The sequence below is a fragment of the Peromyscus leucopus genome, chromosome 18, assembly GCF_004664715.2.
Source record: "Peromyscus leucopus breed LL Stock chromosome 18, UCI_PerLeu_2.1, whole genome shotgun sequence".
NCBI classification, from domain to species: Eukaryota; Metazoa; Chordata; class Mammalia; order Rodentia; family Cricetidae; genus Peromyscus; species Peromyscus leucopus.
This window is the reverse complement of record NC_051078.1, coordinates 29,372,895-29,517,073: the sequence shown is the minus strand read 5'-3', so window position 1 is coordinate 29,517,073 and position 144,179 is coordinate 29,372,895. Positions and strand designations below refer to the sequence as shown.

The 144,179-nt window shown below is 41.7% G+C and overlaps 1 protein-coding gene across 4 annotated transcripts; it reads left to right on the top strand.

The window, feature by feature from the left end:
* Positions 1–42,175: 42,175 nt before the first annotated feature.
* Positions 42,176–127,633, top strand: Kitlg (KIT ligand). Of its 4 annotated transcripts, XM_028889979.2 has the most exons (11): positions 42,176–42,380; positions 77,887–78,049; positions 78,427–78,540; positions 90,407–90,469; positions 102,363–102,533; positions 105,410–105,560; positions 106,264–106,347; positions 114,022–114,131; positions 115,008–115,075; positions 116,023–116,098; positions 124,086–127,633. In XM_028889979.2, the coding sequence occupies exons 2-10, from the start codon at positions 77,969–77,971 to the stop codon at positions 116,060–116,062; spliced, it is 882 nt and encodes a 293-aa protein (XP_028745812.1). In that variant the 5' UTR covers positions 42,176–42,380; positions 77,887–77,968; the 3' UTR covers positions 116,063–116,098; positions 124,086–127,633. The 4 variants fall into 4 exon arrangements, with proteins under 4 accessions (XP_028745812.1, XP_028745813.1, XP_037052689.1 ...); XM_028889980.2 differs by lacking the exon at positions 77,887–78,049; XM_037196794.1 differs by lacking the exon at positions 106,264–106,347.
* The last annotated feature ends 16,546 nt before the right edge of the window (positions 127,634–144,179 follow it).

Here is a 144,179-nt window from a genome sequence, read left to right as displayed (position 1 = left end):
ACCCAAATTCCAGTGAACTTTTGTTTTTATAAGCAAACTGACTCTAAACTTCATATGGAGTTGCAAATGATCCAGAATAGCTAGTATGAAATTTAAAAAAAAAAAAAGGAATACATTTGGATGACTAGTAACACTTGATTTTAAGACACTAAAAAGTATAGTAATCAAGAGAAAATGATATTTATATATGACATTTATAAATAAATAAATGGAATAGACTAAAAAACATAGAAAGATAGTCAAGTAACCTCTGACAGGAGCAAAGGAATACAGAAAATAAAATAATCTTTTAAAGAAGTGGTGCTGTACAACTGAATACATACATACATACATATATATATATATATATATATATATATATAAAATCTCTTGATCCATCCTTCACAGAAACTATGCCCACCCTCTTCACAAACACTCAAAGCAGATCACAAAGATAAATGGAAAATGTCAAACTATAAAACTCCTAGAAGACAACAGGAGAATACCTTTATGACCCAGACTTTGAAATGACTTTTTCATTTCTCTCCTGAAGATGAGATCCATGAAAGGAGGAGAAACAAGGCTTCATTAAGGTTAGGATTTCTTGCTTGGTGAAGAACACTGTTGAGAGAATACAGAGAGAAGCTCTTCTATAGTAGTAGAAGAAAATAGTTTCAAAAGGTGTATCAGATGAAAAATGGTACGAAGTTCATAAAAAGTATAAAGAATAGTCACATCCATGAGTTTTGAAAACAATTTGATTTAAAAAGAGAGTCCAAAATCTTAGCAGGCAGCTCATCAAAGAAGGTGTGGATAACAAGCTTCCATCACAACATGTTCTCCTGAAGCAATGAGAACACACTATATACAGATCAGAATAGCCAAGCTCCTGGCTGCTGACAACTCCAAAGACTAGTGAATTTCTGCAACAAGGGAACTTACACTCATAGCAAAAGGAATACAAAATGGAACAGGCACTTTGGATGATAGCTTCTTGGGAGCTAAACACACTGACAGCAGATAATCTTGACACTGGGTTCTTTGGTATTCACCCAGTGAAGTGATGGTCACACAGAAATGTACACACAGTTGTCAATCATAGCTTTACTCATATTTGCTAAAACATAGAAAGAAGCATGATGCCTTCCAGGGAATAAATCAATCATGGTTAATCCCAGAATATTATCCAGCACTCAAAATAACTGAGCTACTACCAAAGCATGCAAAGACATGAAGAAAACTTGAATATATATTGCTAAGTGAAAGAAGTCATTCTGACAAACTGTTATCCACTATATTTCCAATTGTATGGAAAAGGAAAAGCTATTTAGTTGGTAGAAGATCGGTGGTTACCAGGGATTAGCGGAAGAGGTTGGGTGAATAGGCCCAGATGTTTTAGGGCAGTGAAACTACCCTATAGGTTGCAAAAATTATAGATAAAGGTTACTAAACACTTGTCTAAGCTCACTCATTTTGTAATACCAGAAGTTAAAGGAATACAAACTATATACTTACTGTAATACTTTAACAATGTAGGCTCATCAATTGTAACACACAAGCCACTCTTGGCATTGGGTAGGGGAGGTGTGTTGGGGATAGACAAGTCTGCAGTGTAGGGCAGGGCATATGTGAGTATTCTCTATGAACCTAAACTTGCTGTACATTGGTCTACGAAGCTACCAAATGTAAATATAGTGATAATTTTCAAATAAAACAAAATGATCCAAAGAGACTGGGATCCTAGAAAATAGCTATAAATTGTCAGACAGGTTTAAAAAAATAAAAGAACAAGACTCAATTAAATGTTTTTGAAAGAGGTATCCATTAACTATAAAAGCAGAAACATGTTCAAAAACAAAGGTAGAAAATGTGCACACCATTGAGGAGGTATGGCAGAACAAACAGTGAGCTGTTTCCATCAGTCTTTGCACAGGAATCAGTGTGTTGTCTCCAGTATGAGCTTGCTTGGACGGTTGCAGGATACCACAGACTAGGTAACTTAAACAATAGAAATCATTTTGTCTCACTGTTCTGCAAGCCAAAATTCCAAAGTCAGACAGTCAGCTGCATTGGTTTCTTCAAAAAGCTGTGGGACAGAATCCATTCTGTACTTCCTTCCTAGTGACTGTGTGTGTGTGTGTGTGTGTGTGTGTGTGTGTGTGTGTGTGTGTGTGTGCTTGCACATGCATGCACACTCTCGAGAGCAGTATTTACAACAGTACTTCTCTTCATTTTAATTTCCATCTCTGTTTGGGCACATTCCTAGGAGAATGTAAGATCTGCATTCCTGTGGTCTGTTTGTCTTGTTTGAAGCTGTATTCCCAATCCCAATCTCAGCACTTCAAACAGTAATGTTTCATAAAATCCTTTGGGGATGAATATACAGTTATCTATTTGGCAATACTTCAAATCAAATTGCATTTGAACATATACATAGGCATTCACTCACAATATGTTCAACCCATGAGACCTCTGTACTCAAAATCTCAGTTCTCAGTAGGTATCTACTTAGGACACTCTTATACCATGAGAACAGTTACAGCCACCAAACTAAGGAGGACAGGGATCTCAGATACTGGATACTAATGGGAAAAAAAGTTTATTCTCATTTTCTTAAAAACAGAAATGGATTCTCCCTTTGAAAGGTAAATTGGCTTTGTGTTCTAGGGCCTTTTTTCTGCCATTTAATTAGAAGTAGCTGAGTTATTTTGGAGGAAAAAAAATGTCTTGCTGAGACAAAAGAGACAGGAATGACTCTGGAAGGAAAAGAAATTGGTGAGACACAAGAGAATGTCCTGGAAGAAAGTGGGAACTCTTTGGTAGGTGACCTAGAAGGTTTGTAAACTAACTGAAAAATGAAGCCCTGGGAGCTTGAGGGACAATCCATAGACAAAGCTGTCAGTCACAAAGCAGGAACCTCCCAATGGACCACACCAGCTTGGACAGCTGCCATCCTCTGATGTAATATATCCCCTCTTAAATCTAAGGGATAGTGTCTAATTTAATTTCAAAAACTAAAATAAAATTTGTTTTAGAAAAAACTTAGATGTAAAAAAACAAGCAAACAAATGAAGAAGAACCATGTGGCAGAAGACTAGATCTACACGGTCTCAACTAACTTATATCATCTGTAGCTAAGAGTTACAAGTGAGCTGCTGATGCCCTGGGATTTCTGGTTGTCTCCTTCTTGGAAAAGGATAGAAGCAAAAAGGATATTGCATGGGACCAGGAATAGCAACTGCTGGTCAAGCTGCAGAATATTAGATGAGTGCATTCCTTGGTTCTTAAGCAAGTGACTTAGTACACAATCTGAAAGTGTTTAATTGAACCGATAGTAATGCCATGTTTTTGTCCAGAACAAAGGACTAGTACAGGGCTGCAAGGAAGAAACAGTATTTGGATAATACACAATAAAGTTATGATATCAGATAGGGATGTCTGGAACTCAATAGATCTCTTAACTACCCAAAGCATCCATGAGGCAGTGTAGGCAACCTCTCTTTCTGGTTATCTCAAATCTCAGAACAAGGTGGACAAAACTAGACAGTATGGAAATGCTCCATATTCTCTGTATGTTCAAGTTCATTCTAACAGAAGCTGCACGACATGCCCTCTTGGGCTAAGGAGTAACAAGAAGGGAGGGATGACGACTTCCTGAGCACTTAATCTGCCCGACACATTCAACCTGGCAATTGAGACAAATACAGAATATCTAGATCTCTTTAGGTGAAAACTATTGTCTGTATTTGTATCAGGAAAATGTTCCAAATGAAGAATGACTTAGAAGAGAGGAATCATGTAAAAACATAGTCATCTCAAAATGCTCAATGAAATATGAATCTGATTATTCATCCAGCAAGTCATCAACTGCCTATTGCCTGCCAGCTGTGGTGACTCTTCTCCCTTCCTGTCTTACCACATTCAGTAACTACCACAACCATAGCTTGTCTTGAGTTTGGGAATCTGTTCCCTGGGCTATGTAAGTGATTCTCCGTTTCCATAACTCCTTAGCTATTTTTTTTTTAATTGGGAAGATAGACCCATAAAATGGACAATCCACTCTGCATACTTGTGTGTGTGTGTGTGTGAGTGTGTGTGTGTGTGTGTGTGTGTCTTTGAAAATTCTCAGGAACCTTTTCATCAGTCCCCCACTTTGACCGAGTGTCTGATTCCTTCCTTTCACTTCTATCCAGCTGGATAACTGGTTTAGACCTTCGACACGCCTCAAATTCCTCAAATGAGGAAGTGAAAGCAACCTTTATGGGCTGAGTGCCTCTGAGCTCCAAGGAAGTTGCCGTACCTGCGTTTTGCCATTTGACCTACTCAACGATTCTACAAAAAAAAATTTTCCACGGATGAAAAAGGAGTTGACAGGGTAGAGGGCTTTTCCAAGTTTGACAGACCTGGAAGACAGAACTAGCTCAAAGCCTGCATCCATGTCTCTTTGCTGCTGACGAAAACCTTTCTTATGCAAAAGCTAAGCACTTTGGCTTCTTCCAAAATCCTTCATTTCTTTGCAGGTCAGTGTACATTCATTCACACTGTCTTCACAAATGAAAGTGTAGTTCCCTGCCACTCTTCCTTTTCTAGGACGTCTCCACCTTCTTCTCTACTTTTTGGGGCCCTGATCTTGTCGTGTCCACTCTCTCCAAACATTTCTCTATCCCACGGCCACCTCCTCTGAGCCCCTTGGCCACCTCTACCATGAGGACCACAGGCAAGGTTCTCCTATCACCTGTTAGCTATGGTATCCCTGTCATTGGTCTTTGCTGCAGGCCTTTGTCTCTTCTCCTATTTCTAACGTTCTCTTCCCAGGAACTATCTTCAGCTATTTTCTCTTCAGCATTCCTTCCCCACCCCCCGTTCCCAACCTCATTGCCTGCCTAGAGGAGCTCCTCATTGTTCACACCCATGGTACCTGTCCTGTTGTATTGGTGAAATTATTAAGGCCACTCCACATAGTTAAAAGGGAGGTTTATTTAGTGGCATAACTTACAAATGAAGGGATAGGTAGGTTGCGGGGTCTAGGAAAGGCATGGCTCAGTCCAGAGGTGTTCTCTGGAGAACTCTGCTCGGTCTACCTCCAGCATCCAGGGTCCAGGAACCAAGAGAGCTGGCGCATCCAGATCTCGGGTCTTCAGGGCCCTCTCTTGGCCCTGCCTTGTAGGCGTGACAGTTACGGAAGCCTCAATAGAGGTTGGAACTTCCAGAACAAAGCTGGAATGGCTACCCACTACATCATTGTCTGACTTTCCCTAGAGTTCTCATCTTCGCTTTAACTCATGCACCCAAGTCCTTCCCAAGCTCCTTGCTTTCCTCAGACTTGTCAACTCTCAACCAGAGAATTCCTTTATTTACTTACTTGTTGGTTTGTTTTTGAGGGGCAAAGGTCTCAGGCAGGGTTTCTCCGTGTGGCCCTGGCTCTCCTGAAACTTGCTATGTAAACCAGGCTGACCTGGAACTCAGAGAGCTCCACCTGCCTCTGCCCCCCCCAAGTGATAGGCTCCAAGGTGTGTGCCACCGTGCGTGGCTATTGTTTTGTTTTATTTAGATGGGGATTCATGTGGGCCAGGTTGCCATGTGGGCAATGATGGCCTTAAACTTCTGATCCTCCTGCCTTCATACCTCAAAGTGCCAGGATTGCAAGCATGTACCACCATGCCAGGCAAGCAACCAACCAATTGAACCACATCCCCAGCCCCTTAGGCAGAATTTAACATTTTGTGATGTGTCTCTGATATTTCTATGCATATTTCCTTTACAGACTGATGCTAGAATTTCTTGTCTACAATTTTCTTCTTCATCAAGACGATGCACTATTTTTACTAAACACACACTGCACGGCCTACTCAAGTTTTTCTATTTCAGAGGGAAGTTCTTTTGCCAATAAAACAGCTGCAAAATGTCTACATAACAAACTGGTGAAGAATCAATTAATGAGAATAATAAGTTAATAATGGAAAACTGAAACAACAAAATTCTTATAGTCACTGAAGGGTTTAAATAAGGTTGGCTAAATGATTGTGCATAAAAATTTTCAAATACATTTCCTCCAGTAGCTGCCCCAAAATAGCCTAACTCTCGGCCATAAAGAATACCATGTTCTGATTTTTTATTGAGATAGGGCAGTAGGTACTTCAGGAAGTACCACACAGAAATTATTTTAAAACTTGAAACAATCAAAAGAAATTTCTTTCAGAATGGTCCCTTGAATAGAACATATTAATGAATCCAACTTATGACCTTCTGAAATAAGTCAAACCTTACTGTGAATAGCAGCAGCAATTCTGTTTCCTAGAAAACATTAAATCCTTTACCAAATGAGTAAATAAAATTCATTAGGCACTTAATAAGCATCAAATACAAGAATTAAAGAGCTTCCCCCTAAGAAGACAGTGTTTTATTTAGAATCAAAAGAAAATTGGACTCTTAAAAAACGTTTTGAAATTGTTGCTAAAAATGAAAAGTAATAAAGGTGGATGGTTGCTGCCAATTACAAAGGTGAGCCCAGAATCTCTTGGTCTTAATCATTGGATCAGGCCTTGCTTGATAAGGACACTTAATGTTCTTTTCAAAGAGTAATCACGCACAATGCCTCTCTAAATACTTTTCAAGTCTCTAGAGTATTTTACCATTAGCAGATCGCCTCTTTTTTTTTCCCTTCCTACTGGTCTCCTTGGCTAAATTATATCAGGACCCAGGAGAAGCAGCTCTTATCTCAGTAACTCTCCAAGCTCTTTCCAATCTGCTCCTAACAGCAGAATGAATTGCTCCCAAGGCTGTAGTCCCATTGTATTTTAGAGACATCATTTTATAGCTGTGGTTGCTCTTTACTGTCACTATTTATTTACATACCTTCCCTCCCCCTAGAATGACAGCTCCATGCAGACAAGGACCAGTCCTAAACTCAGGTGATAGGAACATCAAGGAGATAAACCTGGAACATTCTCAGAGGCTTGGCAGAACACAAGAGGATCCCGGGGATAGTCCTTTCCTCTGGGGGAAACCACAGCAGTAAATTTGCTTCGTCACTGTGGCTTACAACTGGAAAATCCCAGGCATTAAAATAAAAAGACAGCCAGGCATAATGGTCCGCGCCTGGAGTGCTGGAGGCTGAGGCAGGACCGGGAGTTGGTGGGGAGCTTGGGTTACAAAGTGAGACTTTTCCCTCAAAAGCCAATAAATAAACAAATAAGCCGGGCGGTGGTGGTGCATGCTTTTAATCCCAGCACTTGGGAGGCAGAGCCAGGTGGATCTCGGTGAGTTCGAGGCCAGCCTGGCCTACAGAGCGAGATCCAGGACTGGCACCAAAACTACACAGAGAAACCCTGTCTCGAAATAAACAAAAACAAAACAACAACAACAAAACAAATAAATCAGGCATCCAAAAAGTATGTCAGTGTTGGAAGATAATACTGACACCAAATTCCAGTGCACCTTGCTATGGACAAATAGAAAAAGAGGAGGTGTCCGGGCCGGTGGTGGCGCACGCCTTTAATCCCAGCACTTGGGAGACAGAGCCAGGCGGATCTCTGTGAGCTCGAGGCCAGCCTGGGCTAGCAAGTGAGTTCCAGGAAAGGTGCAAAGCTCAAAAAGAGGAGGATGCTTTAGGGTGAGTGGAGGAAACACAACTCCTGATATGAGTGCTTAAGAGACAGAGCATTGAGCGAGTCAGATCAACGGTGAACTTGTGGGCGCCTCACTCTGAAAGCTTAGGGATTAGAGCATTTGTTGGAAAACACGGACGGCTGTACTTGCCACTGAGGCATTCCTCCCAACCTGAGGCTGTTGAGATGAGTTCCAGTGTCCTTTTGTGGAAGAAGACATCCCAACCTTCCGGGGAGAAGGAGAACCTAGATATAATGAATTATGTTTTGAAGTAGCCCTAAGGGAAGATTTTAGAATGTTCTCATCACAAAGAAATGGTAAATATTTGAGGTGATAATATGCTTTGTTAAAAAAAAAAAAAAAAAAAAGAACAAAGTAATTGCTGTGGCATGCTTAGCTTTGGGCTGATGTAACAAATGATACTGGTCTTTAAAATAATGTCCCTTCTCAAGGCATAGAGTCAGAAATCCTTAAAGAAACAACAACGGCAAAACGCCTGCAAACCCTAGGACAAACGTCTTTTTCTTGGTGTGGGGTGGGTTGAAAATCCAATAGAAAAAGAGAATTGCATGGTCTGTTTATCCAACAAATTAATATATGAGGCTTCTTCTTAATGTCGTAGGGTTAAGTTTCCCAAATCCCATCCATCCGTACATGTGGCGGAAAGAACCCTGGGGAAGTCAGCAGCGGTTCCAGTAGAAGCTGTCAGAGCAGGAGGCTTTGAAAATAACAAGTGCAGAGACAACCAGAAGCGGAGGTGTTCTTCCCGAAGCCGAGCGAGTCACCAGCAGCATCGTATCAGCAGTTGGGAACTGAGCAAGCGCTGCCAGATGCTAAAAGCATTTCGGGACTCCAAGCCAGGAGAAACAGACAGAGCTATTTAATGAAGTAAGCCGGGGGACAGATACAAGGAAGCCACATTTCCTTATTCTGGTGAGCTCTTTAAACAGGGTTGCCAGTGCGATGGAGTTCAAGACACATGAATGGAAATGGCTCCTCTTGTCCCTCAGGGTCACTCCTTAAAGAGACCCCTTAAGAGGGGTACACATCTTTGAACGTGGTGTTTTCATGGTCTAGCAAATTCGTGAAAGTTTCTCATGAGAAAGCTATATAGGTGTCAGAATGAAATGAGATAATGATTTATAGAGGTACATACATATAAATAAGCACTACACACAAATACACGTATATAGATATTGAGAGAGAGAGAGACAGAAAGAGAGAAAGGGAAGGAGAGGGAGACTGATATTTTAAGGAGGTTGCTTATGAAATTCTGGAGGCTAAGAAATGCTGGGATCTACAGTTACCAAACCAAAGCTCCGTGAAGGCAATGTTATGGTTCTCATCTGAGTGCAAATCCAGGTCTGAATGCAGAAGATGACAGAATACTCCAACTCAAAGAGTCCCACCCAAGGAAATTTAATTCTCTCTTTTTCAATTTTTATGTTCTATTTAGGCCTTCAGCGGATTGGATGCTGTTTGAAAGGGCAGGTGATGTTACCTAATCTGCATATTCAGATATTAAGGTCATCCATTTATACCTTCATAGACATAATCACAGACTTGCATTCCAAGCACCAGAATTTGGTAAAGTGCCAGGTAGCCATACCAACTAAAAAGAAGAAGTGACAGCCACAGAAATAATTTCAAATCATGACAGCCTCAACAATGCCACATTTGACTCTAGGTTTTCTAAATGTTTTGAGTCCGTAGGGTTTTGTTTTTGTTTTTGTTTTTTTCACATCCATATTTCCTGTGTTCAGCTGACTCTCACTCATTTCTTCATGATTATATGCCAAGTTCATAATGCAGATATTGGGACCTTCCTGACCCGTCAGACATTTGGATATTAAATATAAATAAGTTGTAAGTAACCATCTCCAGTTAATTGAAAAGTGAATATGCACAGTAAATACAGCTTCAGAAAAATGGCGGTGACCTCAATAAGCTCTGATCCATAGAGCAAAGGGACCACAAAGAGTCTTTTCTCCTTTGTGGTAGGCTTTGTTGCCAACATCTCAATGTGTTTCTAATGTCCTTTGATCCACTGCTGCATAAGACTTCAATGTCAGAGGAGAAAAGGATATGATTTGTTTCAATATAAAAGACAGCCCTCTAAACCTCTTCCAAGCCCTCTATTCATTAGGTCTTAAAGCAGTGGTTCTCAACCTGTGGATCGTGACATTTTGGTGGGGAGATCGAAGGACCCTTTCACAAGGGTTTGCCTAAGACCATTGAAAATGCAGATATGTACATGATGATTCATAACAGTAGTGAAATTACAGTTATGAAGTGGCACCAAAAATGATTTTATGGGTTGGGGGGTCACCACAACATGAAGAACTATATTAAAGAGTCGCAGCATCAGGAAGGTTGAGAACCATTCTCTTCAAGCATCAACTCAGGACAGGAGATTGTCTACTCACCAAATTTATCTTTATGGATACTTGTAATACATTTATTTCTTCAGAGAACCTAATCATTGGAAACACGACCACTCTGAGAGGTGGATGAATTCGAGAGAGGTTCAGAAGTAACATGAGTGTATGTTGTGCTTTGGCTAGCTAATTTTGTCATCTCTGGGACAAACTACCCGAGAGAAGCCTTAGAGAAACAAACAACAAAAAGATTCATTTTAGCTCAGTGTTACGCGGTGAGGAGGCATGCCAGCTGGGACTCCTTCTGTGGTAGGAGCTTGCAGAGAACCTATTCCCTCTCCAGAGGATCCAGAAGCAGGAGAATTTGGGCCTGGAGCATCCTTTTCCCAGCCCAGCCCCGCAATCCAGTTCCTCTTGTAGGCCCCCATCCTAAAGTTGACACCACTTACAAAGACAGCCACCAGCTGGGGAGGCATTTGACACTCAGGGGACATTGGAAAGAAGATTGCAAAGAAGATTTGTGTCAACATGCTTCCTCGGGGTTTGTCTTTCATTTTTCTTTCCCCCCTCTTGAATTCTGTCTTCCCAACTACTTCTCTCTCTCTCTCTCTCTCTCTCTCTCTCTCTCTCTCTCTCTCTCTCTCATCTCTCTCTCTCTCTTTTCTCAGCCTGCTTCTTTTGATGTCTCAGCTACTGTGTTTTCTTTTCCAGTAACCCCATGCGGCTGCTCTTTGCCGTGGCATCCTTTGAAGAAGCCTTTATTTCTGAAGCCTTCTTTTCCAATTCATCCTTTCCCCTAGGTGTCCCTTTCTAGCTTCCAGATGTCTGAGGTGCATGCTCTCAAGCTCCTGCCACCTCAATCGCATCCTCTCTCACACAGACTTTCATCCGGATGATGGTCTCTTTACTGATGAGGCGCAATGGAGCCAGGGAGGCCAGGAAAGTGAAGGAACATAAAAGCAAACAGACAAATTAATGACAAGTTTGTTCAATTCGGGCTGTGCCTTTCAGGGCAGAGGGCTGGTAATAGGTCACAACATCCAGAAATCACTTTGACAGTAGGACATCTGTCATGACTGAGGCCAGGCCCTGTCTGTGCCTGGCGCCAGGCCTGTGGCACCAATTTATATCTCCCTCCAAGGTCCCTGGCTCCTGATAGCAGCACTGATGTACTGGGAAAGTGACAACCACAATTAATACCCCCGTTCACCTCTGATCCCAGAAACCAGACTACTGACTACTAAAAGAGTTTTTCACCAAAGTAAAAGGATCAAAAATAACTATGCTGGAAGATGATGATGTAAAAAACCCTCATTGTTTGAGACAAAGAAGCTTAGATGAAGTGAGTGGTTTTTAATTTGATGACAACAATTTGAGACAAAAATTAATTTAAATCTTCCAGAAGTGCCTCTATATTTATGTTTAAGCCGAAAAGCCTGAAGATGAGAAAGATACATCGGAGCTTTAAGCCTATGGAGTGTGAATATTTCCTTAGTGAATCACTGTTACTCAGTGTGGTTTTGTCTCTCTTAATCTGAAGAGAATTTGGGGAATAAAGCAGAGACTAAGAAAAAAAATGAGCCTGTAAAGCCGGCATTGTATCAATGGCCGGATTCCAGGAGGACAGTGGAAAACAACACTGTGCCTGCTTACAAAGTCAGATTGTCTTTCCCTTGAAATTCCCTTTTATGGGAGTTGTCAATCAAATAAACGCTATTCATTTCTAACCAGTTGGGTGACCTCTAAGAGTTCAGCCTTCCTGTCACTTCCTGTCCTCTTCCTTTGCAGATACCAACTTTGTACATCTAAGGTCACATGGTGGTACTGTCAAATGAACTAAGTAACAAGACATCCTGGAGTTGAGAGAGACTGCTGAAAATACCAGCTGACAGAAGGTGCTAACGCCACATTCATTCATTCATGTCTACAAGCCAGCCAGTCATAACTGCAGCACATTTCCGTGATGGGGCAAATCTGACTGATGTGGGATCCTCACACTTTTCAGGATCTTCGGGTTGTGCTGTGGGATGTTCTGTATGTCAAATGTGTTGCTCTGATTGGTTAATAAATAAAACACTGATTGGCCAGTAGCCAGGCAGGAAGTATAGGCGGGACAAGGAGAGAAGAGAATTCTGGGAAGTGGAAGGCTGAGGCAGAGAGAGACGCTTCCAGCTGCCGCCATGACAAGCGAGAATGTAAAGTACTGGTAAGCCACAAGCCACGTGGCAACTTATAGATGAAGAGAAATGGGTTAATTTAAGATAGAAGAACTAGATAACAAGAAGCCTGCCATGCCGTACAGTTTGTAAGCAATATAAGTCTCTGTGCGTTTACTCAGTTGGGTCTGAGCGGGACTGGCGGGGAGCAGGTTAGAGAGATTTGTCCTGACCGTGGGCCAGGCAGGAAAACTCTAGCTACAGGGTTGCCATTTACTTAATAGTTGAATAAAAAATGATTCAATTCACCACACCTGACTATTGACCTTACATCTTCTGGAAACAGCATGAACTTCAGTATCTGCCCCACATTCTCCACCAACTACCATTCCCTGGGCTCTCTCTCTCTGGTTTCCCAGTCAGTAGTCCCACCAACCGGCAGTTGGACCAATAGCTACGTGGGCACCAGTGCTCCAGGCAGGTCTGACATTTATATCCTGTTCCACTAGTGTCTAGGTAGGTTCAGGGCCCTGAGGCCTGGTGGGAATGGGTAACATGCAGACAGAAGGAAAACTAAGCAAGATTCATCGCAGAGCCTGGCTTCCTACCCGGATAGAATGGGAAGCCTGGAGACTGAGAATGGGAAACTGGAGAAAGGCCCAGAAGGCCAGAGACTGGGGCCAAAAACTCAAGACCATTGAGGGTCTGAAGGCTCACAATCTTTGAGAATTGTGTGGGCAATGTTTGCATTGCCCTACAGACAGGCAATGCTCATCTTGCTGCTGATGACTTGAGTCGATTCTGAGATAACTGACCAGGTATCAGTCTGTGAAAATGGCACCATGGACCAGACAAGCTACGACAGCTGTCACAAGCTGCAGCTGTAGACAGAAATCAAAGCTCTCAAGGAGGAGCTACTGTTAGTGAAGGAAAACCAGCATGAGGAAGACAAGGCCCAGGAGCCCCAACTGTCAGTTATGGGTCCAGAGTGGAAGTGGATGTTCTCCCAATTAAAGGACCTCATCAAGATCATGGTAGAAATCAGGCTCAATAGGAGCATTTGGTTCAGAAAAACAAGAGCATCTGGCAGACACCAGTCCCAGAAGATTGAGGAGAGGACCACAGTAGTCACCATTCAGTCTGCAGAGTTCAGAGATGCCGAGACAATAATTACAGAGCTGAGACACACTTTTCAGGCCTTAGACTCCATGAGAAATCTGAAGAAGCTGCTTAACCTGAGGGACATAGAGGCCATGACCACATGCAGATGTAAACATCAGAGCTGCCCCCCACCTGAGCAGGGCAGCCTACACCAGGACCAGCAGTAAGATGGCTGTTGGACATGAAGGTCAAGGTGGAGGCAGAGATTACATCTCTGTCTGCGGCTGAAAAGATGGAGAGGATTTCAGTCTCAAAGACTTCCTGGGCTAGCCCAACTCCATGCAAACACAGCAAGGGTGGCAAGGGGTTTGTAAGACAAAATGACATCAAAAACTCTGAAGTCCTGCTGAGAAACAGGGTATTCATGTGAACTAAGAAGCAACGAAATTCAGAGATCAGTGGTGCTGTGGTTGGGTCTCTCAGTGTGCTTGGCTCCAGCATCCCAACTCAAATTCTCCTTTTTCAGTTTACTGGAATTCCTGGAGAACAGCTGCACACTGCTGGTCAAACTGCAGCCCCCTTCTTGCTTTTCCGGGTGTATCTCTTTGACTGGGGCCATTGATGAAATCTGACAGATGATGATTTCAATGTGTCCCTTGACAAAATGCTGTCACCTTTCTCTTGGCCTCAGGAAAAGGTTAACAACTAAGGTCTTGAAGCTGATTACTGCTCTGATCAAGGAGTTACATGCAATATCGCTCAAAAAATTTACTCTTACAGCCTCAATGATTAATAGAGCTTAAACTGGAGCTTTAATTATAAAATCATAATGTGAAGTTGTTCCAGGACCCCTGCTACCCAAATCCACAGAACTCCGGTGCTATATTTAATTGACATATCATTTGCATATAATCTATGCACATGGTTCATAATATTTAAATGGTACTGTACTTGTACTATGGAATGCATGCAAATGTTATATAGTAACTATACTGTATTGTCTAGGGAAAACTTTAACATCTGCTCATGTTCAGTAGTAGAAACACATTCTTTCATCCAAATATATTTGATCTGGGGTTAATAGAACAGTCAAGATGCCAAACTCACAGATAGAGTGTCAGCTATAAAATAAAAGAATCACAATAAAGAAAAAAAATTCAAGAACCAAATTCTATTAGGACACCTGAAGGTCATTGCTGTCCCATTCGTGTCCTTTTTTCTTGTCTTACGATGACTCTGATATTATCCCTAATCATATGCCATCCAAGGGAACAATGGATTGGTTAGCCTCACAGTGTCTCAGAATGATGTTTCCTCTCACTATTTGGCCAAGCATCTTTTTCTATGTTGTGCAAATCTTTTCTTATCGGGCTTTTCTGTACTTCACTCTTCATCTTGTATTCACTATAGGATTCTATAGCAGTTGTGACACTTTAATGGGCTGCTCTGTTAAGCGTGTATTAATAAATCACTGCACATACAGAATAGTGCTATCGGAACTCAACTACTTCAGACATGCTAATATTTTATGAATGCAACAGGAAGAAAAGGACACACTAGAGATGGACTTCACTTAGCTACTGAGTGCCTGCAACAGGGTCCTGGGTTCCATCCCCATAACAAGACAGACAGAGGCTCTCAGTAGTTAAGAGCATTTGCTGCTCTTCCAGGAGGCCCAGAATTGGATTCCCAGTACCCACATGTAAACTCAACCACCATCAGTAACTACTAGTTTCTGCGGATCCTATGTTCTGCCTTCTTTTTGGTAAGGCACACATAGTGCACATGTGTATGCAGGCAAAACACTATGCACATAAAATAATGATTATTTTTCAAGAAAGAAGATGAGAATGCGAGTGGCAGTGGCACATGCCTATAATCCTATCATTGTGAGTCAGAGGCAGATGGATCTCTGTCTTAGAACTCTCTCTGCCTAGTCCACAGAGAGAGTTCTTAGGACAGCCAAGACTGTTACACAGAGAAACCCTGTCTCGAAAAACCAAAAATAAAATAAGAAATAAAAATAAAGAAAGAAATAAGATGAGAATAGGGTCAAAGGTAGAAAGAGTAATAGTTCTTGGACTGGGAAAAAAAAAGAAAGAAAGAACCAGTGCAAAGAAAGGGCAAATGCCTTGCAACATACAGTTGGGACACTGATTCCCTGCATGCCAGTAGGAAATTTCAGGGCATTGTAAAGGAGATAGAGGCTGTTTCCATTGTGGTTATGATATAGCAGGCTATGTGGAATTCAGTGGCGTATTAAATAGTAACAATGAAACCACATTTTTATGTTCTTAACGAATGTAAACAAATACAAGAGTTTCTCATGGAGTTTTGCTTCTATATCTGTGAATTGTCACTTTTTATGATGATCAGTTTACATGTTTCCCCCTCTCATTAAACTAGACTTTCTGGGAATGTAATCGTATCTCTTATGACTTTTAGAAACAGAAGAAGAAGAAAAGAGAAAGAGAGGAGAGAAGGTTGTGGAGGAGAGGAAAGGGAGAAAAGAAGGCAAGTTCTTATAAATATCTATACTGTTAAACACCAAAGTACAGAAAATTCTCTCTGGCACAAACGCATTCCTTCCTCTCCTCTCTCTTCTTTTCTTACTCAGAAGCCAAGCAAAGACCAGAAGATAGGCTCTCTATCCGACAGGCATTCTGCAACTGCGCGTTCAGTTTCCTCTGATCAGGATATAAATCCAAAGCCATCTCACGGGGCTAATCCTTGACCACTGTGTGTGTCAGGAGGCAAGTATCCAGTTCAAAGTGCTGGGACTGGAGCAAAAAAAAAAAAAAAACAAGCTGCTGATGTATCCTGATGATGGAGTTGCTGGCGCTGAAAGCAGGGGACAGTCGGTGTCATCTCCACGGTGGGCAGCATCATGCTCCATGAGCTTCATGGAAAGAAAACAAACTATCTTTACAAGACTTCTCTTGTCCCAAGACACTCTCGTACCAGCCCCAGTCATTTCAGACACTTCACATCTAAATATTTACAAAGCAGGAAGAGATAGGAGACATTTTTATGGCTGCTACATTCTTCTCGCGGTGGCAAGGATCACTCCCAGGCCACACTGGTGACCGTGAGCAGCAGGAATTCTTATCAGAGATAAGCGAGGGTCTGAGACAGTAGTAAAGTCAGTTGGCCACTTAGGCTGACTGTCAATAAGCACGACTTCATTAAAGGCTTCCTTTCTTGTAGGACCACGTACAAAGGTCAACAAGATTATGGAAAGCGTTTCACAGCGCTCTGTCACATATACAATGATACAAGTCGTGGACTTCAAAGAGCAATGAAATACTTAAAGGGAAATACGAAACGGGAAATACTTAAACGGAAAGCAGTCTGCCCAAACCATGCAGAGTATGTGGCTAACATTCAGGTCCCAGAGTCCAAGTGAGTGATGTTTTATATTTGCAGGGATGTTTCAGCGGCTGGTATACACATGTGAATCACCAGATGTGCTCCTTAAGAATGCTTCTTTAAGGCCTCACCTACCAGAATCCTGTGCACTGGGTGGAGTGAAATGTTGCTAGAGTTTTCCTGCCTGGCCACAGTCAGAAAAATCTTTGTCACCCGCCAGTTCCACAGCTGCTCAGACCCAACCACGAAAACACAGAGACTTATTTTGCAAACTGTATGGCTGTGGCAGGCTTTTTACTAACTGTTCTTATATCTTTTTTTTTTTTTTTTGGTTTTTCGAGACAGGGTTTCTCTGTGTAGCTTTGCGCCTTTCCTGGAGCTCACTTGGTAGCCCAGGCTGGCCTTGAACTCACAGAGATCCGCCTGGCTCTGCCTCCGAGTGCTGGGATTAAAGGCGTGCGCCACCAACGCCGGCCTGTTCTTATATCTTAAATTAATCCATTTCCACAAATCTATACCTTGCCACGTGGTTCGTGGCTTAATCGGCATTTTCACATGCTGCTAGTCCTGGCGGGCGGCTGCAGTGACTCTCTCCACCTTCCTATTCTTTTATTTCTCCTCTCTGTTGTCCTGCCTATACTTCCTGCCTAGCCACAGCCAATCAAGAGGTTTTATTCATTGACCAATCAGAGCAACTTGACATACAGCAGACCATCCCTCCAGCACAGCCAGTGCAGCATCTCAGACACCTGCACTCAGGCCCGTGTCCTAATCATCCTCTATGCGGACCTGCTGGGTAAAGCCACGAGGAACCTAAGAACGGGCTCCCACAGGACATACAGAACATCCCACAGCAGTGAAATGTTTCAGATACAGTTGGACCACATGCCATGACTCATACCGTCTGGCTGAACGGAGCACCGAAGCCTCTTCTCAGGATTTATAGTCCCTTCTGTTCTACCCCCACTTTCTCTCTCATAGTCCTTCATTCACCTACAGGCTTACGGATAAGACTAACTTGTCAGAGAGTGGACATCAGTTGAAGTCGGTGTGTTATCAATTCTCTGCTGTACGTTGTGAGAGGATATGTGTGGTGGAAGGGGTAGTGTCTCACTTAAGGTGATGCTGTATGATATTGGTGAAATTATTAAGGCCACTCCATGTAGTTAAAAAGGAGGTTTATTAGTGGCATAACTTACAAATGAAGGGATAGGTAGGTCGCAGGGTCTGGGAAAGGCGTGGTGCAGTCCTGCGGTGTTCTCTGGAGAACTCTGCTTGGTCTACCTCCAGCGTCCAGGGTCCAGGAACCAAGCAAGACAGCCACATCCAGATCTCGGGTCTTCAGGGTCCTCGCTTGGCCCCGCCTTGTAGGTGTGACAGTTACAGAAGCCTCAGTGGGGTTGGAACTTCCAGATCAAGGTTGGAATGGCTGCCCAACAGTATCTTCTAAAGAATTTCTCAAATGAGGCTGGGGAGAAGGCGCAATTGGCAAAGTGCCTGTTGTGCAAGCCCTGGGATGCAAGTTCGGATCCCCAGCACCCACTTTATAAAAGCTGTTATGTGGTAGCACACACCTGTAACTCCAGCACAGACGAGCAGAGGCTGGGGGGGGCGGTGGCAGAGACTTTCTAGATAAAATGGTGAGCTCCAGGTGCAGAGAGAGACCTGTCACACACAAAAATAAGGTGGATAGCAACAGAGAAGATACCTGGAGGAGTGGATGGCGGGGTAAAAAGGAGGTGGGGGAGGGAACAGGAAGGGAGGAGGGAGGAGAAACGGTGGTTGGTATGTAAAATCAAATTTAAAATTAATAGAAAGATACCTAATATTTGCTTCTGGACTTAACACATGTACTCACAGAAGTATTCAGTTGGATATCACATGCATACACACAATTTTTAAAGTACTCAAATAAAACACAAACGTATGCTAATTGAAAACTTAGGCAGTGAAGAAAAGATGAATTAAAAGTAAAAGTTTCCTTTAACTCTCAAAATTCTCTTATCTCCTCTGAGTAACTCACTGCAAATTGCTAGATGTGTGTCAGTATGATTTTTCTATACAGTTACATATATAACTGTGTGTGTACATGTGTATACGCTTTTTGACTTTGTTTTTGGAAAGCTCTATTCATGAAAGGATTGAGGCATTTTGATCCACCATACAGATGAAAGCAAACACTGTCAGTACAAAAGCAGTCAAATTTAAATTACGAACACCTCAGGATGTGTGACTGCCCCTCGGAACTGCAGTGACCATTCCTGACCTTTGTTGACATGAAGACTTCCTAGGCCTCGATCACCTTCTCAAATACATTTTGATCAATAAGTGAGGCACCTCAGGCATATAGAAAGCATCCATGAGGATGCTGAGGGAATAGGAAAGAGCAGCAACACATCCTGTAAACTTTGTGAATGCTGCTACAGTCTTCATAGAAATACAAGGTGCTAAGTTAACGCACCTCATCGAGAGCTCTGGGAAACAGAGAGCCTGTTTCCGTAAGAAGGCCAGAGCTGAGGGTGCTATGGTGGATGCTAGGTACATTCACATGAAATGTATATTACTCACCCTGCTTTCTCATCTTACCCACCCTGCAATCCAGCTACGACTCTTGGAAGGTCCCCAAGACTGCTCACTGCAGAACTTTGTCTTCATGATGAGCAGTATTTCTCAGCTGTCCATTTCTTCCTTCTGCAGAGATGCTTCTCTCTTCTCTCCTTATACCAACGAGACTGATTGTTCATTCTGTTTATACTGGGCTCTGTCTAACATCGCACCCTAGAGCGTAGGGCGTTTGTATGCTTGTCCTTCATTCTTCATCTGAGAGGACTGATAAAATCCAGGTCTCAGTAATGCAGCCCATGTTCATCTACCTCTGCCTCACTGTTTAACACTGAGCTTCCTCACAGTCTCTCACAGCTCAAAACACAGCATGTGGCCTTTCAAGCAAGTCTGCATCCTCTCCCCCAAGTCCTAGCCTGATGGATAAAGCAATATGCCAATTGTATTAGAGGCTCCATAACTCTTCTTCACTCCTTCTCTTGTCCTCTTCTTCACACCAGGCAAGCATGAAGTCCTAGGGCTTCCATCAGAGTTACTATAATCTTCATCCTTTCCACTTGGACCAGATTGAAGGATCCCAATGAAATGTCTCAAGTATCCTAATGAATTGTCTCTTCTCTCTCTCAATCCCTAACATTTGCACTAAGAGTGTTCATGTTTCTGAAAACACATTCCCCTGCCTCCCCTACACATTTACCTCCTGCTTAACAGCCTTCAGTGATTTCCTATAACCTATATAGGACAAGTGCTTAACATCATTAAGATACTTCCTAACTTTGTTACCATAAACAAGAAAATTTCCCCAAGATACCGAGCTCTTTCTCATCTATGTTTTTAGATTTATTTATTTTTTTTCTCTATATAAATGTTTTGTCTGTATGTATGCCACATGCAGACCTGGCCACAGAGAGAAGAAGAGGGCATTGGATCCCCTGGATCAGATGTTTGCGAACTGCCAGGTGGGAGCTGGGAAGGAAACGCAGCTCCTCTGCAAGAGCAACAGGTGCTCTTAGCCACTGACCATGCCCCCAGCCCCTCATCTTCGCTTTTTGACTTTCAGTTTCCTCCGTCAAAAATGTCCCCCATCTGTTAAACTCCTTCAGAATTTATGACAGAAGTTTCCTCCTCTGTCCATCCATGCCCTACAACCTCCTCAAAGACAGCCTAACCTATGGGTTCCCCAACACAGTTCCCTTATTCTTGGATTCATTCATACCCCCCTTAGCCAACAAGTAAGCAGGAAAGCACAGCTATATGGAGCAGTGGCGTGTGGTACAAACATTTCTAAATCTCGATCATCCTAGTAGACTACTAAGTAGGAACCCTACATCAATCTGGCACATAACATGCAAGCCTTTGTCTACTCAAGGTTCCTGACAACTGCTAAAGTAATGACATGTGTAATGGGAACAAATGATAGCCCTCTCTGTAGGAAGGATCTTTATTGTTCCTCTTACTAAGCTAACTTCTACAAAGTCACTGTTTTTGAACAGTATGGCCTCCTAACCCTGTCTTTTGGGATGTGTTCACTAATTCTTTCATTTTTTTTTCATATATTCCACAACTACTAAATAGGACATTGGACAAGACAAAAAATAGTAATAACCCCTATTTCTTAACTTTGAGTGAAAAATAAAATAGCTAATAGACAAATACAGAAGAATATTTCATATTTCAAGTAGTGATGCGTGTTAGAGTGACAACAGAGACAAAAGCAGGACAGAGTATTAAAGAACCATTAATATGTGCAGCATAAAGTAATTTCAAAGGAACTGTTTTAGGGTAGTGTGGTTCTGGCTGCTAGTGTGTCTCCAAGACAAGAAGGGCACAGAATCTACTGAACCTGCCTTTTAAAATGGGGAGTGTTGGGCTGGAGAGATGGCTCAGCCGTTAAAGGCTAGGCTCACAACCAAAAAATGGAGTGCCTGGGTAAGTAAGGGTTGGGAATCCAAAGTGGCCTATATCTCCCCACCAGGTGGGGAGGCTTCAATGGAGTATGAATGGAAAGAAATATCAGCAGCCTGGAAATGCAGCTTTGGGGTGACTCCTCATGGGAAAGCTGGGCATCTTCACAAGACATACAGAGCTTAGGACTTTAAAGAAATGGAAAGCTTGAAGCCCTGGGGCACATGGGTAGGGTTAGAGAAGAGCCCAGGTATATTATTTGGGGACAGGTGTAAGCTGATCCCCAGCCAAGCCGAGGTGGCATGGAATGGCAAAATGAGAAATTAAATGGGCTGTAACTTGGGCAGAGTGACTCTAAATAAATATCTTAAAGTTTTATTAATCTTATTTTGCTCTACCCACGGAAATTAATTATGAACCGGTGCCAATTCCTTGGCTTCCAATGTTTTTAAATAATTAATTTTCTATATACATCATTTAAAAAATTGTGTCAGCAATTTCTATAGTATAAGGCTGCATTCATCTTCAGATGTTTACCCTACAGGTTATAGAAAATCAATTAAGGTAATTAGTCAGGAAGTAGCATAACACAATTTTTTAGAAACTAGAAATTTTAGTGCAAAATGCCTAAGATTGGGGGAGGAAAAGGATATCATGTAGCAATACCAGTGTCGGGGCCATTAACCTCTTCCAAATGGAAATGATTTTTTTCCAGATACATTTTCCAGAATTCTAGAATGATGCCATTTAAAAATTATTTTACCATTATTTAGGATATACATTTTATTTGGAAATAAAATTATCAGAAATAGGAACTATGTGACAAATTCATTTTAAACACTGAAACCTTCCACCCTGGCCTGTGAATTAAAGAATCCCCTTATGACAGCATATTTGTGAATGAGGCCACCTGAAGTGGTAGGTGGCCTTAGGCAAAGCAGAACATTTACTGGGGGGGGGGGGGAGAGAGCAGAGGAGAGAGAGAGGCTGATTTATGTGAATTATCTCACTCTGGAGCTGGTTAGAATGGACGACTCACTGCTTACACTGTTGGAAGCGCTTTCACCAGTGAAGACCTCTCCCTCCTCTGCACTGGTCAATCTATAGGTTTGAGAATAAGGGTTCATCAACAGGAAGGGCCGGGTACCAGAGGACAGACACTGAGAAGGCCTCCTCAGGGAATGAAAACGTAAGAGGACCCTTAGGCCTTGCCTCCCGCTCTGCAGGATGCTATTTACCTTTATCTCTGATTTATCTCACAGAGATTCCTTCTAGAACCTCACAGAAAGAACTGGGAAAAGACCACGGGTGGGACAACGATTAGGGACATTGCTACCTTGTGTTTTTCTTTTTTTCTTCGTTTTTCTTTGCTAGTTTACTTAGCTTTTGTTTTGTCATGTGTGTCTGGCTAGAGATGGCTCCCAGGGCCTCCTGCTTGCCAGGAAAGGATTCTTCTTCCCCTAGACTAGCTATTCTATTATTCCTTGTACTTTGCCTGATGTAAACCCCTCTCACCTTATCTCCTGTCTAAGTCTCCGATCCAGGCATTGTCCTCTCTGAAACACAACCTCTGTAGATGCTGGTGGTAGCTGGCTCACACTGGCTTGCTGAAATATAGTATGACGTCCAGTTTAGTGTTTTTATGGATTCCTGAGTGCGCATACCAAAGAGTCTCTGTTTCTTGTGCCTTTTCTTGGGCTCTTTTCTTCTGTTTGTCTGTTTTGTTCAATTCCCAATTCTGATGTGTTAGTTTTTGTTTTATCTTATTATAGCTGATTCTATCCTTTTATTATTATCCTTTAGACGCCTGGTTGTTTGCTAATGAGAGACAGAAAAGGGGTGGATTCAGATGGGAGGGAGGTGGGGAGGAACTGGGAGGAGTAGAGGGAGGGGAGACAGTAATCAAGATATATTATGTGAAGAAAAAAATCTTTTTTAAATAAAAGGAAATATATATACATACACATACACATATATATATCCTTATTGATCTACACACACACACACACACACACACACACACACACACACACAGAGGTGTCCAATCAATAAAATTTAAACAACCCAACTAACAGGCTCAGCCCGACGTGTAAAAACACTCCACTAACACTTTCAGAAATATACACTCTTTAACGTGTACATGAGCGTAGGGTCTATAAAGTCTCTCTAAACGAACTGCAAATGAGTGAGAATTTGCCATGACAGCTCTAGAAAACAATTGGGAAATGGATAAAAACATCTGGTCAGAGCGTTAAAGTGTCTGTAGGATACCCACGTTATTCCATTTTCTGTTGCCGTAACATCAAGGCTCATAATTTCAAAGCAGTGGTTCTCAAGCCTCCTCATGCTGTGACCCTTTTAATTACAGTTCCCATCTTGTGGTGACCCCCAACCATGAATTATTTTTGTTGCTACCTCGTAACTGTCATTTTGCTACTGTTAGGAACCATCATGCAAGTATCTGTGGTTTCCGACGGTCTGAGGAGACCCCTGTGAAAGAGTCGCGACCCACAGCTTGAGAACCACAGTTCCGAAGGCTGGATGACCTCACACGGCACCACTTCTTCTCAGTGTCCAGAAAGGACTCCTGCTGCTTCCACTTGAGGTGGAAAACAGAGTGACCGAGGCAAAGCACAGGGGACAGACTCACCTTGTAAATAATCTTCTCTTGAATCTCCTCCAGTCTGCCAAGAACGAGAACTCACTCGGTTCCTCAAGAGTTAACCTCATCCCTTGACAAAGTCCCAAGTCTGTGTTAGCAAGCTAACCCACTTCTTAAGGCATCCACAGTCACTTCCCAGTACACTTAGGCACCATATTGCATTATCATTAGATGAGAACCCATTGGGTATGGTATGGGGTACTGGAGCTGACGTCTCAGGTGTGCCTGTCTACTAGATGAGGAGTCGGGGCGCAGGGTGTCAGGATATATTGAGCCAGGGGAAACAAGACTTCGAAGATTTAATAATTCTTAGTTTACACTTCTCTAAGAAGACATTTTAGAGTACACCACATTACAATTTAAGATTGAGCCCCTCATGAATACTTTCTACTTAGTAGCTTTTAAAAATCCTTTAAAAAGCTGGGTGGTGCCAGGTGGTGGTGGCACACGCCTTTAATCCCAGCACTCAGGAAGCAGAGGCGGAGGATCTCTATGAGCTCAAGGCCAGCCTGGGCTACAGAGTGAGATCCAGGACAGGCTCCAAAGCTACACAGAGAAACCCTGTCTCAAAAAACCAAATAGTAATAATAATAATAAAGTTTAAAAAATAAAAATCCTTTAAAAATTACAGCTAATGCCTCAACTTAACTATATTTAACTAGGGGTGTTAGTACAGTATCAGGATGCTTGCTAACTAAGCATGTGAACTTTCATTCACTGCCTAGTATTAGGGTGGAGAAAAGGACTAACATGATTTTATAATGAGAAATACTGTAAGACTAAACCCAAGGATTTATAGGGAGGGAGCAAGAGAAAGCTATTGGAACACAAAGGCTGTGTCTACTGTGTCTTGGCTCATGCTACAGAAACCTTGGAGCCAAATGATTTAAAGCAATTGAAATTAAAGCAACAATTATCTCACAGGTCTGAAAGCCAGATGTCCAAATTCAAGGTGTCAACAGGCCCAGGGGCCCTTCGAGGGCACTAGGTGAATGTTCTTGTATTTCTCTCACAGATTCGTGGCTCTAGGCTTTTCTACTATAGCTACTTAACCGTTGATTCCTTTACCTAATTTTAGAGTTTTTCTGAATTCTTGCTTGTCACTTACTATCCAGAAACTATTACCACGGTATCATTCAGTCTGAGCAAACAGCTGTGAAACAGATTAGAAAAAAGAAACACTTTTTAACCAGGCGATATACTTAGTAGTTCCAATTTTTTTATATACCCAGGTTTTAATAAATTTAATATAATTTATTTTATATTCTATTTATATGAGCATAGATTCATAATTATCGTCCCAACATTTTTATTTTTAAATTAATGTAAAATCACCATAAAATATTTAAATATCTAGCACTAAAACTTAGAAAACTGAATATCCACCAGCCTGGTTCAGTAGAGGCATGAACATTCTGCAGAGAATTTTACGAAAATATGACATATCTGCTGAACATCTAAAGCTTACAATCACTCATTTATACTTTTGTGGCTTTTAAAAGGTTTTATATGACTTTAAAGCTTGTTGGAAATATCATTTGCTAAGTATCAACAAATGTCCATATAAATTCAACAGACTGACCAGCATACCGAACATGTTTAGCCACAACAGAAATTTGCTCTATACAATTTAAATGTTGTCTTTTGACAATGTTAACTGTATACATTTATGGGGTAAAAAGTAACACAATTATTTTTATTACATACATGATTTATTAGGGAACATATCAGATAGCTTGAGTGGATTCAGTGTGGTACACGCCCCCTGACTACGTAACTTGTCACATGTACAAGGGACCATGGTTGGGAATATATTTAAACCAGTCACCATTGTGGATAAACTACATCTCAGCTAACATGTTGATTTTGTGGTCACACAATGTAGAAAGTCTGACTTGCTGTATAACCTCCTATTTCATTAACAAATGAGAAGCTGGGCTAGAGGTAAAATGAAGACATTAGCGACAGACAAAAGCAGATTCTGGGTCCACTTTTCACTATACAGCCTCATATTGACTTATTTTGTAAGATAAGAGAATAGAATAATTGGAGGCCTATAATGTCATCTCCATAATTAAAAATGAACTGTCTACAGAGTGGCAAACGGATGCATTGCAAGAGGATGCCAACATTTGCTGCCTAAATCAGTTTCAGGATATTAAGCCAAATTTGGAACTATGTACAGTAAAAAGTATCCAAAATTGGTCAACGAAGCAGAATAAAAATAAGGGTAAAGATGCTTTCTACATCTCTAAAGTTCGGTACTAGAATACTAAATGACACCATGTAACAGCATAAATTCTTATAACTAATAAATGCTTTCATCCTTGTAATTAATCCTGGTCTGTATACCAACCACTGAGTATTACCATGTCACAAGCCTGAGAAAAATAACATGAAAGGGAATATAATTTTATTTTCCTCAATTAGTGTTACTTTTGGTTTAAGTGAATCATTGCCACTACCACCAGCGGACAGCCTCAGATTTATTCACACTAATTTCACCATCCCTGTTTCATAACTATGACTTGGTTCTATGCTTTTCCTCCTCATTTTCAAAATAAATACATAGAATCCTGCTCTAAGATGTTTAGGGAAAAAGTAAATAAATAATAAACCAGTATCAATAGAGGTATGAAGTCGAAGGGGAAACAAAAAGTTACAATTGCAGATTTGGAGGAAGCTGCATTTGGAGATCAAGAATGTAATGAAGGAGAAATGAATTCATAGTTTTATTTACCTTTATATTTAAAAAAGTAGCATAACCAGATGAAGTAAGGATTCAAGAAATATTTTAGAAATGGTGTTAGAAAGTAAGTTGTAACTAAGGGACTTTGAAAGAAACACACTAATCATCAAAATAGCACTTAAAATTTTTAACGAAATGCAGAAATTTAACTAAGATGGAGTTCTTTGATTGACCAAAACTAGAATAGGAGAAGTTTTAGAGAGCAAAGGCAAAGAGAAAATGGAGAAAGAGAAAGTAGCAGTAAAATATTAGAAATTGAATACATGCAAACCGGGAGCACTGAAATGTTACACATGCCTGAGGACATTGCATTACATGAAATAATCACACAAAGAAAGACAGCTGATATGTGTTCCCTTTCCTATGTGGAGGTTAAGAAAGCTGATTTGAGTATAAACTGGTCATTAGTATATGTGAAAAAAAAATGGAGAGGAGGGAGGAGATGAAAACTTAGCAAACTATAAAATAAAAGTTTTCCATCACGAAAGGTTAAATAGGATGGAGAGAACTTATTCTATTTTAGTGTTTTATGCTTTCCTGATTTTTATTAAATTTCCATTTGTGCCCCTCATGTACACCTATTTAAAATATTCTGGCTGTATGTGCTTGGTGTACTTTTATGAGATGCAATTGCAAATGCGATTTAAGATTAGAAGTTTTGCTGGGCGGCGGTGGTACATGCTTTTAATCCCAGCACTCAAGAGGCAGAGCCAGGCAGATCTCTGTGAGTTCAAGGCCACTGGTCTACAGAGTGAGTCCCAGGACAGGCACCAAAACTACACAGAGAAACTCTGTCTCGGAACAAAAAAAAAAATTTAAATATCATTTTGCTTATACTTGATCTTAATTTTTTTTTTCAAAGTAAAAACAAGGCTGCTGTGTGAGGTGAGAGTGTGTGAGGTTGGATTTGCTAGTCTTGGAAGAATTTTGCTCTCATCATTGTTAAAGTGTGGCCTTTTCTGCACTCCAGTGATCCCACCCACACATTATCCATATGTGACCAAGAGCAGGCAGGAGAAACAGCAAAGACTCCTTTTTTGATGAAAAGAATCAGTTGTATTTATGCAACATTTTATATTTGTGTTTTATATTTGCATATGTATGTTCATTTATGTTTGTATGTCAATTAAGAAAATAGATGAAACTGTATTTATAAGCTGTGTGTCCCTGGATAAATTTCCTGATCTCAGCTACTTTCCCCTCCTCTATAAACTGAGTTAATAAAATACTATCTTCAAAGGACTTTGCAGGAGGTGATTAAAAAGGAAAACACATGCAATACCCTCAGCAGAGTAGCTCGAATATATTAGAGCTCAATAGAAGTTAGCACTATACACACATATCACCATAAAACTCAGACCCTGGCTCCCTCTCATGCAGAGACCATGGTTAGCTCAGAGTGTTACATGCTTGGTGCTATAGGCTTGTAATAAGCACCATGGCTTGAATTAAAATAGATCACGGCAATTTCTCTCTATATTTCCATCACTTTCTAAAAGTATTTTAATGCTGTTAAAAAACTTCAAAGCAGATATTAAAATATTTTACTTGTAGAAAATATGTATATTAAAGAAGCAAGACTTTTAAGCAATATACGGATAGTAATAATCTACTCTTAGAAATAGATATTTTTTAAAAATTTAATAATATTTATATTTCACTTACTCAGCTGCTCAAAACAGTTCAATTTTTCCCTTAGCTGTTTAGCGTTGAAATTTTTGATTTGTTGTCTTAAGAGCTCATTTCGATATTTTTTATTTTTCAGAGACAGCAAAACAAAATTGGTGAATTTTCAACTCTCAAGGGTTGGAAATTAGGTCAAAGCTCAAAACCAATAGTGGTACAATTTACTCAAGTGGTTTTCTCTGTAATCTAAATTCTACCCCCATCCACATCTCTAAGAAACTGGAAACTTAAGCTAAGGCTATTTATTGATATATCATGGACTCATAACAAAAAAGCCCATTCTGGTTGTTTTCCTTCCGTTCTTTCAGAGGCTTAGTCTAACTAAACATGTACAGGAAGAATGACAGACCTATAGGACAGCAAGAATTTAGTGTAATTTGGACAGAATTTAGGAATTCATGGGTGTGTTGTTTTGTTTTTCTTGTGTGTACACATACTTGACTATGCGCGTGTAGTGTATGTGACTATGGGTGGGGCATAATGCTCATTATGTGCAGAGGTCAGGAGAGGGTGTATTATGTCCCGCTCTATGATTCTTCTTCCATTGAGAGAGGGTCTCTCACTGGACCTGGGGTTACACTGGTAGTTAGCAAGCCCGGATGATCTTCTTGTCTCTGACCCCAACGCTGAGCTTACAGTTGCGTGCAGCCACACCTAGCTAGAGATTTGAACACAAAGCCTCACATCTGCATGGCAAGCATTCTTATCCTCTGAGTAGAACTTAGAAATTGAGATTCTGTTGTGACTCCTCTGCTTAAAATGAGATCATCTCTAATACATATCACCATTTCTTTCTGGAATCTCAGCCCCCTCTTTTAGAAAACAGTGTGTGTGTGTGTGTGTGTGTGTGTGTGTGTGTGTGTGTGTGTGTGTTCTTGCTCATGAAACCATGGCTATGCTTTGAAATTTGAAAAAAAAAACCTAAAGTATGGGATATTGTTGCTGTCTGTTGTCTGCTGTGGCTTACATATGTTTTTCCCTATAAAATAAAATGCTGAGTAAGCAAATACCTCCAACAGACTTTGCGTCGAATTGATAATGCAATCCTGATATTGATTACCTGGATCCTAAGAACTGGAGACCTTCAATATTGCTTAACCATTAAAGTGGTAGTACTAGATAGTCATTATTATCTTCATTTGAGAGGATATAGATCACTGAAGATCATCAGTCCTATACGTTTTGTCCCCGCATGCAGGACAAAGTTCTAGACTGAAGAGGATGGAGGTTACTATCCCCTCTTTACAGATGCAGCGTCTAAAGCTCACAGGTTGAGCTGCCCAGTCACATAGAAGACTGGAAAAGATACTGGCAGGGCCCCACAGGTTTTTGAGGACGCTCTGGACATGCTACTTCTCCTTTGTAGAGAGAGAAGCTACACCAAGGTTTCCAAGGATTGGAAGCAGAGGAGCGGCCATCTTCGCGGCTCCGACAACCGAGAAGGAGCCAGGATAGATACGCAAGCTGCATCTTCCCTTTCATTGAATAAACAGCTGTAAAGTATTCGTATTGTGTCTTACAACATCCTTGTTCGCTTTCTCCTCTCTTCCTGGCTAAGAAGCCTTTTCTCTTATTTTCAGGGTCCCTTGGTCTCCAGAATCCAAGCTTCTTCTACTGTTTGCAGTGAAGAAGGTGTGTGGAACATTGCCCACCCCCTTATCTCTTTTTACACACCCGCTCTCCCTGTTTCTTCCTAGGAGTTCAAGGATTATCTTTCTTAACAATGCCCATCTTTGATGCATGAGATTTAGGTGGGCAGCTTCAGCAGAAGGATGAATTGACAAAAACTTTTTAGAAAAGTTCAAAAAGAGAAACTTTGTACTTCTGAAAATAATCGGGTTTTTAGCCACCGCTCTTTGTTCCCAGTGTCCCGGGTTGAGGCTATTCTTCAGTGAACTTTCTCCCTAGGAATCCTTCCGTCTTCAAACACCTTCTTCAAGTTCACCGTTGGTGCTTTCATATCTTATTTCTGCTCAATGCAAACTTTTTTTTTTCATTTCTCCTTTTCTAGTTAGCACCACTGGAAGCGAGATGAAGGCGGCTTCTCACTTTGCACTGAGAGTTCATCAAGATAGACCGGCAAACACAAAGGTTACAGAGATGATATTGTATAGGCCACGCTAAGGTCGGGTAACCAGAAACCCAATAACAGGGATTAAGGGAAAAATCAGCACCAATAATCTTCAGATTCCCATGTTCTGCCACGGAAGGGCTCCGTGCTGGCCTGACTATTTACTTTGCTCCACATAAAAGAAGCTTGTTCTACTTTAGAGGCCTTCATTGTCATGAAATCAGTCATTTGAATCAAAGTCCTTAGGGACATTTTCCATGCTGAGAGCACCGCTTTGAAAGGTGTTTAATTATCCTGCAGTCCTGGGAGCTACCCGGCATGCCTTAGGACTTGACAAGTTACCTTTTTACCTTTCAACCAGATGAGAAAACCCTGCAGTGTGAAAACTGGAGTATTATATCTATTTAACTCACTTCTTAGTCCATATATGTCTTTATTTGACATAAAGAATTATCATAGTGCATCATTATGCAGTAAAACCTCATGGTTAGAATGATGATGGGCTTCAGAAGTCAGGTGGAATCCCACCTCTGTAACCTTGAAGTCACTTAACTGTCTTGGGGCTTACTTTCCTCATCTGTAAAGCAGGATACTACTCGCCTGGCTGCTGAATGTGATCACCCTATGTTTCTTTCTGTAAATAATGACCATGCACAAAGGCTTACCTGAAACAAAACAGTAATGGAGATATTGTGTTGTGTAACAGCTTCTTCCAATTCTAAAACATTCCATCCTGCAGGGGAGCTCCTACAACAGGGAAGTAAACAACCTAAAAAGTCCATAAAGAACTCCCTGAAACTGACCAGACTCACGAGGCCCCTCCCTACAAGAGTAAACAGTAAACCTCCAAGGGCAAAGAAGACTCCCAGAGAAGAACAGAGAAGAAAAGTTGCCAAGAAGATTCCAGACCAGTCTAGCAGCCTGGAAGAAGCAGAAACCAGCAGAGCTGCCTGGAAGAGGTTTAGACCAGCTGAGGTACCTGGAAAAGACACTCTCCACCCTGTTGAGCTACCTGCCGCCCTGCAGTGTGTCCTGGGCTTCCCAGCTTTTGTGAGCTGTCACTCGTGCTGGGGTGAGTCTTGGTGATGCAGCTGTCTTTAGGTCATATCTGCCCCTGTAAATAACGCCAAGGAAACACATTGGGTCACCAAGTTGGACTTGGTGGTATCTGAACTTTGGTGTGTTTTGGTTTCCCTATCTGGAGTGAGTACAGTTTTGTTTTCCCAGGAACAGTTTTGTCAGTCAACAGTTTGAGAGCACTATTGTGCAAAAAAAAAAAAAAAAAGAATATTCATTAATATATTTATAGTACTTAATGGTTGGGAGGTACTCATAAACATTTATAAATTGGCTTCAAGTCTACTAAGTATGCGTGACTCTTGGGTTCATTTTGGTATAAACTGAAAGCAAATCATAGATTTAAGTTTTACCAGGTATATAGACGTTTTAAGAATTCTTATTATAAAATGTAAACTAAGTATATATAAAACATTAAAATTAAAAATGACTTTCACGTGTTTAATATTTGAATACATAGAATACATATTATTTTCTTAATCCTCAGCTTCAATGAATAAAGATGACTTTCTCTCATATGATGGGTAAAAACTAGCTAGTGAATTCATTGTAGATTTGGGGAGAAGGATGAGGGCATATGTGTGTATCTGTGTGGATGCTCATGAGTGTGGGTGCCAATGGCATACATGTGGATGCCAGAGGGCAACACTGTCTTCCTCAGTTACTTCAATTTATTTTTTAGATAGAGTCTCTCACCAAAGCTGGAACCTACTGAATGGCTATAGACCTGCTGGTCAGCAGGTTCCAGGGATCTGCCTGTCTCCATATCCCCAATGCTGAGATTCTAGTCACTGTAGGACTAAAGTTTTCATGCTTACAGGCCAAGCATGATCCTGACAGAGCCAATGCTCCATTCCCTGTTAACATGGATTTTCAACAATATACTGGTGTGTCGACAAAGATTAACCTCTAGACCTGAATTTAATTGAATCTTTCCATTAAGTTATTCCACTAGCTATTGGTCTAAGATCGATATAGCATTAGAAATCCTCCCACATCAGCTGGAGTATTTGAGACTATTTAGGGTTTAAATCCCTGTTGTTTCCATTGCTAAAATGTTTTGACCTTCTTGAATTCTCAGACCTTTTTGGTTTGAGTTGTTTGTTTATTTGTTTGTTTTTACATCCCAGCTGCAGTTTCCCCTCCCTCCTCTACTCCCAGTTCCTCGCTGTCACCTCCCCTCCCCCATCCATTTCTCCTCCTCTCTCAGACCTTTCTTAGGAATCTCAAGTATTTCTAAACTAATTTTAGTTTCCTAACGTTTTAGTTTACCAATGAGAGAGCTCTTTTCTTAGATTAGTGATAATGATTAATTAGCCACTATTTCCCCCACCACAAACTCCCTTTCCCTTATAATATGCTTTGTGAATATGCCCACACATATATTTGTTGTATATTTTCAATGTTCACACATGAGCTAGATCCTAAGATGGGTTCATGTAATTGAAGGGTTTGCATTCGTCCATCCTAGGACCTGGAAATTCCTACTAGAAATTTCTAGTAACTTGCTGTCTACTTGAAAGACAAATGGTGCTCGTGGTGGCACTGGTGACCACATGGAAAGGTCACGGTCACAACAGAACCAGTATATAGAGCTTTATTAGGAGGGAAAGGGGGAGGGAGGAGAAAGAAGAGATCCAACCCTGGAGAGAGAAAGATGGTGAGGGGGAGGGAGCAGAGCAAATCAGATAACAGAGAGAGAGTGTGTGTGGGGGTCTGCATTGGGGCTTTTTTTTTTTTTTTTTTTTTTTTTTTTTTTTTGGTTTTTCGAGACAGGGTTTCTCTGTGTAGCTTCGCGCCTTTCCTGGAACTCACTTTGTAGTCCAGGATGGCCTCGAACTCACAGAGATCCGCCTGGCTCTGCCTCCCGAGTGCTGGGATTAAAGGCGTGTGCCACCACCGCCCAGCTGCATCGGGGCTTTTTAAGGCACAAACTTAGTACGTAGTCGCCAACGTCCCTTGATGATGTAAGATGCAAGACCCCGAGCTGCGCATGTGCAGGAGTGAGGGCAGGATCCTAACACTACCTACCTACAGACTGAATTTCTTTTGTAGAATGCTTTTAACACTTGGCATCCACAGTGCAGCAAGCACACTGCACAGTACCACTTTGAATGTGTTAAGGGAAACGGAAACTATCACAGCTGTGATGAATCCAATTTAAGCATGCATCCTCTATCATTAAACACTGTTTACTTAAAAAATCAATGCTTATGATGGTGATCCCCTCATCCACTGGTTCACCTGGGTTATATGCGATTTGCCATGGATGCCTCCAGAACAGAGTAGCAGTCTCGGATGGAACAAGAAAAGCGAAAAAGAGGGGGTGGTGGAAATGGGTGATTTAAGCCTCTCGTGATGGCAGTTTCTGCAGCTTGTAGTTCATTCTAAGCTTGGGAATCTTTAAAGCCCAAAAGCCATCTCTTCCCTCCAGGCTTCTGGTGAGTTGGATCAAGACTGGTCAAGCTGCACACATAACCTCTGGAGATGGAGGTCATTTGCAACCAGTCTGTTTCTAGCTGAGAGGAAATTCAGACAATAAGGCACATTGTTAACAAGTATCTTTTATCTAAATTGATAAGGGGTTTGATGACGTTGGAAGGACACATGACAAAATCTGCTACTTGTCTGAGCAAGTTGCACATAGGCTGAAAAGAAAAAGAAAAGGGGGGGTGAGGAGCGTCTGTAGGGACCGTTTCAGATTGTGGAATCCACAATGTAACTCCATCAGTTGTTTACTTGCTTTACTTCCAGATCTGTGCACCACCCCGCTCTGAACAAAAAGAGAGTACCACATATACGACATTGATAGATTCTTTTCTATTTACGTTTTTACTGTTGTATTTATTTAAAGGGGGCACCTGTGCATGCCACAGTTAGTGAGTGGAAGTTAGGAGACAACTTTCGGGGGTCAGTTCTCTTTTTCTACCCTGTGGGTCCTGGGACTAGAACTCGGCTCGCCAGCTTTAGCAGAAAATGCCTTAACCTGCTGAGCTGCCTCATGGTCCCTGTTAATTTTTATAGGATGATTACATTTTCAGCTAGAACGTTTTAAACTGTACAATTATCTAGGCCCCTACACTCTTCATTAACTCTGCCGTTTTCAAAAGTCACACACCCTGTGGAGAGATGGGTGTCCTTCAGCTGTTCCAATGAAAGAACAGTTCCACTCCTGTTTAAAAAAAGAGAGAGTCACATAGAACAAACTCATCAATTAGGCAATAAGCCATGCTCTGGCAATTTCTCATTTAAATGATTCTTCAGAGGACACACGTTTCAAATGTTGAATATGAAAAAGAGCACTACTACAATAAATTACCTTATAACCAAATAATTGAAAAACAGATAATGTCACTGCCCAAATAAATTTATCTAATGCATATAAAATTCATCAGACACATAGAAGATATAACTAAAATTATATAAGAATGTACAATTATATGATAAGCATACATGGCAATGGAGAAGAGTTATGTAATAAAATACATGAAAGTTGTAGAACTATGAGACATTTGAACATCCAAATGTACACATATAGTCTTGTATTGGTTTTTGTTTGTTTATTTGGTTGATTGGTTTGGATTTTTGAGACAGTTTCACTCTAGCCCTCGATGTCCTAGAATCTCTGTAGACAAGGCTGGCCTTGAACTCACAGGGAGCCACCCAGCCTCCAGAATGCTGGGATTAGAGGCGTGTGCCACCACCACCCGGCCACAATCTTAATCATAAGAAAAACAAATATATGAAAACATTCCCAGAATAACACATGTAGAAAATAAATTTCAACCTTTCTTCTTTTCTAAAAGTTGTTATATGAACAATTTTAAAATCACTGGGCCAGTAAGAGAGCTCAGTGTGTGAAGATTTTGTCAACAACCCTCATAACCTGAGTTTGATCCCAGAACACATGTAACAAGGTGGGCATCCCCCAAAGGCCTGGAACTCCAACCCCTTTGTACATAAGCACGTCTGCAGACACGTGTGAATATACTCCCACATACACACAAATAACTAAATATTTTTTAAAAGTAAACCACTCATTCTACTGAGGTGGCACATGCCTACTGTAGTCCACCGACTTAGAAAGCTGTTCATGGGAACCTAGGACTTGAAAAAATCTAACCCACATGAGGAGACCATGTCTCAAAACAATTGTGTGGGTTTTTTTTTTAATTTTTTTTTTATTGTTGTTGTTTTACCTCTTTTAGGACAGGAACAGAATGTTTTCTCTTTCATCTTTATTGGCAGCCCTGCTTCTTGATTGGCTGGGGTTAGTTCTCATAAGTCAGGTCTAGGCATGTGAGCAGTGCCTTCCTTCTACTATAAATGGGCTCATCTTGGTCCTCAGAGTTTTGTTGTTTTAGCTGCGGATTAGTTGTGTAACTACATTTTACCAAAATCCTTTTTTCAGTTTTAAACCTATGTTCATGAAATAAAACAGTTCCTAAATTCTTTAAAGAGAGGGAAACAGAATAACACAAATAGATAAATTAAATGATCACATTTCTTTTCTTTGAAAACAAATTTTGTTAAATTAAAAATAGCATTTATGCAGGTTGGGGATTTAACTCAGTGGTAGCGTGCTTACCTAGCAAGCGCAAGGTCCTGGGTTTGATCCTCAGCTCAAAAAAAAAAAAAAATAGCATTACAGTCTTAGTAGAGAAAAAAATGACATGAAGTGTGTCTTCATCAAGTCCTGTAGGCACACTCTCTCTAGAATGTTCCATTTTGCCTTCCACAGCTGGTTTTATTCTTTCACCCAGTGTATCTTGAGCAATATTCCTTATTCCTCATGAAGTGGAGGCTTGTGTATGACAAATTCATGTTCCCGTTAACAGTAAACCTAATTAAAGTTGTAAGGAATGAGCAACAACTCTGCTTCAAAGAGGAAGTGATACCTGAGCCAGGCTCCAGGCATGAAAAGAAGATTTCAGGCAGAAAATAGAGGAAAAGCTGCTTCGTGCTGAAGGAATGGGGAGCAGAGGGACAGAAAGTACGAGAGAGAAAGTGTGAGCTATCTAGTGGAGGAGCTGGAAGGAGGTGGGTACTGCCATAGATGAGTCCAGGAAGCTATACACACTGTGACCAAATTGTGAACCTTTACATTTTATTCCCTAGATACTAAGAGTAAAAATACATGTGTAGGCAGTGAAGTGGCATGGCCGGGTTTGTACACCTGTAATAGTTAAATTTGGCAGCAAAGTTGAAATGCTGTCTGCAGACAGTTAGGTGAGATTCACAAGACTTCTCTGAAAGACCGTGAAAAGAATGGACAATGCATTGGAAAAAATTACTAGCAGTATTAAAGTGATGAGAATGGGCAATGAGTTGGAAGAAATTATTAATATTATTAAAATGCTTGGGAAGAAATCAGTTATTGACTATTAATTGTTAATATTTGGAGAAAAACAGTGCTTTAGGAAAATATTAATTTTATGAAAATTTGTTAATACTATATAGAGGTGTTAAAATATATGTCAACTAAATGAACCGGTGAATAAATACCAATAGTTATTTCTGTAAAGTTGAATTAGTATTTCTGACATGGATCCAGAAGTTCTACCTCTCAGACTCATTTTTCCAGTAACTGGCTCCTCTCTGGCCTCTGTAACTTAGTCAGATTGGTATTTGGAAGTGTCCCTGTGTTGTGCTCACAGCCCTAGACACTGGAGATAAAAGTATGCATGCAGGAAGGTATACACAGTCTTTGGTTTTAGGGAAATGATCACACAAGCACACAAATGTAAAACTGCAGCTGTTTTGCGTAAGGGAAGGGATTTATGATTCAGTTTACAGTAATAGGAGTTGAGCAAATGGAAGCCGTCGGGAGCAGCTTCGACGGACAAGGGAAGACAGAGTGCATTGGTTCACCCCTAAATACTGAGCAGATATGTCCTAAGCAAAGATGACAGAGTGGAAGTGTCCAAGCAGGGGACGGGATCATATGCAAATGCACGTAGATGAGAGAGAATTGTAGGGAGCAGGAGAATGGTTGACCTCCAGAAGAGGAGCTCAGGATATGCCCAGGAGACCTTAAAATCTTTGCTAGGCTCTGGATTCTTTAGGACAAGGGCGGTGCAAAGCCACCAAAGGCTTTTCATTAAAGGAGACTCTGTAGTCAGAGAATGGTTCTTATCCCTTGGTTTGTTCTCCTCTTTAGTTATCTAAATTGGAAATGGATGCCACCCTTCTGGTACAGTTTGCTTAGACCATGCAGGTTTCAGGAGGGGGCGCCATCTTTAAAAAGAACAGGTACAGGAGGCTGGGGAGGTGGCTCAGTGGGTACAATACTTGTTACACAGTCATGAGGACCTGAGTTCAGAGCCTTGGTAGGCGGGTAGAAACAAGGCATGAACACATAGGCCGCTAACCCCAGCACTGGGAAGGGAGGAGACAGGCAGATTGTGGGGGCTCAGCCAGTCTCGATGAAACTGGTGTGCTTAAGGTTCAGTGAAAATGAACGTGTCTCAAAAAATGTAAGCTAGCAGATTCCAAGTGTAGATCTCTTGTCTTCCCACATAAGGGTGAGTGTATAAACACAAATACATCACACACACACACACACACACACACGCACACACACAAATGTGTACATAAAATCAGCATATGTATCTAAAAGAGGACAACCACAGGACGCTAAAAGAGCACAGGATAGGTCTTGTGTTCAAGACAAAGATTCATAACATCTATTTTCTAAATTAAATATGCCTAACAACAACAAAAATAGTAAATCCCTCCAAACTTTTCCATTAATTGGATTAATTTTTTAAAAATGCACAAAGAACTACCTACCAAAAAGCATCAGACATATAGAAGACTAGATAACCACAGGAAGGCTTTCTACCTAGCATGCTATATCTTGAACTCTGAGCTGTGAGATGGGGAGCCTACCATGAGAAAGCACCCCATGGGCCTTGTTTACTGGGACATCATATTGCCTGTATTAATAACTCCTTGGTTCTTTCATGATAAGGAAATGTTGACTGCATGCTGAAAATTACCACTGTAAAGGCTATTATTATTTCTGACCCACTCCTCAGCTTAGGATGAGCTGGCCTATGATGTTCAGTTTACTATCAGCTCTTCCCAATCCCTCTCATGGCTTGGTTATATTTCCTTGACTTTCAAGCCACTTGACTGGACCACAAAAATGGTACACAGTTGACAGTGTGGTGTATATCTAGACTTTGCTAGGAAAGTAGACTTTAAGTATTCCCAGACCTCAAATTATAAGTATATTAGAATGCAGGCATGTTAATTAGCTTGATTTCAAAATTTCACAATAGGCTTAAAGAGATTGCTGAATGGTTAAGAAGGCAGATTGCTCTTCCAGAGGGCCAGGGTTCAATTCTCAACACCACAAGGCAGCTCACAACCATCTGTAATTCCAGTTCCTGGGGACCCAACACCTTATTCTTGCCTCCCTGGGCACAGACACATACAGGCAAAACACCCATACGTGTAAAATAAAAGATAGAATTAAAGTGTGTGTGTGTGTGTGTGTGTGTGTAATGTTGTACATGATACACTTATGCAATTTTTACTTGCCAAATATACTTCATTAACTCTAGGGAAAATACATAGCTGACTTCAAAATAATTTTTCGATGTTTTCGTTTTTGTTATTGCACATGCATATGTGTGATGTCTGTGGGGACACACACATACCGCATTGCGCACATGGCGGGCAGAGTGCGGGGTTGACGCGCTCCGTCCACTTTTGCGTGCTTTCCAGAGATCTAATTTCAGGCCATCAGATTCACATTGCGAGCATTTACCTGCTGAATCATCACATCGGCTCCCATCAAAGCAATCTTTTTTTTTTTTTTTTTTCTCTTTTTTTTTCTCCTGGTTTTTAGAGACAGGGTTTCTCTGTGTAGCTTTGCGCCTTTTCTGGATCTCGCTCTGTAAACCAGGCTTTCCTCGAACTCACAGAGATCTGCCTGCCTCTGCCTCCCGAGGGCTGGGATTAAAAGCGTGGGCCTCCACCACCGCCCGGCAGCAATCTTTTTCTAAACGATTTATTTTTATTCATGTGTATGTGTGTGTATCTGTGTGTCTGCTGCAGGCGTGTAGGTGCCCATAGGGGTCAGACGGGGCTGGGTTCCCTGAAGCTGTAGTTACATCCACCTAAGAGTTCTGGGAACCGAACTTGGGGCCTCTGGTAAAGCAGTAAGTGCTTTTAATAAATGAACTGCCTCCCCAGCCTCACAAAGTAACGTCAGTAGAGGAAAACACTTTGCTAGGCCCCAGATTAAGCATTTCTTTTAAAATATTTTACATATTTATATTCACCCGCCCCCACCCTTTTCTTCTTCAATACAATCTTACTGTGTAGCCCTGGCTAGATTGGAACTCACAAAGATCCACCTGCCTCTGCCCCCTAAATGCTGGGATTAAAGGTGTGCACCACCACTGCCTGCTATTGTTAATACCAATGCTCGATAATTTATACACAAAAGGTTTAAACATCAATTTGGAATCACTTGTTATATTCTGTTGATCTACTACATTGTTAAATATACTTCTCAGCATATATCAATGTTGTTAACAAGTTCACAATTTTGCAAACCATGAGCCACACTTAAAGTCACCTCAGGGTTCCCTGTGGTTATGAATGTCTGCCTGGCTTTGAACCTTGTAGACAGATATTAGAGTCGGCAGGGGAATCTGAAGGGAAAATCAACCTTCCTCAAAATCATCTTTCATTAGATCTCAATGCAAATTGTTGGGATATAGCTCTTTTGTACATATAGCAGATATTTGAGAGATTCTGTCAGACAAACCAAAGAGATACTGAAGGGCTGCGTTAAGACAAGGATTGCCAGGAGGGACTCCTTCCTTTAAAGATTTTCCCAATATAGTTATATTTGGTGCCCTTTTAGGCTTCTTGCTCTTCTGGTCAAAATGGTTCGTTGCACCTTTTTAGTTGAAAGTGAAAAAAAAAAATCAGTTATATAATATTTTCAGCCTTTCTTCTGGTCTCCCCCACCAAAAATTAATAATCTTGTAACCAAAGAAGGATTTACTCTTCCAGCTGCGAACTCCTACGAGGATGTGCAGAGATTTACCTCCTCTCTGCTCTCCACAAACTTGCAGATGAGGGAAGCAGACAGGATATTAGCCCCTAAAGTAGCCATGTCTTGGAACCTGTGATTTATGTTCCCTAGCACTTCCGTCAAGAATCCAGGCTGCTGTCAGTGGGGTTCAGATTGCTAAACAATTAGCTTTAAAGTGGAGAGATTATTCCCGATAACCCAGGTAAACCAATGCAATCTCCTAAATCCTTAGAAGCGCCACAGGGAGGCAGACCAGAAGGTAAGAGTCTCCAACGGGAGACTCAGTTTCACATTACTGGCTTTGAAGATAAGGGTAGCTGTGAGTGTAGGAACCTTGGGCAGCCTTAGAAGCTGGGAAAGGCAAGGAAGTGAATTCTCTCACTCAGCCTGCCCAAAGGAATGTGTCTTGGCAACAGCTGATTTTTCCCTCAACAAAAGGCATTTTGGACTTTTGACCCCCAACACTAAGACCAACATGTGATGTTTTACACCATTTAATCTGTGTTACATTCTCACAGCTGCAGTAGGTAAGTAGTACAGTGAGTTTGGCATACTTGGTTTTTTTGTTTGTTTGTTTGTTTGTTTTTTTAACAATGGAAACTGAAGCAATCAAAGCAAATTTGGAATGCTCCTCTCTTGGGAGAATGGCTGGACTCCTAAATTTATGCAGCATGCTTGCTCCAAGAGATTACTGATGGGGATGCTAGGTTAATATTTTCTTTATAAAAATAACCAAATTTTTTATTATTCCTCAATTGCTTGTAAAAATATTCAAGTGGTTTTGGAAAATCAAGGACATACTTGTTTGGCGTATTTTTTTAAGGCAGTATATCCAAGGTTCTGGATTTAAATTTAAATTGGATTTAAATTTAAACTTGGCTATTTGGGGAAATTAACCTCTTGAGGCTATTTCTTTATCTGTAAATTGGGAAACACACACACACACACACACACACACACACACACACGCAAGCACACACGCACGCACTAGGTCCATGGAAAGGATTTAAAGAGATAATTTATGCATAGTTGTTGCGCAACACCACATACGTAATAAACGAGTCATCATACGGCGGTGTTAGCTATTACTATGACGGTTTGCACTATCGTTCCGATTTTACAAACTTTCCTGACCAAAAAGTGGACCTTTCAAAACCCTTGCTGTGAGGGACAGCTCGCACATTTAGTAACTTCTTTCAATTTTGTTTTCTAAAGGCACTGGAGTAGACTCTTGAAAACAACATCTCCCTTAGTAACATTTAACCCTGAGTCATTCATTTTCTCACTAAAGTAACTGAGGAGAGAGAAAAAAAAAAAAAAGAAAGAAAAGACTGTTTAAGACAATAGCTAAACCATAGATTGTAATTAAACTTTTGTTGTTGTTGTTGGTTCTATTATTTTGTTGCGGGGCGGGGGAAAGTCTCCGCTGCGAACCAGGTGAAGTCGGCCGCGCAGCTCCGCTTCACCCTAATAGACGGAGCTGGGACCCTCTCCGGAGCACGAGGTGCAACCACGGTCCCCACGGATCCCCCGGCGGTGCGAGCCTGCTGCAGAGCTGAGCCCCAGCGCTGCGGCCGGCGACCGCTGCAGGTTGTTCAGCGGCGTCCGAGACGCCCCGCGCCCCCAGTGGACTCTGGCCAGTCCCTAGGCCGGGGACGCACGAGGCCGGATCTGTCCAACCTCTGGGACGATCCCCGCCCTCCTGCGCGCGCGGTTCGCCTCCAGGAGGCTCCGGAAGGGAAGGAGGCGTGTCCGGAGCGGGCGGGCGAGCAGGAGCTGTATAAAAAGCCCTGGCGGCGCAGCAGCCCGGGCTTCACTTGCTGTCTGTCACTGGGACCGGGAGTGCTGCGAAAAAGCAACGGCCGAGGACAGGGCTCTGCGCTCGGGCTACCCAATGCTGGGACTATCTGCAGCCGCTGCTCGTGCAATATGCTGGAGCTCCAGAACAGCTAAACGGAGTCGCCACACCGCTGCCTGGGCTGGATCGCAGCGCTGCCTTTCCTTATGAAGAAGACACAAGTGAGTAGGGGCACGCCCGGGAGGAGCCTAAAGGCTTTCCAAGAAAATCGCGCCCGGAGCCCCGGGGAGCCCGGCGCGCCCTGGGACCGGCAGCCGGGCCATGTGGGGCTGCGCCCGCCGGGTGAGCCAGGAAGGTGCGGGGGAGGCAGGCGTGGTGTGCGAGCCCGAGCCTCCCTGCTCTGGGGTGTGTGTGTGTTTAGAGAGGGGGGGATGAGCCCGGGAGCTGGGGAGCGCCACGGGTGAGAGGGAGCGGGTGGCAAGTTTGCAGCCGCCGCAGCGAAGTTTGGAGCTGTCAGTCGCAAACCGCAGCTTGCAGGCTTCGCTCTTCGGCCTGGGAGTTCGAGTTATCACGGGGGAAGGCTTGTTTTTTGCACGGGAGGTCTTTCCCCGTGGATTCGGGGAGATTATGAAACAGCTTCCCACGCGCCACCCTCGCTCGCTCGCTCGCTCGCTCGCGCAGATTTATCTGTGCGGTCCCCAGGTGGGCGCGGGACGCGGTGCGGACGCGGGTGCAGCCGCTGGAGAGAAGCCAAGCCAGAGCTCCTAGGCGGCAGCGCCAGGCGGGGTGCAGAACCTGCCCGGCAGGCGGGGAAAACTTGGCAACCTGAGAAGTCGGCCGGGTTCACAGCTCTGGGTGGGCCCTCCAGAAAGCTCTAGATGGAGTAGTAGTACTTCCACTCTGCATGACGCCCTCTTCCATTACAAAACAGTAAAAGTTCTTTTTTTTTTTTTTCCCTAAATGTGCACCTCCTAAGGATGGTTATTGAGATAATGCCCAGGGTCGCTAAATTGCGCTTTATGCATAAAACATTGCCCGGGGGTACAATTATGTCTTTTCTTCGTTGACGCACATATCTGGCTCGGGGTTATAAAGAGCCACTGTAGTATTCTTCTCTATAGTTCCTTTTACCCCCGCGGTTGCCACCTCTTCATGGTTCTTCCTTTCCGAATTGTTCTGTTAGCTGCAGCAGGTTGGATAAAGCGTCTCTTTCACATCCTTCCCGTCCCCTCCCTCCCCCATTCTGTGGGTGATCGCAATTTCTGAAATGTATGGATGGGGATGAGATTTGAGGGCTTGTACCCATCTTCAGCTTTGATGAAGGCATCCGTGTATTGCAAGTAATTAATTAAATTACTCATATGACGTCTTATTTTAAATAGATATCTAGGCTTGGAGAGGAACCCATTAGGAACCAGCAAGAATAGAGCACCTTTCTCTGGTTTGGAAAGGGATGGGGAGGGAGCATGGCCAGGCATACTGGAGGTGTTTTCCCTAGAACACTCTCCCTGACTCAGTGAGGTTGGGGGAGAAATGGAAGGCAGGTATCCACCCCTGCATGCAGGTTAGTTTTTACCCAAGGCATCACACCTAAGATCGCTATAGTATGCTCTTGAGAGGCGGATGGTAACGATTCCTGCAACAAAGAAAAGTTTTGCTGTGGCTGCTTCGCTTGTACGTGCCTTCTGCTTTGTGGAATGATAAACAAGGGTGGGGTACCTATTTCTTTTTTATAATAGCATCTGCTTACATGAATAATGGTGGCGGCTCTGAGTGGAGCAGCCTCTGATTCAGGAAGAGAGGCCAGACCTTCTTATTTAAACAAGAAAACAGGAGGCAGACAAGGTTAATGTCCAACACGCCAAAGCCCAGCAATGTGGCTATGGAGTCACTTTGAGAGGCGGTAGGATTGATGATCCTTGCACCCTCTTTGCAAAACGAAGTGCGAGCTTCGTAATCTCCTTTCTCGCTTTGATTAAATGGCTGTGTAAATAGGATTACATGGAATAATTCCATTGGAAACTAGAAAGAGGTAGGTCCAGTCTGCAACACTGTGTGGCGGTGGCCTGGGTGACTCTGTGCTGTGCCGGCCAGAGATATTTGAGACAACTTAAGTATTTTAGAAATGTGACCTGTTTGGACCAAGTTAAAGTGCAGGCCCTTTTGGGGGAACTTGCCGCTGATAAAGGGTTTGTAGGCAAATGGAGGGCAGCGCTCTCATTGAATGAAGGCATTCATTGTCCCGACTCTAATGACCTTCAAGGTTTCCTTTAAGGATACTTCTAGCAATTCACATTCTTGTCCCTGAAAAAGAGGACACTGGGAATAGCACCAAAATCAATAAAATACTCCGTCGAAATGAAGGAGGGGATTAGATTCGCTTTCCTGTTATCAGGTCTCCTAATCCAAGAGTTGTGAAGAGATTGTCTGCACACCTCTGCATGTGCAGAGCATGGGGTAAGGGAAATGGACACTAAGAAAGATCCGGGCTTTTCCCCCCCTTTTTAATTTGATGTTATCTTTGCCGGGGAGGAAAATCTACTTTTATTAGTCTACTGTAAATGTGGGAACAATACCAGCTTCTGCTACAGCCCCCTGGTTCAGTGTCCTCTCGTTACCCTCTAAGTGAAAAAGAATTTACTGGTAATATTTTTTAAAAGGATTTTGATTTAAAGGATCTAGCTTTGCAAGAATCATGGGGACACCAGGCATTTTGAGCCTTCAGTCAAGCTAAATAAGTGTGAAAATTCCCTCAGCAGCCACTTGGGGCTTGATGGATGGCTCTTTGATTTACTTAGTACCACCAGTGATAGACTTCAGGATTTGGAAAATAAGTACACACAGCAGTCATGCTGAGAAGTCGGGACAATAAATGATGTCTTGTGTCTGCAATGAAGAATGTGTTTTGTATTTTTGAGATTTGTTTTTCTCTCTCTTCCCCCCCACTCCCTCCCTCCGCCCGCGCCTCTCCCCCCGACCCCCCTAGTGCATGAATTTACAGTATCTAAAGAAAACTGTGACTCTGGCTTAGAAACAGTATCCCTCTCAATAATAAGCAGCTATTTTTTAAAAACACAAGACTCTAATACATTGCATTACAATGGAGAGGCCATATTGCAGCGCCAGTTGTGTGGTCAACATACTGTGTTCATGTTTATGCCTGTTATGCTTACACCTTAGTGTCCCCTACAGGTTCCCATAGCTTGTTGTGAGTGCTGTCAACGTCAGAAGTATGGAGACAGGAAAGGTCTGTCTTGAAAACAATGCAGAAAGGTCTATTTTAGGAACACTGAAGCGCTCACGGAGGCAACAAATAGAATTTTAGCTTTGACTGTACTAAAAAAAAAAATCTTTTTTTTTTTTTTTTGGTCTACGAAATATTTGTCACGTGGGTGACAGCGGCAATTACAATCTAGAAAAATTAACATATTTGTGAAAAGAGCATTTTGAAATCTTGTCCTTGCAGTCGCTCGGTTTGCCGTGGGTGCTTCCAGTAGGCCTAATTTATGTAGCTTTTAATTGATACATTCTGCCAAGACTTCGAGACTCAAGTGCTAAGTCGATTACATTTAACATAAAACAGGGAAAATAACCATATGGAAATCTGAAAGCCAGTGCCAAACCAATTAAAATTGCTAAATTTTATTTATGTCTTAACTGCTGATGTGAAGATAGCAAATTGTGAGCGAACGTTTGTTCTTTAATGACAGGTGATTGAGATCTTACCGCCACCTTAGGTAACATTTAAAAATAAAATCCCTGCCAAAATAACTAGTCTTTCAGCTTTGGAAGCTTCTTTCATGTTCTCTTTCCGCTCTCTCCCTGTTGGTGGAGCACTTAAAATACAGTTAGTGGGAAGACTCTAGCCTGGGAAGACTTAGGCTTCAATTCTCGTTTTTTACCACTCATGAGACAAATGACCTTAGGCAAGAGGCATCTTGGGATTTCCGTTTTGTAATCTGTGCGATGTTAGTAAAATAGTTATAAAGATGTTTCTCAGATGGTGGCTGAGAGGACTAAAGAGGGGGTAAACAGTCTCTGTCCTGCACAGTAGCTCACTGTAACTACAGTCTGAAATGCATTCCTGAGAAGGGAATTGCCCTCCCATCGACTTAAAATGACCCCTAAGGAGTAACGCGGAGAGCAAGCTTTTCTAAATCTGGATCCTTTAATTCAGTGCTTGGCCTTCATTACGAGCTGACATCTGATTATCAGTTGTCCTTAACACAGGCTAAACTAGGAATGCGCCGAAAGGAGGGTGGTGGTGTGTGGACCTGCGGATGGGAAGCTCTCTAAAGTGACCGAGAGATCTAGGGTGGGAGCGTTCTTCCGATTTACTTTCCAGTCTGTCTACTTGGGTCAAGTTCATCATCTGTGGTTCTGAGGGTCTGTCTTCCTTCAGACTACGAACTGGTCAGCTCCCATCCATGCTGTCTGTTATAATTGCTTTTCTCTGTGAGGATGGACATTTGCTTCTTCTTTATTGTCATAACCAGGCAACGTTCTGTGATATTTCCCCCCCACTATCCAAGTTTGGGGACCTCCCCCCTCCATCTGTAAATTGTGGAGAGGCATTGGATATGTAAATCTCCAAGTAGAGATCTGTTATCTGTTCAAGTACGTGAATCACCAGCAGCTGCAGGAATTCTGTGTTTGGTCTTAGTCACCTGTGTGGTGAGAGAGGCCACCTGGAGGAGATGCTTGAGCCGTGCTCTACACTCAGGGCTGTTGTGTACGTGTACAGTCCCTACTTCATGGAAACGACTGACTCCAGCCTTGCTGATTTACAGATGCAGAAAGATGTTTTGCCTTTTGACTTAATTATGGGCATACTGAAAAACTGTTTACTGGAACTGAGACTGGTATCATTATTATCCTTCCCTACCTATTTCTGTCTATCCAGAAAAAAAAAAAAAGAAGAAGGTGGGGGTGCTTTTCATATAATTAGGCCTCCTGGTTGTTCTTCTTCTTCTTGTTGTTCTTTTTTTTTTTTTTTTCTGAAAGCATGGTGTGTGTCATCCAAGGGAAGACTGTTGCATTTCCTATGTCCTTTGACTGTATTTTACTGATTGTTTCTAGGCTGACAAACTGGCTTGGCTATTAGGGGACTGTGTTCTTTTTTAAAATTTATTTATTTATACTCCATGGGCATTGGTGTTTTGGCTGCATGTAAGTCAGTGTGAGGGTGTCAGATCCCCTAGAACTGGAGTTACAGACAGTTGTGAGCTGCCTCTGTGGGTGCTGGGAATTGAACCTGGGTCTTTTGGAAGAGCAGCCAGTGCTCTTAACCGCTGAGCCATCTCTCCAGCCCCTGGGTTCTTTTCTTAACCTGAATACCGAGTTGTGTGACTTTGGGAAATTATTTGGACCTCTCCAAGCCTGTTTCCTCAACTGAAAGAAGGAAAAGTAGGACTGTTTTTTTCTAAGTGCCGCTGCTTCTAAAAAATCTTTCTCTACTAAAATACTTCCAAGAGGGAAGTTTGAACCAGATGGAGCAGGAGCTTCCTTTAGTGTTGAGATTTATGTGGCCATCGCTTCAGCGTGAATACAGTGTGTTGCCATTGGTTTAGGATGATGCGCCGGGCTGATGGGGAGACAGTAAGATTTAAGTTTAGACTGTTCTTCTTTAGGAATTTCACCTACTGCTAGTTATTTCTCTAAAACAAGGATGATATTTCTAATTGAAGAAGACCTCCACTTTCCTCCAATCTTCTGAGTTCTCTGAGTGAGGAAGAATCCTAAACAGTCAGTCCCAGGACATACGTTTTTTGAGACACTGCTTCCCAGTGTCTTCCTGCCAGGCTCCCGCATCTGTATGGGGTGAAAATAGACAAATCTGGCGATGTGGCAGGAAACAGGAGTAGAGAGAATCAGAGGAAGGGGCTTGTGCATTTTGTTCTGTGTCTAGATGCGTGGCCTTGGACAAGCCACTGAGTCGCAATATCCCTGAATAGCATCCATACTGAGAAGGCGACAGTCGCTGAGGCCACAGAAATGGACCGAGCTGGGAGCCTTGGGGGCAGGCTAGCTCTGTAGCAATGTTTGCCAAGTCCCTGCTTGCCTCAGCATTTACCAGAGTGCCTCTAAAGCAATCCCCGTCCACCTCACTTCCTTGGCTAATGCTAGATACAGGACGCAGGGCTGGCAACCGATTTTCTTGAGATGTCAGAAGCCACAGCTCTCCTTGTTGACATCAGAATACTTAAAAGCCAGCTGGGCCTTCCTGCAGCCAAGAGACTAGAGATTCCTCTGAACAATTGTGCCATGGCCATGGCAATAATGCTCAATTCTGAGTGCTGCCAGAGAGTAATGAGTTGCCTATTAAAAGAAAGTTCACAATTGAGGCAATACTCCAGACTATTAAAAAACAAAAGACAGCAGTAGCCTTCTTTTGGTTATCTGGATGTAGATTGAGTACTTGACTCGGCACCTGTAACTGTTGGCTATGCTTGGCTCTCTTGAGAGCTGTCGATTAGAGGCTGGTTTTGTTGGGAGGGGAGCGATTAGGTGACCTTTGTATGTGTGTATGTGTTCTCTGTACACAGACGGCAGCTGGAACATCTCCTAGATGCCTTGCGAAGAATGCCTTTGCTCTCTAGGGTGACCATGAAAAAGGCTGTGAAAAGACCACAGGGAAACCCATCCATCCACAGTAGCCACTTATAAAAGCAAGGCTGGGTCGTCTTTGCAGAAAGGGCATCTCTGGTGTGTAACTGTGGCCTTGTGTAAACCTTGGAGGGGAGAGCACAGCCTGGCCTGGGGGTGGGGGCGGGTTGGTTTGGGGGGGGGTTGCTTTGTCCGCACATAATTGTTGCCACCCGAGGTTCATCTTAGGAACAAAAGCGCCGTGGGTGCTTAGAACGTCTTCTTTTTCACCTTGATATACATACAATCTCTGAAGCAAATGATCTTTTCCATTTCAGTGTGCTTACTAATACTCCAGGGTGAATCACATCGCATTACTGGCTTGTGTGTATTAGACAAGATGGCTGTCAACACTCAGAAGTGTGTAGTGGTTGATGCCTGTGGAGGGTCCCTAGGTACTCTACTGTGATGAGCTTTCTGTTTTATTCTGGGGTGACCCCCCCCCCCACACACACACCCAGCAATCACCTTGTGAGAACAGACCGATTCCTGGGTCTCAAAGAAGAGCATCAATTAGACAAAACATGCTTTTGTTCTAAAGGTCTTGCTACCTCCTGGGATCCATCCTGTGTGGGTACTGTGTGTTAAATTGTTAAAACTCAAGTCACCACTGAAAGTTAGCTGGATGAGCCTTGGGAAGGGAGAGTAGAGATGCTTTCAGACTAACTGGCTTCTAATACGATCTAGAAAACCCAAGACCCGAGGATTGCAAAACAAACCCCAGGAGTCATATGCAGAGCCATTATTTATGCTTCTATATAAACTCACACTTTAGCACTTAATGAAATAATAAACACAGGAGGCCTTTCCAGTGTCCACAACCAGCTCAAACCTCTGTGGTTGCCTCCGCCTGGATCTGTGACACTATTCAAAAGCTGATGTTTTGTAGGCCTCACGGGAGACCTTTGGTGCGTTCTCCTAGGGGGAGCACTCAGCCTATCACACAGGTCTCTTCTGTCCGAAAGTTGTAACTGCAGAGGAAGGGCTGATGCAGTTTGTTTCCAGGTAGTCTGCCTGCCCTAGGGGCTGGACTGCAGAGTCCTGAGGGGGCTAGGCAGGGTTTGTGAGCAATAAAAGGGAGATAGTTAACAGGAAGCTTTTCATATTTAGATGAAATTAATTTCGTGTAGAAATGCAATTTGCATAGATTTTTTTAATTTTTGTAACAAATTAAAAGTTTTTTTTTCACTTAAGCCCTTCCCAGGAGAGTGTTTTAAACCCTTTGTATAGGTTTATCATGTCTAAAAGCCTCAGTTAACTATACCCTAACACTGCTTATGAAATGGTAGAAGCCTCTTTTCCGCTTTACATTTGATAACTTACTAAGCTACAGAGTTTTATTTCATGTTAATGTCCATTTTACTGTGAAGAATTTTAATTAAAAAAATCAGAAATAGTTTCAAATACTTACAGCTAGTTTTGAAAGCTACCATTCACAATTAGAGGGCTCTAAGTCCTTCATATGCTTCAACATTTTAAACAATTAGACCTTTTTTTGTTTGTTTGTTTTCAAGACAGGGCTTCTCTGTGCAGTTTTGGTGCCTGTCCTGGAACTCACTCTATAGACCAGGCTGGCCTGGAACTCACAGAGATCCGCCTGGTTCTGCCTCCCGAGTGCTGGGATTAAAGGAGTGTACCACCACCGCTGGGCAACAGTTAGACTTTTAAATGCAAAGCTGATTTGGGCACTTATTGTTGGTACTTCTGTGCACATGCCCACATAGGAATAACCTAGCTTGAAGGATTGAAATTTGCTACAACCCATGTAAAGTATTAAAATGGGAAGCTATTTTTAAGTTCCCACCATTGTTTTATAGAATTGAACCATTCTGGTCATAAAACATTGGCAAAATGGTGCCCAGCAGAAAGTAGTTCCAGAATTAATTCATTCCTTTACCTTTTCTTCTGGGAGGTAGGTGTGACTTCTTGTTCAGTTTCATTATGCAGGTGGGGAAACTAGGTATTGCCTGAGGGAATTTGTGATATATTGCCACTATTGTCCCCCAGAGAGATGGCACGTCACTCAATGAGTACGTTAGTGTGACCGATTCAGTGCTTTGGAGATAGACATTCTGTTGACTGGAACACTGAATAGAAAGCAAAAGTGATTCAGAGAGTGAAAGCAGCAGCCAGGAATAGAATTCGGACAGAAAGTCATAGTTCCTGCTGCCTGGAAGGGTGGCTCATGTTAGATGCTCCCATCAATACACAATGAAATACATGCATGTCTGAGTCCGGTTGTTGACGATTGGTATAGTTGTTTGCAAGCTTTTCTTTTGTACAAAAATACTAACTTTAAAAAAAGAAAACAAAACCAAAAACTGTTACCAGTTTCATGTGCAGATAACTCCATAGGCTACTTTGTCCATCACTTACAGCAATCATTTTCAGTGAGTAGGCAATTGGTTTGTTGCGAAGGCCCATATCCTCTATTACTAGAGACCACATGAGTGAATAGAGCGGAGGATGAGCTACCTCATCGTTTTCATCACCTACTGGCTTTGTGACCCTCCGTCATTTTTTTTCTCTCTCTGTATTTTTTATTTATTTTTTATTTTTTTTGGTTTTTCGAGACAGGGTTTCTCTATGTAGCTTTGCGCCTTTCCTGGAACTCACTTGGTAGCCCAGGCTGGCCTCGAACTCACAGAGATCCACCTGCTTCTGCCTCCCGAGTGCTGGGATTAAAGGCGTGTGCCACCACCGCCCGGCTCTCTCTCTGTATTTTACTTTCCCCATATTTAAATGGGCAGAAGTAACTGTAAGGTAGACGTATTCATGGGCAGATCACATGATAGACTATCAGCTGTCCTAGCAACTGGCACTTCACATAGTACCGTTTCTGTGAAAGGTACCCAAAGGAGTAGCTGCCTGAGAAGTGAAAGAGAAGAAGTTTATTGAGCAAGGAAAATAAGACTAGTTATTAAGTTAGCATGCACTGAACTTACCATGAGGGAGACACTGAGCCACAAACTACACAAGATTTTCAAGCAAAAGTATTTGGAAGGACATAATACAAGGACGTGATGACACCCACCTCTCCCCAGCCCCTGCCTTTTGCCCCTCCTGAGACTTTCAAAATAAATAAAAGTTCAGAAAGATTCAGAAGATTTGCCTGGGATTAACAGGGAAAGAATGCAAGGAAGTCTCCAGGTTTAGAACAGGAAGCCACACCTATTAGGTTCTAAAGACTAGATCCCTCTTAATCACTGACATGTCACACACCCATATTTACACACATGCTTAGAGATACCACCTGTGCTATAAGTGCCGTGTTCCCCCTAGGCAGGGTGCTGAGGGCTTGGTGTCCAACCCTAGTGCTGTTAAAAGTAGTAGAGCCTTTACCAGGTGGACCTAGTGAATGGAAGTTAGATCATGTAGTACCAGCTCTTGAAGTTTTGCTTTCAGATAACCATAAAGTGAACAGGCTTCAGCCACACCACCATGATACACAGTGCTACTACAGCCCCAAAGCAAGGAGGCCACATGACCGACCATGTGCTAGTCTTGGAAACGACAAGCCCAAAGGAACCCTGTTTCCTGAAAAGTTGATCATCTCAATTTCTACCCCACTTGTAAGGTTTGAGGGGCTACTCCAACTCTTCCCCTCCCCTCTTCCTTCCTCCTCCTCTCCCTCCCCTCACCCTTTTTCTCCTCTTCCACCCATATCTTTTTGCACCAGGGAACCTGGGAGCAGGCAAAGTTGAGTTCCAGTTAAGGGGAAAATTTGCTTTGATTCCAGCTCCTCGGTGCTGTCCACAAGTGTCAATGGTTATGTTTGAACAGTGCCCTACAAGTCAGGGAGCCTGACTTCATAGGCAGCTCTCCAACCCCACCCCCCAACCCCCACCCCCCACCATTTCCGGAACTCTCAAATGGAAGCTCCATAGCCAAGCCTTCTGACTGTTGTGGGGGAGGCCCTTTGTAAACTGTAAAAATGCCATTTTATTGGATGGATTTGGTATCTTTCAAAAAAGTAGTACTTGAAAGGCAGAGAGCAGGTTTTTAAATATTTTTGAATTGTGCTTCTAGATAACTCATTGGAGAAAGAGGGGGTGCCTGAGAGGTTATATTTATCAGTTTGCTCGGACTCTGTCTCCATGCTGTTTTTTTTTAAAGACAATCTTCAATGGCCACAATCAGATAAGGAAACTCATTCAAATGCCTCTTATGATTATGTCTGGGTTTTAAGTCTGTAATTCATTTGTGTTGTGTTCTTTACTTTAAGATTCCTCACTTATTCAGCAAAGACCACACAAGACAATTAATTTAAGAGATTTAAAACCTGGCACCAGGACTACAAGCCTGCACCACTGTGCCTGGCTTTTTATGTGGGGATCCGAACTCAGGTCCTCAAGCACTATACTGCCTGAGCTTCTACCTCAGCCCAAAGTGAGAACTTTTTCCTCCTTTTTTTTCAAGACAGCGTTTCTCTGTTACGCCAGGCAGACCTGGCACTCAGATATCCACCTGCTTCTGCCTCCCAGATGCTAGGATTAAAGGCTTCCGCCACCAGATAACTTTTTTACAGACAGTTGTTCTAGCATCCTTAGTAACAGTATCACCATGTAACTAATTACTTCGTAATTACTTCATAGTGTGGCACCTTGTGAACAGAGGCTCAGCCAAACAGACTGGCAGAAGGTCTGCTCTTTCATGTAAGCTCCCTGCCTCAGTTTCCCTGTTTGTCAAATAGGGTGAGGGGATATTTCTCCTAGGAGACTATGAAGACTGGAAGAAGTAGCCCACAGAAAGCACTTGGGGCCAGTGCCTGGTAAAAAGGAAGCCCTGAATAAACACCCAGGGAAGTCATTATATCAGCACGAAGAAAATGGGAACTTAGTGTCCATCTGTAGTGATGGCTCATTTCCTACAGAGAGCAATTGTTAAACCCAGACTGTAGGGGTGCATGGGAAGACTAGAAGCGATTATCCAGTCTCAAGAAGAGTTTACCAAGAGCAAAGTTCCTTTTCTGTCACGTGTTCAAGGCCACAGAGCTCATCAGTGGTGGACTGGCCCATGAACCAGGAGGTCTGTATCCAAAGTTCACGTCAGTTAAGCCTGGTGCCTAAAACTGGGGGTGGTGGTGGAGGTGCCCAGTGTTAACCTTTTCCCATTTTTGATTCAGGGGGTGATTCCCTGCCATCTTTTATTTGAGAGATGTCAGTTTTAGCATCTGAAGAAATCCACCTAATTGTTGAGGGAGAGTGGGAAGAGGGTAGCTTTTGTGTTAAAAGCACTTCCGTTTTACTTCTGGCTCTAACTCTGGGTTGCTGTGGGGTCTTAGGCAATGTATTTAACTTTGTTTAACCTTTGTGTAACCTTAGGCAGAATGGAAAGAGGAGACTTTGTAGTTTCCCTTTCGATCCCCCTCCTTGTTTGTTTTTCTCCCCCCCTCCCCTTGTTCTGTCCCTCTCTTACCTCCCCCCTTCCCCCTTTAAGTTTAGAAATGACATGTATGTGATGAACCGTCTCAGAATTGTTCTATGATAAGTATTTTGCAGAGCTGGGGACATAAAACTCAGTGGTGGACTACTAGCCTAGCCTGTGGAAGACCCTAGTTGTATCCCTAGCCACCAACATGCCAACAGAAAGAAACCTTTCAGAGTTAACCTGCTTCCTATGATAGTGATAGTGTTGGCGGGCAAATTCTGTATTTGTCGTGTTGACTGAGGGGCCGCACAGACCCGGAGGAACGTGAGTGAGAGTTTAACATCAGAATGAGGCTTGTGTCCTACCTCTGTCAATCACTGAGACCGTCCTATATGATTTTCTTTCTTTCTTCAGGCCTCAGAGCTTCATCTAGTGCAGTGGTTCTCAGCCTTCCTAAGAGGACGACCCTTTTTAATAGAGCTCCTCATGCCGTGGTGACCCCCAACCATAAAATTGTTTTCGTGGCTCCTTCATGACTGTCATTTTGCTACTGTTAGGAATTGTGATGTAGATATCTGATAGGCACACGGCAACTCCTGTGAAAAGGTTGTTCGTCGTCCCCCCTTACCTCCCCGAAGGGGTCACAACCCATCCGTTGAGAACCGCTGATCCAGATGAAGGCTAGACGGTAATTTACAGTGAGAACACAGGTTTAAATGAGGTAGTTCGGGGGAAATCGTCTAACTTAGGTGCCTTTCTCTGTAAGTAACGTCGCTGCTCTTTCAGGAGGGGCATTGTCTGCCTACTCTGTCTCTGTATTCCATGTGTAGGATGGGTATCATCATTTAAAAGCTGCTCTCATTGAAAAGCAAAGCAAAATTGTGGGCAATGTGAGGGGCGGGCTGTGTCATTACAAACAGCCTGACCAAAGGCACCGCTGATGTTTGTAGGGGTAAGTGAATTGTTTTGTTCTGTTCTGGGGCAAAAGTCCTATGAGAGTGAGGGGGCAAAATTCAAACACTCTAAATACCTGTTTATTAATGTCTTTCAAAATGAGCCTGAACCTCTTTTGGAGGGGGGGGTGCATTATGGAGACTGCTTTTCATTTTGAAAGATTTTGAGGCCCTCTGTTTTTCTGACATTTAGATTTTCTCATTTGTAAAATGAGGCTAGACTCTAGTTGACCAAATAGATAAAGGGTTAGAAACTGCCTACCAGAAACCTAGGTAAATACTTCTGCTTCCAGTGAAATGTAATTTTTGGAGTGTAATATTGTTTAATTTTTTTAAAAATGTTACTTTAATAAATGTAGAAGACACAGTTTCAACATCTCTCTTATAAATTCATGTTCTGTTTCTTCTCAGTAATTTCATTTTTTATTTATTTATTTTTTATTTTTGGTACCAGCAATTGAGCCTAGGGCCTCACACGTGCTAAGCACATGCTGTACAATTGAAGTAAACCCCAAGCCTCTTGCCAGTGATTCTGTTGAGAGCTTGAGGCCCTGATTGTACAGGTTAATCTTGGAGTAAGTTTTTTATCAGTCAAAGCAGACACAAGTTTCTTGTATCAGTCCATTTCTTCAGGTAAACAAGCATTCCGTCCTTTGACAGAACATTAAATTGTTATGTTTCTTTGATGGTGTGCTGACTTGTTCAAAGCACTCGTAGAAGAGAGAAAACAGCTTCCGTTTTCTAATCATTTCCAAGCTCACATTTTTTTTTTAAGGGTTTCTTGCCTGAATCTTTGACTACAGGCTTACAATTTCTTTGACTAAACTCACCAAGCCACAAGTGTAAAGTCAAGTTGGGCTCAATGCAGAAGAGGAGCTGACAAAAATTCTCACCAGGAAAAACAGATGGGGAATCTCTCATGGGGGGGGAGGGGTAGTGATGGGGGATGTTGATGTTGTTGGTGAGTGTTGGGTGGTGGTGGGTGTGTTGTTGGTGAGTGTTGGGTGGTGGTGGGTGTGTTGGTGGTGGTGATGAGTGTTGGGTGGTGTTGGGTATGTTGGTGGTGGTGATGAGTGTTGGGTGGTGGTGGGTGTGTTTTTGGTGGTGAGTGTTGGGTGGTGGTGGGTGTGTTGGTGGTGGTGAGTGTTGGGTGGTGGTGGATGTGTTGGTGGTGGTAAGTGGTGGGTGGTGGTGATGGTGGTGGGTGTGTTGGTGTTGGTGAGTGGTGGGTGGTGGTGGGTGTGGATAGTAATGGTGGATGGTAGTGGATGTTGGTGAGTGTTGGTGGTAGTAGTGGTGCTGGTGGGTGTTGGAGGGTGTTGCTGCTGGTGGTGGTGGTGGATGGTAATGGTGGTGGTGGATGTTGGAAGGTGTTGCCGTTGGTGTTACTGTTGGTGGTAGTGGTCGTGGAAGGTGGTGGGAGGTAGTCCACTTTCGATGTCCTCCCCTGAATGAAAAGAGCAGGCAAGACACACTGACCATGCCTATAAAGGGCTTAGGAGCAGAGTTAGATTTTAAAAGGGCTGAGGTTTCCACCTTTCCCCAAGGGTCTGTGTTGTCCTAGGTTTTTTTTTTTTTTTTTTTTTGAGGAAGAACCCGGGAAAAAACAGAATAAGAATTTGCAAGGCAGCATAGGAGACTCCCTTCTTAAATTCAAGTGTCTGGTGTTGGCCCACTGTCGGTCACAGAGATGTCCCTTTCATTATAGGCAAAAGGAGTAGTGGTTTCTAGAATCTTAGAGGTTCTCTATAGTGACCACTGTGCAGTGGTATCAAGACAAGGCTAAACTATGACTAATCTCCTAGAATCTTCCACTGGTCTTTGTAGTCATAGTAAACTATGACTAATCTCCTAGAATCTTCCACTGGTCTGGTCTTCTGTGACCAGAGCACATGTTCTTATTCACGCTGTAGTGAATGTTCTTAAAGGCCTGGTAGCTCATGTGCCTAATGCAGATAGAGTCTTTCTCCAGGGAGTCATCCGAGGGGGTCTGTTTACCCTTCTTCCCTCTTCTCCCTCTCTGAACTCAGACTCAGACACACACACACACACACACACAGAGCAGAGAGAGAGAGAGAGAGAGAGAGAGAGAGAGAGAGAGAGAGAGAGAGAGAGAGAGAGACAGAAGTACTGTTCATAATAACTTGAAATTCTTTTTTTTTTTTTTTTTTTTTTTTTTTTTTTACTTACTTGGTTAAACTAAGTTTCTTATCTTATAGTAACACAATGCCAAAATCTTCGTGAAAGATTTTCTTAACTGAACTATGATTTTTTTTAAAGATTTTACTACATTTATTTAGTGTGTGCCTACTACAGCATGTGTGGAGAAAACTTGCTGGATTGGGTTTTTTCTTTCCGCCATGTGGGGCCTGGGAATCAAACTTATGATGTCAGGTTTGGTAGCAAGCCCCTTTACTTGCTGGACTATCTCGACAGCCCCGAACTAAGATGGTAGTGAATCATGTCTGGTGTCCCGGGGAAAACATCCACCACCACCAGCCGTCTAAGCACAGCTCTGGGCATTTACTAGTTTTATGCCCACTGACATGAGCTGACACATTGTGGGCATCAGTGTGGGTGAGTTGAAAAGTAGGAAGCAGTGGGTCTATTACTATTATGCGTTTGTGTCAATGGAGCACATGAAACCATGCACATATCAGTCCCCTGCACAAACCCACATATTGTTCAAACGTAATTCTGCTCAGAGAGAAAAATGAGACGTATTCTATTGAGGTTGAGGAAGACCGTGGGCAGTTGCTTGCCTCTTTTTAAGGTAGTGGTTCTCAACCTTCCTAACGCTGTAACCCTTGAATACTGTGTGGTGGTGAACCCCCCTACCAAGAAATGATTTCCGTTGCTACTTCATAACTGTAATTCTGCTACTGTTATGAATCCTAATGTAAATATCTGTGTTTTCTGATGGTCGTAGGTAAACCCCTGTGAAAAGGTCATTCAACCCCCAAAGGGGTCTCAAACCACAGGTTAGGAACCACTGCTTTAAGGACCCAGCATGATAGCTTGAAAGGCAAGTACCAATTGCAGCTGATTCTAGATATCTGGAAGAATTAAGAAGCCAGTCAGTGTTTGGGACTGAAACTGTTCATTTCTGAGTGTGAGATTCTTAACTATGAGCAACGTATGTCACGTACTTTTATGTCCTAATTTGCCCCATCTGTGAGAGTGGCAATGTGACAGTTCCTTGGTACAGAAGAGGAATATGGGTTCAGAGAGGTTGAACAAGTTGCTCAGCATTTTATAACCATCAGTCATCAGGTCTCATCTGCTCCCCGTTTCTTGTTTAGTGTCAGTGCCGTGCAAGATGGTTACAGTAAAGGGATCCCCTCCCCCAGGTTACCCGTATTCATCACGCCTCCTCCAGAAATTTCCCCATATTTTAGACTACATAGTAGGTGCCGGAGGTCATAGACATGCATCGGATGCTGTGACTAGTACCAGTTGTGATGTATATAACCGGCAAACTCAGGATTGTAACAGTGTGAGAAGTTTGAGATGGTTGCATCTGGGAGATATGAATGAAAGGCAGACATGGTCAAGGAGTCTATATCAGAACAGTATTCCCACAGTTAAGATTAGTGATGCCTGAAATGTGGAGTAAAGAGCTGGAGAAGGGTTTAGGAGTGTTTTTAGATAACATAGAGGGCAGCATCTTAGTGATGGATATGATGGTGTATACTTCAGTGCCAGTACTTAGGAGTCTGAGGCAGGAGGATTGCTGCAAGTTCAAGGTTAGCTGGGCCACTTAGCAAAACCTGGTCTCAAAAAAAAGCAAAGAGACAAAGGAACAAAAACCAAACAAACAAGTTGGCAGTTCCAGAAACCAGTGCTTTTCAGATTTTAGCTGCTTTTCTCACCGAGAGCAGAGTTCCGCTCTTGCCCCTGTTTGCGAGCAGACCTCCAGAAAGGGCCATTAGTGAGGGGAGGAGATAAGAGAGAAAGCTGAGCCCCGAGGCCTGTGTGCAGGAAGGTCCATGCGGACTTGGCACTCCGACGCTGCAGCAGCTGAAGCATGTCGTCTTAATTTCATTTAGCTGGATGCTCTGCTCACAAGCCCCTCTCTCTCCATTTCCTGAGGAAGTCGATCCCATCCCTGTTCTCTGCCATCTGGTGAGAGAGTCTCTTTGCTTTCCAAACAGTCTCGTGTTTACATTTCTGCCTCCCTCCTCTTTTGAATCCCCAGCAAAGCAGCTGCTTTGAAAAGAAGCCCGGAGGATTACCATGGGATGGTTTACTCACTTACCCTCTTTCCTGTCCCTAAGAGAAGCTATCTTTCTTCTTCTCCCAGCGTGACTTAGTGTGGGGACTTGAACTCTCAAAGTCCATTGTTCTTATTCTCATTTCTAAACCTGGATTAATTGGTAATCTTCCCGAAGTCTCACATAAGGATGAAAATCAGAACAGCAGAAAAAGAATGTGAATACTGAACCTTTAAGAACATTTAATCATGTGAATGGTGCCAGAGACGGGTGGATCTCTGAGTCCCCGGCCAACCAGGGCTACACAACAAGACCCTGTTTCCACAAACAAACAAACAAAACAAACAAGTATTTAACAATAATAACAATGTCTGCCCATATCACCTGTGCTGATAGATCTAAATAATCTCTACTTTCTTTGATTTCCTACCTGCATGACTTTGTAGTATCCTTTAGAATCTTATCATACAGAATGCCTAGGTATAATTACCCAGATGTCATGGTGAAAATAAAGGTGTGGGGGGGGACAGAAAAGCTTAAAAAGTGAGCTTGCCTCACTTACTCATGCTTATTAGCATGAAAATGCAGTAAGGCAGGCTTTTTGTGGGGGGCGGCGTGGTGGTGGGGGGATGAGATATGAACATGACTTATCCCGGCATGCCACTATCTGCTTCTTATGTGAAGTCACGTGAGAGGGGGATGCGTCAGCACTAGTCCATGTGACCTTGAAGAAAGGGCAGCTAGTTTTGTTCTTGAGTCAAAGTGAAAATCGGACTGGCATCCAGAAATGCCGCTCTGAGAGTCTTTTGGCCTGCTTCTGTGGGGATGACAAATAGGTAAGAGTCATCTACTCTGGGAAAGGGATGTGATTAGCATTTAAAAGTTTACCCTATGCCACCACTTCAAATGGGTCTGTCTCTGGGTGAAGTCTTATTTCCTGTGTATGTTTCCTGCGCAGAGTCACCATGAATAATTTTTTTTTATGAAGTCCTGCTGTAGAAATTTGGATCGATTGCAGCTCATTTGCATTATAGGGGCAAAGTCATAGCTGCATGGAACTGGAGACTCCTTGGGGACTTGCTTTGCAAGACACTGTAGTGGCTTTATTTAGTACCACTGTATTCAAACAATGTAAGAAAGTTACTTTGCTAGGTTATCTTTACCCCCTTCTGCGGGAGGGGAACCCAGGATCTTAACACCAGCCACTTGGATCTACCATGTTTCTGCATCAACGCACTAGACGTTTTCCAATGATTAGTTATTAATGAAGACTTAGTTTCTACACTGCTCTGAAACCCAGAGATGCAATAATAAGCAAAACACTTGCCATCTCTTTGGTCTCCATGGAGTCTGCAGTCCCCTCTTGGTTTTAGGTACTTATTTTCTGTTTTTCTGCATCAATTGAAATTTCATGGTAGAAGGAAAAACCAGAAGTTCAAACATAGAAGTGGTTTGTTAACTGATCAGTTAGATCTTAGATATCACAGTGACTACACCCAGGAGTAAAGGGTTTATACTCAACCATGAGAAGACTCTTCTGACATTCATTCATTCTTAAAATATTTGCAAGAGGCCTTTTCAGGCTTGACACTAGGTCAACCACCTTCCACGGAACAGGGAGAAATTGAAAGTCCTGTCTTATGGTGCTTGTACTCATTGTGGGAGTCAGATAAGCAAAACTGGTTAGGGATGTTGCAACTCAACCCCATTATGTAAATATGGACACCATCTGCTAAAGATTGAACTAAACACTACCAAAATGTCCTCTCTGTCCATTTCACATACTTAGGATTATTCTCAATGCGGTTGATGAAGATGTTGCCACCGTTATGGTCTACACTGGATAAAAGGGAATTCGGTTTTGGTTTTTTGATACAGGGTCTTTCTGGACTGGAACACATCATGTAGCCTGGGGCAACCTTAAACTCATGGTAATCCTTCTGCCTCAGACACCTAAGTGATGGGATTACAAGACTACAATATCACTCCTGGCGTTGCGCAACTCTTTGTTTTTTTTCAAAACAGGGTTTCTCTGTGTAGCTTTGGAGCCTGTCCTGGAACTCACTTTGTAGACCAGGCTGGCCTCGAACTCACAGAGATTCGCCTGGCTCTGCCTCCCGAGTGCTGGGATTAAAGGCCTGCACCACTGCTGCCCGGCGTTTACGCAGCTCTTATAAGTAGTACGACACAGTGAGCAATGGACACCACTCATAAATGTGGATGAGTATGCACTGTAAGGAGCAGGTTAAGACAGAACAGGAATAGTAAACCCCTCCTTCTTACAATGTATATACCCTCACTACAAGGGCAAATGGTGAGTAGACCTACTAGGTTCTCATGCTTATTTCTGCCATGATTGTAACAGTGATAGTGTACTTGCCTACCATGTACAAAAGAGTAAGCAAAAAAACAAATAAACAAAAATAACCATTTATTTGAAGTAGGTGTGGAGGCTGAAGCAAGACTGTCGTGAGTTCGAGGCCAGCCTGGGCTACCTAATAAGTTTCAAGCCAGCCTTGGTTATAGAGTGAGTTCTTGTCCCAGACATGCAGACATACACAGAGACACACAGATACACGTATACATGTGTACACACACAGACATTATACACAGACACACATATGAGACACATACACATACACACATACAGATACACATACACATTATACAGACAGAGATACATACACACAGACACATACATTATACACACATACACATTATACACAGACAGACAGATATATACACAGACATTATGCACAAACATACACATTATGCATGGACACACCCAGAGACAGACAGACACACATTATATTGCACACAGACACACAAACACATCATTGCTGGTGGTGGAAATTGTTTTGGCAAGAAAACTGGGACGTGGTTGATAGACCGCCTTGAGATGCTACACTAGTATGCTGGAGTTGCTTGACTGAACACATGACAGACAACAGGTGAGAAAATGGTTTACTTTGGTTTCCTTCTGAGGCTTTCAGTGCATGTTGCAGAGCTCAGTTTATGGCGAGGACGTGTGGCAGACGCGGTTCTCATCATGGCTGACAGGAAGCTGAGAGAAGAGAAACGGGCAGAGTTAGAATCTTCAGGCGCCTGTCCTTACCAATCTTCTCTCCCCAGCTAGTCTTCACCTTCTAGAGGTTCTAGAACCTTCCTAAATAATGCCCACCAGCTAGGGACAAGTACTCAAAAGAAAAATAAATAAAAATAAAAAAGCCTGTGTTACAGATATCATATTTAGCCACATCTAAGAACCAAACATTGGAAGATTTCCCCAAGAAAGTGGTTCTGAATGAGAAAGAATTGCCACTCACGGCAAGTACAGGAGGCTTGAGGAACAAGTGTACCTCATGTTTCAGGCATTTAAAGAGGCTGATACAAGCCAGGCGGTGGTGGCGCACGCCTTTAATCCCAGCACTTGGGAGGCAGAGGCAGGTGGATCTCTGTGAGTTCGCGGCCAGCCTGGGCTACCAAGTGAGTTCCAGGAAAGGCGCAAAGCTACACAGGGAAACCCTGTCTCGAAAAACAAAACAAAATAAAACAAAAAAAAAAAAAAGAGGCTTATATGGATAGCTATTGCATAGTAGAGAGAGAAAGCTTTGTAAGGCATAGGAATTCAATAGAGTGGTAAGTTGTACAAGACTTGGTTGCGAGTTCAAATCCTACTGGGAGTGTGATGGGAAAATCTTGTGACCTTTCAAGCAGGCAGTGACAGTTTATACTTCCAAAGTACATTATTGTATCAAGCACAAAAGGGGAAATGTTTATCATCTGCTCACAGGCATCCTCCAGTCAGGATGATGGAGCTCGATGGGAACTGTGGTGGTGTGGTACAAGAGAAGACGAAGAGGAATGACTGTTCTGAGGTTGTGTTTGTTTGTGGTACTAGGAAACATGACAGACAAGATGTAGAAATGGGATGGAAAGAATCAAAATGATAACTCAGATTTTTGGCGTGAACCACCATCCTGCAAGCTTGGAAATGGCATTCCTGGCCATGCTCATTTAACATATGGTTGAAACTGATAATAATAGCCAGAGAATTTTTGAGACATTTCTCAAATAATGTATCAAGTGTCTTACATACTCCATTCCAACAATTCTATCTAATCTTCCACACACCCGTTAAGTGGTTTCTTTTCTTATACCCATGCTCCAGACAAGGAAACTGAGGCACGGGAAGATTAAATAAGTGTCTGAAGGCCACAGGTTAATTGACGGCAGAACAGAGAGGAACATTTGGGCACTCTGCTTCCGAAACAGATGCTTCCCATCTTCCTCTACTCCACTCTTCCCCCCTGCAACCCCACCCCACCCCACCCCACCCTGTAAAAGAATAAACACTTGGTCTTCTCAGGCTGTCTGGGCTGAGGTTAACTTTTGAAGCTGCTATGTACGTTAAACATTCAGCTACTGCCCAAACAAAGCAGGCTCACTGTTACAGCAGGTAAGCAGGAGCCTGCCTCCCTGATCCAAATCCAAACCCAGGGGTGATTTCAAAACTTTTTATCACTCCTGTGTGCTGGTCTTTAGTCTACGTGGAGGCAGCGCATGCCCAGAAAAGTGTCTTTGACTTTAGGTGCAGCTTGTAGATTTCAGCATTTAAGGGATTTCTTAAATGGCTGGTAAAATAGCAACTGGCATTAGCTGACACACAATGGCCTCATATCTGCCAATCCTTTTATGAGTACTTTCATATATTACCTTATTTAAGCTTTTAAAAAATAATTCAAAAATGTCATTTTAGGCGAGGGGGGGGAGAGGCTCGGCACGGCGTGGCGCTCTGCTCATAATTTATTTGTGGTAGAAGCACAAAGTTGACAAAAGCCAGAATTTGAACCCAGGTCTTATTCTGAGGCTGCTCTACTTCAAACACCATTGCCTTTGTAAAAGATACAAACAGCAACCACAGCAAACCCCTGCCCTTGAGATGTGCGAGGTGAACATATATATCTCAGGCATGTGAGTGAAGCTACTATTAACATATCTTACCACAAGAACATGTCCCTAGCATACCCCATAAATGTGTTACTCTGCTTCAAGTAGCATATGTATATTAAAATTCTTGAGCAGTGACTCCCCAAAATTCCTTTTAAAAACATTTCAAATGATCATTGTTTTACAGTTTGAACTGCCAACTGCTAATAGACAAGTCCCAGGGGAAACAAAATCGAGACCAAGCTTTTTGAGAACGAAGGTTTAATAACTTGGCCTTTGTATGTCAGATTTGTGCAGATAACGTGACAGACGTACAGTAGCTGGCGAAAAACAGAAAGGGGGCCGCTGAAGTGCAGCGGACGAGCTGTAAAACCCTTGGAAGGACTGTGGGCACAGGGTGTGGGCTGAGCTTGGGAACGCTTCCAGCAGAAGTCCACTGCAGTCAGCAGAGCTGCTAAAGCCAGTGTTGAAAGACTTCACTGCTGCTGCCTGCAAAGTTCTGTCGTCCTGCTCGGGCGCAGCCAGCAGACACATCCAGCCTCCAGCCTCTTCTCGCCACTCTCCCTTCGCACAAGAAATCTTGCAGAGTCATGTCTGATAGACTGACAGGACCTACATCACGTCTGCAAGCCCAGCAAACTAAGCGAAGGCTGAGAGAGCTCGCTTTTAGCTTTCTAGGCATTTTGGACAGGATATGCCACAAGAAAGGTACAATGGGATTTGAAAAGCTGATCCTGTTATATTCCTCCACACTCATTTACTTGTACCAAGTTGTTCTAATCTCAGGCATCTACTAGATGGCTTCTGAATGGAGTGAAATGCTGTGTACCATTTTAGACACTCGTGTGTATTCCCCTCAATCATATTATACTTGCTGCCTAAAATTAGTGTCCCAGACTTCAGAGAACCTGTTAAGAATCAGGTAGAGGGCACGTGATGCACAAGCCTGAGACTCACCCTCAGAAATCTGGATACCTTGTGACAATCATTTCACAGGAATCTGCATTTAAGGAATCTGCATCCCAAATGATTCCATTTCCCCTCACCACAAGAGAGCCGGCTCCAGTTTTCCATGTGGGACACAGTCTATGAAAGGGGAGGGGCGCGCTGCCGTAATCTGTGTAGTTCAGCAGAAGGCAGTTGGTGTGTCCAGCACAGATTGAGCAATCCGGAACGCTAGTTCCCCTGACCTTTGCCTGTCAGGCCTGACATCCGACGTGATGAAGGAAACAATCAAGATTGTGAATGTTTGTGGAGTTCATGCCTTCATCTCTGCCAGTTTTGAGGATTTTTGGAAAGTACTAAAGCAGATTATAAAAGTTGATTGTATTGTAATTGGAAAACCCAGGAAACAGAAACTTTTTTTTTTGAGACTGCCTGATCTGCTTCCTGGTGTGACATTTTTTAATGTTTTTTTTTTCATCAGTAACTATATGCACAATAATGGGTTTGATTGTGACAAACTGTACTTTATACTAACTTGCCCTTTACCTCTTTCTCTCCTCCTCTCCTAATCCTTTCCTCTTCCCAACTATCCCCCTTCTGCCCTGACATCTTTTTTTTTCTTTCTCTTTTTTTGGGGAGGGGGACGTACTCAATGTTTCGTAGTAGAGTTGTTAACAAAAATATGGGTGAGAAAGTTGTTTGCAGGAGCCTTTGTGTCTTATCAGTAACTACACTTCTAAAGAAAATGTCTATCCCTCCCTAATTAACCATTAACTGTGTATGAATTCTCAGGGCTGGCGTGGAGATTGTTAAAAATGGAAATGGCCCATGAGCCCCCCATGCCACTGTCTTGGCAGCCAATCTGACAATAATTCACGTTTAATTACATTCATGGCAGGAAGCACAAGGAATCCTAGAACATTCTGGGCACTCAATTCCAGACTTAGTGGGAGCTCACACTCATTTCCCATCACTGAATTCTTTGCAATTTGGGCGATTTTTACAGATTTTAAAGAATTTCAAGCTCTTGACTTTCATAAGATAACACATTTCAGGATCCAGCCTCCTCTGCAAGAGAGTACACACTGCCTTTCACGATTTTGCCGCTGGTTTGAGACAGCTACAAACATCAGGTTTTTTGCACATCTGGATGGTTCAGTTTGAAGAGCAGCTAATTGGGATATGATTGAACAGTGTCACCATGAAAGAATCAGTGCCTGTGGAGGTCATGGACATTTCAAAAGGGTCACGAGGGTTTTGTTTGCTCCCCTCCCCCAATACTGTATTTCCATAATGTGGCCAATTTTGGGAGCTGTTCCTCTTCTTCTTCTTTTTTTTTTTTTTAAAAAAAAACTATATCCCAAAGAGTTAGCAACAGATGTGCCATTCTGTGTTCAGAGTCTTCTTGACTCATTTTGTCATAGTTCATCTTCATAAAATGGGTGAGAATTAGCTGTTAACTCTATTTTCTAGTGGACTACTAGGTAGAGGTCAACTCCCCCCCAAACCGTGCACGCACCCAAAAGTTTGGTAGAACTCATAGAGAGCTGCTAATCTGACTATTTTGTGACCTGTACTTTTACTCATCTTCAGTGGAATAATATAGACAACACCAGCTCAAATGCTGACCACACATGCATTCAAAGTCACAGCAGCAGCTCTTGAGACACAGGCCTGGTGTCTGGTTCTTCCTCAAGGTCAAAACTTGGGAGCTTAGGTGGTTTCCCTTTTAGCCACGGGTGAGTCATCCCCTCTAGGCCATTTGGAAAAGAGACTTGCTGAGGCCGTCACTTCCACCTCATTCTTTCCCCTTTTACGATGGCAGAGGTGAACTTTCCACGGCTCCAGATGCTGCTCCTCTACTTTGCCCTTGTATGACCAGCTGCTGTTCTACTGCGGTCCTGTGGTCCCGCCCCCTCTCAAGTCTGTGACCTTTCCCCTGTGGTCCGATTTCAGCTCCATCACTGCACTGTCCTGGTCGACGTCATCCATACTGTGAGCTGTTCGTGCAGTGCCATTTATTTGACCTCTGTTAGCGCTTACTGTATTCATCATATCCTGCGTGTGTAGCTTTTTCTTTTCTGTTAGCCATAAGACATGCAGATGGGGCTTCTCTTCTGCTCCTGTGTGTATCTCTGTGCTTCGGTGAATCCTGCTGGTTTTTTCCCACTCGCTCAGTTTGTAACCTGAAAATCAATTGTACCTCCCCTTTGCCCCATTAGTCAAGAAGGCCTTCCATTCTACTTCCATCGCATCTGGAGCTTGGGTACTTCTTTCCATTACAACTAACACGGTGGCTCTGCCATCTTGCCCAAACATGAATCAAGTTGCTAGAGCTCTCCTTAAAGGCCTCCTGCCTCTAAACTTGCTCCCCATCCCCTCTCCTTCCTTTTGATGCCTGATAAACCTTTCAGAACTGAGTCGGATCTTGATACCCTTCAAATCTTTCTAGGGCCACCGTTCTCTTTATAGTAAAAATCAAAACTGCCTGTCTTTGCTTGGGAAAAGCATGCTACTCTTCACCTTCATGAGAGAAGCTTCCTGCTGAAGTAGGTGGCAGTTAAACGTGGAGACTCAACATCTGGTCAAACTGAGGGAAATAAATGACTGAGGAGTGTTTGGCCCTGAGCTTAACATCTCTAGTATCCCCTCCAAGGCTCAGTCAGTTCCATGAAAGAGAGGCAGAAAAGAATGATGGGGCCAGGCAATGGGTGCTGGCACATGCACGCCTGCCTTTAATCCCAGCACTCGGGAGGCAGAGCCAGGCGGATCTCTGTGAGTTCAAGGCCAGCCTGGTCTACAGAGAGAGATCCAGGACAGGCACCAAAACTACACAGAGAAACCCTGTCTCGAAAACAACAACAACAACAAAAACAAAAAAGAAGGGGATGTCTGGGAGGAGTGCTGAGTCTTCTGAATGTGGCACGGCCAATGCACTCCCTGCAGCACACGATTAACAGATAAAATTTCATCTTGTGTGGGAGAGGGTTTCATGTGGTCCCAACCCTCACAGAGGGATTATGAGTAGCTATTGGATGCTGGGAGAGAGGGTATCCTTTTCTTACATGTTGCCTCCACTGGTTAGTGGCCCACATTCCAGAACAGCCCCACCCCCACCGCCTCCTGCAAGTGGCCAGAATTAAGCTCAGCTAAATCCCTAAGGCCACAGATTCACAGGCCTTCTGTTGAGTATTTCCTGTCCCCTCCGTTCTTTGGGCGCTCTCCTCATGGCCCTTTTTGACCTGGCTATCTCCTGTTGTATACCTTTGAAGAAACTTCCTCTCCAACAGGCTGTCTTGGAACCTCTGTCTCTAGGGAATTTGCAGATGTATTATTGAACATCTCACTCAATTAGAAGTCAATTGTGGGGTCCTGGTGGGTGACCTGTTCCTCGTCCCAACCCTCCCCTCCAGCCATCTCTCCCAGCATGATTATCCTGGGCCTTCCCACTCAGTTGCATTTGTGAGTGATTGAGCTCCCGCTGGTAGGTCTGTATCTTCTCTGCTTTTATCCTATCTACTTTTCAGGTACTCGAAAGTGTGTTTGTTGAATAAGATTTATAGATGTCAGAAAGTATATATATTTGTTAGCAGCATTCGATTTAATTTTGGGTTTCTCCCGTCCCTCTGAGTATGTAAGTTGAGTCTTTTAAACTCCGGTTTAGAATACCTTCACTTACCTGCTCTGCGTGTTTATCCCAGCCTGGTGGTTTCAGCGAGGGGCTGATTCAAGGGTTCAGGGTGGAGCTCAGTAGGGCACTTGCCTAAGGACTGATTAAGTTCAAGGAACATGTATCTTTCCCACTGCCCAGACCTTTACATAAAACTTAATGGTTCGTTTCATGTAAATGGAGTCAGCTTTCTTATGGCACTGGCCCAGTATTTTTCTTTACAGTGTAGTATAGTCTTGGCTAAAACCTAACAGTGATTTACCAGGGGCAGGGCCTTAAGGAAGTTACTTGATTTCTCAGTATCGTGTTTTATTGTCCTCCAGAACAGGGCAGTATTTACTTGGTAAATGAAAGTGTTCTATGAAATATTATTTGCCAATTGTTCATTCTTTGTGAAGCCCTTAGTAAACATATGCTGAATTACCCTCTAAGTAGCCATTATATATAACAAGGATTTTTACTCTGAGTGGTTTTTTTTCACCTTTCACAATAGATTAATACATTAAAGTCTTTAAAGTTCCTATTAAATTCATCTGCCTTTTATATTAACCAACTTGTTTCTGGGAATGCAGAATTGATTGCTTGGTGCTCACAGAGAGAGACAGAGACAGAGACAGAGAGACTCTCTGTATCCCAAGGATGGCCTGGAACTTTCCATCACATAATCTAGACTCCCAAACACTGGGATTACAGGTATCTACCACCATGCTAAGGTCAGTGTTAGTTTTTTTTTTGTTGTTGTTGTTGTTACAAGAGTTTATTCACTACATCCTTACCGTCATGCATATGTTAAAATACCTTTAATATTCCTTTTTAAAAATATCTATTTTACATCTTTACAAGAGGATAGAAATATTTGGGGAGTAACCTCAGAGAGAAGTCGTTATCCTGCCAGCAGGTTTCACTGAGCAGTAACATTTAGAAAGGAATTCTGCCAGTTCCTTTCTTTCTTAGAGATGACGAGACAGAAATTAGAGAAAGTTTGAATCTGTGTACAGTGAGTGGCTGTGCTCTTGATAACATTTGATGGTAAATTTTGTAAGTAATTAAAAAAAAATCCAAAAAAGCAAAATGGTAGTAAAACATGGATTGCTTATTCACCGAATGAGGATCTTCTTGTTGGTTTACTCGGGAGAAGTTTTTGCTTCTGATGACCTCAGACGACCTGAGCCCAAGACTAATTGTTATACCTGTGTCTTGATAATTTACTTTCCTGGCTCTGGGTGGCTAAGCCGTTGGCTGTGTTCCAAGACACATTTGGGCTACAAGGAAACTAACTGCCAGCTTTCCACAGAGGGCTGGTGAGATTAAAGAGGAAATGAATGGTGTTTCTGGTAGCAGCGGCTGTTTTGTTCAGGGCACTTGTAATATCCATTTTGTCAGTTTCGCTGCATACATGAGTCACTCCCCTCTCTTTATGACACTGTGGAGTCTGTAACATGGAGCCTGGTCATGGGGGCTTTTTAAAAACTCCTCACACCCATAGGCACATAGGGAAGAGGCCTTTTGTACTTTTTTTCTGTTTTGGTTTTTTCGAGACAGGGTTTCTCTGTGTAGCTGTGCGCCTTTTCTGGAACTCACTCTGTAGCCCGGGCTGGCCTCGAACTCACAGACATCCAGCTGCCTCTGCCTCCTGAGTGCTGGGATTAAAGGCATGCGCCGCCGCCGCCGCCGCCGCCGCCGCCGCCGCCACCGCCACCGCCCGGCCCGGCTTTTGTACTTTAACTTTACAGAGTTGGGGTGTTCTGGTTTCTTGAGCAGTCTGGTCCATGTGTATGTGGATTCCTAGTGCTGCCCAGGAAACCACAGGAGTCCCACATAGGAGAACTTCTCTGTGGAGACACATGTTCGGATCAAGTAGATAGTTTACTTCAGGGGTGCAAACCCTCTTGCTGGTTCATAGCTTTGTACTGTGGGGCAGGCTGCATTCAGGGGGATCAGGGACGAGATGAGTGTTCCACTGGAATCCATTTTAAGGTTGTTCTCCCCAAGGATGCTTTGATTGGGGGGCAGGAGTGGTCTCCAGCTCCCTCCTCCCGTCACTACCCTACCCACTCTCAGAGATGGACCTGAGATCTGTCCTTTTCAATGAAGTATGGATTGTAGTCTCTATGACTCCCTTCTCCCAGGACTGCTTCCGTTGTATGATTTGAGTCCCAACAGGACATGCAAGTTTTTCATTCTTTTCCTCCCATCAGGACCATCGTTTGAAAGCAGTCTTTTGCAATGAAAGACTATTGTAGTAAGTTTGATAGGGAGTGTGTGGGAGATACTTTTGATCCCTACCTCTAAAAAAGAAGAAGAAAGAAAGAAAGAAGAAATCGAGCACTGTGGTCAGTAAGATTTGTTTAGTGTGTCTGTACAGTAAAGGTTATCTCAAAGGGGAGGTTATCACACACTGAGTGTGGCCTAGAGAGAAGAGGTGTGCCGCTCTAACACAAAGTAGCCAAAGAAAATGCCATTCAGATGAGAATGTTGCAGAACGCGACAGCAAGATGATTCTGCAAACTGAAGAGATACATTTAGGACGGCAGTCGCACAGAAGGGCTATTTTGCTTCAGGCACGGTATCTTCCCCTGGGGTGTGTGCTTACGTCGTGTGTGCACACCCATGCGGGGAGGCACTGGTGTACCGGGCTCTCCTTGAAGGTTTTAGAACTTGGTGAACGAGGAGGAGAACAAAATGAGGATAAAGATTCTGTCTGTATCTTGGCACGCTTCGCTGGATTTCCTTAACTGCTGCTACTCTCAACACAGTTGATAACTAAAGCGTGGATGAATAGTGGTGTCTGGCCCCCAAAAGAGTGTCAGAATACCCATGTATAAAAGTCCACCCTCACCTTCCACACGGACAGATAGGATTTTATGTATCATTTAAAAACCATACTCTGTTCACTGTTAGTTCACTCTGTAAAGGACTTCCTAAGACTTTTTATGCAAGCTTTTCATTCTTTCTTATTTTATTTTAGTTATTTTGGGAGACAACATTCCACTGTGAAAACCAGACTGCCCTGAAACTTACTAGGTAGTTAGGCTGGCCTTGAACTAACAGCAATCCTCTGCCTCCCAAGATATGGGATTATAGGTGTGAGCCAGCACTTGTGGCTTATTCAAACATTCCTCCACTTTTTTTTTCCATCTAACCAATCCAAAGTTCATAAGGTGAATAATGAATGGCTGTGTAGTTCCTCTGGTTGGAATAGTTCTTCATCTCACTCACTTTTACCGCCAGTTCATGAGATGGGCGAGGCTTTTCTCTCTTTATCTTACTTTCTCATTTCGTGTGGGGCTGATAAATGGGTAGGTATGCCAGGGGGGTAAACTGACTTGTTCAAGGTTGTATGGTAAGCTCTTGGCGAGAGGGAGGCTCTTTCTTCGTGGCGTCAAAGTACATGCAAAACTCCACTACACTGCAGATTTATTTGTAATAGCTGTGAAATAAAGTTTTTCAAGAAATAGAGGTGTGTTTTTTTTTTTTTTTCCCGGTGACATTTGATTAAGTTAGCACAGATTTGAGTTTCACCTTAATCAAGCACACGTCCATAAAATTAGCAAAAGCATCTCTGTAGGCATTTGTATTTGACTGACAGCAAAAATCGAGGCTGTGCAGGTGAAATTGCTTTTGCAACTGTAGCAATCTGTCTTAATTGTATTTTAAGAAACCATGAAATGACATATAGTAAAAAAATATCCTCTGAATGGTGCAGAATATTCAGCTGTGCATGGAATATGGAACAAATGTGTTCCCATATGTTTGGTATTTGCAGAATTATTAAAATACCAGAGATGTGCCTTAATGGGCTCATAAATGATCTGACAGATTTCCTGTAGTCTTGGGACAGTATGTTGTACTTAAAGGGACAGAAATGCGAGTCAGACAGACTTGAGTTGGGCTACTGGGGTCTCATTTTCTGGTTTTGATGAGCTGTCTACACTGCAGTTCGAAGTCAGTGGCTGTCCCTCAGACACAGGTCTTCCTCCATCTTGTCCACCTAGCTCTGCGGCTGTATGTAGCAGGTCCCTCTCTTTTGACCCGCATCTATCTGCGGTCGTTTCCTCTCGCTGGACAATCCCCAGCGGCACTCAGATGTCCCAATGTTCCCGTCTCCTTTCAAATAACTCCCCCACCCACCCCTACTTCCCCGTCACCGGCCACTCCATTTTGTTTTTACTTTTGGCTGTCTGCTTATTAAGTTGCTTCCCTTTGAAAGAACATTCTTCAAAAGAGTTTCATGTTCTTTCTGGTTCCTTTTTTTTTTTTTTTCCTCCTGCTTTCTTAAACACTTCAGACAATCCTCCCCCCCCCGTCCCCCCCCCCCCCAGCTTCCTCAATCAAAATGCATGGGTAGTATTTTATCAATGGCTTCCATGTTGCTTCATTCCATGGTTGATTCTCAGTCTTTAACATAATCTGGCCCGGACCCCTTCTTTTTCCTCCTCCCCTCCTCCTCCTCTTCTTTTTTTTTTTTTTTTTTTTTTAAGTTTTTCAAGACAGGGTTTCTCTGTGTAGCTTTAGGAGCCTATCCTGGAACTCGCTCTGTAGACAGGCTTCTCACTGCCTCTGCCTCCTGGGTGCTGGAATTAAATGCGTGTGCTGCCGCTGCCACCACCACCACCACCATCTGGTGGGACCCCTTCTTCTTAACTTGCCATGGTGTCACTGTGTAAATCCATGACAGCACTGTGATCCACCTGCCTCAGACTCCCATGTGCTGGGCAGGATTTGTAGTCGTGCAAAACCACACTCTGCTCTTAGCGTTGGTTATTCTTGTCTTTTCCTACTCCCTTGTCTACTGGTACAGCTCCTGCATACATTCTCATCTTCTGTGGGACCTGAACTCTACACTGTATGGTGTTCAGTACTTTGTTGGTTTTCCTGTTTAGAATCCCTGGGTGACCATTCTTGTTTAGAATCCAATGTATTTATGGAAGGTGATCCTGTTTTCATTTTCAGACCCAACCACACACAGTGTGGCTTCTAGTGTGCCCCGCACACTCATCTCATTTGACACAACCGGTCATTTGTTCAGGTCCAAATCTTGGAGTTGAGTGTGAGTCTCAAGTCACACTACAGCTGTAAGTCTCCTGACTCGGGGTTCAGCCTGCCCAGGTCCATACTCTTGAATGCTGATCAAGGCATTTTTTGTTATCATCCTTTGGTGGCTTATAGGGATAACTCTTCATTGGTATTTCTTTACCGTTTGTTGTTTGTTTGTTTTTCGAGACAGGGTTTCTCTGCATAGTTTTGGTGCCTGCCCTGGATCTTCACTCTGTCGTCCAGGCTGGCCTCGAACTCACAGGGATCCACCTGACTCTGCCTTCTGAGTGCTGGGATTAAAGGCGTGCGCTACCACCGCCCAGTTTATTTTATTCTTTGTAAAGTGTTTCTACCTTTTGTCACCCTGCAGCAATCACAGTGGTCTTATTTATTTAAAGGAGCCTGTTTGATGAATTAAGATGTTTATTCTGAGACACAGTTGCTTGTATCCCAGGCTGGCCTCAAACTTACTATCTAGTTAAGAATAGCCTTACATTTTGACCCTTAAACTTGCTTCCAGCTCTTGAGCGTTGGGATTACAGGTGTGCACCGCCATGCCTGGTTTACTTGGTGCCCCGGATCAAACCCAAGGCTTTAGGTACATTAACAAGCATTCCACCACCAGCCCCCTACTTAATTGACTTCTGTTTTATTTTAATTCAAAATCTATTCATATCCCGCTTAACGAGTCCTGTTCAGTCTTCAGTGAATCTTGTTCCATGCACAGTAAAACTGGACTTTGAACTTAACTGCAATACCCTTGATTTTGCCTCCCCATTCTCTCCGATGCCATCTGCTGCTCCTATTTACTCTGGCTCTTTAAATAAAGATGATCCTTTCAGTATACCTTAGGGACTTGGCATCCTCTTTTCTCTGTAGCAGCATTTTCCCACAGAGGTCTAAGTGAACTACATTAATTCCATCCAGTCCTTGAGGGGAAATACCCAGGAGATACCCACTGATTACTGTGTTTAAAATACCAGCCTGTTTCCACCCATGCTGTAGTCTTGGAAGGATAATGGTAAAGGCCAGGTCTGATGGTCTTTTCTTTAGACTCAGGGGGAAGCCAGGGAATTTGATTCTCCCTGTAATTGTTTCCGAACACATGAACTCAAGATACGAATGTAGCATGTCTGTATTTCATCCAAGAGAATACAGCTGAAGATGTGAGGTAGCAGCAGAAGTGTCACTATTGTTTAATTGCCGTGGTAAGTCTTGGTGAGGGAAAGCCACTTTGGTAAAAGGATGAAGCTTCTCAGTGTCTCTATAGCTAGGGGGGTTGGTCCTGCATAACCGTCCTCTGTCATTGCCTTGAGCATCCCAAGTACGTAGTGACTTGCGACATTAGAGACGGCTTAGAAGCTGAGATTCAGCTCATCTGTACCTGCTTTTTGCTGTCTGTCCTGAGTTTTTCTCTGAAGCTGGAGATAGTGTGGGTTCCATTCCAGACACCATATCAAAACTACTGTCACAGCAAAGAGAGTCACAAAGTCTTTAGTTGTCCTGTACATACAACATTTATGTCTACTCTACTGTATAGCAGTAAGTGTGTAATAGCATTATATCTAAGTTAACAGTATGCACAGCTGAAGCAAAATGCTTTACTGGGGGCCCAGAGCTTAAGAACATTGGCTGCTCTTTCAGAAGACCCAGGTTTGATTCCCAGAACCCACAAACTGTCCATAACTCCAGTCCCACGGTCTCTGACACCCTTTGCTGGCCTCTGTGGGCATTGGGAATGTATGTGGTGCACAGATATACACGCAGAAAAAACACTCATTCGCCTTAAATAAATTTTCAAGTTACTTCTTGCTATAAATGCTGAGGACCACCAGAGGTGTTGGAAATTGGCACCGATAGATTCCATGGCCACGAGCTTGTCACAGACCTTCAGTGTGAAAGCCACAAGGGCTGTGACAGGCGACAGAGGGGAGCCCAATGAAATTGGGTGTGCCTGTCCCATACCCAGGTCTTTTGTTACCAAATCATGCCTATTTGTGATTTTAGGTTCAAAGGATCTCATTTTAATTGTTTTAGTATCCAACCCTTTCTCTAAGGATTCTTTTTCCTAAGTCCTCATAGCAGGCTATCTAACACAATTTCACTCCTGTTCATGGTTCATTTACCTAAGTTAAAGATGAGGTTTCTGGAGGAAGAGGTGTTTTGCCTTTTGTTTGGTGTATAATCCTAGTATGGCACATGATATATACTTAAGAAAGCACCCAATAACTATTTGCTGAAAGAATGAGAAATTTTCTACAAATTTTCATTTCTCTCTCTCTCTCTCTCTCTCTCTCTCTCTCTCTCTCTCTCTCTCTCTCTAGCTTTTTTATTCATTCCGTACCAGGCATAGTGCCACAGTGAAGACAGGGAACATCATCTGCCTCCATGCTTCCTAGGACCTACAATATGAACATTATTCTAGGGAGAGGTTGGCAGGTTGGCCCGGGACCAAGGTCTTGGGAGGCTTCTCAAATCTTATCAGGATAAAGGGCCTTGGAGAAATCATCTTCAGGGGGAGTCCCAACTCGACGTCAGCAATTTAAAAGGAAGGCAAACTGCAGTAAATACCCACGAAGGAAAACTGCGATATCCAGGGGAAGTGCGTGTGCCAGGCTTTTCCCCCCAACAAGAACCCCCCAGACAGATCATTTGTACAACTTGGTCTTTGCTATGGGCTCACGGAGATGGTCTAATGGGGAGTATGTCCCCCTCAGTGCTCAAAGCAGCCCTAAATATACTTAAGTGGGATTATTGCTAAAACAGACCCCAAGAAGAAGAAGAAGCTTTAATTCCATTTATGAGCCACTATAACCACCAAAGCAGTATTATAGTAACAACTTCTAGCAAATGAAAATGGCCATGTGGTCCAGTGTGCTGGTGTGCAGAGATTTATGGGAAATTGTAATAGTTGAGTGCCTTTGAACATGTGGCAAAGCTGCAGAAGCAGGAAAGATTCTTACCGTGGGCACCTGTGTGTTTGTAGAATCTTAAAATGCCACACACGAACACCGGTTCATAAAAGATGCAACGTTTTTAAATACTTTCACATGCCTTTGCTTTATGTTACTTATTTGCTCTGCAGCAGTCATGCTTTCTTTCCTGTCGCCTGTGAAAGTCCTTGTCTTTTCCCATCTAACCAGAGTCACATTGTCTCCCTCGGTTCCTTTGGAGCTGCCTGACTTCTCCTTGTCTCCCCTCAAGATTAATTGATTAATTGCCTTCTTCTCTCTGTTCCCAAAACATTGATCATGGATTGAGGTGCTACAGATTTACCTGCCTCTGAGTTTCAAGGACATCTTCATCACCCTTGTTTCCCCAGCAACTGCTGCAGTCACTGTCTCCTGACACTTGTTCAGTAAATGATTCCTGGATTAGAGAATTAGAAAAGATTTTTTTGGTCTGGGCCATGGATTCATCCAGCAAACACATTGAGGGATTTTTGTATGCAAGGCACCGGTGTAAGTGTTTTGTCGATGCTTGAAAAAAGAAAGCAAGTCAGATGCTTAAGCTCTGAAAATTCTATGATATCTGGAAGGAAGAAAAACAAGATCTGAATAAAAATAACTAATCCATGTTGGAAGGTGTTATTTTCTTAGAGGGGTGTGTGTGTGTCTGTGAAAGAGACAGAGAGGGGGGGAGAGAGAGAGAGGAAGGAAGGATAGGAGAAAGGGAGGGAGGGAGGGAAGGAGAGGGGAGGGGAAGGGAGAGGGAAGGAGGGAGAGAGGAGGAGGAGGGAGGGAGGGAGGGAGGGAGGGAGGGAGAGAGAGAGAGAGAGAGAGAGAGAGAGAGAGAGAGAGAGAGAGAGAGAGAGAGAATTTCCCACCAGAGTTCAGAAACATCTAACTATTGGCTAATGAAATGTTTTCCCTATAAAGCCACTAACAAACTGACTCCACACAACAATTGTCTTTCTGTCTTAACAATTCTCTTTCTGTCTTAGAAATGAGGTTAAATTCTGCCTTCGATCTAAAGACACACCGCTCAGCCTCACTGTGGCATGGTGTGCTAATGTAGAGGTCTAAATGAAAGTCCCTCTCCAGGTTGTGTTCCTGCTTGCCAAACTGTCTACATTTAAAAGGAAAGTGGTTCCCTTCAGCCTTAGGGTATGAATCTCATGCATTCCTACTTTTTCCGAAGTCGTCCCCCTAAGTGATAATTCCTCTGCATGTTGCTACAAGTTCACCCCTAATTGCTATTAGGAAATTGGCTGTAGAAAGCTTACAACAGAAGTGAACAGTAAAGCCATTGAAAGAATAATTCAATCAGGATTGTATCCAGGAGTATTTTGTTGTTGCTCTTTCTAAGCTTGGTGAGAGCATCTTGAATGCTTAGCATTTAATTGTATTTAAGCCATCAGAATTTTAAAAAGTCGTTGGTATATTTGCATTCACCACATATGGTATAAGGTGGTTTAGTGGTTTGCATAATTATGTTTTTTTTTAACCGATGGGCTCCAAGAAATGTCTCTGTTTTTGTTTAGACTTGGATTATCACTTGCATTTATCTTCAACTGCTCCTGTTTAATCCTCTTGTCAAAACTAAGGAGATCTGCGGGAATCCTGTGACTGATAATGTAAAAGACATCACAAAATTGGTAAGTAAGGAACGATTTGAGTAGCTATGACTCTTCCCGCTACTTGCTGACCATAGATTAGGGCACTCCTGCCCCGAGTACATAGTTTTCTAAGACAAGGACTGTATGAGTCTGAAAGGCTGCTACAGAGCAGATGAGAAATTTGTCTGTAAAACTGGCGCATTGAACACCAACATAATGACTTTGCTTCTTTTCTGGTCCTGGCCTCCAAGTCAAAGACAGTGGCTGGCTTTTACCCCATTATATGCTGAGTGGGTTTCTCTGTGTGGCTCTGTCTGCCACATGCCTTCCTGATCTTGTAGGAAGCTTAGCCACAGGACACCTACGACCGCTATGTTCCCCTACCAGCACAAAGGTTGTCACGTGTGGCACGAGATTTGATCCCAGTGAGTGTAGCAAAAGGTGCTTCTCCCGCCCCCAGAAGCCACTCATCTCCATGCTTGTCACCCTGGAAGCCTTCCCTCAGCAAAGGCCATTCTGTACACACGTGACTCGGCCACAGCCAGCTTCCTGCTTTGCTTCTCTGGATGAAGACTCGGGGTCAGCAAAGTACAACTGAGACGCACTAGGTCATACTCTCAGGATCTAGGAGAGAGGTTTTATACTTACTTGGTTGACTGAAGATGATCTCAGCATCATCAAAATTTGCGCTAGGCATGGGGACATACACATACAATGACTCAAGAAACTGAGGCAGGAGCATGATGAGGTGGAGGACAGCCTAGTTCTCTATGATGACCTAAAGGGGAGGAAAAGCAAAATTGAGTGAAAATTCCTTAACTCTGGGGATCTTGGCTATTTGAAAATTGACTAGAGAACATAGGTGATATAAGAATTGTACTAGGGAGAAAAGGAATAAAATATAAAATGTACTTACTGGTATTAGTATATGAAACAGAGACAGTTCCATCTTTAGGTACACAGTATAGGTTTATGGGTTGATGTGTGTGTGTGTGTGTGTGTGAATGTGTGTGTGTGTGTGTGTGTGTGTGTGTGTGTGTGTGTGTGTAGTGTTCATAATAGAACTTGAAAACAGAAGTTGATTTCTGTAGTTAGGGTTTGGCTCATTAGCCTCAGTGAAGAATTCGAAAACACACACACACACACCACACACACACCACACACACACACACACACACACACACACACACACACAGATTTATGCAGATTCCTCGGCGTGCCAAGACATTCCAGATTTAAAAGCATTCTTGCCTAGTGTGCACAAGGCCCCGAGTCTGTTCCCTAACACCGAGCGTCATAAAATAGCTGACAGTGTGTGCACGTTTCACTTGAGGGGGTCTGGTGAGCAAAGCAAGACAGCTATTGGCTCCCCCTCTCAGGCTTGAGTACCAGATAGATGGGGGTGAGGAGGAAGTCCTTTTGGAAGCATAGATCATGGTCCTTTGCTTCAAGTTTCTGGGTAATTGGCAACCCAGGAAATAATATTAAAAGGATGCTATGTGTTTATATTCTAAGTTTTGTGTATATTAATGAAAGATGTTCATTTGATGGACCAGCCCCACCCTGTGTGTTGGAACTGGGTGGGGGGGGTGATAATGGGGTATTAAGGCCTTTGTGTTTGCTAAGTAAGTCCTTTATTGTTGAGTTACATGCATCACCAGCACAAAATTCAAGTATTTGGAAGATTTGTTGTCGTGTGTGTGTGTGTGTGTGTGTGTGTGTGTGTGTGTGTCTGTCTGTCTGTCTTTCATTTTGTTTTGTTTGTTGAATTCGGATTTTTCTGTGTATACCAGCCTGACCTCATCAAACTTGTGACCTTTTTATTCCATGCTGGGATGATAGGGACATGCCACCACACCAGGCTCATGGTCCTAGTTTTCTTTTCTGTTGCTGTGAATAACAGAAACAACTTGAGAGAGAGAGTTTATTTGGCTTCTAATTCCAAGGGAGGTCAAGGTGGCAGGGACTTGAAGCAGCTGCTTACATCACACCCACAGTCAGAAGAGATGAGTGAACGAATGCATGGATACTAACGCTCAGTTCATTTTCTCCATTCTAATATAATGGGCGTTACATGCCCAGGGAATGGTGCCACCCACAGTGGGGAGGTCTTTCCACTCCAATTAGAGCAACCCAGATAAGCCCCCACAGATACACTCACAAACCAACCTCATGCAGACAATCCCTCATGGAGACTCCCTTCCCAGGTAACTCTAGATTGTCGCAAGTTGACAGTGGAAAGTGACCCTCACACTCATCATGGTTCTGTGTTGTTGGGTGAATGGAGAAAGGTCAGGCTGCACTTTGATGCACATCGTCACCGTTGCTTGTGGTGCTTATGAAACACCGGGCCCCAGTCCAAGGAACTGATTCAGAAAGCCTGGGAAAGGGTCCAGGCACCTACATTTTTCATGAAGTTCTGTAAGGAGGTTTCAGAACAGTTTGCTTTAGATGGCCTATTCTGTCAAAAGTTTAGAGACAGAGTGCTCAGGATGTAGCTCAGGGCTAGAGAACTTCTATGTGTGAAGCCCCAGGTCCAACATCTAGTACTGCAAAAAAGTAAATACATAATAATTTAAAACGGGTCAAGAGATCATTATTTTTGCTGTAATTCAGTCTCAATTATTATCTCCCAGCGAGTCTATGTTATACAGATTTTAAGAATATTGGTTAATACAGAGCTCCAACGGATGCTTTAAAGTAGGTCACTGGAAAATAGCCTCCTGGAGATGCTACTTTATTGGTGGGTGCTGAGAGTAAGTTTGGGGAGCTACAGATTTCAAATAGGTGGTCATGAGCTGGAGAGATGCTCAGAGGTCAGTAGTACTGGCTGCTCTTCCAGAGGACCTGGGTTCTGTAACTCCAGTTCTAGGGCATCTGATGACCATGTCTGCCCTCCTTGACACCAAGCACACCATGGTGCACAGGTATACATGCAGACGTGCAAACCACCAATACACACACAAAATGAGATGAATTGAAAAACAGGCGGTCCATATTTGTGGGAAGATAAGGGTATATCTGACCACAGACTGGACATAGGAAGATGAAAGCAATGCTTACGAGAAATTCCCTGCAGAGTGTTGAAGGGACTTGACTTGGGAAGCACCACTTCTTGTAAATGTCAAAGTGGTATTTTTGAGCAGCACAGGTGGGTATTGCAAACACCTTCCAGCACTCTCTGTGCTTGTCTTTATCTGAAGAGGATTACCTCTTAATAATAAGTCGATACTCTGCGAGTTATTACTTTTAATAATACATTGATACACACACACACACACACACACACACACACACACACACACACAAAACAACACTCCAAAAGCATTAAGAAACTGAGAAAGAAGAAATGCTTGGAAAGTAGTGTTTCTTACTATTGACAGTAAGATATAATTTCTCATCCCAAGAACAAATGTTAAAAATCACTGAACCAGAAAGAAAGGTTTTCTGCCTTCCAGTATTTGACTTGGGAAAAACATCCAAGAATTGCTCTAGTGAATGCAGTATGTTTTCTTGGATAGTTTATATTAAGACATTTGAAAACAAGTCAAGTTAGGAAAAACGGGACTCCGGAGGTCACTTGTAGCTGAATAAAGACCTATACAATGCATGGCCTGTGTTTTATAGAGGAGGAAACTAAAATGTATAAAACAACCCCTGATCGATCCATTCTCTGAATTGCAATGTGAGTTGCCCCACTGTTACCAGTACAAAAAACAGTGGGGCCAGCAATAGGGCTCAGCAGGCAAAGGCACTTTCTGACAAGCTGGCCAACCCAGGTTCTATCCCTGGGACTGGATATGGGAGAAGGAGAGAACTGATATCCATAAATTGCCTTCAGACTTACGCGCGCGCGCGCGCACACACACACACACACACTCTGTCATGCACATGTGCGCATGTGCAAGCGCACACGCACATGCTAACTATAATTGATTTTTAAAATTTTCACAACATAACATAGGATCCAGTTATTCTCAGCCAGGCAGTGGTGGCACATGCCTCTAATCCCAGGGGGGCAGAGATAGGCAGATCTCTGTGAGTTCAAGGCCAACCTGGGCTACAGAGTGAGTTCCAGGAAAGGCTCCAAGGCTACACAGAGAAACCCTGTCTCAAAACAAAAACAAACAAACAAAAGACAAAAAAAAAAAAAAAACCAGTTATTTTCACATAGTTTCTCTCCACCTCAGTTTTCCTGCCATTTACAATGAATTAATTGCACTTGATCTTATCAAATGATTGTGAGAATTGAAACAAGAGAGTGTTCGGACAAGTGTCTCCTGATGCTCAGCCGTTGATGGTGGTGGTAGTGGTAGGGTACCGGATGTAGAAGGGATGTAAAGATGATACCAAAAAGCCATAGACGAAAAAGGAAACTGGAGTGCTCGAGGGGAAGCCCAGCTCTGGGGGCCGTGACCTCTTCTCTGCCTTCAGGAGCAGTAGCCGTGAGTGGTTCCTAGAGCCACCCAGCCTTTTGACTTCTGTTTATAGATCTGGGCTTCCAGATAAAACTTGGCTTGACGTAGACGAGCTTTTGAAAGACGGCTCGAAAGCCACTGCTTTAACCAAAATTGGTAGGACAGAGCAGAACAGCCCCACCAGTCTCTAGGGGAGCTGTGTGGGCCCCAGGGCAGAAGTGTTGAGGTGCAGCTGGTGGATGTGGGCCTGGGAAGAAAGTAGATGTCCATCGATTCATCGGAAGCTGCGGGGCTTATGTAGAGGAGTTGTTGTCTCTGGTTTTTGTGTTTGCAAAGTGAAGCTTTTCCTATGCTGATCCAACAGCCTCATTCCTTCCAACAGGAGTGACTGCTAAGGTTATGGAGGCAGAAAATTGCAGAATTTCTTTTAAAGAATAGTAGGGCACAGCGTGTGGGTGAAAGCTGGGGACACAGGGTGGTTTGAATACCATTGAATACCTGTTCATCTGCCCATACATAGGCAAGCTACTGGGTCCTTCCAGGATTTACTTTTCTGAATGTCGAAATAAGAAACATGGGCATGACTGAAAATCCTTCATATTTTAAACTCTTAAATAAGTTTACTTTCATATCCTTTATGTCCATTTCTGAGGGGCCTGTGTATATATATTTCCTCACTTCCCAGAGAAGTGTGGGGCCCCAGACAGATCGATATGATTAGAGAATTTGGCATCCCTTCTAAGCTCTTATGTTATTTTATTCCACAATGAAGTCTCATTAGGTTGTGCCTCCTAGAATAAATCAATCTTACCAAGACTGACAGGGATTGTATGGAAGAAGAGGTTTTGCGGGCGTAACCCGGGTGCATTTTTTGTGATGGGAAGAACGTGAGCCAGTATTACGCTCTTGCTTTGTGCTCACAGCTGTTTCTTCTGTGGAGATCATTCCTTTGTACTCTCTACCAGCTAGTTCTGCCCTTACAGTAGGTGACAATTCGCGCTGTGCCCACAGACCTAAAGTATGTTTGCCTGGGTGATTCTCATGCCATATGAGCACATGATTTATAGCTTTACGGTTTTTTTTTTTTTAATTTCTTCTTGGACATTTTGTCCTGCCTCTGTGGTCCCCATGGCTTTTATTTGAAATCCTTCTGGCATGTTTACTTAGCATAATAGTTCATCTATTTACAGAACATTTTGCTCGGTTTTGAAAAATGTTGCAAGACTTGTTTTAAATGGCAAAGCCAGACCTACCTAAGGAAAGAGTCAAGGATCTGGGAAGAAGATGGACTTGAAGAGTTCTATGGATAGTTAGGATGCAGCGTTGAATGCTTGTCACTGTGCATGCAGGAAAGAATCCAAATGTTGAAATAGTCCAAGTGGATTCTTCCCATCTGCTCTCCCTTCTCTTCATTTGTGGTACTTTTCTCCTTCATTTGGGGGAGTTCAGTTCAATGTGAATTTTTAATTCTTTTTAACTGTTCTGGTTAATCTTTAAATATCTGCTACATCACGATTTGCCTTTCTCAAAAGGTTTTTTTTTTTTTTTTTTTTTTTTTTTTTTTTGAGTAGATTGATAGTCATAATTGATAATGCCTTGCCAGTAGCCTGGGTAAATGTTTCTGCTGTTGTTTGTGAAATACCAGAGCAAGACAATGAGTTTTGTTTCCTGAACCACCTTTTCTTATTGTGACTGGGAAGCTATTACATTTAGAAGCTTGATTACTATAATTTAACTGAAATTGTCAGAAGGTGCATATACGTATCTTATTCTGTTTCTGTTGCTAATAGCATAATATCTCATACTTGGTAAGGTATAAAGAGTTTGAATTTGGTTCACAGTTCTGGTCCAAGTCAAAGACTGTGTCTGGCTGTCTGTCTAGCAGAGTCCTAAGACAGGGCAATGCAGCACAAAGTGAGACAGACAGCAAAGCTAAGACCCAGTTAAACTGGCTTATATGGCAGACATACCCTTGAGATAGCCCATTAATCTATACATTATATTAAGAGAACAACCCACATTCCTAAGGACAGAGTCCTAGCTACCTCTTAAAGGTCCCACATGTTCCCACTGCCTTTCATAATTAAATTTCAGCAAGACCGACTGTTGAGTTAGTTTAGTGAGCAAAGATGCTTGCCTGGGGACCTACATTGAATCCCTGGAAACCCCAGGAGGAAGGAGAGAATTGACTCCCATGAGCTGTCTTCTGACTTCCACACATGCATATACGTGTGTGTTGGGGAGCAGGAAAGGGGTGGGGGATGAAGGGAGTATAAATAGGTGTAAAAACAATAAAAATAATTCCATTATTCATTTTTCAGGAACAAACTATATTCAAACCATGGCACTTCTGAAGTAGATTTTTAAAAATGGTCTTAGGCTGGGGTTGTAGTTCAGCTAATAGAGTTACTGGCCAACGTGCATAAGGCCCTGGATTTGATTACTAGTACCATATGCACAGAAAAAAAAAGATTAATCTGTTCTATTTGAAAGGAAACAAAGCCTATCAGCTTTCATTTAGGTGTTCTGAACTAATGAGAGGTGGTATAGAGAGTTTTCTGAAGTCATCATTTTGGTTTTGAAAATGACAATTGCAATCACCCAGATACCCTTGAAAAATTAATGGTAGCTGATTTAGTTAATTAGATTTTTTTAGGCATTACTAATAGAAAAAGAAAGTTATCCAAAGACACTAAAAAGTATTTCCCTGAAGTGTGCTGAGAACTAAAAGCCACATTACAGAAAGCTGACCAAGAGTGAATTGAGACGGCCTTGTAAGCCTTGTCTGCTGCAGCCATAATTTTTAAACGTCTCTGCTCTTGATGAGACCAAAGATCATGATCCTCTTTCCCAGAAAGGTTGGAAAAGGAAAACATTTCATAGATGGTACCAAGGAAACCATGAGTCACTCCTGTGGACTTGAGAGAAACCCTGAGACTATCAGAGTCTTGTCACAGATGAGCAAGTGCCCATGGATGGCATGACTTTTAGGGACCTTGATGACATTGGAGTCCTGAGAGCCAGACATTTTAGATCAGTGACCCAGAGATGGAGTTAAGTGTCCAACTTTGTGTTCTCTTTTCTGGAGTCCAAATACCTGCAGGGGCTGGTGAGCAGCCAGTGCCAGCTTGCCTTGCCAAGCCTCTTTTTCTTGGCAGTGATTGGAGCCTTTTTGAACACGGTTCTCCTTTGCTGGTTTTTCCAATGTCACTGAATATGGTCAGTCCTCGGCTATCCAAGGAAGACTGCCGATGGTTCCTTCTAGTAAGTTAGTGAGTGCATCATGTGGAGAATTCAGACCATGTCCCTGCTTTTCTTTTTCTCCCTTTATCCTTCTCTCCCTCTTTTCCCTTTCTTTCTCTCCCTCCATCTTTCTATCTTTGCCCCTTCCAGTGGCGTTTTATGTCGCCCAGACTGGGTTGAGTTCACCATCCCTCCAAGTAGTCTATATCTGACTATGACTTTGAACTCCTGATCATCCCGTCCTCATCTCCGAAGGGCTAGGATTACAGGTATGCACACCCACACTCCCTCCGCTCTGATTCCCGCTTTTCTAGAGATTTCCATTGTCTGTGTCAGTGTTGAACAGAGAGATGCCCAGCACTTCCTTAGTGACACGGTAACTCTCCACTCGTCCCTGACCTCTCCGTTCTCCTGCCCGTTCTTCTAGACTCTTCATCCTAAATGTACTGTCCTTTTCCTTCCCTGCTTGCCAGAAAGCTAAACCAGACTTAATCTTAGTAATTGTCCACTTAATCCTCTTTCACAGACAAAGTAGAAAGTCCATGGAGATAATGTGATGTGCCTAAAGGCCACTGTTCCCATTGAGTGGTGCTGCCTCCCACAGGAATCTGTTGGCCCAGGATTCAGATGTCCCTCTGACATGTCTCTAATCCAATGTCTCTTTTCTATCTAGCCTCTCAAATATACCACAAGCTCTCTATCCCTTCCCTTACATTTAATACTTTTGTATTCAGCATGCCCCCCCCCACTTTATTGCACTCATTTATACACCATGCCCAGGTCCTCTTCTCTCCCTCCCTCTTTGCTTTCTTCCACTGTGGATTTTAGAGACAGGGTTTCCACGTATCCTAGGAGGGCTCTATACTCATTATATATCTCTGGGGTCTTAATCTCATGACTATCCCTCTGCCTCAGCTTCCAAAGTGCTGAGAATCAAGGCATGCATCACCATGCCCAGCTAGCCTTTAGTATGAGTTATTTAATCCTCATAAAACCTTTAGCCACAGTCTAGTCTAATTTCCATTTACACATGTGGAAATGAAAGCTGAAGTCGTTGAAGTAACTTCCAAGACCTGAGTTAGCAGGTGGCGGGGCAGCATCCAATGTAAACGTCTGTCTTCAGAACCTGTGCTGTTGGCCCCAACTTCAAACTCCGAGTCTTTAAGCAACATCTGTCTGTCAGGTCCTAGGCTCTCCCTTCTCTATAAAACTTTCCCCAGTGATCAATAAACGTCAGAGACGTGGAATTTATCTCCAGGTTGTTTGTGTTTTCTCAGTCTCATTCAACATAACTGTAAATGCTGAGAAAGTAATACAATAATTTATGAAACAATCATAAATAATCTGCAGCTCGGTTTTTCAAATTCTCTTCCAGAGGTAACTGAAAAGCAAACAAGGAAAGCCAAGCGCTAGCAAAGAGCCTTCACTGTGGTTTGGTGTGCAGACAGCAGCTCAAGCTAGGCAGGGTTTCTCCCTCCCTCCAGGTACTCCTGATGCCTTTGACCTTGGAGGTGCCACTTAACGGCCATACTTAACCTCCAGACCGCCATATGTCCCTCCCCATCCTCATTTGTGAAATAGGCTTAATAAGGCGTGTCTCATGGGGTTACCGTAGTGACTGCATGAAAACCCACTATCTGTTGTAAAGTGGTATTCAAAAGTAGTCTCTGTGTTTTGTTTTTGTTTTTTTGTTTTTGTTGTTGTTTTGTTTTTTTGTTTTTGTTTTTGTCCCACCACAAGTCAAATGTAAAGTAGCTCAGTGTGGTGCTGCATCCTCCTACTGACACCGTGGAGATGGTTAGTGTCCTGGTCATAGGACTCTTTGTGAGCTTTCTTGGGCTTCTTTAAATCAGCTTTTTTAATGTGTTAATTTCTCATAAAATGACGTTGGCCAGCATCTCCCTTACCTTTTGATATACCCTGACCCTAAGGTTTTTAAATATTAATTCTAAACTTCCATTTTGAAAAGTAATATAAACGAGCTCTTCAGCAGTCTGTGTTCAGAATACTTAACAACTTCTTGGTGCGTTTTCCTTGTGGAACGACTCTAATCTACATGGTTAGTCCATCATGAACTATAAATAACTTCTCCATCTCACCATGCCTTTGCTGGTGCGTTGAGGCTTGTGTAAGATGGCTAGGTGGTTTTGCTTTTCGAAGTTGGAATTAAAGATACAGAAGCCAGAAGAAGTAATAAAAGCATGGAAGGGGAAATTGGCTGAGAAGAAGAAAGGTAAAGTGTAGAATGTAAGAGTTAACTCCTAAAATAAATATAATGCCACCACCTTCTACAGGAAGCCCTGGTTTATTTCCAGTAGACAGAGAGACGAGCAAAAGATGGATAATGGTAGAGATTCACAAGGAGAATTTCATTTACCGTCTGACCACTAAGCCTCACAAATACTAGGATTACAGGCATGTGTCGCCATGCTAGGCTAGTACATAGTATTTTACATATAGACTGTCTGTTCCAGTCTGTTCCAGTGCACAGGGAGCCAAACACTAGATGAACATAGGCTGCTGAGCCATGCGGCAGTGCGTCTTCGGTTATGGGGGAAGCTGGATTCTGGTCCACAAGTAACACCCAAGAGACAAGTGATCTGGTCCCTTTGAGTCTGCCTTTTTTCGCCTGTTAAATAGAGGTACCCTGGCAGCGAGATGATAATACCAATTTCACTCTTAAGAGCGCAGTGCCTAGAATAGCGGAAGTGCTTGAAAACAGTTAAACCCCTTTGCTACCAATCATCACATGGGTTGCAGAAAGCGAAATTGTTAAATTTGTCCATCGAGGCCGAAATGGGTGAGCGGTGGAATAACACCACCGTGGGGCCGATTACTACCTTAGTTTTGCTCTGGTCACTTGTGTTAGACTGGCATTTTCTCACCAAATTGCCTTCAGATTCTAAAGGCTCATGGCAAGACCAAGAAGCAGCATCTGTTTTACGTCATAGGAAACTTGTTGGAGATAACCCGCCCCTGTAAATATGCATGTGATCCCAGCTTTCTTCTGTAGGAACAATGATGATGTCAGACACAGGATAAAGATGTCATCTGCCTTTGAAACCATTTTTCCCAGCTAGGTCTCAGTAAAGAACGTGGGTTGCTATTTTACAACGTGGTTGGCACATTCGCTTAACTAGTAACAAGTAACTGGATCTCTGTCTTATAAATGAGGGAAACCAAGAGAGTTTAGCTTAATTCCAAATTCTCTAGTGCTAGTGCTCGGTCCATTACTGATCCACTGACGCCCAGGATTATTTCTTTAAAAGTGTGAGGTGCTTTTCACAGCCTTTGGAAGTTAGCCGGGTTGGTGAAGCACAATCTAGTGTCCAACCCGAGGTGACTGAACTGAGTCCTATCACAAAACCAAACCTCTCTGTCGAAACTCTAGTAGCCACTTCTTCTAAGAGTAGCCTCAGCCGGGCGGTGGTGGCGCATGCCTTTAATCCCAGCACTCAGGAGGCAGAGGCAGGTGGATCTCTGTGAATTTGAGGCCAACCTGGTCTACAGAGCAAGTTCCAGGACAGGCTCCAAAGCTACACAGAGAAAACCGCGAAAGAGAGAGAGAGAGAGAGAGAGAGAGAAGAGAGAAGAGAGAGAGACAAAAAACAGAAAAAACAGAGAAAGAGAGAGAAAAAAAAAAGAGAAGAGAGAGAGAGAGAGAGAGAGAGAGAGAGAGAGAGAGAGAGAAGCCTTGTCCTCCGGAACCTTTCCTGATTTTTTATAGGATCAACATGGACCAGTAGCCCTCAGCTTGAGTGTGTGTCAACTTCACTGCGGGACTTGCTGTATAAAACACAGCCCATATGCTGAGACCTGAGAACTTGCACTTACAGCTGTTTCCCTTCTGCCTCCTGACCTGTCTGCTGTGAGAATTACTGACGAGAAAGGCATAATAGCCTTACGTAGAAACAAATTGAAAAATTGTCCTAAAGGGGAATTCCAGGGCTACAGTTGGAAATGAAGATTCACGTTAGGTTTTTCCAAACTCGGTAGAATTAATAGTGATGGTTGTAGGTTCTCCACCCAAATCCATGACTTTACTAGCCATGGGTGATTGGGTAGGTACCAGGTATGGTATATCCTTAGCTACCCATGATCAGATTAGAATTCAAAAGTTTTGTTTCACCACTGAGTTTTGGACAACAAAGGGGAATGGAATGTAAATGATATGACAGGTGGAATGTATGAATTTTCTCAAGGAATTCTTTCATACTTACTTACTTATTTATTGGTCTCTGTAGGTGGCAAATCTTCCAAATGACTATATGATAGAACTCAACTATGTCACCGGGATGGATGTTTTGGTATGTAATCTGTACATTTCTGAGTTGTATTTTAGTAGCTAATGGGGCAAATGGGATTGTCCACATTAAAGAAATTCTCTGCTCTTTGTCTTGATTTGAAGATGATGTCTGTAGATTTTGACTTATACAATTAAAAAAATAATCCTTCAGGCCATTGCTAGATTAAAAGTGAGCATTTCAGCTTCTGTTTTAGGCCTGTAAGCTAAAAGGAAACAGGCCATCTTCATGCTTAGACTTAGCAACTGATGTCTCTTTTTCTCCTGGATATCTCTCAAAGGGACTTGAAAGTAAAGTCATGTTAATTAATTTTTTTTCCTTGACAATGTCTTTCATATATATTCATTTCTATCTTATTTAAGAGCATAGACTATTTTATTTCTGAGTTTATTAGCCATGCAATAGATCTTTGAATAAAAGTGTGTGGTTATAATTAAAAATTCTACTCTGTCACTAAAACCCTATTACATAGTGTCAGAATTTGTAAATATGAAATAAGTGAAGTATGTATAGCCTCTTCATGAAGATTATTAAACCTTGGCATTGCACAGTATCAACTTCAGTGTATTTAACCCCCAGTGATAAAATATAACTCAGCCTCATACATGCTTCCCCATCTCTATTACTCCCTCAATGGTCTCTTAGTGATAAAAGTTACTAGATTTTTGTTTTGATGTAAGTTCTGGGATGTTAGGCTATGGACAAACTCCACTAGAGTTATGTAGACTAAAAAAGATGCATAGTAACACTTACATTTTATACACTAATGAGACCTCAAGGTTTGCCATACTAAAAGATACAACATTAATGCTGTTACACTGTGTGTTCCAACTTGTAACTTAGTCACATGTTTTCAACATGCATGCTGTCCATGCTAATTCACTGTAGCTGCTGTAATCCTGAAGTAAACTTAGTCATTTGGTCTGCCCTCTCCATTGCAACCCCCATCTTTCCCTATACCAAATACTCACCGCATGTTGATGATGCATGCACATGTTGTTTCTGGGTCTTGTGGGTCAGTCCATCAAAATGGTTACCAATTTAAGCATAGGACTCCATTCTTCAGAACGCCTTTCCAGTACTACACAAGGTTTTCATTTCGAGAGACCGCCTGTGGCTATAGGTTCTTTTACTTGGTGAACATTTTAGCATGAACTACCGAAAGTTCTTTAGAACTTCCCAGAACATGGTTGTTCATGCTGGACCAGCTATCCTTGAGCCTGGTCAATTGACTGTCAATTCAGGTGGGGGGGGAGTGGAGGTGGTGTCTCTGCAATAGAGACATAAAGTTAGAGCATCGTGACAGTCAGTCAGTGCAGACATTTGATCCGGTTGTCACCAAACGATCAAGTTGTCACCAAGTGTTTGGTGAAGAACACACCTGAACCTGTGCTTACAAGGTTAAAAACTTTGGCCTTAGCATTCTGGTACTTGTCTAGTGTAGGTAAGGTCCCGGAATTCCATCTGCAGCACGACACGAAGTAAACAATGAAAACGTCTTAGTAAAAACTAAGAGGAGAGTCCAAAGCCTTTTTGTAACATTTTTTCATTTGTGAAATGACAGATGTCACTTTCCCCTCCCCGCCCCCCAACAACGGCGAGCGAAAGCCTGTAAATTAGGTAGACTGTTATTACTCATATTTTACAAAAGCCTTTAGGAGATTTATGGTCCAGACTTCTTTTGACCAGGGTTCTACAGTTTGAACGTGACAGCCCTAAAAAAAAAGCACACCCCCATCCCATCCCACTCCACCCACCCTGACTCCTCACACTGGGTTATGAACATGGGGATGTGAATAATTACCGGTGGTGAGCCAAGTGTTATAAGGAAGTTTCTAGGTAATAAAGACTCCTTCCCGCTCTTGATGGCAGCCCCCTTGAGCCTGGCGCTTGCCAGACTTGCTCAAAGCAACCCTGCTGTTCTTTGCAAAGCCAAGCGTTAAGCGGGAAATAACTAAATAGATGATTTTGTGCCGGTCTAATCATAGATGGTGCTAAATCATAAATTTCAGTATGGGCTGGTGATAGCTAGAGCCAGGCTTGTAAAAATAAAGCCGACTGATTGCTACATATTTCGTGCGTGTTTCTGCAATCGAGAGAAGCCTGCTATTATTTGGTCTTGGCATGCTATTGTGGAACTAGTGAGAAACATTGTTCTTGGCCACCGCAGTTGGCAAGGAAAACAAGCCAGTGTGGAGGTCTTAGCCTAGAAACTGGGGTCTTACCCTTTACCTTCGTTTTAAAGTGCTCGCCTCTGCCAAGACCAGAGGCCTTTCCCAGTTGAGTGGCCTGTGGTGATTTGTTGGTGGTCAGAGCTCCAGCTGCCTAATCTTTTGTGTTTAAACAATGGAGGGCGGGGTGGGACTTGGTGCTAGAAAGATTCCCTGGGGCCAAAGCAATAAAAGTCAGCCACGGGCACTGGGCAGGATACAGTTTATTTTTCACTTTTATTGTAAAAACCAGCTCAGTGCTGAAAAGGAAAGTCTACTTTCCTTACTCAAGGACCTTCTTAGAAAATAACCTAGCAGATTCTCTCTCAGAAATATCAGGTTGTGATCATCCAGTTAGTATTTGAATCCACAGGTAGTCACCATTTCCAAATCCTCACAACTTTAATACTGCCAGATGGGTAGGATTTTTCCTTCAAATTCTTAAGCTTAGAAATACCTTAATGTATGCTGCTGGGTCTTGCATTCACCCAGGAGTTACTATAGAAAGAATGGACATGGGGTTGCTGAATGTCGTTACACAGCTGTGTTTGTTCTAATGTGTGTATCAGCCCATATACCAGGAGGTGCCGGAGTAAATTCCTCATCATTTTTAAATTAGATCAAATTATATATACACAGTCACAGTTTTCTTTGGAAATGCCTTTAGTTGCACAGAGTAATTGCAAGAATATTCGGAGAACACTCTATGCTCTAATCCAGGTTCAGTGTTTCTTTTTAACATCCATTTGCTTTATCAAATCTTTTTTCTATTATAAATATATATTAAATTATTTTTTCCAAATAAATTGTGTATATCACAGCCATTTACTTCTAAATAATTTAATATGTGTTTCTTAAGTAGAGAATAATTATCTTACCTATCAGCAAGGTATTTTTCAACTCTAGTAAATTTAGCAAATATTTTAATGTATTGGTTGTTTTCAATTTCATCCTTTTGTGTTTTCATTTCTGTTACTCTGGCAAAGGTCCATTCCATGATCATGATTTATATTTTATGTTTTTAAAGATTTATTTTTAGTATTTGAAATTGTGTATATGCACACACACACACACACACACACACAACACACACACACACACACACACACACACACCACACACACACACGAGTGCAGATGCCCATCTAGGCTAGAGGTGTTGCTAGACATGGGTGCTGAGAACAGAACTTGGGACATGGGAGAGAAGTACATCTCTTAACTGCTGAGCCATTTCTCCAGTAGCATGATTTTAGAATCAACAATAGTGATTCCTCAAAGATATCATAGTCCAGTTAATTTATCTGGCTATGGGAACTTTGAAGAAGGAATTCAGTTAAGATTTTGAGATGAGAAGATTAGCCTGGATTATCAAGAGATAGTTCAGTTAGGATTTTATTATCAGGTGGGGCCAGTCAATGCACTTACATCCTTTTTCAAGGAATCTGATGTGTCTGAGATAGAGAGGGAGATTTGCAGAAGTTCTTCTGCTGGCTTTGAAGATGAATGCGGCAGCTACAGCAATCCTGGCGGGTGGCCTGTAGGAACTGGAAAGGGCAGGGCAAAGTTCTCCCTCAGTATGATGAGTGACTTAATTTTATAGTAAGGTTTATTCCACATGTCTGGCCTCAACAACTGTACAATAAACTTGATCTTATCTAGCAGCTTCATGGTAATTTGTTCTAGCTACAATAAGAAGTCAACAGATCCTATCTTAAAGTCCCCCTCAAAAGTTCCTCAAACTTTTTTTTTTTTTTTTTTTTTTTTTTTTTTTTTTTTTTTGTCTTTATGGCAATGTACCCTCTGCCCTTGGGTAAAGTGTTCCCTTTTAAATGTGATTGAGAGTTCCTACTGATTCTGTGGACTTCATGCATTCTAAGCCATGGTGTCACTTCATGATGCCTGTTCAGATGGCCCTTCCCAGAGTGTGCAGTGTACGTAGGCCATCTTCCACAAGGCAACTTGTTCCTCTCACCTGGTGAAGATGTTCAACTGATTTCTGTGCATGTAATCATTAACAGTCCTGGGGACACTTTAAACCCACGTGAACGACTCGCTCCTTATCAAAGTTTATAACTACTGACCCTTATTACCGGAGCTAATCTCTACTATTCCATCTTTTTCCTTTTTTGTTTGTTTGGGTGCTGGGGATCAAACCCAGGATTGTGCCAGGCACACTGAGTTTAGGCCTGGTTCCTAAAGCAGTTTTTAAAGGAACAGCTAAGAGGGAAGTGATCGATTGGGGCCCTCCATTCTTCCTGGGACAGTAAACCTCCTAGCTGTCTTTATCTGTAGCGTTCCTGGGGCACGCACACGTTCACTCTGAGGCTCTTTCACAGGCTCTGTGTTCTTTTCACCACCCCAAGACTTATTGTTGGTACTTTGGTTCCTGGTTTGACAGAGAGACTTAAAAATGATTATGCAGTTGTGGATCTATCCCTCCTTCACATATGCTGAATGACTTCCCGTTCATCTTCTGAAACAGGAAAAGGCGTTATTGCAACAAGGGCACAGAGTACAGTTTCCTGATTGGTTACAGGGCTATTTGATTGATGATCTTCCCCTAGCCTGCAAACTTGACAAAAATGAAGGCTACACATACATGTTGTTGTTCTGCACCTGCAGTGGCTTCTGGGTGGTGGGCATTTAGGGAAGGATGCATGGAAGGGAAATAGGAACATTCCCTGATGTGTAATCACTTGTCATTGTCCTAAGGTCCCAGGTGATGTGATGGCTGGGTGCCTGTAACTCAAGGCACAGTATCTGAATCTCAGCAATGCTTCTGTCTCGTCTTGTGCACATCCCATGAGGTCTTGATTGTAAGAGTTTGTAGTTGAGCATTTGAACCTCCTAATCTATTTGTACTGAATCTTTCTGTTCAAGAACCATCTTATTGTTCTAGTTTGCTGAAGGCTGGGATCGAAACCTTCGAATCCCCATAATCTTGCCTCATCCTAACCTTGCCATTGTAGTTACCCATTTTTCCCCTACACCAACTCACTGCCCTAGCCCGATGAATTGCTGCCCCTTGAAGTCCTACGTGATCTCAATTCCTGTGCTATGCTGAATCTGCCCACTTACCCTACCGTGGAATTGTGGCTATTTTAGAACTGAGCATACCTTAGCTAACAGCTATTTATTTATTTATTTACTATGTACACAGTGTTCTGTCTACATGTATCCCTGCCCACCAAAAGAGGGCACCAGATCTCATTATAGATGGTTGTGAGCCACCATGTGGTTGCTGAGAACTGAACTCAGGTCCTCTGGAAGAGCAGCCAGTGCTTTTAACCTCTGAGCCATCTCTCCAACCCAGCTAACAGCTCTTTTAAGAGCAGATTAAGGTCTTGTTTTCACACAAAGCCATTACCTACATTTGTAGATCGTGTTTTCTCTTCTCTCTTTAATATGAGACTGTAGGAAATTAACACCACATAGAGTTTGAGCTAAGTGTTTTGATTAATGCTGAAGACATAGTAGTCAGCGGCCCGAACACTGTGCATGTTGAAGGAATGTTGTCTTTATTTCATTAACTCTTGTTTCTGTGGAATTTCCCTAAAAGGTATTCATTTTGGGTACAACAGCCTATCACTTACAGGGCAGCTGTAAGTGTCGCTGATAGGTGCTCTTCTCAAGAGTGTTGTGAGGGATAATTAAGGCATTAAAAAAAAGGCTTATGTGTGGCGTGCACATGACAGTTGTCATCATCATCGTCATTATTATTATCATTATAATGATGATAACTTGGCTGGTCTCAAACTCCAAGTCCTCCTGCCTCAGCCTCCCAAGTGCTGAGTGCTATTATACAGGTGTGCCACGATGCACAGATGGCATGGTTATGTTGTTGGTTTCTTTGTTTATTGTCTTAACTACAGAAAGAGCAGGGATGGCCTCTTTGCCTTATTGTATTCCTTTCCATTCTCTAGATGACTCTATGCATATACTACTTACTCAAAAACTGCTTACCAGAGAACATTTAATTGTAGTGAAAATGCTAGGTTTCTGAGTGTTGAAGAAGCCTATCTTGTACCACTCATAAGGACTCCCATGGTCCTTTTTTTTTTTAACAATAGTAAACTCAAGCTTAACCAGGAAAAGGAAGGGGAAGAGAAAAAGAAAAGGATGGGAAAGGAGGAAGGAAGGGAAGGCAGACCCCATTGATAAAATAGCTCCCTGCAAAGGGCCTGGGCATGTGCAGGTCTCATGGGTACCAGGTTGCAAAGATAGCAGGCTTTCCTTTGCTTGTGTCTGAGTCTCTGCAGACTTTCCTTGTGTCTGTTCAGAATGCTGCTGTTTTGTTCCACAACTATCTCAGAGTCCCCAAATCGACACACTAGGTTTAGCCCAGCTCAAAGACTAGTTCTAGCTCCGATTACCACTTCCAATTGTGGGAGGGATTTCTCTTATTGGCTTATCTGAGTCATGTGTCCACGGTCATCTAATCAGTGGTCCTACAGAACATGTCACTGTACATATGGATTTAGATGGTCCACCCCTATGATATGGAGTACTTACTATAGAAGTTAAGTTAAGTGGGTAAGTGTACTTATCTCTTCATCTATTTCAACCTCCAATTTAGGAAGAAAGTATTACTTTAAAATTTTTATTTTATTTTATTCAGAGTCTTCTGTAGCCTAGGATGACCTCGAACTCACTATGGTAGCCAATAATGACCTTAAATTCCACATCCTCCTACTTCATCCTCTGAAGTAGTGGGGTTATAGTCCCATGCCACCAATACCTGCCTTAAGAGAGTGTTTCTTAGAAAAAAAAGAAAGGAAGGAAGGAAGAAAGAAAAAAAAGGAAAGAAAAAGGAAATGGATAAACTAGGATTTTGAATACTGTTTAAAGGGCTTTTATTGTACTCCCACTACAGCACTGAGGCTCATATTGATAAATGAAATGAGACACGGTTTAGAACATATAGACCAAATTACTGCCTGATAGAAAAAAAAAAAAAAAAAAAAGAACCAAGTGTAATGTTCAATTGTTGAGTAGCCACATTTAAAAAAGAAAAGTTTAGGGCTGGAGAGATGGCTCAGAGGTTAAGAGCACTGGCAGTTGTTCTTCCAGAGGACCCGGGTTCAATTCCCAGCAACCACATGATGGCTTACAAGGGCTCACAACCATCTGTAATAAAATCTGGTACACTCTTCTGGTGTGCAGACATACATATGCAGGCAGAACACTGCATAATAAATACATTTAAGAAAAAGAGGTTTAAAAGAACAGATGCAATTGAATGTAATAAATTGTATTTAGCTTGCAATGTGCAAAATACAATCATTGACTTTACAATTAATGTAAAATTACCAATAGAATATTTTTTTACCTTCCTTTCATTGTTGACAATCCACTGCGCGTTTCATGCCTACAACAACTTCTACTTCAGACACTAAATGTTCATTGTGTGTTGTAAGAAGTAGCCATGGGTGGGGATCGACTCCAGCTTGTGCTTGCACCAGCGAAACAGATTCCTCTATTTTACAGTGGAAGGGAGGCGCTAAATGGATTGACTTGCCTAAAATTCAGAGTGAGGTGATTGTAACTAAGAACTGGTTCTGTGGCTGATCCGTCTCCCTGCTGTGTGTCCTCACTTGTCTATTTTGGGTCTAGCTCAGAGGTAATTTATAGTCCTGTCCCAAGAAATAGCATGTATTGATACTGCTTGGGTTGCATACCGTCTTAGTCAGAGTCAGTGTTTTGTCCATCTCTTTCATTCAAAAGAGAAAATGCAAATTTAGTGGAGTAAGTGCTGGAGATCCAAATGAATTGTTCCAGGGAGGACTCACAGAGTCATCCCCAAACCCATATCATCCAGAAGGCGTTAAGTTTTTTTGCGAGTCTACACTAGTCATGTCAAGACATAATGTTTTACAGAGTGCTGTTTTTAGGAAACTAGATTTGCCCACCCACGGAATGAATCATATTGCTGGTGCCAAGAATTAGAGGCTGGTGAATACTTCTCATAAATATCATTCAGAGTTTACCAGCTAGGGCTTTTCTCCCACAGAATCTGACTGACATTGGCACTATGCCAAATTTAGGCTCACTAAGAAAGCACCTAACTTCCAAGTATGCCTAGTGTACTATGAATCCCACCAATCTTATGGTGACCACAAAGAGACTGTATGTCTGAAACTGATGCAGAATACTGTGTCGGATTCTGAGAGCACAAAATAGGCCAGACTTAGCAAGCCCCAAGGTATCTCTACATTTTCTTCATGCATGATTCAAATTGACCAGTTCCGATACTGTAGAATGGCTCCATCATACACCTTACAGAATCCATGCATCTTCTTTTTAACATTTGTTTGACTTTAGGAGAGCATGGGTATTTTCATCATTGCCCCTCACAAACAGTCATATTCCCTGGAGTTCAGAATACTGATAATTATATTTGCCTTGCAGATATCTTGTATTTAGTCAGGTAGTGAAATCATGTTGTTTGGTGCCCACGGGACATTAAAATCTCTAAGAAAATTCATAGCTAAATCAGTAGTGGTAGCGATCTGCTCGTAATCCAAAGATGTTGGTTTAATGTCGGGAAGTCAATTAGCATTTTCGATGAATATAGGTTACAAATATATAGAGGTAGGAAGCACACACTGTTCCAATAGTCTCAGACAGGCCCACTCTAATTAACCTCCTATCACATCAGAAGGTAACAGGAAGGAAGATAAGATTATATGCAGTTTGGAGTCAAGGAGAAACTCAGGCAAACTTTCCTCTTCAAAGCAGTTTTAATTTCATATATATATATATATATATATATATATATATATATATATATGGATTAGAAAAAAACAATCAAATTCTATGTCCTTCAGAAATGTGACAGTCATGTGTTGTCTCTGGCATCTTGGGTTACTGTTACTCTCCTAATCCTTCGCATTCTTGGAGCAAAAGAGAACATTTCTATCTTCTAATGACTGCTGTAAGTTAATACTTATTTTAAAGTCTTAAAGTTTTAAATGGCCCCGGAAAGATAAGAAGTATCGATAATGCCATTTTTAAGGCAAAGGAGAAAGGATTCTGTTTGTGAATTTGTCAACACTTAATCATCTATTTCATAACCATAATCCTGGAAGAACTGAAAAACAGACTTCCTACCATCTCGCAAATGAAATATTTGGTCCACTGTGCTTTGTTCTCTTTGCAAATCATTGACTATATTTAATTAAAAAGTAATAAAAAAAAAAAAAAGGAAGAGAAACGTTTGCTTGATGTTCTAGTCAAAACTGGTTCCCCCTGAGGGCCCTCCCCCCATTCCCCCCCAACCCTGGTGCTGGGAAGGTGAAAAGAGGCTGACAGTGAATATGATTTGTTTGCTTTGGTTGTCTCTCCAATAGGTCCAAGAGTCTCAAAAAGCTGCTGCCTAGCTGAGTAAACAAATTAGTGAATGCATAGGGCTGAGTTAAAGAGGCAGTCTTTTCAGGAGAACTATGGCACAGACAATAATGACCGTTGAATAAAATAAAACAAGGGCTTGGAAATATGTGAGCTTTGAACAGGATGCCCAGAAATATCTAGCAAGCCTGGTGTATGGTGGCATGTTTCTTTAATTCCAGTACTTGGGAGACGGAGGCAGGAGGATCACAAGTTGGTGGTTCACCTGGATTTCATAGCAAGATCTTGTCTGTGTAGCAGGATGGGGAATGGGGATAAAAAGGAAAGAAATGAATAAATGAATGACTTTTTTCTTGCTTTTTCAAGACAGGGCTTCTCTGTGTAGCAACAGCCCTGGCTGTCCTGCAGCTCGCTCTGACACCAGGCTGGCCTTGAACACACAGAAATCCACCTGCCCTTTGAGTGCTAAGATTAAAGGCATGCACCACTACCACCAGGCTGAATGAATAAATTTATGTCAAAGACATTTTTTTTAGCTATTAAGACATTGTGCCTGTGTTTGAAAGGATAAACCATGAGAAATCCTATCACTCAGACTTGATTTAAGTCTGTGAAAATGAGAGAAATCATAACTAAGTAGACAGAAGAAGATGAAATGTCATAAATAGAATTGAACATGGGGGTGGCAAGTCTTCTGAAATTTCCCCAGTTCAAAAATAAGAAATGAATGAACAGTCTTCCACTGAAGCCACGGGGCTCGGCGGAGGAGGGGGGCACAGAAAGAGGGAAGAGAGAAAGAATACTTTCTTTTTAAAGGAACAACCACAGGATAAAAGGGGTACCTTACTTCAAAACAAGGGAATTTAATTGTGTCAGAATTTGTGTCCAAAAGGATAGGCAAGAATATTGGTAGCAAGGAATAAAGAGATGCATTATCATTGAAAATTTCCATAGCTGCAGCTAATTATACAGGTTGGTATAAATGGTATTGTAGCATGTGCTGGGTTCCATATCCTATTGGCCCTTGCTCGGAAGGCTGCTACTTGAGTTATCACGGCCCAATAGGAAAGACACTCATGGAGTGGATCAACACGCAAGACTGACAACTTTGCAAGGGACTTGTTAGTAATCCAAGAAGGAACTTGGGGGTTTTGAAGTGTTTCTGTTGAGAGCTTGCTTCCACGCATGTGCACTGTGTGTTTGCCAGGTGCCCTCGGACTCCAGAAAAGGTCATTAGGTCTGGAACTGGAGTTAGAGATGTTTGTGAGCTGTCCTGAGGGTGTGGGGAAGGAAACCAGAATCCTCTGCAAAAGCATCTAGTGCCCTTAGCCACTGAGTCGTTTCCCCGGGCTCTAACTAATCCATTTTTTTCATTCATTCCTATATCCTTTTAGTACATTATTTCTCAGCAATCCCCACATGCCTCAGAATACTCTGCAGTAGAGGCATCACAGAGAACAAGGATTTTTTTTTTTGTTATAGTGTTGCCTTGGTGTGACTTAGGTTAAAAATTATCCACATGATTTCCTTCATCTTCATGCTATACACACGTGCAATGTGTGATTCCGAGTTTAGGTTGTTTGCCTGGAGTCTCTCAGCTCGACCTGAGTGCTGTTAGGCCGGATTCCAGCTTCTAGTAGTTATCTAATGAGTGGGCAGAACTGGCTCCAAGAACTGTGCCTGCTTGGTTTAGTGTCCCATTATCACAACCTTGGGATTTTAGATAGTTTTTGAACAAATGGTTGGATGATAATTTTGAACAAGAAATACACTTTCACCTTGCACTTACTCCCACAAATAACACAGCTGGTACTGTCCCTAGGCCGAAGTGCTTTGTTTCAGATCTCAGACCACATCCCTACTCTTGTAATATATCTATTTAGAAGCCTTGAAACCTATCAAGACCTTTAGGTTCATTTATATTAGATATTAGCCTGAGAGTTCCTTCAGAGCTAAGACTCCCTTCCCTAGTAATTTTTGATAATCCAGTCTGTATCTCATGCTTATTTGAGGACACAGTGAGTAGACCATAAATAATCTTCCATAGAATTTAAAGTCCATTAATAGATGTACTTTGTGTGGGGTAAGGGTCACCTCTGTGTTGGCTTTATTTTCTTCGTGGAAGGGCAAAGTCATTCACCATTTCCTCTGATCTCCATGCATTTTGTTTAGTTTGAAATGGATGCTCTCTGACTTGATTGAGACAAGAATTGACCTGCTGTGTTCTAAGGAAATCCTTTGTCCTGCAGCCAGTGACTTAAGTCATTAACAGCATTTATAGCTCTGGGTCTACCGCACTATATTCATGGATGCTTGGTCTTCTCTTTGAATCTTTTCCAGCCTAGTCATTGTTGGTTACGAAATATGGTAGTACAATTGTCACTCAGCTTGACTGACCTTCTGGACAAGTTTTCAAATATTTCTGAAGGCTTGAGTAATTACTCCATCATAGACAAGCTTGTGAAAATAGTGGATGACCTCGTGGAATGTATGGAAGAAAACGCACCCAAGGTAACGTGGTAGTCATCAGAATTAATTTTCTCCTACATCTCTTAAGACCTTTCCTATTGAATGGTATTAGCGGGATGAAAGCCTCCTTATTTTGTGTTCTTTTAAATTATAAACTTTAAATTTAAAAATGGTTTAAAAAGTAGTTCTATTGCAAGGCTGAAATTGATATTCAGGCCTAAATATTGCCACCTAAGGTGAAAAAACAGTATCTTTGACACTGTAATGCTAACAATAATTTTGCTTTTGCCTTTATTTTTATTCATATCTCAATGAAGTTCCTGCCACCTTTCTAGGAAGTTACAGGTATATTTAAACCCAGTGTTGCTCTTGGAAAACTCAGATTACTTGCCCTGTTATCTGTGATGTAATTACCACCCAGTGACAATAACAGTGTACTTTAGATCCTCATGTTATTATAGAATTGTTGCTCCATCTTGAGGTTCTGGACATAACTCTAGTTTGGCTTCTGAGCTTAAGGAATTAACAGTAAGAGAGAGGTTCAAATTCTTAGTCTGTCACTGCTCACTTTAACTTTTCCGTACTTTACTTTCTTTATATCTAAAATGGGGACAGTGGCACAATCCCTCTCCCAGCAATCAACAATAGAATGTCTTTGATAAGTACTTTAACACCAGATCCTGTAAAATAAATGTGGACACACCTTGATACTATTTTTTGTAGTACTATCTCTGGAATAGACTAGGTCTTGTGGGGGGGGGAGAGATCTAATTTAGTGGTTCTCAATCTGTGGGTCATGACCTTTTGTGGGTGGGACAACCCTTTTACTGGGGTTGCATATCAGATATTTATTTTACGACTTATAAAAGTATCAAGTAGCAAGGAAAATAATTTTATGGCTGGAGGTCACCACAGTGTGAGGAACTGTATTAAAAGGTCCCAGCATTAAGGAAGGTTGAGAACCACTGATCTAATTAGATACAGTGGCTCAGCTAGCCAGTTTAGCCTATTGGACTTCTAGAAGTCTAAACACAATTTTAAAAATTAAAGTCCTAAATGTTCTCTTCCTGTTCTCATCAAAACTCCAGCTATTTTTCAAGACTCAACTCTTTTTTAAAAAAATATTTATTTATTTATTTATTTATTTATTTATTATTTAGTTAGTTATTATGCAAACAGTATTCTGCCTGCATCCTTGCAGGACAGAAGAGGGCACCCGATTTCATTACAGATGGTTGTAAACCATCCTGTGGGTGCTGGGAATCAAACTCAGGACCTCTGGAAGAACAGCCAGTGCTCTTAACCTCTGAGCCAGCTCTCCAGCCCCCCAAGACTGAAGTCTTATTTAATGCTGTCTTTGCCTGGCGGTGTTGTCATAGTCATAATCTGTTCGTGACAGTTTACCATTTCTGTTGTTTCACTTTCTAATTTGTGAACGTAGAACAGACCTTGAAATTCACAACGTCTTAACATTGCCTTATCCATGTACACCATATTGCTATTGCAGATAGAATGTCATTTCATTCATAGCAAGTAGGAATCACAAAAGAATGGGTGCATGCATCACAAGGTTATCACAAAGGAAATAACATGTAGAGTGAGGATTTGAAGATGAATGGTGTTTAACAAATGGCAATGTTGGATAAAGCATTACAAATAACAAAAAATGTGCATTTGCTAGCCATGGCATTTTTTTTTTTACTAGAGCCCAAGGAATTATAGATGTGGGCTGTTAATACTATATAATATTAATTCTTTATGTGTTCCTAACATAGAGCTATGATTTGAGTCTTTAAGCTTCATATAAGTCAGTCGTACTATTTTTATGATGTGTTTCTTTCATTCTGTATTGTTTATAAGATATACTAACTTCCATAATCAACATAACAGTTGATTTTTTTTGCTGTTTATAGGCTATTCCATTATCAGTGAGAATACCACTGTTTATTAAGCCACACATTCACTGATGGATGTAAAGGTTACAAACACTGCTGCTACAGTTTTTGGCTGACTTACGATATATGTGCATGAGAGTTTCAGTAGGGAATTTACCTGTAGGTAGAATTTCTAGATCAAAGTATAAGAATTTCCAGTGGGTCTGGAGAGACAGCCCAGCAGTTAAGAACAATTACTGTTCAGGCAAAGGTCCAAATTTATTTAGTTTCTAGAACCCATGTTGAGCAACTCAACAACCATCTGTGATTCCAGCTCCAGAGGGTATGGTACCCTCTGCAGGACTCCATGGGCATCTGTACTCATACATACACATATGACTCCCACCCCCAACACATACGTACACATAATGCAGAAATAAAAAAAAATTAAGAGTTCCCTTCAATCCAAATCCTTGTCCATATTTAATATGCCCAGATGTAAATTCTTGGAACACGTGTTATGGAGGCGTCTTTTAAAAGCTAACACTCACTGGGTGTGGTGACACACACCTTAATCCCAGCACTCAGGAGGCAGAGGCAGGCAGATCTCTGTGAGTTCAAGGCTAGCCTGGTCTACAAATCGAGTTCTAGGACAGCTAGGGCTGTGAGACAGAGAAACTATGTCTCAAAAAGCCAATAATAATAAAAGCTAATACTCATACTTTAATAAGCTTTTTTATAAATTCTTAATTATTTGTTGGAATCATTTCATTTTCTTGTTGTATTTCTTTGTTCTTTCTGCCCCACCCCCTAGTTGCTTTGGTCCTGAGTTGAGTCTTAGACTTATCTGATGCCATCATTATCCTGTAGCTAATCTGAGTTGTGTCTAGTAGAGCATCTGTTCAAAACTGTTGGCTTGTAGAGTTCAAATACTTGAATCTCTGAGAACATAGTCAATAGTCCATTATCTGGACATCAGTCAAGTCTATGAGTTATTTGAAAAATGGAATCTTATTTATTTAATTTATTTATTTATTGGTCTAGAATGTAAAAGAAGCACCGAAAGAAGCCAGGCTCTTCACTCCTGAAGAATTCTTTAGTATTTTCAATAGATCCATTGATGCCTTCAAGGACTTTATGGTGGCATCCGACAATAATGATTGTGTGCTTTCATCAACATTAGGTCCTGAGAAAGGTAAGGCATTTAAGCATTTCTACTTAAGCATTAAGCATTAAATGTATATAGGAAGACAAATCGTCTGAATCAACTGAATGTGTTGCCATAGTAAGAACATCTGTGTTTTTCTAATAAAAAGAGCAAATATCAATGACTACTAATGATTATTAATCACTAGAGATATCTCAGTTTCCAAGACAAACACAGTACTTGATATTTTTAAATTGAAGAATTGTGTGAGTTAGCAATACACGATGGTGGTTCTCATTTTTCTTATCTGATATTTGTTAGTAGAGTGGAATTATGTTATTCTTCATCTCCAGTGTCCCTGATGTTCACTTCTCATATCTTTTCCTTAGGACTTAAATTCTGATCGTCATTAGTTAATTCTAATCCCTATTCTCCCTGAGCTGGGTCCCTATGACAGAACTAACTTCATTGCTCTCTTTTAAAACATGACGAATTACCAACAACTTTCCATTGTTCGTGTTTCTTAGCATGGGTATACATGCAATAAATCATTGTTCTGTAAGACTGACTATGGTGGACTTCTTGATACAACTGAGCTGCAGGACTGAGTATGGAATAAATAGGAACTGAATGATCTAGATTTGGGGAGCAGGCCCAGCACATACTCTGGTATTGCACTTTCACCTTTTGGGGACTCTGTAATTCATATAAATCACCGTGTAACACTGACGCATTATTGCTTTCTATTTAGATTCCAGAGTCAGTGTCACAAAACCATTTATGTTACCCCCTGTTGCAGCCAGCTCCCTTAGGAATGACAGCAGTAGCAGTAATAGTAAGTACACATATCTGCGTTAATGCATGCATGGCTCCGAGTAGCCTCTATAGGAGTATTGCATGGACTTTACAGAAATTTTATACATTATTACTAATCATACTGTTCTGTTACTGTTATTCCTTGTATGGTCTTCCTGACAATTAAATATCTGATTTATAAAATTGGATTACCCTAGAGTATAAGATAATGATGAAGGAATTAGGCCAATGAACTTTCTGCTAAGATTGTTTTAAATAAGGCATGAAATTAATTGTAGATGTATGATAAAGACTTCTTTTTTTAAAATCATTGTAGGCTTAAAATAAACTTCATGGAGAATGTCTCTGGTCAAAATGGAGTTTTAAAATTTCAAGTGCATGTGCTAACTCTCTTCAATTCCAAGGATATTTTCAGTTTTGTGTCTCAGTATGTACTACTGCATGTTTAGAAAATTGGTGACGTTATTATTTTACCTAAGAATGTATGTTAGAGGAGAATGTACTTCTTTCCCTAAGATTTCTGTCCTCTTTACCCAAGAACCCAGGTTCCTGGAAGACTGTCTTTACTTTCAAGTCTGTGCAACAATAATTATAAAGGTTACTGAATATACTGGGTGTATTTTGGTCTCATTGTTTTACAGATTTATAGGAGCTCATAGAGTTTTCAAAGAAAAATCTCTGAAGTACACATTTCAGAGTTTTTTTTCCATCAAACGTTGGCCTGAACCTAAAATAAAAATACATATGTAGTCTATCATTCTAAAGAACATCTATACATTTCACAGTGTAGTTGTTTAATATATCAGGTGGAAGGATGCTGCCAGAGCTCATTGGCTGGCAGTCTACAATGTCCAGTGTTTGCAAGACAGGCTCCAGAAACCTAAAATTCTTAACACAGCAGATCGGACAAGTTTCTGAAAGGGACTCGGCCTTGTATACGTGTGTCAACTTAAAGCTTTCCACTCATCTTCTCAGAGAAACCACTTTTAGCATCTGTCTCTGTTTCTGTCTCATTGATATTAATATTAATAGCTACTATTTCCATCCTCCTTACTAGGCTTTTAATTTACTCAACCTGTCCCAGATTCTTAAGTTGGAAAGATTGCATCGTTGATCTTAAACTAATTTTTTTTTTTTAGAGGGTAAAAGTTCTTTTGTGTGCACTGGTGTTACTGAGTCCCATACACTTTTGTATATTGTGTTTCTGGGGTTTTTCAAAAATATGCATATGTGCGTTGGTTTTTTTTGGAAATGAATTCTTAATGTGTAACCGGGCTTGCTCTCTGCCTGTCTCAGCCTCTGAAGTGCTGGGATTACAGGTATGTGGTACCACACCCAGCTGCCTCTGGTATTTCAGCTCTACATGTATAATGTCATTGTTGTGGCTGAGCTTGGATCTGTCACCTTTTCCCCTTGCTTTCCTGTTCCAGTTTTTGTACTCTCTTTCTTCATTCTAGTCCCTTTATTCTGAGGGATCCATGTCATCTCTATTTGATCTTCAGTATCTCTTTTCATTATTTATAGTGATTTGGGGAACTAAAATATACATCTTAACTTGTGATATTTTTCTTAGAGCTAATATTGGTGTACTTCAAGAAAAACACGGACCTTACCTGAACCAAGCTATTGTGTTTATACATGTCATACCCTTAAGTCATAAACCCTCATATTTGGAGTTTTCAAACTGTTGTTCTAAGCGGCTATGTGTCCTTTCAAGTAGAAAAAAGTATGTCACCTTTTATGTTATTTTCATACCTTCCATTTTCTCCCCAATCCAAGTTTCTACCTAACATTACTTCTTTTCAGGAAGTAAGAACCCCTTTATCATTTTCTGTAACACAGATCTGTTGGTAACAGATCTTTTTTTTTTTCTTTTATTTGAAAAATGTTTGTAGTATTTGTTGCATGTAGAGGTACTTTTTATGAGATAGCAAATTCTGGCTTAATAACTTTTTCTTTTCTTCCTTTAAAGACAGCATTATATTTTCTTTCTGCAGATACTGTATCTAAAAGGCAAAATCAATCATTTGTGGTGTTTTTTCTTCATGTACTTTACACTGGATGTATTTCCCCTTATGTTGTCTTCTTTTATTTTTTGAGCAATGTGAAAGATGCCAATGACAGGTGACTTCCTTTGTATTTATTTTTCCTGGATTTTTGTTTAGTTTCTTGAATTTCTAAGTTTATTTTCAATCCCAAAGCTAGGGAGAGTTTGTCCATAGTTTTTGCAAATATTTCCTCCTTATTTATTCTCTTGTTCCTCTCCTGAGATAACCATTCACATATAATTTTGGCAATTTAGTATTGTGGTAGGTGGCACAAAAGTCACATTGTTTTTATTTTATCTTTTTCTTTTTTCTTCTCTTAAGAAAAGATCTCACCCTGTCCAAGCTAACCTTGAATTCACTGTGTAGCTAGGCTGGTCACGGGTTTCTGATACTTTGCTTCCAGCTCCCAGGTGCTGGGATTCCGTGTATTCATTTTGTGAAACCTCTTTATCTTTGTTGATCTCAATACATACTCTTCATTTATTTGTTTTCCAGTTTGCTAAGGTTTCCTTCTACCAACTCTGGACTGATCTTACAACCAGAGTCTGCCTTCATTTCTAGTTTCTTTTTTATGTTCTAGAATTTTCATCTGCTTACTCTTTATGTTTTGGTACTGAGATTTTTTTTTTCTTCTGGTTTTTCTAGACAGGGTTTCTCTGTGTAGTTTTGGCACCTTTCCTGGAACTTACACTATAGACCAGGCTGGCCTTGAACTCACAGAGATCTGCCTGCCTCTGCCTCCCGAGTACTGGGATTAAAGGGGATTAAAGGCGTGTGCCACCACCTCCCTGTGGTGCGGAGATTTTCTGTCTTCATTATCAAGACATGTTTTTTTTTTTTGTCTAACACTCTTACCACTTAAGTTGAACACGTCTGTCATCTTAGCATTTAATCTCTATAGCTTTTGTGTGTGTGTGTGTGTGTGTGTGTGTGTGTGTGTGTGTGTGTGTGTGTTCCTGATTGTGGCCAGATATTTCTCTATAAACAGTCAGTAATAATTTAACATATGCCGAATATCATGACTGTTACGTTGTTAGATGACTTCTGGGTTCCGTAGCCATTGGAATTCTTTGAGAGGCCATTGAGTTTTGTTCAGTTAGAGGGTCATTTACTGATAGATAAGCTCCGCTTTCCTTTCCAAGCTTTTTTTAAAACTTGGTTAGGGATAAGGAAAAGGTAACCTCATTCTTAAGGTTTGAGGTTTCTGAGATGTCTCTAGAGTACTATGGATACTGAACACTCTGTGCCGCAGACCTCTGTGTATTGTTGTGACACTATGGTGTGTGTGTTCGCTGTGTTCCTGCCAGCCTTTGTTATGTGTCTTCCTGTGCATGTACAGATTATTATTTGTCTCTTTAAGAGACTCATCAAAAAGTTTGAATGCTTCTAATTTGCATAGTTCATTTCCATCAAGTACAACCCTGCCTGAACTTACCCAAGTCAGCAACCCTTAACTTCCATCCTGCAAGAGAACATTGAGTCTTAGTGGAGCTCTCTCTTCCCAGCCCAAAGAAGCCAAAAGCTAGAAACTAAATCAGTAATGGGTCTCATTCACTTTGCTATTTCTTTCTGTTAGCAATCACACCTTTGTACTGTTTGTAGGCTAATATGTGAAATTCATATAATGTTTCCAGGATTATAATGATGTTGTTTGAGACGGCTATCACCATCATGATTAAAAGCAAAAGAATTTCCTACTTACCAACTTCAAGAAAACTTGGATGCGAAGTCCAAAAGCTGTTTAAACCTTTTTATTGTTGTTGGCTAGGTGGACATCCTGTTCTAGCTTTCCTCTCCTTCCCCGTTTTTATTTATTTTGCCCTTTTGCTTTCTTACATGTCATAGCTTGGTTAGGTATAATGTCACTCATAAGTTAGATACCAATGAGTAGAATAGTCTTTTGTGGTGCTCATATCCTAAGAGATATGAAGGAAATATCTACATACAGTGTATAATGTGAATCATCATAGAAGTTTAAAGTGGTTTTACTTGTAGCGTCAAGGAAATTAATCTGTTTGGGGGAAGAATGGTCAGGAAAATTTGAAAAAAAGCATCGTAGTTTGTAGAAATAAGAGTTATAAGCAATCAGGTGGTGCTTATATCCTAGGAGGTAGAGGCGGATGGATCTCTGAGTTCAAGGCCAGCTTGGTATACAGAGTGAATTCCAGGACAGCCAGGACTGTACAGAAAAACTTGTCTTGAAAAACAAAACAAACAAAGAGTTATGAGTTGTGATAATCAGAGGACCAAGACATATCAAAGATGTGAGTGGGTAGGAGGAAGTCATATACAGGCCTGTCATTTATATGAATGGGATTATAGTTACAGAGTCAATAGTACCATTCTTTATGCAAAACAAAATAGTGTTTCCAGAACACTTACATTTGAGAGCCTTCCAAACAGTTTTGCAATAGTATAGAAAGAAAGCCTTATTTGTGATCAAGTACACATCTCCTAGAGATCTGTTATGAATCGGGATATTTGGATACCGACCTTAGGCAAGATGCTTATGCTTTCTAAATCTTTAGTCTGGTGTGTGAAAATTCCCCCCTTACAGGACTTCTGTGAATTTAAATGAGTTGGTATCCATGTGCATGGAGCCATACTTAATGTCTAGAAAGAGTTAGTCATTGATATGAAGACCACTAGACACGACTGTGGGGGAGTGACTCTGTTGAGTTTTGAATCTAAATCATTTGCCTGTTTCCTAAGTACTAAGAGAGCCATTGTCTGGGAGTTCTTAAGCAGGCTAACACCCTGCAAAGAAGCCCAGCAAGATTAGCATCATTGTTTGTGTTCCAGGTGTTTTCCAGATGTTGATTACTATGATTTGTAGCAAATCAGGCCATAAGCTCTTTCAACCATGGACAGGTTCTAATAATAATGAGCTACAATCCATGCAGTTATTACCCAGGGATTGAGGATGATTCAGATCCTGTCTATATCGGCTCTCTTTTCCTGCAAAGTCTTGGCAGGCAGTCTCTGTACGAAAGCACAGCTCTGTTATATGCATGGGCTTTGGTTCAAATACTCTTCATGTGGGCCCTGAGGCATCCAGTTCTGGTGGAGAGCCTCGATGGAGGTGCTGAAGTCCTCCCTGGAGTTAGTGTAAGGAGCCTTTTCCGATAAAGCTGTTCTCTCTCTGCAAGGATTGGCATGATTAGTGTACCTGGGGGAACTGAGGCCTGGTTTCCAAGTGTGAAATAACAAAAGTAACATTGACCTCTGGAAAAGGAATATCACTCATGCCTTTTCTTCCCCTTGTCTTACGGTCCTTCTCTCTTCCTTTCCTGTAGAAGGAATGTTGTTGCATTTAGACTGCACAACTTGTGTCTACAATCGTCCTAGGGTGAATGGTCCCAGTAGATAGTGGTGGCCATAGCTGGTTGTCCTTCAAAGGGAAGACAAACACAGCTTAATTATTTATTTGTAAACTGTGATACTGAAATTCCCAAAGTGGTAAAATTGCTTGTGACGTATGTAGCTGAAGTTTTTTTTTGTGTGTGTGTGTGTGTCCCTCCTGGTCCACAGCCGCTCAGACCAAGTAAATACACAGAGGCTTATATTAATTAAAACTGCTCAGCCATTAGCTCATGTTTACCACTGACTAGTTCTTAGACTTAAACTCAGCCCATTTCTGTTAATCTATACTTCTCCACGTGTTCCGTGGCTTTACCTGTGTGCCATTACATGCTGATCTCTGGATGGCAGGCTGGCATCACCTGACTCAGCATTCTTCCTTCCATAATTCTCCTTGTCTACTTATCCTGTCTATACTGCCTGCGTGGCTACTGGCCAATCAGCGTTTTATTAAACCAGTGTACAAAAGCATTATCCCACAGCATTTCCCCTTTTCTGTTTAATTAAAAATGAAAGTTTTAACTTTAACATAGTAAAATTATATATAACAAAACAGTTAGCAAGTAAGAATTACAGTTACACTATCTAATCTATTTATAGATGTACATCACTGCTTCTGTTATACTCAATCTGTTTGTAACTCAAGGGAAATTTTGTTTTGGAGAGAGAAATGCATATTGGTCCCCAACCTAGGATGCCTAAAACATGTCTGTCTTGAGGCTGTATGATGTAGCAGGCCAGAGAACTGTTCATTTTTTCTTGAGGAAGTCGTTTATTACTATGTAAGTGATTGGCACCCCTTCCCACAACTCTCCACACAATCCCTGCATTTTGTACTGAACACCCACACCTTAGCTTCCCCTCTAACCCATGCATGTGCAGGAGGAGCTCCCAAGTGAACATGATGTTGGAAGTACAGCAATCAGTATTAGGAAATTCCCTCCCCGTCCTTTACACATGCTGGAGAAATAGCCGATTCCTGTTCTCATTATAGTAGATATGATTTATTTCTTACCATTTAGATTAAACCTCTGAGTTTTCCCCTTATCAGCAAGAGTTTACATACACAGTAGATCTGTCCCTTTGTAGTAATCCCTTAGAGGGGTGTCAGATGCTAAAGAAGTAATTGGAAGCTGACCTCGTGACCAAATTCCTGTTATAAGGTTAGCTAAAAAGCCATCACTTTACCTTGATCCTATTTTAATGTGGGTCCTGTAATTGTTGGAAATTTCTAATTTCTTAGAAAGGAAATTCCAGGCTAGCAAATGTGCCAAGGTTTCCAAGTAACTAAGTTGTTCTTCGCAAGGAGTCCTATGGGAAAATCAGAGTCAGTTCTGCTTTGGGAGAAAGAGACCCAGATGACTCTTCCACCTCTCGCCTAAGCACTTTATCTGTTTTCGATTATAATCGTCAGCATGGTATTATCTCTTATGATGTCTGTCAGTACACACACACACCTGAACACACAGACACACACAGAGACACAAACACACACACACACACACACACACACACACACACACACACACACACACACCATATAAACGTTATTGGTATATATTTTTTAACTACTTGCAGCTTCTCAAGGAAAGGTGAAGCAGGATCAGGGAAGGTATTAGCTGTCAGTTCCATTTGCTTTTGTCCTTAAGGTGTTATCTTGAGAGGGGTGACAGTGGTGGCAACAGTCATTCTTCTGGTCATTTTAAACTTTCTGATGTAGAAAGTAAAAAATCCCATTTCCCTGTGTGTACTGAGGTTGTGAATGAGCAAAGAATCGTCATCATTTTAAGGCCGCTTAAAGTGCTGTATCTGCAGCATGCATTTAATACTTTACTGTCTGCAACAGACTAACCCCAGCTGAATGCATGCAGGATCTGATCCACCTTGCAAGGCTCTTTAAAGTTGGGGGGTTGGTCGGAATGCTAAAGAGCGAGAAAGCTAAATAATATTGGGCAACTGATTAGAGAAGAGAGATTTGCTTGATGGTAGAAATCTTTCCTGCCCAGGAATATATCAATCCTGTATTCCAAATATGCATGAACCTTAAGCACTGGAAGTCTCCTGCCTGTTAAGTTTCTTTCTTTTTTTTTAAATGCCTTCATGTTTTAGAGGTTATATGGATTTATACTGCTTGCAAAAAGAAAATTCAACAGAAAAGCCTGCTCTTTGAAAACTGTAAAGGATTGTCTACATCAGTACGGAAACCTTTGGGAACAACCACAGCCTAATGGGCAGACCTCTAGCAGGCAGCAGCTGTATTCACCACTGTGTTCTTTGAATTATAGGGAAAGCTGCAAAGACCCCTGAAGACCCGGGCCTCCAATGGACAGCCATGGCGTTGCCGGCTCTCATTTCTCTTGTAATTGGCTTTGCTTTTGGAGCCTTATACTGGAAGGTGAGCATTGCTCTTCTTCCCACCCCATCATCAACTTTACATATTTGTTCATACTATATAAACATATATACATGTGATTAATATACTACTCTTTTCCAAGAAATGCTTCTATGGTTGGGGGGAGGTGGTGACAATCATTTTTACTATAACATAGAGCCTCAATGAAATTCAAGCTTTAGAAAAACTTCCATCGTTCTTCATCATGCATTGGAGCAATCCTGGAACAGAGAATGCACACTTAAGGGGTGGGACCCAGTTTAATTGTCTGAATTAAATAGGAAAAGGGAGAAAATATATTGAGAATCATATGCTTGTACTTAAAAGCCAAGCAGAAGTGTCTTTATGTGGCTGCTATTTCGAATGCTACCTCTTTTGTTCTCTTATTGCAGCTTGTCTAAAATTTTGAACGTGCTAAATCATTGTGACTTGGCTTTAAGAAGTATCTTTTTAATTTGATTACTTTTTATAGAACAGCCTAAAAATGTTGAGTTGATAATACCTGCATAGCTTTCATTGCATACAAAGATTTTGCATGCTTAAGAAGAAGGACAGGATGCGGGAGGAAGGTGGAGAGATGGCTCAGTGGTTAAGTGCACTGGCTTCCCTTCCAGAGGAACTGGGTTCAATTGCCAGCACCCACATGGCAGCTCACACCTGTCTGTAACTCAGTTCCAGGGAATCTGACGCCCTTCGCCCCAATGCACATAAAATAAAACCAAATAAATTATTTTTTAAAAAAAGAAAGAAAAAGTACTCGAGACAGCCGTTAATTGCCTTCGATGGTACAAGTGAAGACCACTGTCCTCAAAACATTGCGGCGGTCACTGCTGTTTCTACAGCACACGTCATTGGTTTGTTTGTTTTTGTTTTTCCCAGAAGAAACAGTCAAGTCTTACGAGGGCAGTTGAAAATATACAGATTAATGAAGAAGATAACGAGATAAGGTATTTTGCTCGCTTAACCATGTGCTCAAATGAGCTTGGGGTCGCCATTTCTCCTGCTGAGCATGCTCATGAGCGTGAACATCTTTGTTCATTGTGGGGCCGCCCCTGCCATGCAGTGTATTCCAGATCTTTTGCTGTCTCTGACCTCCCTCAATCCTGGCCTTTCCCTGTGGAGTAACTGTCTCTGGAGGCACATTTGCCTGTGTTCTCTTTTCCACAGACGGCTGCGTTCATTGGAGATAACCTTTTCCACCGGTGTCTGCTGTCTGTCTTTATTTGTTGCCTGAGTTGCTATCTCAGAATCTTCTTTCACCAGCTCTTGTAAATACTTTCTTTGTCGTGTTCCTTCGTAAATCTCTGTGATGCTACTTCCTGTTCAGAACACTTCAGATGACTTTTCTCTTGCAGCCTTAATACAACTTTTCCTTCAGTCTGGTTTCTGCAGCCCTTAACTGTGCCCAGTTTATTTAGCCTTTTATCTAAAGCTAAACAAAACCATTATTTTAAATGTTTTCCAATCTACTATAACTGACCCAGATGACTCTTTCACCTCTCACCCCAGCACTTTCTCTGTCTTCAATTATAATCTTCAGCATGGTATTATCGCTTATTGTGTCTGTCAGTATACACGCACACATGAACACACACACACACCACACACACACACACAGAGCATATAAACATTATCGATATATATATATATTAATATATATATATATATATTAACTTATTTTAGCTGATGATGTTGAGACAATGTCATCTCTCTTCCCTATAGGACAGACATGAAGATAAGCTTCTTACGTGTTTGAATTATCCCCTCCCCGCCCAGCCACTTTTTTGCTACTGTATTTACTGCATTTCTAGATCAGCGTCTCACAATGCCCAGCTGGTGATGTACTTCAGAATCTGCCCAGAAGCAAATGAGGATTTTTCTTGTTGTTTTTCAGTATGTTGCAACAAAAGGAGAGAGAGTTTCAAGAGGTGTAATTGTGGATGTATCAACATTGTTACCTTCGCACAGTGGTAAGTTGCAGTTGCTGGAAAATCCAGCGGTAGGAGCTTGCAAGAACCTGGCGAGAACCGTAGAAGATCTTAAAGGCCAACATTTAGAAACAAACTTTATTGTTCTGTCCTTGATGGCACTGATGTCTAAATGTAGGCTGAAGTTGTTACAAAGTTGAGTTGTGTGTCTCTCACTGGCGGATTCTCGGGTTTTTGAAAGGTAGGGAGTCTTGGTCCACTCTGGTGGGCTCGTTTTAGATGGGAGAGACATAAAATATTAATCATTGATTGTTGACTTGGAGTAAAAGGAAAAGAGCAAATTGGGAATAAAATAAAATAATAAAGAAACAACAAATACAACCAATTTTATTTAGGAGTGACCATTATCAAATACCAGTGACCCATTTGCAGATATTTAATAAAGAGAAAACCCCAAACTATTCTCCTACCATTTAAAGAAAAAAAAAAAATCAGTGTCTTCTAGTCAGAGCAAAACTGTCAAGGCAAAACGTCGCTTGGTGCCGGCCTGCTTGGTGTACTGACTCCATAAACCAAGAACAGATACCTGATGTGATTGTGTGGCTTGGGTGGGGGACACTGTACAGGAAAGGAGAGTATGGCAAGGCAAGAAGGGACAGATGTTCATTATCTCTCATGCTATCTACTTTTCCGGCTCTCGGGTAGAGACGTGGTTGGTGGGACACCCAGAAAGCCATCAACTGAAGCCAGTATCAGTTCAGCCTTTGACTCACTTTCACTTCCGGTACCTGGTCATTAATAATTGCTCTCTGGGCCGTATGTACATTTCCCACAGCTAGTGGGAATGTCTGTTTCTCTCCCCAGAGCCTCAGTTCTTCCAACACACCTTCGTGTCAGAGGACCATTTGCTTCTTACTTCAGATAGAGTGTCAGCTGAACTCTCTCCTTTCCCTATAGGTCACACTGTCCTTCCAGCTGTCACTCTGCCCCAGATTCCAAAATTATCTCTCCAGAGTGAATCTTCCCTGGGGGGACCCTGGGTCATAGTCTCTGTGTCTTGCTCTAGTAACTCACTTTGATTGGTATAAAAGACCATTTTTAACAACCAGACTTAACCATGAGATAATAATTGCTCCGTATACGTTTGAATTTTGCCGTCAGCCATCCCCCTGACTGCCACGCGCAGAGCATGAGTATAGTTCTTATCTGCTCCCATCCCAGCTTCCCAAGGCTCATTTTCCCCCTCTTTAATAATATAAGAAATGATAAGGAAATGGAATCTCCTCCCCCCCCCCAAAAAAAAACTGTATTCTCTAAGCTGAAACCATTTTTCTTCCTAGAAACCCCTTTCTCTTTCCTCTAGACCCAGCACAAACATCACTGTGTCTTTCTCACAACTGCCATTCACTTCCTTAAAGCCAGTCATTCACACACCTCGCCCTAAGGGGTTAATTGCATCTTAAAAGCTCAGGTGCTATCTACTGTTGTTTGGTTTGGGGGTGCATCCAGGGATCCTGTCTTGGTACCTAGTTCTTCAATTCTGTGGTTGGGATTTTGTGGCATTTGCTCTCTGACATTTGGATTATGATGGTGGGAAAACAAGCCACTACTTAGGAGGAAAAGAATTTATGACATTTTAGAACAAACATAATCAGAGGAGTTACACATACTTCCACTAGTCCTGTAACGTGCAGGGACAGGAACAGAGTCTTTCTGGTTCACGCCATATTCCCAGAACAGAGCACATTGCAAGGATAATAGGGATTCCTGATGAAAGTTTGTTGAACGAATGCATTGGTGAGGCTAAAGTTATTTTAACGAAGCAGAAGGGAAAACACCGAATAGTTAATTCTCCGAAGAAAATAAAATTTGTAGACCAAAAGTAAGGAAATAATGTGGAAGGAATTAAATAATGAGCTGGAAACAAAACAAGTTTTTTTTTTTTTAAAGTGTCAAAGTTGTGTTTATTTGGCATCAAAGATGAAAAATTATATATTACACTAGAATTTGACTTTGTCACCGAGATGATATTAATGACCCACACAACGGCAGGAGTTGCATGGAAATACAGCTTAAAAGAGAGAAATGAAATAAAGATAACTTGCTTTAAAAGTTTGATTTATGTTGGTACGTTAGAGAGAAATTGTGTTCTTTTTAATTCTCACAGTGTTATTCCAACAAACTGTGAAAGGTACATTGGTGCAACCACAGCAGCATAGCCTAGTTGTGTGCTCGTGTTAATTGTGGCCTGCGAAAGGCACTAACACAGAGTCATATTTTGAAGTAAGGAAGTTTACAAAGTTCAGAAATAACTAATGGAGTGTGCAAAGGGTACACTACCAAAAGGTAAGCGATGAGGCCACTGAATGTAGAAACTGTGAACTTGTCACAACCCCAGATATTGATGTGGACAGCACCCCTTAGGCTTATGCCAGGCCCACTCACAGGCCATCTCTTTTATCTGAAGGGGAGGAGAAATCACCGGCAATAGAGCAAAGACTTGGTCCTGTGATTGATAGAGGTGATGTTTACGTATACTAGATGCATCAAATGATTGATGATTGGTAGGAATTTGTTTTTTGTTGTTGTTGTTTTTATTTTTTCAAAACAGGATTTCCCTGTAGCTTTGGAGCCTGTCCTAGAACTCACTCTGTAGACCAGGCTGGCCTTGAACTCAGAGATGCACCTAGCTCTGCCTCCCGGGTGCTGGGTGGGACTAAAGGCGTACGCCACCACTGCCCTGCGGTGGGTAGGATTTTATTAGCAATAGAGAGGGTAAATGTAGATACTTCTTCTCATGGCCTGAACAAAGATGGCAAGGGCTCAGAGTGCATGCCATTACAAAGCCATACAACTGGTAGAAACGGAAGTCACATACACAGGGCGTCCTAATTAGGGTGACTGTTGCTGTGATGCAACACCATGATCCAAAATGCAAGTTGGGGAGGAAAGGGTTTATTTGGCTTATGCTTCCTAATCACTGTCCATCGTCAAAAGGATTCAGGACAGGAACTCAAACAGGGCAGGAACCCAGAGACAGGAACTGATGCAGAGGACGTGCAGGGGTGCTGCTTTCTGGCTTGCTCATCGTGGCTTGCTCAGCCTGCTTTCTTACAGAACTTGGGACCACCAGCCCAGGAATTGAACCACCCACAATGGGCTGGGCCTTCCTCTACCAATCACTAATTAATAAAATGCCTTACAGCTGGTTCTTATGGGGGACATTTAAATGAGGGTCCTCCTCTCAGACGATTTTAGCCTGTGTCAAGTTGACATAACAACATCTGGCACACAGGGTCAATGCCGGGGTGGGGGTGGAGGTGGGGGAAGAGTGGAAATCAGTTTGAAGGCACATTTGAATTCTAGGAATACAGCTTGTGTTCCATTAGATAATCGAAAAGCTGTTTGAGGGGTTGGAAAAGTGTTAGCAATGTCATGAAAGCTGAGGCTTAGGAAAAGTCATCAGATATTGGTATGGCCCAGGGGACAGAGGTTTGAGCTGAAGAGAGAGGTTATGCCCAGGAGAAATATCTTCCATTCAGGCGGGAGAGAATGAGAACTAGGGTCAAGGCCGTGGCAATTAAAAAAAAAAAAAAATGGACCACTTTGGAGACATCACAGTAGAACAATCATCCAATCTTTACTGGTGGACTGGACAACTTGATGGGTGTCAGTGATGATTGGGAATTGAAGGCAGAAAGGATGATGGTGCTGTTAAAAGAAATGGGGCCCAGTGGTGGTGCACACTTTTAATCCCAGCTCTCGGGAGGCAGAGCCAGGCAGATGAGTTCGAGGCCAGCCTGGGCTACAGAGTGAGTTCCAGGAAAGGCACTAAAGCTACACAGAGAAACCCTGTCTCGAAAAACCAAGAAAAGGAAAGAAAAAGAAAGAAAGAAATGGGGTGTCTGAGGTCAAGAGAGAGCTCTTGATGGATATTGATAGTTCTGAGAAGTTACCACATAGAGTGACCTCAAGGTATGGAGGTCACTTGGAGATAGAACTGTCGATGGGAATTTGAGAGTTATCTACACAGATTCTTACTGGACACCTTGGGAAAACCATTGTTGGCTCCGAGAGGAGGCTCAGGCTGCTGGCTGGTAGTAGTAAAGAGCGTGTGCTTGTAGCATGCATTTAATTACTTTCAATTACTTTACCATGGTAAGAGTAGAAAGTAAATTACTCTAATTTCAAAAGATCTTTCAACATCTGTGTAGTTTCGCTTTCATGAATCACTTTAGCCACTGCTAACTAAGATCCTGCTCTGCCTCAATTATAACTCAAAATTTCATTAAGTTTTTTTGATGAAATATATTTTAATCTAATATATATATTATAATTCATATTTATACATCCACTCACACACACACACATAGGAGTAGAAAGCCGTAAAGGAAGGAGGTTAAAAACAGCCCGCCCTAAAATTTTCCTGTCGATCTGAGCTGCACTGGGAGAAAGGGATCTGAGACTTGATATGAAAACAAGCTCACGCCATGCCTGGACATGTAGGGTGCAGGCTTAGAAATGGAAGGTCACCAGTCATGGAGGACCCTGATTGCTTTATGAGATATTTTCTAAAAACGTCTGGGCTTGGGGAGGGGTTGTTTTTTGTTTTTTGTTTTTTTTTCTTCCCTGTGAGTTTTCTTTCATTTCTGCATTAGAAAGCAAACGATTAGAAATGGTTAGGTTAGGCCTGAGTTCAGGCCTTGGCTCTGCAACTAGTTCTAGCATCCTGGATGATTTAGAATCCTTTAACCTCCGTGTTTTCAGACGCGGGCGTAGAGGACATGCTGAGGTTTCAGCCAGTGTACCACACGTAACAGTGGTATTGTAATATAATGCCGCCATTATAATATAGCCTCGCTGTGTGGCATGTTAGCCCATCTAGATTTGTAGACCTTATGCTGTTTCTACAACACAATCACCCAACGACTTGTTTGTAAGGTTGCATCTCTATCATTAAGTGACACGTCATTGTATAGTGATGGAATCACAGTACCCATTTCATGGATGTGTTGCAAGATCCAAGAAATCATTATCAAGAAATTGTAATTTTGTTTGATGGAAAAATTGTCATCAGCCTTCAGTTTTCTCTTCCTTGCTTTAGTGACTCAAGGACAAAAATCCAAAATAGATTTCCAACCCGGTTTCTCTATATTTAATGAATGCTAGAATTTTGAATTATGCATAGCTTCATTGCTTCTTGTTATTCCAGTTTGCTTGCCTTGCCCATGCTCTATTTTTAAAAATCTATATATTCTTGAAGTTTTCCTTTAATCTCTCTTCATTTATCTGTATGGATTTAAATCTGCTTTCCCAAATTACTGGAAAGCAGAAATATCTGAGCATTCAGTGGTTTAAAACCAGCCCTGAAAAAGGAAAACAAAGTGTGCCTTTCGCGTCTCACCAAGTACAATAAACTATACTGAGGCCAAGTGAATTCCTCAGAGTGTGATGAGGCATTTCAGCAGTTCTTCCTTGGTTTAGAAATACTGAGTGAGAACCTGTTGCTGTGATTTCCTAAGCTGGGAGAAGAGATGGCTCAGAACTAGCTAGGCCAGCCAGAACACTGGAGCTGCTCAGGCATGAGGCTGGTACTATGGTTCTCCACCAGTACAGCTCTTTGTCTCCTACGGCACTCCACCTGGCCCAACCTCTGCACTTTCCAGACACTTCGTTGGGTTTCAGACCTTCTTTGCTCATCATCTGTCTACTATGCTGTATGCTAGAGAACTTCAAAGCTATGTAGATTGCTCATTCTCCTGTCACAGACTGAGATAAGTGGTGGTTCGGGGGCATGAAAGTCACGGGATATCAATTTATTCATTCTTTTTCTTTGTGCATGTGTGTTCATGTGCGCGTGTGCATGTTGAGACAAGAGAACAACTCTGACTCTCATTCTCTGGGTGCCATCCGTCTTGTTTTCTGAGACAATGTCTTTTATCAGCTTGGAGATTGCCAATTCATCTGGGCTGGCTGGCCAGTGATGTCCAGGGATCTACCCATCCCCGCTGGGGTTACAAGTACATGCTACCACATCTGGATTTTTTTAAATTTAAATATTATTTTTATTAGCTTGCAAAGAAATGGGCTTTGGTATGGCCATATGTGAGTGTGTGTGTGTGTGTGTGTGTGTGTGTGTGTGTGTGTGTGTGTTAAATGAATTTCTAAACAGTCTTATTAAATAAGAAGCACAGAGCCAAATACAGAGGTGCAAGCTGTAGAGATCAGAGCAATAGCCAACTAACCTTAGCTCACCACCTCACCATAGCTTCCCAAGAGAGCCTCTTCCTGTCTAACCTGCACCTTTATTGCCTTCCTGTTCTGCCTTCTCACTGACTATAAGCCCAGCCACATCACTTCCTTGTCACTGCCTGTCTATACAGACCTCCAGGTCTCTATGGTTGGTACTGGGATTAAAGATGTGTGTCACTACGCTTGGCTGTGTCCTTGACCACACAGAGACTCTGCCTGCCATGTGATAGGATTAAGGGCATGTGCCACCACCACCTGATTTCTGTTTATGACTATGAACTCTGATCTCCAGGCAAACTTTATTAACATATAAATAAAATGTCACATTTCAGCACAAATAAAATATCACCACATTATATATATATATATGTATATATAATATGTATGTATGTGCATATCTCTCTGTGTGTGTGTGTGTGTGTGTGTGTGTGTGTGTGTGTGTGTGTGTGATATTCAAGATACATTCAAGATCAAACAATTATCAATAATGGTATCTGACACAACCGGTCCATAAGGATCCCATGCCCTCTTCTGGTGTGGAAAGAAAGCACCAATATACATAAATACACACACACACACACACACACACACACACACACACACACACACACACGATTTCCAAAATAGGTTCTGGTGACCAGCTCGGGTTCTCATACTTGACTGATAGACACTTTATCAGCTCAGCTGTCTCCCCAGCCCACTTACCCATTTATTATTATTTTTAATTTTCAATGTTCTTATTATAGTATTTTTGAACAAAGTGTCCTTTTGGTTCTCTGCCTCCTCATTTCTCCTACTTTTCTGTCATTTACAGCTGTTTTTCCATAGGGGGAAAAATGCAATTATTTTTACAATGCTACCTTGGATTTTTGCAGCATACTTATGAAATAAGCAGCATGTCCTCACCTTGTAACAGCCAACTCCCCCACCCCGCCCCCATCATTTCTTCCACTTCCACATCTCTTTTATGTCCTTTTCCCCACCCCACACCCATCCTTCCTCCGCACCTATTTCTGTCCTTCCTGGTTTCCTTTATAGCTTCTTAGGTTTTATTCACATTTAAACCCATTTATGTGTGCATGTGTGTGTATGTGTGTGAGCATGCATGTGTGTGTGTGAGTATGCATTGTGTGTGTGTGTGTGTGTGTGTGTGTGTGTGTGTGTGTGTATAGAAGACCACACATTGTTTGATCTTTTTTTTTTTTCTGAATTTGGGTTCCCTCACTTAATAGTATACATTCAAGATCAAACCATTTTCCTACACTGTAATTTCCCTTTTTTTAATGGCTGAATAAAATTTCATTGTGTATAGGCATCACATTTAGTTATCCATCCACCTGTTTAATGGACACCTAGGCTGGCTCCATTTTCTTGCTATCATGAACAGAGAAGCAGTGAACTTTATCCATTCTTACATCCAAGGAATATTTGCTGTGTGTACGGCATACTACATGCCGGGCCCTGTTCTGAGAGTCGTGCCACAACAATGAAGATAATAGATAAGTCATCTGACCTTATAGAGCTTCTAGTCTAATGAGAAGAAATGGGCAACGGATCATAAATAAGATCATTTGAGATAATATGTCTTCCCAAGGAGACAGTGGCTGATCATCAGAGCTGATTTAAAAAAAAAATTTCTACCAGTTTTTCAAATGTGACACATTTATTAACTCTGTTACTCATTCCAGGGTTATATGGGAGTTGTGAATTTAGCTGTTAAGAAGGAGAAGAAGGCAGGAAGACACATCTTAATCCCTCTCCTCTTTTCCCTCTCCAGGCTGGTGACAGTTCATGTTTGCTTCATAAATGAAGCAGCTTTAAACACATGCCTATTCTGTCTCAAGTGACAGCCCTCATCTGTATCTGTTCTTGCTACCCATGACTGTGTGTGGATGATTCCGAAGTTGGAGCTGAGTGTTTAGTGGCAAAACTGGCACTGAATTCATCATCTACAAAGAAGAAGAATTTATATGGAGCAGGGCTCTGGAGGTTTTGCAAGTGATGACGGGAAAGAGAACACGTGTCTAGTCCACTTGCGCCATTTGCAAGGCTTGAGAAATGTCTAAGTGCTGAAAAAAAAAAAAACCACACAGCTTTGTTCTTCAGTTACAACCTGCAGCCTGTAATTAATTCTGGTCTCTGCAAGTAGATCTCAGCCTGGATAGTGGGGGCAGGGGGGGATTTTTTTTTCCTCACAAAGGGATGTAGAAAACAGTTTTAAAAACAATAACTCCATAGCATCAGCCACTGTATGGAGTTGAAAGCCATGGGGAGTATTTTTTTTTTTTTTTTTTTTTTTTTGGAGCAGGCGTATCTGCTCTGTAGTTGTGATTAGCAAGAGGAGCCTAAGCTTCTTCGGCTCTTCCTGACGTAAACCATGTGCACCATATCCCACCGGGAAAATGGACATGGTTGACTGGTTCTATCCAGGCAGCAGGGCCAGTGCTGAACTCAAGTATGATGCCATGGTATACGGGAAACTCTCCAGCACAGTCATCACAGCAGAAAACTGTAGGCATGGACCAGCGGAAGAGCATGCCAAGGAAGACATTTGGCCCCCAGTGAAGCTGGTCTTTCCCCTTGACCACCAGCCTAGAGTGTGTAAATCATGTTTGCAAAAGTATAATGTGACATGTTTATGTTGGAAACGACTACAGAGATATGAAAACAGACTTGGGAGAAAATGCTGAATGTGTAATAAGTCCCATTGTTTAAAAAAAAAATAATCATGGGAGAAAATAAATGATGATGTGTAGTACCTAAGGTTAGAAATGTACACTTTATGCTAATATGGGTGTTGCAAACTAAGTAACTGGGTTTGTACAAGAATGCCGGGACTCAGAAAACATTAGTTATTTACAGTGTAACATTATCTCTTTAAAGTATCCATTTATTTAAAAATCAGACACTATATTCATTAAGGTTTATGAAACGAAATAAAAAGAGAGCTTTATGTAGTTATGCATGTCAGTTTGCTATTTAAAATGTGTGACAGCATTTCTCATATTAGACAGAAATTGGCAGCAATTCCACAACGAACATTGTGCTTTTAAAAACCAGAACTTGCAAGATATATTGTGGTTCCCCTGGTCCTTTTTTTGTTTTTTAATAGTGAGAACAATTGACTAAAATCAAAGAATGACTTTTCTTTTGCTTTTATTTTGGTGAAGGATCTTTTGCCTACTCTAGATGTATAGAAAATTTAAAGCTTTTTATTCTAACTTAATCCTTGTAATAATTTTATTTGCCCTGTACTAAAACCTTAAGACAACCATTTTCAATGTAATTATGCAAAGGTGCATGGAGACCTAACTGCTAGCTTCTATTCTGTCTTGAAAGTGCATGAAAAAAACCTAGCTGACATTCACAGCTAGTCCAAATACAACTCCAGTACGTGGCTGCTGCTCCTCTTAATGCCAAAGAGTTAGATGGTTTCTATAGTTCCTTATCTAAGGCTCCGAGGTTCCTCTAATGCTGTCATTCCCACAAGATGAAGCCAAGTGCATTGAGACACTACACTTAACTTGTTCAAGCCCTCACCTATCCCAGGCTGCAACTGATTAGTAATAAACGAGAAATCAGGTTAGTTCCTGAAAGGGCCTATTTTGTTGTTGGGCATTGATTTTGCTTTGAGAAGAATAATAGATGTAGGTTAGCACAAATCATAGGTGTAGGTGTATATAGATTGAGGCTGCTATTATTTCTCAGTTTTGTGGCTTGATTTATTTACCTGGCAGTTTCATTTTGCTCAGGCTTAGGACAGTGCTGTTTCCTGAGCTTGAGAGTACAATAAATATACATCGGTTCTCACAGCTAGCAGTTGGATTTTAACGCTCAAAAACATGGTCTTCATCAATAGTGTGGAGTAAACAAATTTAACAGGTTATAAAATCCGATATGGTTTACGGTGGAAGATGTGTCCTGCCTATTAAATATGTTGGTTCATTGAGAGTTACATGGATTGCCAATTTTTTTTAACATACTAAAGTTCAATAAAATGCATGAATGATAGGAAAATGCTGAACATTATTTTGAATACTAGCTGCTTGGACATTAACTATGGCCTATCTGCTTTCAGTTAAAAATACATATCTTTGCATATTTTATTCCATGTGTGTTCTGAATATTTTTCTTAAATTATGAAAACCTCACAACTGAGAAGATAATGTGCAAAGTTGCCCTTACCATTGGCCCATTTTTTCCCCAAGAGTTCTCTTTTTTAATGTTTAAAATTTGCTTTTTAATGAAAGCAATCTAAGAAATCTTCAGAGTGCAAATTATATCGAAAGCTTTGGATCTCCTCAGTAGAAATCAGGCCTATAACAATCCTATCTGTGTGATCTGCGGGTTGTGCTAGAGCAATTCTGGGTTTTGTATTGTTATTTAACATACTTAACACACTGCCACATTGTAATGAATCAGAGAAAAATTAATTTCTCTATACAGTAACAAACCTGCACTAAAAAAAGTATTGAGAAAATGTGGAACTATGTAAAAGTATGTATCCACAATGAAGTCTGTGCTTTTAGTTTAGAAATAAACACATTTCAGTGACCTTCCATGTGCTTAGAAAAAAAAAAAAACAGTGTGGCATAGTTTGGTTCTTTAATTCAATCGAAGTTATAAATGAGCAGAAAAATCCATGGGTGGAATCGAGATTGTTTCTACTGTGTTTCTACAGTAGGTGTTGATTTTGTGATTTAATTCTGATATGGAATCTTAGCTATCCTATACACATTCTTGAAGAAATGTATTTTTTAAACTTGACAGTTAGATATAGTCAGATGACTGTTGAGAAAAATCGTCGGGGGGCTCTGCTTTGCCACCTACAGATATAATGTCACCTCCCTGTCTGGATCTCAGTTTTGTATTTGTGTGTGGGTAAGCTCTGAGGTCACCCTTCAGGAGTGAGCCCTAATGCCACACAATTCACAAAGCAGAGAAAGCAGCAGAAACAGTCCCAGGCAAAACACCCACCTCTGGCTTCTCCATAAGCGTTTGGTCCGGGAGAAGTCCTTTCTGTTTTAGTTTCTAATGTAAATAGGGACCATTAGTAAAAGTGAAACTCGGTTTTAAGTAGGGTGAATTGGATAACCATTTACACTTGAGATGGCTTTTACCTTTGCTTAAGTAAATGTTTGGGATCACCTCTGCGGAAAGGAAACTGGTAGTGCATTTTCAATCAGGAAGAGAGGCAAGATATGGTATGTAACATTTGGAGATGTGTCTGAGGATGAATGTAAATGTTCTCATTTTATTGAAAGCTAAGAAAAAAAAAATGTAGGGTGCTACTAAGGATCTTGGATGCCAAGAGATGTTTTCGAGCCAATCTGTAAAATGATAATCCATAAATTACATTTAAAATTGGAAAAGTAGGACACGAGTTTTAAAGCAAGCCGGTTTATCTTTGGAATGATACTGGGAAATTGGCTTTAAATGTAACCATTCAGATCAAAATTTATTTATGGAATCTGATTACACAACTCATGTTACTGCCTTCTACTAGCCAGTCTTAAAATGCCTTTGTCAGAATAAAATTAACGGCACCTCTTTTATAACAGGTGTGTGTTTTGGAGTGATCCATACTAAGGTGGATATTTATGATCCTAAAACATTTACTAAGCATCGTAAATGCACAACTGCCATCTCCAAATATTTTCTGATAATCCTGTTTTTAGAAAAAGAAAATTGTTTAAAAAAAAAAACATGGTATTTTCATTTACTCAATTTCTAGGGTATTAAGACTTCACTAAATAAAATTTTCCAATCAAAATTCCTATAGTCTTATTTTCCAGTAGTCTAGGGATTGGTGTGTGATTATTGTGTCCACCTGCCACTGTTTTTTTAAGTCACTAGACTTGAGAAGTATTCAGACATTTAGATGGCTTCACAGATATATTGCTAGTTCAGTCATAGATTGGAGTTTGCATATTGTAATGTAAATGTACGTCAACACTATTCTAAATAGTTTATGACTGAAGTTTAATTAAATAAAAGTTGTAAAATGTGATGTGTATGTGTATATACTGTATGTGTACTTTTTAAAATAGGTATATGTCCTGACCCTTTTTATACAGGTTTGAATTTGAAATTACATTATATAAACATATACTTTATTGTTCTAAATAAAGAATTTTATGCACCATCATAAATCTGCCCTCTCATTTGGTATCTTTAGGTTATTACATTATTGATAACGTGGATTTAAAGTGAGAAGTCCATGGAGTCTATTTAATGAGCAAAGGAATTTATTAAGGGGTAACTCACTACAGCATGGGAGATTTATCATAGGGTCCAGGAAAGTCTAGCTATGTTTCACGCTGATCTGCCTGGTCCAAGCTCTGCCTGGTCAGTCCCAGCATCCAAGCCATGATGGAGCCAAGAGAGTGATGCACATGGGCATCCCAGATCTTAAGGGTCCCAAGTGGCCATACCCTAAGGGGATGTACTTCAAATCAAGGTCATGGGCATGTGTAGCAGTCACCTGGTGTCTCTGGGGGGGGGGGGAGTGTGTGTGCTTCAAGATCATGGCTAGAACAGCTACCCACTACATCTCCCCCTTTTAATCTAAGAAAGTCCTAACCTAATACAAAACTATATGCAATAGGAATGATTATCAAATACAGTCCATTTATTAATACGTCAATAAAGGATAATGACATAAACAAAAATGGAACTACAACCAACGTGAACAACATCAAACAAGAGACACCTACTGAAATCCAGAGATGTCCAGAATGTAGGTAAGTGGCATGTTCCAGAGATTATTCCAAAAGCTGTCCTATCCTGAAGAATATGAATCTAGTTCTTTTTTTGTTTGTTTGTTTGTTTTGTTTTGTTTTTCGAGACAGGGTTTCTCTGCGTAGTTTTGTGCCTTTCCTGGAGCTCACTTGGTAGCCCAGGCTGGCCTCGAACTCACAGAGATCTGCCTGGCTCTGCCTCCCGAGTGCTGGGAATAAAGGCGTGCGCCACCACCGCCCGGCTCTAGTTCTTAATATGTTCTAGCTAAGATACGAGAAGATCGTAACTGTAACTATAAGTCTTCAACCCCATCAAAGACTTGAGAAGGAATATAGTAATACCTGAGAAAATGAGAAATGCACCAACCAACTTTCTGGAATCTTGTGAGAATAGACAGACAGCTGGCATCCTGGACAGTCATCTGAAATTTCTCAGCATTGTTGGGGCATCCAATTTGGCTGCAGGCCTAGAGTATCTGTCAGGCCATTATCAGAAGCAGGAATTTTGAAAGACCATCTTACCCTGTCTTGGGAGAGTTCAGTAGTGGTGCACACCTTTAATCCCAGCACTTGGGAGGCAGAGGTAGGTGGACCTCTGAGTTTGAGGCCAGCCTGGGCTACAGAGTGAGTTCCAGGACAGCCAGGGCTACACGGAGAAATCTTGTCTAAAAAAAAAAAAAGACGGCATAACACCCAGGCTGTGACATTGGGACATTGTGTTTACTTCTTACTGCTCTTAGAGCTACAGTTAAAGAGTTTAGAAAGATGTGGGAAATGTGTAGTTTTTTGAGGAAATGTAAATGAGTTCAAAGATTTGGATAGATCAGGTATGGATAAAGAAGCTATCACTGTTCGAGGTAAATATATTAAAAAGAAATCCCACTGATGGGAGGGGGGCAGGAACCCCCAGGTTCCAAGTTGTGAACCTGTGAGTTCATTTGAATTGAAAGGAGAGAGTTTGAACTGAGAAGGCTGCTGAAGGGGTTCTTCATTGTCAATTGAGCTGGATTTAGAATCAACTAGGATACATAACTCTGGATGTGTCTACAGAGGTGTTTTCAGAAAGAGTGTATCTAAGTCGAGAAGATCGACCTCAATGGTTGGCGGGCAGCACTGTTCCATGGGCTCGGAGGCCCAGGATTGAACAGAGAAAGCCAGCTGAGTGTTTGTTTGCATTCATCATTCCCTGCTTCCTGACTGAGGATGTAACACTACCAACTGCTTCACCCTCCTGCTGCCATGATTTCCCATCCATGATGAACTGCATTGCTCTGAACTGTGGACCAAATAACCCCATCCTCTCTTCCTTCCTTCCTCTCGCTCCCTTCCCTCCCTCCTTCCCTCTCTCTCTCCTTTCCTTCCTACCTTCCACTGCTTTTGCTAAGTATTTTGTCAGAGCAGTGAGAAAAGTAACTAATACAGACCACATCTTACAGCTTAATAACGCCACACTTACACACCTCCCATTTCTTTTCTAGTAATATAAACCTCAATGACTGACACAGTCATATTCTCATGCTAAAACCCAAATGTCAATATGGCTCACTAATCCTTTTAACTATAACATAATGTTTGAGGGAGTTAATAAACTTATTGTTTTCTAAGGCATCAATAATGTGAGAGTGGGACCGGCGAATCCTTATACTACCACATTTCTCAAACTTAGCAAAAGTACTTATGTAACTGGAACAAATTTTGACTAAGTAGATATCGTTTATCATACTGTTTGATAAAAGTTATTTCTTAAGACTTTCTTATGGAAAATTTGAAATGCAGCACATAAAAATAGACACAAGAGTATATTAGGTTTCCAGGTAATCATAGCAATGTTCCAACCCTAAAACATCTCATTTTTACCAAACCCTCTATTAGTATCTTCCCTTTTCTCCTCTCATATTATTGTCGGGTGAATGCCTAAAAATGTTTTATAGAGAAGCTGGCAAAATATGTCAGTGTTTCAAAGCACTTTCCTGCTCTTGAAGAGGACCTGGGTTTGGCTTTTAGCATCCATATCAAGTAGCTAATGATGGCCTGTAACTCCAGCTCCTGGGGATAACACACTATATTCCGACCTTCATTTGAATCAGCACACATATGAGTCCATACATCCACTATACAAGCTCATGCACACACACACACACACAATATAAATACAAATAATAAAAAAAATGTAAACTGTTTTGCATAATACAGTGTAAAAGTTGTGTGAAGAGACTTTATACTGAATTGTTCGGGAAATATTGAAAAGAAAAAAAATCAATGCATGTTCAGTACACATAGACTAGTTTATCTAACATTTTCTATGACTGGTTGAATCCACTGATCTGGAACCTACTGATGAAAAAGGCTTGCTTTATTCATATTTTCGCTCTTTCACATTTTACAATGAACCACTATTACCCTAGAGTAAGAAATAAAGTACAGCTCAGAGTCTAATCCTAACCCTACAAGCCCTAACCCATAATCTTCCTCAATAGGATAGTTGGCTGTGCCCAGGGGTATTACTTCTAACTTATCTTGCTAACCTCTAGAAGTTTTTTTAATGTAACACACACACAAACAGACACATGTATATGTGTGCGTGTATGTGTGTAAATGTAATATTGGCCTGTACTTTGTAATGTAATATAATATATATTTTTATATAATATGTATAATATAATATATTGTAATTAAATATGTAATGTTGGTCAGGACTTACACTGTTAGTTACACTTAGAAGAATGTGCATTAGCCTAGAAAAATCTTCCTCCACTGTACATCAACAGCCAGGAAATCACAGGTATGCAGTAAGGTTGTTTTGTAATGTGTGTCCTTTGACATTTCAGCCCATGCTTAGGAAAATGCATGATACACTCCACAATTTCCCTTCATCATTTCAGAATTAAATGTGGCTCCTTATCAGGACCCCTCCACCTCCTTAGTCCTCTCAGCCAATGACTGTGCTCCCCACAGCTGCCACACATCTGAGGATGAGTTCCCCACTCCTCATTGCACCATCTGGGGTACCTTTTCTGGTCCTTCATTTGACTCTTTTATGGCCGGAGTATATATGTCATTCACCATTCCTTTCACATACTAACAGGCTTTCAGACAGTTCCTTGGTGGTCTATGTGCCTGGATAGCTATCATTTCATTTATTTGTACTCTTGTCTTAGATTCTGATTTTTTCTATCAAACTAAGAGTCTAATGCCAGAATCTCTCCTTTCGCACATACTTTGTAAGTCCTGAGAGTGGACCTAAGCAACCTCTTCACATGGTCATGTATTTTTGTAAATTTGCAGCCAGCTCCATTTACCAATAGCTGCTATGACGGAGATCCTGACCACTGTGCCAACTCACTAGCATGCCATGACCCAGTGGTGCACAGCCAGATGCTCTAACGAGGTAGAAACGTCTTCAGTAGACTTGCTATCTGAAGGGTGTTTGTGAGAGATGAAGAACTGCATTGGAGCCAGAAGACACTTGGTAGAATATTGTCATAACCACTAATTTACCTGCTGTGTAAAATTATAAAGGGAGACTGGTTTTATCCAAGTCTGGCCAGACAGATGTTTCTGCTTGGCAGGAAAACAGTGAGGTAGTTCACTTACCCTTGACACTAGGGGATTGTTCTGAGAACCTGCTGCCCATATCCAACTCTAAGATGGCCAAATCTCATACAGTGTTTTCACCTATGCACATGCCTCATAGAGTAAATCATCTCAAGGTGTCTTATAATGAAATAAAAATGCCACATTAATATGTGTTATACTGTAATGTTTAGAGAATAACTACAAGGAAGTACCAATATCCAGTCCTGTATATACAGACACTTGAAAAATATTTTTAACAAAAGTTGATTGAATCCATGGTCATGGGAACTATGGACATGAGGGCTTGATTGTATAGAGTTATACACAAGACAAACTTTTATTTTTCTTTTCAATGACAAGGAAGCAATAAAAATTAACAAAATTGACTTTTCTTAAAGGAAAACTTTTATAATGTGTGTGTGTTGTGTGTGTGTGTATGTGTGTGTGTGTAACACCATATTCATGTGAAGATATGAAGACAACCTTCAGGAGTCCGTTATCTCCTTCACCCATGTGGGTCCTGGGGTCTCATTCAATAATATTCCATTGTATGGATATCACAGTTTTTTTTTAATCCATTCATCTAATAAAGGGCATCTTGATGGTTCCAGATTTTGACCATTATTACTGAAACCAACTCTAAGTACTATTGTGCAAGCTTCTGTGTGGGGCTGAGTATTCAAATCATTTGAATAAACGCCTAGGAATACAGTTGCCTAGTTATATTGTAAATCTATGTTTAAGTTCGGAAGAAACTGCCAAACTATTTCCTCAAGTCACGGTGCCATTTTACACCCGTGGCAGCGATGAATAGGACTTCCTGCTGCTCCCCATCCTTGGCGAGGCACCATCATTGACAATTTTGCCTTTTAATCTGGTGTAGTCGCCCATCATTATTGTTCAGAACGCAGTTCCTCATTGATAAATGATGTGAATGTCTTTCCTATGCTGATTTACCAACTGTATATCTGCAGTGAGGCTTCTGATCACACTGATTGTCCACGTTCAAGTTGGTCTGTTCGTTTTCTTCTCTAGAGTTTTAAGTGTTCTTTGTGTATTTTGGAAACAAGTTCATTGTTAGATAATGTGATGTGCACGCAATTTATCCTTTCATTCTCCTCAGTGATTTCTGCAAAGCATCTGTGACTCTGTTTTAAAAACATGTAAGAACAGAGTATGACTCCTATGATGAGTCCATTCCTTAATCTCAAAAAGCAGTCTACATGGTACCCAAATCTGATTACTCCCATATGTCACATCTGTCCTATGTTTTCTCATACTGACAGAACATTTTTAATACTCAAAAACTTCAATTTTTAGGAGGTCAAGATGCTGTATACTGCATCTTAATGACAATATAATACAATACATCATCCTAAAAATTTCTTGAATGTATTTTTTAATGTGTAAAACAAAATCCAAAACACATTAAAATGTTGGCAAAATGTGTGTACATTTAACTCTAATTTGGAAGGATGTTTTGAAATGTGTCATTAAAAAAACAATTCAGAAATGATTAAACCCTTATTTCAGCACGTAAAACAGATTTAAAAATCCATTTCTGTCTCTGTATTCATTTATTTATTAAATAACCGAGAGGATATTTAAATAAAATAAATAAATATGAACCAGAAATCAATAAAGATCACTGAGGAAAGAAAATTGCATTACTTTCTTCCTGAGAATCGAGTTTTAGCAAAACCGTATCCTATACAACCAGTAATTTATGACCTCAGGGCCAGCTCTCCCCCGGTCACAGGCAGCAAGCTGGGGTGGTGGTGGTGGGGGGGGAGGGTGGGGGTGGTGGGCGGATCCACCATGCTCTGTTTTCCGGCCAGTTCACCGGTCCCCCTGTCAATCCGGTTAGCTCTGCTCTGCTGCCCAGGCGAGGTGTAGAGTCCACTTTCCCGAGTGCTGCAGCTGGTGAAGGGGAGGGTCAGCTCCCTCGCCCACCACAGGTGTTGGCAGGGGCAAGGCCGGGAGGGCTTCTTTCCCTTGCCCTCTCCACCACATGGCAGATGAGGGGTGTGTGGCCAGCTAGTCCACTCTCACACTCTCGGGGCCATCTCACCAGAACCTCTACCTACAGGGTCAGCTCTCCTGTGCTGCCCAGGAGAGGAGCAGGGCCGACTTTCCTTAGCGCTGTAGCTGGGAAAGGGAGGGTCGGCTCCCTCCTCTGTGCCAGATGGCAAGGGGCAAGGAATAAGGGGGAACGCCTCTCTCTTGTCCATGCCACCTCCTCAGGACAGCCGAGCAGTGGGAACAGCTCTCCCAGGCTCACAACTTGGAGACTGGCCACCTCCCCGTATGTGGCAGGTGGGAGAGCTGGCCCTGAGGACATAAGAGCTCCATAGCTGTCCCTGCTCCTCACCAGCTGCAGCACTCCCGAGAGTGGCCCCTGGACAACGCAGTAGAGCTGGCCCTGATGGTCCAGGTGTGCAAGAGTCGACCCTGAGGGTGTGAAAGCAGGAGAACAGCCCCGCCCCTCACTCATCGCCGCAAGGGGTGAAGGGGCTTTGCTGGAGAGCTCATTCTGGTGGTGAGAATGGGGAAGAGCTGGCAGGCTGACCAACGCCCAGAACCAGGCTTATGAGCTGGCTCACCTCAACATCCACCCCATCTATGATTGGCTGGAGCATGTGAAGGGGCTGGTCCTGCAGACCCAAAGCTGCAGGATCTCCACGACACAGGACAGCAACAGCAGAGATCCAAGAGGAGTCCCAGTGAGGGCCCAGTATTAATGGTGTAGCAGAAACCAGAGGCCTTGAACCAGATTGAACACTTGCAAGTAAAGACAATGGACAAAAGACAATGGACAAAAAGGTTTACTTTATGAGTCACTGTGTCACACTACAGCTTCCATGATGAGATTTTTTTTCCCCTTTTTCCTCTCCCTTTACTTTTTTCTCTTCAATTTTATTTTGTTTCATTTTGGCGGGGGGTAGGGTGGGCGGAGGCTGCAAAAGCAGAGTGCAGATACAAAGGGACAGGGAAAATGAGTGGGATCGAGATGCATGATGTGAAAGACACAAAGAATAAATAAAAAAGTTTAAACAAATAGCAATTTGTCAGTAGAAAAAATGTAACTTCACAAAGGAATAATGAGTAGATATATATATTGATTTGCAGTCAATTTTTAAATGTGCCCCTGGAATATAAATCAAACTACTGAAGGATTTTGATGATTTGATACAGTAGTGTATTTTCTGAGAACAGAGAAATCTCCCACACCTGTAATCTCAGCATGGGGAATGAGGCAGGAATACTATGAGCTGTCGGCCAGCCCATACTGCTGCATGGCAAGATAGACTGCATTTCAAAGAAAAAAAAAAAACCTAAATATCACAATTAGGAAATAATATAAAGTTCATAATACATTCCCCACAAGGTATTAACTATAAACTGCTCAAAAGTGTCATCAGTTCAACAAAAGTCTGAAGTTCTACACGGTTGGAGCTTAGATATGAAGTGACTGCTCCCGGCTCATGGGTTGAGGGTCTGACCCCAGCCACTGGTCCCTTTACCAGGTGGTGGGATCACGAGGATGCTCATTATATCAATGGGTGAGTTCAGAGTCTCAGGAAGAGCAGCTGGTGCTCTTAACAGCTGAGCCATCTCTCCATCTCCCCAGCCCCCGAGTCATTTCTTGATGTTCTATGTATACAGATAATCCAGTCTTCCCACAGTTACACCCCTGGCATGGGTAATATGACTGATGAACTTTTAAAATATGGTAATACAGTAAGCTTCTTTCATCTTCATGGCTCATTTTTGCAATGGCATGTAAATTTATAGAATCATCAAGTTGGGAAAGTCCTATGTAATTTTTCTTGCTTATACGTGAACTGCAAGATTTTTCAGACATTTATCTTTGATTATTTCTTCTTTGATTATGACTGTAATTAGTCCAATGTGCGTCACTGTGACAAAATGCCTGAGATCACTTTAAAGGAGGATTTATTCTTGCTCATGTTTTCTGTTAATATTAAAGAGGATCTATAACTTTTAGGTCTGTGGTGAGGAAGAATGTCCCAGCAGTAGAAGAATGTGCTAGAGAAGGCTGCTCACTTACTCTAGGCCAGAAAGCCAAGAAGAAACAGAGAGGGAAAAAAGAAGGAGAGTGAGGGAGGAGTGACCTACTTCAGTCAACCAGGCCTCACTTCCTCTGTCACCTTTGACAGGCTGATTTCCATGGATCCGGGTTCAGTTCCAGCACTCACATGGAAGTTATCGAAATGGCTTCTTAGACTCAATAAGAATCATATCACTAAACTGATACCTCTTAACTGAAGAATGTTCCATTTACTATGTTATTTGCTAAAGTCAAACATTGTCAGGACTGGAAAGATGCCTCCATGGTTATCTTAACCATAAGTTAAGAGTGCTGGTTGTTCTTCCAGAGGACCCAAGTTTGTGCTGTTTGCTGAGGTTGGGAAGGATTAATCAATAGCATCAGGTTACTGTTGTGTAGGAGCAAGATGTTCTGATGTACCACTGCATCATTTCCCTAAAGGTCCACTATTATTACCATGACATTGAGAATTAAATTCTAACATATGCATTTGGGGGACACCAATATTTAGACCCTTGGTAATTTAAACAGCATACCAGTCAAGCCAGGGTACAATTCCTTCTGCATTAGATGTATTAGAAAAATGGCTTCTCATCATGACCCACCACGACAGAATGTGCCCAAGTGCAGGGGCTTATCCCTGCTTTGCTTTCTCAGATACTCCAAGCACTTTGAGCAGTCATAGTTTTCAGTACATATTTGTGAAGTAGATAATTACTGACCTTTGTGTTTTCTTTTCGGTGAATTTTCTGTCTACACTTTTGTGGATTATGTTTTAGGTGTTTCTTGCTGTTTTATGGGTTTGTGAATTTTTTTTTGCTTACCTAGAAATTAAATTCTTGTTTCTATATTCAGCAGATATTCTTACCAGTTTGCCTTTTGTTTATCTATCTATCTATCTATCTATCTATCTATCTATCTATCTATCTATCTATTTACATTTTAGGGATAATTTTCTATCTGTTCAGTTTGGTGCTGTGTTTTATATAATTCTGTGATATGAAATTTCAAGTTCTTATGTAGTCAATTCTGCCTTTAATATTGTGTATCCTGCATTCGGTGGTTTATCTTTTAAGAAGACATTACCTGTTTCATGATAATAAAGAAAAATTGTATCACTTTCTAAATGTTCCTTTAGTGTTGTTGTTCAGCCATTTGTTTTAATAATGTTCAAAAATGTAGATGTCACTTGAACTTCAACCAAATGGCTAGCCAGCTGTTTCACCCCTATTTAGTAAATAATTGATTTCCCTCACTGTGTTGAAGTAACAGCTTTGCCACACACCAAATCCCCATGAGAATTTTGTATTTATTTCTGTAACTGTCAATTCTGTTTTATCTGTCATTTTAATGCCCTCTCAAGGACTGACTATTTAACTCACCGTGATCCTGAAAACAGTTTCTGGTTTAGCATTGCATATTAATGAATATTTAAGTTGAGGGTTTGAAGCATAAAATATTGCCCTTCCAAACTCTCTCTAAAAAGCTAATTCCAACAAACAACTTAGCAAGAATTGTAAATCACAATTCAATCGCTGTCTAGGTTCTCCAGGAGACTTCTTTTTCATCCATTCAAATGTTTATCATGGTTCCGGGCATAATGTCAGCACATAGAATGTTAATGACTCAAATAACTACTAACACTGGAAATAGGGTAGCATGAATGGATTTCTTATAAATGTAGTGTAGAAAAGTCTAGCAATGACTTTTCTATACATAGCCATCTACCTGGTTAGTCAATCGTTATTTAAAATTTCTGATTGGCTCCATGAGTGTTGCTCGTAGTAATGTGTTTGAACAGAACACACCATCACAATAGAACATGTCATGCTCCAAGGACAGCCTTTAAAGACTCAAGTAAAACTTGATGCATCTGTATGAATTCAAAGAAAACATATGTGAAACACATATGCTAAGATTTTAAGGCACCTTGGGCAAGTAGATTCAGGATGTAAATGCCAGCCTTAAAAGTTCATAATAATTTAAACCCAAATCCCCAATGTGCTCACAAGTGATTAATTATTCCTCCCCATTGCCTTTCACTCTACATAAGTCCATGAGAGGCAGGAAGGACCTAAAAGTAAGAATTAAAGGTTTCCTTCACCCATCCCGGCCTCCACCTCCAGATTCATGGCTGGCAGTAAGTACAGGAACTATTTTCTTTACTTTTGGCAACGCAACATGCTTTCTTGAGCTTATGAGAAAACATTTCTTGGGAGAGCAACCACAATAACCCTTTTTAGTTATAGCAAGCAGTGAACAGATTAAACTTGTGGGTGGGGGACCAGTGAAGGTGAAGAACATAGAAACAGAAAAACCCTCTGTGCTGCTTTTGCCAAACTTAAATAGCTATATCCCAAACACCTACTTTATTTAATCCCCATTTTCTGAGGATTTTTGCTTTAAATGACTTACATTGTTTCACGAGACAGTGTACGACCAACTGACTGTATTATGTGTTACTTTGCACCCAAAGTTGTCATTGAAATGTCTGGGGCATTCATACCATTGAAAGTATAATTCTGTGAGCATAGTCAGGTAGAAGCGTTTCCAGCTTCTATAGAAAACAGACAAAGCCAGGATGTTTCCTGTGCCAATTAGCAGTTTTGCTGAGCAAGAAGGAAGTGTGTCTAAAGATGTCTGAATAAGAACCCAGCAAGTTCAGTATTTGAATGAGAACAACACAGCAAGCTTCCTTGGGCTTTTGGCATCCATGCCGACTACAGTAAAGAGTTCCCAGGAAGGTCACCCAATCCCACTGAGCCATAGGGATTATGTGGGAGGGAAGTAGCTGTATGGCTTATTCGCTTCAGCACATGTCCAGGGAAGGACATTTGCCAATGCCTGGCACCATGCAGCTTATAAATATTTTCCAGTGATTTTATGAATACAGCTTTTCAAACGCCAGACAATTGGTGCTAAAGAATAAGTTCAGTCAAACCTATGAATTGTCTGACAATTCAATGAAGTTGCAAGTTTGTACTTGGAAGTAACAGATGTGCCTCAAGCACACATTTGATTTAGATTCTGGGGACAAGTTTCTTCAGCTGTAGAATACTTAGCTGGTGATTTGCCTCTAACAGTGATCCAATAGAAGCATTTGAGTCTCTTCCTAGGCTTTTAGTAATATTTAATTTTAAAGGAAATAGGCTGCATTATAGGATAATTGTCATTTTAGATGTTGAATCGATACACTTATTTTTATTATACTCCTAAATTCATGTAGGTCCTAATTCATTTTTGAACCTAATAATATTTTGTTTTATTCTCTCTTTTAAATGTTATCTTCCTACATGCAAGTTTATGTAGCTTTCTTTTTTCTCTACTTAAACTCACATGCCTGTTTAGTTTTACTCTTCTATGAATATGCTTAGCATACCTTTTCAGATTACGTTTCACACACACATATGCATATATACATAGTTACATATGCATATATTGTATATATACACATCTTATGACTAATGAATAAATAGAAAAAGTCAACAAAGTGATGACCACCCAGAAGTCAAACTAGGTCAAATAACAAGCATATTAAAATGAACGAGCTTCAATCTTGATAAGGGAGAGAAATGCCAGAGACAAATAGACAACTAACAATCACAACTGGAGAAATATCCTCCCAGAGTTGGTGCTCAAATCAGCAACCAAGTGAGGCTTAAGTCAGAAGCCAGAACTTGTCAGTATCTGCCCAAACTTAGGTCTTGGCCTTACAAGATTCTGTGTATCCTTCTTCTGCTTCCCATGGACTCTTCTCTTCTCCCTGTTACAGTTCCACCACAGAAGTGGTCTGTCTCTGGTTCTCTACTCTTTCTCTTCCTCATACAATAATGTTGAACATGGCCAATAGCCTGCCTCATTTTCCCCAGATATACACTTACTTCTTACTTTTTTTTTTTTAAAGACAGAGTCTTGCTGTACAGCTTAGGCTGACATCAAATCTATGATCCTCCTGCCTCTGTCTCCCAGGTGCTGGCATTTCTTGTGTAACCCAAGAACACCGGGCCTTCCTGATGACTTTGAAATCTTTGTTTAAATTTCATCTTCTGTAAGAAACCTTCCCCAATCCCTGCTTCATATTGCCGCCACTCCCATGGCTACCCATCCTATTTTCCTGGCTTTATTCATCATCAATCATTTTAAATACCACCCCCACCCCCCCCCCCCCCCCCCCCCCGTGTATTTTTTTTTTTGTTGGCATTTACTTTGTTTTGCCAATAGAACATAAGTTCCACAGAGGCTGGGAGTTCCACCATTTTACTTATCTGTATGTGGCTTTGCCTATAAGAGAAACTACCATATACATTTGGTGAATATATAGTGAGCAAATGGAGGACTAGTGGAAGGATGTATTAGAATTCTACATAAAAAAAAGAAGCACTCAAAAAAAAAAAGGAAAAAAAGAATTCTACAGAGAAACAGACCAATTTATGTGTGTTTTTATGTTCACACATAGGTGTGGAGAAGGGACAGAAAGGGAGAAGAAAGAGATAATGCAAAAAGAGAGAGAGATTTATTATAGGAACTGGCTTTCATGATTAGTGAGGCCAACAAGTCCCACAATACGCCATTAGCATTTCTAGAAGCACCAGACAGTTGGTGTTGCAATTTTGTTGAGCTCAGATTCGTAGATCTGAGGCGCAGAAGTGTCCACATCTGAAGTCAGGAGAAGATGGATGTCCCAGCTCAGAAAGTGAATCTTCCCTTCTGCATTTTTCTTGTATTTGTGCCTTTAGCAGCTATCATCTTCCCATAGTCTATGTAGTCAAGCGTCAATCTCTTCTAGAAGCTTTGCAGGAATCCTGAGGTATAACGTCTTACTGACTGTTCTGACAATCCTTAATGCGGTCAAATTCACACATCAACATTAGTCATCATAAAGTCAGGAAAAAAAAAAAACCTATGGGAGAATAAAAACATCAGTGATTCTTGCCCATGCATGGGGAAGGCTTAATGGAAGATGTGATCATTTAGTTTGGCTTTGAATGAAAAGTATTTTCCAACTTGAGAAGGAACTACCCTAATCATAGAGAACAGTGCATTGGAGTGTTCTGAATGAACGCATAATAGAAGTGACTCAGCGATTTGGTCTACGAGGTGAGTGTTGCTAGAGTTTTCCGGCCTTGCCCACAGTCAGGACAAATCTCTGTCACCCGCCAGTCCCACAGCCGCTCAGACCCAACCAAGTAAACACAGAGACTTATATTGCTTACAAACTGTATGGCCGTGGCAGGCTTCTTGCTAACTGTTCTTATAGCTTAAATTAATCCATTTCCATAAATCTATACCTTGCCACGTGGCTGGTGCTTACCGGTGTCTTCACATGCTGCTGGTCATGGCGGCAGCTGGCAGTGTCTCTCTGCCTCAGCCTTCCGCTTCCCAGAATTCTCCTCTCTCCTTATCCCACCTACTTCCTGCCTGGCCACTGGCCAATCAGTGTTTTATTTATTGACCAATCAGAGCAATTTGACATACAGACCATCCCACAGCAGGTGAGCATTGGCTCGTGTAGTGAGAAGTCCTGAAACAGCCTTGAGGTTGACATTAGGCAATAGTCTGTGCTCTTCTCTGCCCCACTTCATCCCTCGAGTGACTTTCTCTTTCGAGTAGCCTTGCTCATAAAAGCAAAAGAGCTCCAATAATTCAAAGATCCAAAATCCAACAAAAATCTTTGAGAACGCAGAACCTGCCTTTTTCTCTGATCCAGACTTTTTCTAAGTCAGCCATTTGCCACATCAGACTCAGTAGACTACTTGTGGTCATCCAGGTTTATATGAATTAACTGCTAGGAATTGGGAATTCATTTGTATTAGTATGTTTTGAATAAAACAATAATCTAAAGATGAGTGAAAGCAGAAGGGTGCTTCTTGAAAGGAAGGATGCAAACCATGAGAGTGATTATGGGGTCATCAGGGTCAAAGTACATTACCTACAAGAATGAAAATGCCATAATGAAATCTATCATCTTGGACATTTTTTCTGCTTTTCTTTAGTTCATTAAACTTCTTTGAACTCCTAACTCACCTGATTCCAGGCCCCTTAAAAATCTCTCAGCTTTTCTGAAGAGTATTTGATCTTGTTCTTTGCTTCTCCTGAAATGGACTTCCCTAAATATTGGGAGATAAAGAAAATTCACTTCGGTCTTGACACTTCCTGAAATGTCAAGTATCCTATGATGGGATCTGCATAAAGCAGAATGCACCAATGTAAAAAGCATCTTCATCCCCTTGCACCGCTTCCATTGTTCCCTGACATTACAGGCATGTGGATGAGTTTTCTTTCTTATTGGTAGCCTCTTCATTAGAAGGCAAGCATCATGAGAGTAGAGAGTTGTTTTTGGTTTTTGTTTTTTTTTTTTAATCATAATGGCATGCTCTAGCTGACACTGAGTAACATTATTAGGTAGTCACATTCAGCAGTGTCCATGGCTAGAGGTCACTGAGTACACTGGCAAAGATATGTATCCCGTTGTGTAGAGGTGCTCCACCAAATGGAAAAAAAAAGTCAGCATTGTGCACCGATGACTAGCCCATGTGTTTCAGAGGGATGGCACATGAGTCCATTTCGATGCCCAGGCTTGAGAAGATTGAACTAGGCTGGGAGAAAAGACCAACTTGCTGGACTTCTTTGTAGCCCTTCAAGGGCTGCACATCAGCCTCTTCAGCCTCTTCAGGAATTTGAGCATTGCATCTCTCAGGGTACCTTGAAGTCTCCACCTTTCATACCAGAAAAACCTGTGATCTGCCACCAGCACTGAGCCACAAAGCCTGCAAATTAAAGGACCAATAGCTGCTCATCTTCTGGCATCTGCAATACCCTCAGTCATCATACTTGGCAGTCAAAGAGGGAGAGGAGAGAAATCCTTGTTTCCGATTCAAGTTAATAGGAAATAACAGCCAAATCTTAGCCTCTGATTCTTCCATGCACCAGGATTTACTTAACCTACTATCTTCTTCTAAAGAAGTGGAGGCAGCCAGTTCCCAAGTGAACACATTCTTGGGGCATGACTTTCCTTTCACATACTTATAATTGTAAAACTCTTGGCACTAATATTCCTCCAATAGCTTTTGTAAGCATGTAATAAGGTTCTGTTGCAGCTTAGAAGTGAGCTAAACCCTTCAGCAGGATGGATTTCATAGACTTTTCCCAAAGACAAGCCAATACAAGATTATTATTATAAGGAAGAAATAGACTGTAGCACTTGGAACTAATACTCCTTAGCACTTATTTACCATTTTTTAAAAATTTTTTGCGAGACAGAATTTCTCTGTGTTATTTTGGTGCCTGTCCTGGAACTCGCTCTGTAGCCCAGGCTGGCATCGAACTCACAGAGATCCACCTGGCTCTGCCTCCCAAGTGCTGGGATTAAAGGCATGCACCAACACCGCCCGGCTATTTACCAATTATTATCTGCCAAACAGTATCCTGAATACATTGATATGTTTTATTAAAATGTCTCTATGATTTAGGATTTAGATGCTAT

Coding starts and splice junctions, on each gene's coding strand:
- Kitlg (XM_028889979.2), top strand. CDS start 77,969: ATGAAAGTCCCTCTCCAGGTTGTGTTCCTGCTTGCCAAACTGTCTACA. Junction 78,050..78,426: donor TGGTTCCCTTCAGCCTTAGG/GTATGAATCTCA, acceptor GTTTTTGTTTAG/ACTTGGATTATCACTTGCAT. Junction 102,534..105,409: donor TGGAAGAAAACGCACCCAAG/GTAACGTGGTAG, acceptor TTATTGGTCTAG/AATGTAAAAGAAGCACCGAA.